This window comes from Notamacropus eugenii, chromosome 6, assembly GCF_028372415.1.
Source record: "Notamacropus eugenii isolate mMacEug1 chromosome 6, mMacEug1.pri_v2, whole genome shotgun sequence".
NCBI lineage: Eukaryota > Metazoa > Chordata > Mammalia > Diprotodontia > Macropodidae > Notamacropus > Notamacropus eugenii.
In genome coordinates, this window is record NC_092877.1 from 56,320,818 (window position 1) to 56,464,996 (window position 144,179).

At 40.0% G+C, this 144,179-nt stretch overlaps 1 protein-coding gene across 11 annotated transcripts; it reads right to left on the reverse strand.

Annotated features, from left to right (window-relative positions):
• Positions 1 to 5,859: 5,859 nt before the first annotated feature.
• SH3TC1 (SH3 domain and tetratricopeptide repeats 1) lies at positions 5,860 to 109,937 on the reverse strand. 11 transcript variants are annotated; one of them, XM_072620138.1, is made up of 19 exons: positions 104,851 to 104,989; positions 81,329 to 81,451; positions 62,123 to 62,438; positions 52,202 to 52,273; positions 46,577 to 46,704; positions 40,538 to 40,643; positions 38,260 to 38,424; positions 34,396 to 34,594; positions 33,267 to 33,337; positions 30,932 to 31,127; positions 29,471 to 29,604; positions 28,993 to 29,034; positions 24,208 to 25,902; positions 22,401 to 22,581; positions 20,070 to 20,220; positions 17,286 to 17,408; positions 13,445 to 13,595; positions 11,689 to 11,885; positions 5,860 to 6,349 (listed from the first exon to the last, which is right to left on the reverse strand). In XM_072620138.1, exons 3-19 carry the CDS (start codon positions 62,394 to 62,396, stop codon positions 6,092 to 6,094), a joined length of 4,143 nt encoding a protein of 1,380 aa, XP_072476239.1. In that variant the 5' UTR covers positions 62,397 to 62,438; positions 81,329 to 81,451; positions 104,851 to 104,989; the 3' UTR covers positions 5,860 to 6,091. The 11 variants fall into 11 exon arrangements, with proteins under 11 accessions (XP_072476239.1, XP_072476241.1, XP_072476243.1 ...); XM_072620140.1 differs by lacking the exon at positions 81,329 to 81,451 and adding an exon at positions 103,170 to 103,304; XM_072620142.1 differs by lacking the exons at positions 81,329 to 81,451; positions 104,851 to 104,989 and adding an exon at positions 109,874 to 109,937.
• Between the last annotated feature and the right edge of the window lie 34,242 nt (positions 109,938 to 144,179).

Consider the following 144,179-nt stretch of genomic DNA (forward strand, 5'->3'; position numbering starts at 1 on the left):
ATGGCCATCTTTCCTTCTCCTCACGTGGTTCCTCATCTGTGAAATGGAAAGATGCTACTGGTACACCTTCCCTTAAATGGAATTGGTATGAGAATGAAGTTTGCAAGACGCTTTTATGAATGGGAACCCCTAAGGAGTAGGAATTATTTCATTCTTTGTACTTAAAATCTCTAGTGTCTAACACATAGTAGTTGCTTATAATAAATGCTTATTGATTAATAATAATAGCAGCAAGCATTTATAAAGAGTTTACAGAGTGTTCTACAAACCTTATCTCATTTTATTCTCACAACTCTGAGAGATAGGTTCTATTATTACCTCCATTTTACAGAAGAGTAAACTGAGGCAGAGGTTGTGATTGACAAAAACTACAGAGATTCTACAAGTCATTTTCTGAAACTCTCTGGGCCTCAGCTCCCTCTCTATAAAATGATGAGGTCAACCTGAATGATCTCTAAGATCTTTTCCAATTAGGACATTCTGTAACTCCACAATGATGACCCTTAGTATACCTCAATATACTTGAAACAGTTAAAATGTGATTTTTCTGCTTGAATCCAACATTACATCCTTTAAAAACATTTTTAAAAATATGTTTTCAATTAAAAATACATTTTAAGAATTCATCACTTGAACATGCTGAAGTTTTTAATGAAAGTTGAAAGTTTGTCTTATGACCTCCCTGGGCTAAATATTCCTGTTAAAGAGATAAAGGGTGATTAATTTTTACAAAGCTCAATATTGCCCCCTTGTGGTGTGCTCCTATTAGCTGATGGGAGCTCCTCATTCTGTCTCTGAAAGGAAAACTGGGTTCTGGCTTCTTTGTAGTTACTACATTGTAGTTACTTCTGTCTCTACATAAAAAACAGTCAAACAAACAAGCAATAGAGTATGTTTCCTGAACAAAGCATACATTTAGCTCTCCAAATCCTGCTTCCTCAAGGAAATGTGTTTAAAAAAAAATCAAACCCAGGGGTACAAACAAGATCCTTTAAAAAGGGCAGAATTAAGGAGGGGGTTTGAAAACAAAGCATGGTGGAGCTGGAAGGAAACTTAGAACAACGATATCCAGAGCTCAGAGACCCCAGAGTAAGATCTTACAAGTTCCTGGGATTATAGACTGAGAGCTGGAATGGACCTTAGAGGCCAGGTAGTCCAACCCCATTTTCCAGAAGACACAGAAGCCCAGAAAGGTAAGTGACTCTCTAAAGGCCACACGGTTAGTAAGTCTCTTCTAGTTCAATGTCTTTAGTTGCATAACCCCTCCCACTCCCCAACAATTTTACAGGTGGGAAAAATGAGTCACAAAGAAGTTAAGTAATTTGTTGAGGTCATGAGGCAGGGTCAGGATACGAACTCAGGTCTTCTGATTCTAAATGCTGCTACTTCTAGTCCAAATATCTCACTTTACCTATGAGGAAATTAAGGCTTGGAAAGGATTAGAGTTCCTAAGAAGAAAATTAACCCCCGTAGTCAAGCCTTTTTCTGAAATGGCACACTGGTTTGGTAGAAATGAACTGATCACCTTTCAGCTACTGAAGGGCCATGAGAATGACTTGGAAATATGACTTCTTTCAAGCCAAACATCTGTTTATTCAGAGACTCATCACTGGGCACTCTCTGGGTTATGACTTAATCAGAATTCCAGTGGACAGAAAACCACTTGCCCCGAATTACTGAAGGGTGCAAAATGAGTCTTTTGGAAATGGTTAACAATCGCTGATTCTGACTTCTGATAGTATTTATTAATTTTATTGTGATATTGACAATATATATAGGTTACATACACTATTGTGTGGTGAACATAGTACAGGATCTGGAGTCAGAATGAACTGAGCTCAAATCCAGCCTCAGACACTTCCTAGTTATTTGACTCTGGGCAGGTCACTCTGCCTGTTTCCTCATCTGAAAAATGGATCCCCATTTAATAGCACCTACTTTCCAAGGTTGTTGTGCAGATCAAAGGAGATAATATTTGTAAAGTGCTTTGTAAACTTTGAAGTACTGTATAAATACTAGCCATTTTTATTAGGGCTACTAGGTGGCAAAATAGACAGACCCCTGGAGTCAGGAAGACTTATCTCTGTGAGTTCAAATCTGGTGTCAGACACTTGCCAGCTGTGTGACCCTGGGCAAGTCACTTAACTCTGTTTGCCTCAGTTTCCTCATCTGTAAAATGAGCTGGAGAAGGAAATGGGAAACCACTCCAGTATCTTTGCCAAGAAAATCCCAAATAAGATCACAGAGTCAGACGTGACTAAAACAACTGAATAACAACAAATTATTATCATTGTTTTACAAAACACTTTCACATCCATGATTTCATTTTGATCCTCCAAGGGTCCTACTGGGTAGGCAAAACAAGTATAGTTAACCCCATTTTACAGATAGGAAAACCAAGGCTATGAGAAGTTTAGGAGTTGCCCAAAGTGACAAGATGGTTAAGTAATGATTAAAGATTAGAAAAAGAAAAAGGATGAGATCAAAAGGTTTTGAGACAGAGAATTAATGAGAAGAAGCAGCTCAGGGAGGACAGCTCCTATTTCCTCAGTAAGAGATGACACAAAGGTCTTGTGCTGAAAGGCTGAAAGGATGCTTGAGGAGAAAAGAGAAAGTTTGGAATAATGTGGATAGAGAAGTATGATAGAAAGCCTATTAAGGAAGAATTAAGTCCTTATCACCAATCATTTAAATATTTACTATGTATTGGTAACTGTGCTGAGGTTTGGGGATCCAAATAGAAACACAAAGACAGCCCTGTTCTCCATAACATGCATCTTAACATGGGAAGACCATGAAGGAAAGGATGCTGAAGAGTGTGGGGGAATGGGGAAGGGGAGGAGGAATTTGGAGAGTCAGGAGCAGAAGCTAAAGAGGAAGAAATGAGTGAATGTGACTGGCCTGGAGGTCCCAGAAGGAATGACCAAATCAGAGGAAGGCCTTGGTCATGGAGCAGAGGGGATCTTCCAGGCTCAGAAGGCTGCTGGAGAGTGGTGGAGATTAGATAACAATTCATGGTGAATTCCAGTTAGGATGTGGGAAGTCTTTCTTCCTCTTCCAAAAGCATATAGGGAACAGAAATGGTACACGGCAGGAGTAATTCCAGGATTGGCGGCTGGTAAGGTATGAGTGGTGATGGGATCAGGGGAAGGGACTGGAAAGTATAATAATAAATACCACTAACAACAATGGCTCAGATTGCCATAGCTCTTTAAAGTTTACAAAGCACTTTCCTCACGACTATTAAGAGTGGAGTATGTGGTTTAAAACGATTGCACATGTATAGCCTGTCTGATTGCATGTCATCTTGGGGAATGGGGAAGGTGGAGGGGGGGAATACAGAACTGAAAATCTTATAAAAGTGAATATTGAAAAATAGAAATAAATATTTTTTTAAAAAGAAGGGAGTATGTGTTGGTATCTTTATTTTATAGGTGAAAAAACTGAGGCCAAGAGATATTAAGTGACTTACCTGTCTATGGTCACACAACAGGTGCCATAGACAGAGCTGAGATTTTAGCCCAGATCTCCCAAATCCACTCCTCTACGTACACTCCTCTTCATACCACAAATTGATTGTTTCAGTACCACTGAAGGAAATATTTTCTTCAATATTTGAAGTTTCATCAAAAGTCAGACTCCATAGCACTATTCTTGTGATGGAGTATTGTTATTTGCTGATACATGCTGCTATTCTAACTAGAAAGCTCATTTAATCTTTTTGAGTCTCAGTTTCCTTAGGAGAGGGGGCAACTGTTGACAATGCAGATAAAGCCGTGAGCCTGGAGTCAGGAATACCTGAGTTCAAATCCAGCCTGTCATTTATTAGCTGTTTGATTCTCAGCAAGTCACTTAATTTCTTCCTGCCTCAATTTCCACAACTGTAAAATGAGGATAATAATAGCACCTACTTCCTAGGTTGTTGTGAGGATCAAATGAGATATTTGTAAGGGGTAAAGCAAATAGTAGGTGCTTAATAATGCTTGATTCCCTCCTTTCTTTAGTTATAAAATGGAAATATGTTGTGCTCTCTGCAGCATTTGATATCCTTAATCACCTTTTCCTCCTGGGTACTGTCTCTTCTAAGTTTTTGTGATGTTGCTTTTTCCTGGATCTCCTACTAAGTCCAACCAGTCCTTCTTGGTCTTCTTTGTTGATTCTTTATCTGTGTTACTCCCACTAACCTTCTGTGCCTCCCAAAACTGTCTCCTGAGCCCCCTTCTATTTTCACTTTATCCTATCTCACTTGGTGATCTCACCAGCTCCCATGGGTTCAATTATCCTCTCTATTCAAATGATTCCCAGATCTCTACATCCAGACTTAGACTCTTTGCTGAGCTCTAGTCATTTCCAGCTGCCTCTTGGACATCTCAAACTGGATATTCCATGGATTTCACAAATTCAACATGTCCGAAACAGAACTCATTATCTCCCTTCCCCTGAACAGTTTCTCTTGTCAGCTTTCCTATTGCTTTTAAGACCACCACCATCCTCCCAGTTACCCAGGGTTGAAAGGTTGGTGTTGTCACTCTCCCTCACCCTGAAAATCCAATCTATTGGAAAATCTCATTGTTTTCACCTTCTGTACATCTCTCATACACATCCCCTTCTCTCTACTCATACCCTTATCATTTCTCTCCTGAGTTAAGGAAGGATTGTCTTCTAAATATCCTCCCTGCCTCAAGTCTCTCCTTGATCTAATTCATTCCTCCACTCAGCTGCCAAAGTGACTTCTCTAAAGTGTAGATCTGAAACCTACCCATGTCACCTCCCTGACCTCCAGGGTCAAATGTAAACTCTTCTGGCATATAAAACTCCTCATGACTTGGCCCATTCCTCCCTTTCCAGTCTTCTCCAAGTTGCTCCCTTCCATACATTCTACAGCCTTAGTTACATTGGTATACTTGTAGTTCCTCAAACTTGATGTTCTATCATCTGTCTCCAAGTCTTTGAACCAGCTGTCTGTCTGTCCCCATAGCTGGAATGCCCCCTCACCTCCACCTTTTGTTTCCCTGGTTTCCTTCAAGACTCAGCTTAAATCTCACCTGTTAGATGCATTTCCTAGTCCTTCTCCCCTTTACTTACTGCTAGGGCCTTCCCTTAGACTACTTTCCATCCTTTCTATACTAATTTTGTATGTACTTTGTTATTTACATGCCATCTTCCCCATTAGAATGTAAGGTCCTTGAAGGCAGGGACCATATTTTTTCACTGTACCCCCAGTGCTTATCATTAATTGACTGACACACACAACTCATGGTAAGAACATGGTTAGAGGGCTTTTCATTTGTACTCTTTCCCAGCAGAGGTCTCAATCCTTGACAAAGGCTCAGAGTTTTTTGGAACCTCAGCATGAGAAAGTGGGAGAAGGGATGGAGACACCAAATCTTACTCTCATCTTGAATCGTAGAATTTTAAGTGAACTCAGTGACCAGGTAGTCTAATTTGTACTTCACCCCTAAAGGAATCCCCATTCTGTTAGATTTGTCAAGATGACAAGCAGCTTATAATTGTTTATAATCCAGTGAGGGAGAGGGGTGACCAAACCACCCTCTCCAAAGTCAGACCATTCTACTTTTGGACTCTAAAGTGAGAAAGTTTTTCACGCAACAAACCAGCCTGTGTTCTCATCCATTGTAACTTATCTTTCCTCAGCACCCGGATAACTTCAGCACAAACCAAGTCATTCCTAAAGAAAATTCCTGGGTGAGGAAACACTAGGTGCTGGATGAGAAATGGAGTATGGAATAAAAAAATTTACATCAAATGACATTGTCATGCAGCAGATCATTATCAGAAAACAGATTCTTAGCTATCTCAAGACATCATCAGATAAATAATTATTTTCTTTCAGATGCCTTTCCATTCTCTTACTGAGTTTATTTGAAAAAAAGTGTTTGCACATTGAAGCATTTAAATACACACAGAATATGTTTTAATGCAAAAAAAAAAATAATCCTTTAAGTTATGGTTACCAGAGAGACATCAATCTGTGACACTGGATTTCTCATATATTAACAAATATGTCTATTATACATGTGGATTTGGTTTTGTTTTCTTTTTTAACAGCATATAATATAGGAAGAAGATTTCATGCGTGGCTCTTGGACACAATCCAGGCTGCTCCCCTGTAGTATCGGTTAGGGGCCAGGTTAATTCTTCGAACATTCAGCTCCATGGCAAAGGTCCTTGCTTTTTGGTAGAAAAAGAGGGATTTCTCCCGGTCCATGAGAAAGTTGTGGTAGATTGTAGCCAACCTGGTATAAATTTTCAGCTGAGCCCTCTTGTTCCCTAAATCCATAGCTGCCGCCAGTGCAAGGTGGTAATAGCCAGCAGCATCAAATGGGTCCTGAAATAACAACGATTATCATTATAGTTATAGTAAAAATAACTCTATGAGTCTAACAGATAGAAGAAATAAAGAATCAGAGACTTCACCAAGGTTTGCAACTGGTCTGGAACTTAGTACATCAGTCCTAGGGAGTTGCCTGAGACATCCAGAGATTAAGTAACTTACCCAAGGTCACACAGCTAGTAAGTGTTAAAACCTATCACTTTACCCATTATACCTCCCTGCTTCAGTGCACATAAAAATGAGCTTTAGGGTTTAGCAAATGCTCTGCTTATAAGTTCTCATTTTGCAGCTAAGTGGCTTGCACAGGGCCATGGAGCCAATAAGGACCAAAGAGGGAATTTGTAGCCAGGTTTTCTGAATCCAAATCCAAAGCACTTTCTGTTATACTGTGGTCATTTAGCTACGATCTCCACATAGAATGATAATATGATTACCTGAATCCATAGGCTTATGAACTAAGGAGCTATACTTTCTTCCCCACAGGACATTCACATGCACAACACCGATTTATCTCTGCATCTCCTTTCAAGATCAGTTTATCCCTGTATCTGACCTGATATCAAACCAATTGCTTCCTGCTCCAGGATCCCCCATCATTACTTAGTAACCACATTATAAAGTGCTTTATAATGGCATTAGTCTGCTCACCAGAGTCCCACAACCTTGTTTACTATTCCATTCTATTTGAGGTTTAAAAAGTTAGTGTAATGGATTCTGGGGTTACCTGGATTAGTATTTACAGCCCTTAATCTCCAATCCATTACGTGGTCCACTAAGTCTCCTGCCTCCATCAAGCATACCCACCAGACTATTCCCCCCTACCTTGCAAAAAAAACAAACATCAATTAACATAGGAAACCTACACTCAAGATTTCAGTTGTGAATGACTCCCCAAACTTCATCTCTATGAACCTGACCTTTCCATTCCTGCATTTCTAAGCTGGATGGTCTAACATTTCAGTATTTAAGGATCTGTGATTTCATCCATGACATTCCTTCCTACCCATCACCCACTTCTACCAGTGTGGACCATAACTCCTCTATGACTTAGCAGTAGATTATTTCATGAACTGCTATGACTAAAAACTTTCATCCACTGGTGACCAGTCTCCTAGTCTTGAGGCTTTCTAAGCTCTGCTAGGCTGATCCTCTCTTAAGTGCCTATATCCCTTTGACACAGGGGTTGTTGACCTGGTTGAATAGACCTTCCAAGTATCCATTAGTAGAATGTAGAGGAAATATTACATCTTTGGATTTCTTTATTAGGTTTTATTAGGCTTTATTAGACTGCCAAAGTGGTCTATAAAACATGCAAAAGATTAAGAATGCATTTTATGCATTTAGAAATATGATTTTGAGAAGGGTTTGTGGGCTTCACCAACAGCCATAGGGGTCTGGGACACATAAAAAAGTTAAGAACAGATGAGAAAACTGAGTTCCAAAGAAACTGTGTCTTGCCCAAGGTCACATAGGCAATAAGCAGTAGAATTAGGTCTTATTCCAAATCCAATCCTCTTTCCAATGTACTACACTGCCTATTTTAAGGAATGGAATCCTTTGAGGTCCCCCTTCAGTACTTAGGGAAGAAATAATACTTCATTAACAAATTAACTTAGAGGACCAAGAATCCTTTGCTAAAAAGGCCCTCAATAAGTCAAAATAATGTATAGATTTTAGAGCCTGTAATAATGATAATAATAACAATATTGTAACAATAACTAACATTGAAATAATGTTTTAAGCTTGACAAAAGACTTTTCTCAACAATTCCATGACTTATCCATTACCACATAGTTAGGAGGCATCAGAGAAAAGATCTGAACACATCTTATTTTCATGACATCATACTACAGTAGGTAGTATAAACATTCCCCTTATTTTTCAGAGGACAAAGCTGAGATTCACTGACTCACCCAAGGCCAAGAGGCTCATTAAAGAGCAGAGTAGGACTGAAACTAAGCAGCAAGGTTGTGCAGTGGATAGAGCGCTGGGCCTGGAGTCAGGAAGACCTAAATTGGAATCTGGCCTCAGACGCTTATTAGCTGTATGACCCTTGACAAGTCACTTAGCCCTGTTTGCCTCATTTTCTCCATCTGTAAAATAAGCTAGAGAAGGAAAGGGCAAATCATTCTAGTACCACTGCCAAGAAAAACCCAAATGGGTTCACGGAGAGTTGGGCACCACTGAATAATAACAACCACAAAGGGACTGAGATTTGGCTCTCCTGATTCTAAAGCCAAAGGTCTTTACGCTATATCCCATCTCTCTTTGTACCCATTTAACCATGAGGGGAGGGGGATGGATTCATTCATCCATTCATTTATGTGAGGTTTGACAGGGGAAGAAAAAATATATAGTGGTATATAGCATGATCAAGGTGTTAAGGTATAGACACTGGCTCTGTGTGTGTGTGTGTGTGTGTGTGTGTGTGTGTGTGTGTGTGTGTGTATGCTGAGGTAGGAATAATAAAGGAATGTAAGCTTCTTGAGGTCAGGGATTGCTTTGTTTATGGCCCCTCCCCTCCCCGAAGAACCTAGCACATTCCTTGTTGAATTATGTAAAGGATGAACACCACAAACTCAAGGAGCATCTTGGTACGGTGGAAATCTGGGGCCTAGACAGTTTCTCATGCCAGTATGATTTTGGGAAAGATTTTACCTCTCTGGATCTCAGCTTCCTCATCTATAAAATGAAGGAACTGGACTAGGTGACCAATGAAGTTCTTTCTAAATTGAAATCTATGATCCTTGGCATATTTTATGACTTGGTCTTGAGCTGACCATCTGGACCTTTTAATTTTTTATTGTTTGAGGTTGTATGTGGATCATAAGTTGATCATAGGATCCTTAAGTTCAGGGCTGGTATTGTATTCCTCCTGACAAGCAGTGCTAAATGAAAGTTGTTGGCAGATTGTCATTGAATTACTTCCTAACTCAAGGATAGAGGTGACATTGTCTTTGTGCTTCCTTTCCCCTAAACTGTTGGCTTGTATCATGTCATAGCCCCAAGCAATAACAATAACATAGCTCCAAGCACAGAATGTAGTAGACACTCAGTAAAAGTTTATTGAAGGAATAAGTCACTGTATGGTCTTGGGCAATAATAACAAATACCAATAAAATGGCGGAACTCAAATTTATACAGTGCTTCAAGGTCTGCAAAGCTCTTTACAGTAAGTCACGTCATCTATAGAATAAAGGGGCTTTGTCTAGAGGTCTAAGCTTTCTTCTAGCATTTCCCTTTTATGCTCCTAAGACTGAATAAATACCAAAATCCCTTTTCCAATTAAATTCAGAAGAGACTGCAGTGATGGATACTGGTCACTAGCTGTCACTGTGCATTCAGGCAGGGCTGAGAAAGCCAATGCTGAGAGGTAAATGATACAGGGATTTCAGCATCATATGTCAGAGGTAAAAGCAATTCTGAACACGGAAAGTCAGAGATGGTTGGGTTGTCTCGTCCAACACTCTCAGACTACATAGGAGGAAAGGGATTTGCTCAGGGTTACACAGAGTTCTTGAGCTCTAATTTCATGTGTCCAAGTAAGTAACAGAAATCGCTACTTGGGAGACCTATTGACACCTTAAACTCAACCAACTTCAAACTAAAGTTGTGTGACTTTAAGCAAGTCACTCATCCTCTCTGTTTTCTCAATTGGAAAAGGAGAAGATTGGATTTTTAAGTTCCCATCTTCAGCTCAAACTATGATCCTATGAATTCATCTTCCTTCTCTCCAAATCCAACCTTCCTCTCAACTTTCCTGTTTCTATTAATGTTACATTCTCCCAGTCATCCAGCGTCATATCCTCAGTCATTGTGGACATTTTCCTCACCTCACAAGTCCAATAGATTGTCATCAACTTGATAAATGAAACGGTATATGAAAAATGTTTTGGAAACCTTAAAAAGCAATGCATAAACTTATTATTAGTAAATCCCTCTGTGATGGTAGACACACTTTACCATCCCCTCCTCTTGTACACTCTATCCTGCTTAAGTTTTTAAGCTACTGATCTCTTCTGGTTCTGTTCCTTAGTCTCCTTTGTTGTATTATCATCCATGCCCTGCCCTTCCCTTCCTAAGCATGGGGTCTGTCTTGGTTCCTCTTTTCTGTTCTCTCTACACCTTCCCTTTGGATCAACTTATCAGCTCTCGTGGGTCCTCCAAGATCATCTTGTATCTGCTTTTTGATCTGTTTTTATGTACCTGTGTATGTATATAATCTAAATAATTTGAATCTAAGCTCCTTGAGGGCAAGACTATTTCAGTTCTGGTTTCATAGCCCCAGAGTCTAGCACGGGACATGGAAAAGCAAGGGCTTAAAAAAAATGCACCATTCATTGATTGATTCTAGACTGCAGGGGAAGAGACTTTGTCTAATTTATCTTTGGATCTTCCACCCCCAAATCTAGCATGGTCCATTGTATATATTTAGCTCTTAATACTTATTTAATCCAAGTTGGTTTTCAAAAATGAAAGTGAATAACAGTAGAAGCAATAATGATAATAGTTCAATAATAATAAAATATTGATAAATAAAAAAATCTATTTAAATAATGACTAATAATAAATAGCTATTGTAATTTTTATTATAACTAACGTTTACTTACCTAGTACTTATTATATGCCCGGCACTGTGCTAAACACTTTGTAAATATTATCTCATTTGATCTTCACAACCACCCTGAGAGGTAGGTGCTATTATTATCCCCATTTTATAGATAAGTAAACTGAGACAAATAGGGGTTAAGTGACTTGCCATATAAATATATAGCTAGTAAGTGCCTCAGGCAAAATTTGAATGTAGGTTTTCCTGACTACGGGACAGGTACGTTATCATGCCACCTAGCTGTTCCCCTACTATGTGCCAGATCAAAAAACAGATACAAGGTGATCTTGGATTAGAAAGTCTCACTAGCAACTGGGGGAAACAACAAATGAACTAAACATTTTACAAATATTATCTCATCTGATCTTCACAACAACCCTGAGCAGTAGGTGCTATTATTATCCCCACTTTACAGATGAGGAACCTGAAGCAAACAGTTTAAGTGAATTGCCCAGGGTCACTGAGCTAGTAGGCATCTAAGTCTGGATTTGAACTCAGGGCTGACTGACTCCAGACTGGGTGCTAAATTTACCACTATGTCACCTAGTTACTATGCACTAGTACCACTAATAACAAGAAGCTTCCTACCTCATTGAATCACTTAACCCATAGCGGAGGAATTCCACCTCGTCCCCCAAATCCAGCCCAAAGCAGTTTTTGAAATTGTTGATAAGCAGGAATTATGTCTGCCCAGGGCCCACTGGGCCCAGTCTGCTCCACATACCTTTAGATCGTAGAATATGAGGTCCCCCAGGATCAGATACACCTTCACATAATACAAAGTCTCTTCATCAAATTCCAGTGGTGAGGAGCACAGAGACAGTGCCTTGAGGTAAAAGTGTTCAGCCAACTCACACTGCCCCAGGCGATGGTGGACTGCGGCCAGCCGATGGTAGGCCACCCGCTCGTTTAACTGGCTTCCTGAGGGAGGCAACATAGGGGTGGGGAAGGATGAGTTAGATCAAGGATGCTGCAGATTTCAACCTATGGATGATTTTTCTTTTTCCTAAAGAAACCCACGCATCATACAGAAACAAAGGACCCACAGAGAGAACAAACACACTGGGTCACCAAAGCTCCAGGAGGGCAGTGATCATGTGACCACCAATCACTTTTATCAATATCTGCTTATTTATTATATTCAGAAATTTGACTGTGAGGGGTGGAGGGACAATTATGCTATGATAGAAAGAGACCTGGCCAGAAGTTAATCAAGAAATGGGTTCAACTCCTAGTTGTGTCATTAGCTACCTTGTGATCTTTTAAGCAAGTCTGAGTAAGTTTCCATATCTGTAAAGCAGGGAGTTTGGACACATACTCTCTCAGATCCCCGTCTGGTAATGATGATGGATAACATTATTTCAGTGCTTTTAAGGTCTGCAATACACTTTTCATGTTATCTCATTTGATCCTCAAAACAACCGTGGGAGGTAGGAGCAATTATTATCATCCTCATTTTATAGATGAGCAAACTAAGATTGTTGCTATTTGTCCTTCATACTGGAAGAGGAGCGATGACATCACGGTATTGGCATCAAGGTACAATATGTTTGCTGCGGTTGATTAGTCTGATAAGAGCTCAGAAGGCTCTATAACAAGTCAGGCACACAGAGTTGAACGTTTGGGATGGAGATGTCTCTAGATCTGTGCATCTCATGTTTTCTTTGTTCTATTGTGATTTTACTTTGCTTACGGAACACTGTACCTTCTTTGATACTGGGTAGTCCTGTGCCAGCATCTCCCAAGTCTCACAATTGATATTAAAGTTCTTCAGAGAGACCTTGAGAGTGTCCTAGTATGGCTTCCTCTGAGTATGTTAAGTCACTTGCCTGGGATCACGGTCTGAGAAAGGGTTCTAACTTGGGTTTTCCTGACTTCAGGTCTAACTCTATCCATTGCACCACCCGACTGTCTTCTAACAGTCTTTATTCTGTGTTTTAGGATTCCTTTAGTGGATAGAATCTGGACCTTGAAGACAGGAAGACTTTGGTTCAAATTTCACTTTTGATACCTCCTAACATTGTGACAATGGGTTAGCTCATAAGCCTCAGTTTCTTCATACATACAACGAGGACAAGAATAACTATGTCCCCTTTCTTGCAGTTTCATCCTAAGGGTGAAATGAGATGATGGATTTAAAGCATTTTGCCAGCTTTTAAATATAAATGTCAGTGGTTACGATGATATCCTCCTCCTTCCAATGAGCAAATGAGATAATATCTGTAAAGTTAATTAGCACAGTATCTGATACAGAGTAAGCACTTAATAAATGCTCCCTTTCCTCCTCCCTTGCTTTTATCCCCACCTTCTTCCCCATCCCCTTTTCTTCCTTTCACCTTCTCCATCCCATCCCACTCCTATGCTGCTGTTACTACCTCTCACCCCCACCATAATTCTGATCATTGACAAAGGTGGGGCAAGGAGCGATGAGGGAGAGGGATGTTCTCATTCACAGAAAGTCACTGATGCCCAGGGCTTACCTAAGTGTATACTGAGGGCAAGGGAGGTATGTGCAAATTCTAGACACTCCTGGTGCGACTTGAGAAAGTACAGCAATTCCACCAACTTGTTGCACAGGCGGAGTTCAGTCTCCTTATTACCAGTCCTAACAGCAAGAGGAAGAGCACGGTCCTGGAAAAAACAGCCACCACCCACCAGTGAATAAGAAGCTGTAACAAATGCTGTTTTCAAACTCTGAACCCTGGAGTTCCCCTCATGCTGACATATCCAGTGAATTGCCAGATCTTTCCAGTTTCACCTCCACATGTCTCAGACCAGTGCCCTTCTCTCTAAGATAATATTTATAAAGCATTTAGCACAGTGCCTGGCACATAGTGCTAAATAAATGCTACTTACTCTTATTAATTTTTCATATGCTCATCAGCCTCATTTAGATCCCATACCTTTTTGTCAAGATTAGTGTATTAGACTCCCAGTTGGTCTCCCAGTTGGCAGACTCTCCTCCCCTCTCTAGTCTATCCTCTGCACAATGTTCAACATAACGTTTCTATCACACAGGTTTGATCAAGTGCCCCCTCTGCTCAAGAAGCTTTTAGTGGCTTCCTATTGCCGCTAAGATAAAACACAACACCTTGGTTTGACATTTAAAGTCCTTTACAGTCTGGTTCCAACCTAGCTTTTCAGACTTATTTCACATTATTCACCATCATGTACTCTTTATTCCAGACAAATTGGACTCCTTCCTATTCCCCATACTCACCATTTTATCTCACACATTCAGGCATTTGCACAGGCTGTTTTTCTCCCTGCACCCCTCCCCCCCAAACCCACACTCACTTGCACTGTTTTCCTCTCTTACTTGTAACTCTTGCTATCCCTAGCTTCCTTTCAAGGTTATGTTCAGATGCATGTCCAGCACAAAGTCTTTCTTGACATCTCCCCCACCCCTCAGTTGTTAGTGTTCTCTTCTGCCCCTTAATTACTTTGTATTTTACATTTGTATATCTATATCCATATTATCTTAGAGGTAAAACAGAGCCACTGAAGTTTCTTGTGTACTTCCCAGTAGAAGATGAGTTCTTTGAGGTCAAGGACTGTTTTATTTCCTGTCTTTATTTCCAGCACCTAGAATAGCATTTTGCATATGGTAGGTGTTTAATAAATTGAGGATGAGGATGAGTCATTGAGTCATAGTGATTGTGGATGAAATGACTGATTTGGATGTCTAGGAACTTGATTTATGGATCAGTTGACTCCTACTGTTGAGGTTCACAGCTACTCCTTTGTTCTGGGACTGTAAAAAAGGTTAGTCTTGTCTATGTGATTCTGAGAATGCTAAATATAGGGAGCAGCAAAGCTCAGAACATACCTAGACCCCAGAGGAGGAAAACCAGGGCATATCTACAGTAACACTGCTTCGCCTTTGCCCAGAGGCGATTAATGGCTGACTTGGAATTTCAGAAGCATAGGAAGTTAGTGTGTCCTCAGAGTTCTAGTCCCCTGGCTAGAAGAGGGAAAAGTTCCTAAACTCTGTTGAAATCTTGAAGGATTCTTGACTAATAAAATCCTGGAATCTAGCCCTAGTGAAATAAGGGGTAGTTCTTGGGCAGTGCCAACCACTTAGGGAAGAAGTGGGGAAAAGAGTGTCATGGGAAAAAGAGTATTATCACAAAGTTAAAGGAAAGGCAAAGGAATAAATCTATGATGTGAGGGATCAAAAGACCTATGCCAAAGCCTCTGTCCTTACTGTGAAGACAGTGAAGATCTGATGGGCTGCCACTCTCTAATGCCCAAGTTTGTTTTCCTGCTGAAGGAATCCAAGTCCTTTGGGGAGGAACATACAGTTTCACTTTGTGGAAAAAAAGGGGGACTCATCACAATGTCAGGGGGTTGTTCAATAAGCAACCTCAAGAATGTTGGCCTCTTAGGAGAGTCCAAAACCCTTTGGCAGGATAAGGCAGGAAGCCTGTATCATCTTCTTGGGTGAAAGCACAGCTGGCCAACTTCCTGGGAGGCTGCCACTCTGGCTACTCCATTTGTTTCATTTCTGAGGGTAGCTCAAACCACAGAACAGAGCTATGAGATTCAAAGACTGCTCCTGGTGGCAAAGGTAGGACTCATGTGAAAGAATTACATGGACTGTTTATGGATTACTGTGAGCCCTTTGGTGTGTTTTCTGAACTTTCTGTGGGATAAACTCATCTCTGCACTGTTATCTTGAGTGCTTACATAGAAGTAGGAACTTTTTTTCAACCCATAGCTATAGAAATCTAGACACCAATTATATTGAATTTATATTCTGAAATTTCCCAGCGGAAACCCTGAGTAGGGGAAAAATGAGCCAAAGACAATGATTTTTGAGACCAAGATTGAACATAGCCCATGATAGTTCAGCACCTTGGGTTCTACAATTAATTATTATACAAAAGAGACTAATATAAGATAAGATATAACAGGCAGATTATGGAGGGCCTTTAATGCTAATATAAAGAATCTGTATTGAATGAGGAGCTCAAAAGGTTTCTAAGGAGAGAAGCGTAGTGAGATTTGTGTATTAGTAAGAAGAGTTTGGTAGCCTGCATAAGCTATACTAGACAGAAAGAAATGCTTTAAGGTGTTTAAAAAAAGTGCTTCATATATTATTCAATTTGACCTTCATAATAATCCATTGAGGAACGTGTGTGTGTGTGTGTGTGTGTGTGTGTGTGTGAGCGAGTGTATTCGGGAACATCTAGGTGGCACAAAGGATAGAGCACTGAGTCTGGAAGCAGGAAAATCTGAGTTCAAATGAGGTCTCAGAAACCTACTAGCAGTGTGATTCTGAGCAAGGCGTTTAACCTCTGTTTGCCTCAGTTCCCTCAGTTCTAAAATGAGACAATAGTAGCACCTACCTCCCAGGGTTATTGAAAGGATTGAGTGAAATAATACTAATAAAGTGTTTAGCACAATGCCTGGGACATGGAAGTACTTTATAAATATTAATTCTTACATATGCACAAGTATATGTGTATGCATTCATGTACACACACATGACCCTTATATGCACATATGCACACATACTCTATGTATATCAGCATATTTGTTGTGGTAATATGTAGGTATACATGTATGTACATGATACATGTGTGTGCACACACTATTATAATATCTACATGTATTGTGATCCCCGTTTTATAGTTGAAGAAACTAAGACTAAGAGAGATTCAACGTCTTCCTCATGGATGCACAGTGACTAAATGCCCAGAGATGAGTTTCAATCCCAGATTTCTCCTGACTTCAAATCAAGAATTCTATTCACAATACCACATAGGCTAGAGGCAAGAAAAAAACACCAGGAGACTTAAAAAAAATTCAAGCAGATTACACTGAGTGCCCTTAGCCAGGACAGTGGAGAAGAAAGAGAAAGAAAGAGATTATAATAAAGATAAAGAAAAGAAAGCTAGGAATCTTAGCAGCTGATTGGACTTGGGTGGGATTTGAGAGAGACAGATCAAAAAGGGGAAAAGGGGAGATGGGAGGGAGGGGGAAGAGGGATCAAAGGTTTCTAGATTTAGAGCTAGAAGAGACCTTTAAGTTCATCAAGTTCAACCCCCTCGTTTTACAGAATGAGAAACTGGAATAGAGGACAGAGGAGGGGGGGACAAAGAAAAGAGAAGAGAAAAGCAAAAGAAAAGGAGAACAAGACAGGCCCTGTTCCTAAGGAATTTACAAGGATGGGAGAATAAGAGTACCCTCATCAAGGTCAAAGGGAGTGTAGATACTCAGGTTCATTCCTGGATCCAACAAAAGCCATTTGAGCTCTGGCTCAGATCCCTGTTTCCCACTCTTTTTGACCTTCAAGGAGTCCTAGCGCCCACTCACCCTGTAGAAAGACACTGCCTTTTCTCTCTCCCAAGAACCGTTGAAGAATATGTCTCCAGCAGCTTCAAACATTTCCAACCCCAGGCTGGGATCTCCAGTGTAGAGTGCAGCATCTTGAGCCACCTACAGTGAATAGGGAGCCTTTAATGATTCCCAGCTTGTCAGAGTCATAAATCCCCAACCCAAGGGGCCCATTTCCAAGCCAATGAATGGATCAATTTGGTTTCAGAAGTAACCCTGCTCTCTGATCACACATGGAGGCCTCCCTCCTCCTTCCAGTTTTACAAACCACAGACCCCTGCCCCACCCTCACTCCCCTCAACCCAATATTCATATGTACATCATAGGAAAAAATTTTTCTTATTTTTGTCTTAACCTCCTTCTGGTGGTCAAAAAGCAACAGGAGAATATAATCTCTTTGACCACTGTGGTTACCTCCCATTTCCTGAGTACCGTAATGTTCTTTATACACAGTAGCCCTGTGATATAAGCCATGTAAATATGATGATTCCTAGTTTACAGGGGAGAAAAGTGAGGCTCAGAGAATTCATGTGACTTGGATGGGGTGACATAGGTAGAAAATATCAGAGCCAGGATTTGAACCCGGGCCTCCTTACTTCAGTCTAACCCTATTTTAAAATCTGAGCACAATTAGGTAGCCCTTTAGTAAACCTGATGTGATGACATAATGGACAGGGTCCTACCAAAAAGTGATAAATACTATTAAACCTGCTACTAAAGCTTAAACATGATTTAGTTTACAAAGTTCTTTCCGTACCAAAAATCCAAGACTGAAAGCAGGGGGAAAGAGAAATTTAGACCAGAGGGACAAATTCTAAAACTGGCTATCAAAATAAGAGAGATTAGAGGAAATAGTGATTCTGGGAAAAAGGTCTAAAAAGAAGAGGAAAAGTATCAGTAGCTTGCAGTTATCTACAGCACAGCGTGTTGTAACCCTAAAGTGCTTTATATGTGTAATGCTACTTGGTCCTGTCGACAATGCCTTGAAGTATGTAATAGAAATCATATTCTTCCCATATTATAGATATGAAAACCGAAGCAGAGAGAATCGATCCATCCATAAACATTAATAAGTGCCTACTACGTGCCAGACACAAAGGCTTAAATGACATGCCCAAAGTCACAAAGTGAGTAGCAAAGCTGAGATTCAAACTCAGGTCTCTTGATTACAGAACTATAATACTATGTATACTTAAGTACAAAGAGGCCCACAAAGAAAGAACCATAAACCCAGTGTGACGGCAAAGCGTCAAACTGAGGAAAAGGGCAATTTTGGTCATATTATCCACTGCCTTCATCAGACCACATCGAGAGCACTGGATTCAGTTTGGGGTATAATAATCTGGAAAGTATCTAGAAGATGAAAAGAGAACTGGAAGCCATATCCTTTAAGGGTCAACAGAGAAAATGAATCTTTATGCTGGAGATGAAAAGACTTGTTTGGGGAGATGGAGGCAAGGGGTAGGATCATGATCATTGTCTTTAATTTTTAAAGAGTTGCTGTATGAAAGAAGGATTAGAAGTCCTGCCTGACCCCTTAGAGAGGAAAGAAGAGGAATACATAGAAGTTAGAGGGAAAGAGATTTCAAGTTGATAATGGGAAGTACTTTTCAGCAATGAGATGGGCTGTGGCAGGGAGATGTCTTGTTCCCTTCTTGAAGCAATATTTTCCATGACACTAGGGATCTGGGTAGGTCCTAGATTTGGTAAACTCTGAGGTGTCTTTCAATTCAAGAGATTCTCTTCTGTAATATTATTTGTTTCAAACCATTTCCACAGTAGAGGAACGCATTGGTATGTGGGAGCTGGAGTTGCATTTAGCAAATCTGTTCTGACCTACTTTGGGGTTTGGGTATAGGCTCCCTGGGGAAGGTGGGCCCTACATTGAACCTTGATAGAAGGGTAGGCTTTTGTGCAAAAATACGGACTTAAAGACACAAAAATGGTGATTTTAAAAAATGGTATCTTATTACACTACTATATCCCAAATGAATTTAGTTTGACAAAAATTTACAGAGCACCATTTTCTGCCCAGCCCTCTGTTTATACAGTTTAGAGCTGGGAAGGCTTTTGTGAGACCATCTTGTCCAATGTTTTTGTTTTCCTAGACAGTTAGTCAACAGACACTTCTTAAGTATTCATTATATACCAGGAACTATAGGAAATCAAGACCTGGGGAAATGAAGTGACTGATACCAAGTCACACAGGTGGCAAGCAGCAGAGCTAAGATTCGAAGCTACATCCTCTGACTCCAAATTCCCATTACTGCTCACTCCTCCGACCTAGGCACTGGGGAGACAAAAATGAGTAGAGGGCCACCTGCCCTTTAGAAGCTTATAATGTAGTAGGGTGTGGTAACAGAGAAAAAAAGTGCAAGCAAGCCCTTGAGCTAATCTTTAATAAGATAATGTTGTATGTTTTCCCCTCCAGCACAATGCAGGCAGTGAGGTGTCACTGTGGATAGAGTGCTGGACAGGGAGTCAGGAAGACCTGAGTTCAAATCTACCCTCAGATACTTATTAGCTGTGTGACTGTTAGCAAGTCATTTAACCTCTCTGAGCCTCAGTATCCTCATCTGCAAATGGTGATAATAAGAGTAACTGCCTTACAGGGTTGTTGTAAAAATCAAATGAGATATTTGTAAAGCACTTTGCTTAAAGAGCTACATAAATGCTATCAGTAGTATTAGTGTCAATTTGCTTACCCCGCCAACATGGCACACTTAAATTTAACTTTAGCAATCACTCATAAACTGAACCCACCTGAATGTATAGATCTACTAATTCAGTCTGTCTCAGAATGTAATAGATCTTTCCTGCCTGGAGCCAAGCATAGGCCTCTTTTTCTTTCTTCTGAAGGTCTATAAATATTCCAAGACTTCTCTTAGTATATTCAAGGGCTGACTTGTAAGCTCTGAAAAAATAAAAATTATGCTAGAGATCCAAGTCATAAAATTAAATTTTAGAAATATTTAGAATTAGAATTAAGAATTTAGAAATAGAATTAGAATTAAAATTTAGAATAGAGTTTTAGAGAAAGGAATTTGGAGATCATTTAGTCCAATTCCTCATTTTATATAGATATAAACAGAGTCACACAGAGAATGGGAAGTGACTTGACCAAGGTCACATATCAAAAGGCAACTAGGTGGTGCAATGGATAGAGCGCAGGGCCTGGAGTCAGGAAGACTCACCTTCATGAGTTCAAATCCAGTCTCAGACACACTTATTAACTGTGTGACCCTGGGCAAACCACTTAATCCTGGTTTCCTTACCTATAAAATAAGCAGGAGAAGGAAATAGCAAACCCCTCCAGTATCTTTGCCAAGAAAAGCTCCCACAAAAGGGTCATGAAGAGTCAGACATGAATGGAAAACAATTAAATAGCCAAATATACAGCAAATGAGTGATAAAGCTGGGATTTGGACCCAAATTTCCTCACTACAAACCCAGTGTTCCTGCTAGCATAGACTACCTTTGCCAAAGGCTATTTCTCAGATATATTGTGAACTTTTTCTTGATAAGTCTTCAAGAAAATGAATAATTTCTTGTTTTTGCATTCTGCATTATTTCTTTCTCACGCACTATCCCATGCTGCCAGGAATTAAATTCTCATGTAAAGTTTCTTTCCACTAAGTACATTGTGAGGAGTCACAGCCGGAATCCCTTTGTTGGGTGGTCTCCCACGTTAGGGCTCATGATTCATCTGTTGTGGGGAAAGACTTTAATTTGGAAGAATAGGGGAAAAAATGGCTTTAAAGAAACAAACAGAGTTCACATTGAGAGAGAACATTATAGTCGCAAAGTTCTTTATTTTCATCATCTTGCATCAGAGATGACCAGTCTAGTAGAGTGAAAAGGAACATCTGAGGATATGGGTCTAAAGTTAGGCACTGTCACTTCCTAACCTGTGTGATCTTGGGTAATAATAACTAGCATGTATGTAGCAGATGTTTGGCAAATGCCCAGATCATCTAAGATGGAGGCACCCAAGTGGAGATGCCAGTGCTCTTGTCTCTCAGAAGGAAACTCTAAATGGACACCTTCATCTTAGGAAATATGGACCTATGCTAAATACCCTCTAGATTTACACAGATTTGTAGCTTCAAGGTTTACAAAGTATTTTATACATTATCTCAATGGATCCTCACAACATTCTTTGGAAGTAGTTTCTTTTATTATCCCCATTTTATAGATGAAGAAACTGAGACAAAGAGAGGTTAAATGACTTGCCCAGGGTCAAGAAGCTAGTCTTAGGACTGATTTGAACTCTGGTCTTCCTAACTCTAAACCCAAAACTCTATCTATTTCACCATCAAGTTACTTCATTTCAATGATGCTATATGTAATATGTATCTGCAGTTTTATGTATAATTCTCCTTTTCTGTTCTATTATGTATGTAGAATACTTTATTTGATGTTTAAGTTCAGCATTTTTTTTTTAATTTTAAAACAGCACAACTGAAATGGTACAAGATATGATGGTATACTTATAAGTCCAGTGAAAAGATATCAAGGTAACTAAGCCTGACCTTAAGAGCAAAACTCCACAGAAGTAGGAGTTAGGAGACGTGAGTTCAAAGTCTTGGCTCTGCCTCCGACTTTCAGTGTTAGGCAACTCAATTTCTTCCTAGAGGCCTCACATCTTTCTGAAAAATTAGGGAGTTGGACCAGATAATCTCTAAACACTCTTTTAGCTCTTTTCAGTTATTTTTCAGTCATATTTGACTCTTCACGACCCCATTTGGGGTTTTCTTGGCAAAGATACTGGAGTAGTTTGTCATTTCCTTCTCTAGCTCATTTTACAAGTGAGAAAACTGAGGCAAACAGGGTTAAATGACTTGCCCAGGATCATGTAGTGAGGAAGTACCTGAGGCCAGATTCAAATTCAGTTCCTCTTGACTTCAGGTCCAACATTCTATCCACTGGACCACCTAACTGCCCAAATTTAGGTCCAACATTCAATATTTTGTGGTCTCTTCCAGTGCTAACATCCTGGGGATCAACAATTCGTTTTCCATGTAACCATATGCAAAACCATCCAGCCATACCCAGTGAGCTCCCAAACCATTCAACCTATTTAATGCTTCTCACCTTTCCGTGCCTAAAGAAAGATATAGTTGACTGATGGTTTCCAGTAGCTGCCCTTCTAGAACTTTATCTGACATCCTCCTGGCCAAGGAGAGTTGATATTCATTGTAGATGACACACTGGGCCTCATTTGGCATGATGGTACTGTAGAAATGACACAGTGACTGAATGGCTTGGAGCTGGCCTGGGAAAGTCAATAATAAAGGAGGAAATAAGGAAAGAGTGAGGTGCAAAGCATGACACAGCCCTTCTGTAACCACAGGGTTTGATTACAGTTCAGGAGTTAGAACCAGAAATAAAACTGGCTTGGAACAGACAGTGTGGTGTGAGGGAAAAAGCACCACAGCACATAACAATGACAGGGCATATTTCTTTGTCACTTTACAGTGATAGTTGAATTGAATTTTCCATTTAAAAATACTTTTCCTCCTAGCAGCCTTGTGAAGATAAAAGTATCACTATGCCCATCTGAGAGATGGAGAAACTGAGGTTCAGAAACATGAAGCCAACTGGGCAAATAGTGGCACCATGATTCCTTTGAGGTATGACATTTAGCATCAACATTCATGAAAAGTTTCATAAGGGAAATAAGCATGTTTCATGAGTTTGAGGTGGGTTTGGAAAATGGGTCCAAGGAAGTCTTGGAGCCCTGGAATAAATTCTTCTGGAAGCTCCCAGAGTTGCCTGATTATCTCCTAAGATCTGCTTTAAACTCCAGTGATGTCATGTTCTAAGGTCCCTCCCAGCTTTGGCCTTCTATGGTTTTGTACCCAGACCTATAAGCACTGAAGTTTTGTACTTGAGGCAATTCAAAAGGAGAGACCTACTGTGGCTAGTGAGGGGGCAAAAGGTGGGACAAGGAAGCATGAGGTTTCTTGGATACTGCAGGTCTTCCAGTGTTGTCACTGACCTTTCAATCTCAGCATGCTGGGACAAAAGACTGTTCACTCTTTCACAATTGTGACCTCTACCTGTACCCCACGAATCACAGTTATGGTGGTGATGCCTTTCCACTCCATTATTAGAATGTCATCACTCAACTATGTCAAAAAAAAAAGAAGAAAAAGATAGAAAATGAAAGGATAGCAAAAGAAAAGAAAGGAAAAGTGGAAAAGAAAAGGAAAAGGTAAGAAAAGAAAGGAAATGATAGGAAAGGGAAGGAATAGGAAAGGAAGGGAAGAAAAAGGAAATGGAAAGGAAGGAAAGAGGAAGGGAAAAGGAAGAAAAGGGGAAAGACAAGGAAAGGGGAAGGGATGGGGAAGGAAAAGCAAAGGGAAAGGGAAGGGAAGGAAAAAAGGAAAAGTAAGAGGAAAGGCAAGGAAAGGGAAAGGAAAGGGAGAGGAGAGAAGAGAAAACAAGGGAGGAGGGAAGGGAAGAGGAAGGGAAAGCCAATTGTGGTAAAACTTCAGGCAGGTCCAAAACAGGATAGAACCAAAGTATTTCCTTTGATTGTTTATTTTTGCTTTGTTTTGTTCTGGCCTATTTTAGAAATGTCATGTTAGAGCTGGAAGAACCCCAGAGACTATCCAGTCTAACTTATTCATTTTACAGATGAGAAGACAGAGGTTCATGTAAGTTATTTGCCCAAGGTAATTTAAGCAGTACCTGACTGTAGAAGTAGGATTTGAACTCAGGTCTTTTGACTCTAAATCCTGTGCCCTCTTCCATCTTCCCTCAATACTTACATGTAAACCATTCAGCACTACAGGCAATTGTCTACCAGTCAAAAATAACTGCCATGAACTAAAAAAAAGACAAATATATTCTGACTCCAAGCGGGTGCCCAGGGGGAGATGGAACTAACACTTACTTTCAAAATGACTCATTTCCATGGCCACCAGGAATGCCCACTCATAATAGCACTTTCCTTTCTCCTGTTGGGCTCTGTTGGTATAATGCTGCCCCAGCCAGAGGAGAACTTGGACGAATTCTCGGCCACACACAGAACTTGGAAGTTGAGAGAAGAGTTTTACTGCTTCAATGAAATAGTGTTCAGCCAGACCACTGGCATTAAAGTGGAGACAGAGAGCCCCAAAGTTCGCCAGGACAATTGCCTGGTTCTGAACTGCGCCAAGCTCTTTGGAAACATGGAGTGCTTTGTAGTAAGTCTCAGCTGCCCTCTTCGTACTGTTCATTCTTTTCAGGGCAATGGCGGCCATGTTATAAATAATCCCTAATTGCTGGGGGTTACTTCTGGAGGACTCTACAATGGACTCTAAGATCCCCAATGCTACTGGATTTTGTCTGTGAAGAATGTGTAACCAAGCAAAAGAAACTAAGTTGTTAACGACCTGGCCAATGCTGGTCGAGTCATCTGCTTCCACAGCTTTCCACCCATACTCAATGGCCTCTTCGTATTTCCTGTGGTAGCTATAAAGTTCTGAAAGGCTACGATAAATGGAACCGCAGAGCTTTTGCTCCTGGGAAGTCACGGCGGAGGACAGCGCTTGCTTGAGGTAGTGTGCAATTTGGGATGGAAGCACATGGTCCACTTTCCTCAGGCCATAAAGCTTGGGGGTATTCTGAACAACCAAGTGGACACTCTCCAAGGAGCTCATGAAGGTTCGTGAGCTCTGGAAAGAGGCAACTTTGATACAGCTCAGTGTAAGGTGAGGCAGACATTTTCTGCTGTAGATCTCCCCAAGATGAAGGTAACAATCTGTAGACCATGAGCTATCCCATAAACCCAGTTCACCATTCAAAAGCAGCAGCCTCTCCAGGAAGGGCAAAGCTTCTTCTGACTGCTTGAGGTTAATATAATGCTTGGCCAGCAGGAAACAAATCCTGGCTTCTGCCTGATGACTTTGCTGGCTCAAGATGACCATCTTCAAAGCAAACTTGAGGAGACTGGCCTCCGTCTCTGTGCTGCAGATATAGCTGGGAATTCCCAAGAGCAGAGCTGCTACCTTGCCAAACACATGTGTGCATTTCTCTCTGTTTTTCTGTTTCAAATAAATGGCAGTGAGATTGGTGTAAATAGCAACCACAAGGAAAAGGTCACTGAAGCTACCCCTCAAGGCTCCCAAGGCTTCTTCAAAATAAACCCGAGCCTGGGAGAGCTTGAGTTTTTTAAGGCATAGCCTCCCGAGGAGAAAGCACAGTCTTGTCAGGGCCATGGGAAGATTAGCTTTCTTGGCAGCTACCCTCGCCTGCCCAAAGTAACAGACAAGTTCTTCCTCCTCGGTATACCCATCAAACATGGTGTTCAGACAAGGAAAAGAGGAGTCATACAGGCTCCTGTAGGATGACTTGTATTCATCCTCATTTAGGAACTGTAGCAAGAGGAGAAATCTTTCTGGGCCGTTGTCATTTTCTTCCATCTCAAGACCAAAATGAGGTTCCTCAGGCTTGGGCAGGTTTTCTGGAGCTGGTGACTGATCTTCATCCCCTCCCTGGCTCTCTGGCTCTTGAGGGCAGAGCTGGAGGGTCTTGCACCTCTCTAAGACGACTCTCACCTTGTCAGTCACTGGACTTGGTTCAGAACCGAGTGGAGGCTGAGACACTTCTGAAAGGGGGAAGAGAATTACAGTGTGGAAAACATTTCACATTTATATGACATTTTAAGGCTTGCAAATATTTTGTCATTAGATTCTCACAACAAGCTTGGAAGGGAAATGTTATTATCTCTACGAAAGCTAAGTGGTATAATGGAGAGGGTGTGGAAGTTGGAGTTGGAAAGACCTAAGTTTGAATCCCACCTTAAACACTTACTAGCTGTGTGACCCTCGGCAAGCCTCTCAACCTCTCTGTGTCTCAGTTTCCTCATCTGGAAATTGAGTGTAATAATAGCATCTATCTCCCAGGGTTGTTGGATCAAAAGGGATAACATATGTAAAGCATTTGCAAACCTTAAAGGGTTAGATAAATGCTAGCTATTGTTACAGGTGAGCAAACTGAGGCTCAGAGAGATTAATCAACTTACATTGGGTCACAGAGCTGATAAGTGTCTGAGGCAGGATTCAAACTCACTTCTTTCCAACTCTAGATACAGCAGTCTATCCACAACAAAAACTGAAGGTGCTAGAAGGTACGTCTTGTCTGTTTAAAATGGTCTCATTTTGAGAAGAGATGCCCCACAGATTTAATAAGAGAAGAACAATAAATCTGCTTTGCTAAGCTAGGGACAGGCTGGAAAGTGGTACAAGTTTAGTGCCTGATGGAAAGGCAGCTTTTGGCCCAAGCCATACACAGTAGTGAACTAGTATTCCACATTTTAATGCACATTTCTTGTAGAAAAAAATCTCCCATGTCTCCCTATTCCCTACTAGGTAAAATGCTAAATCTGCTGGGCATTAGGGGTGGCACAGCCTGGTGCCTCTTTATCTTTCATCAAACTGGCTACTGCCTAGTCACCTCTCATGCCCTCTTGGTTCCTTGCCTCTACTTGAGATGTCCTCTATGCCTGGAATGTTCCCTTTTCATCTTTGCTTTTTGAGTTCTTCCATTTCCTTTAAAAGTCAACTCCTCCATGAAATGTTTCCCAATTCTCTCAAGTGATTATCAGTTTCTTCTATTATACCTCACATAACACTTGAAGAGCACCTTGACAAAGTACTCAAAATGTAATACAGGTAGAGAATAGTGATCTGTATTTGGAACTTACCCAGATACTGGACACTGAGCTTCAGCAGCCCTATCTTACCTAGCCTTTTGTCTTAAAGTGTTTTGTAAACAGTTGGTACTTAATAAATGCACTCCCTCCCCCAATATCAATCAAGTAAGAGGACATCAAAAGAGGAAGTGTTTGGAGGGAAAGAATAAAGACTAGAAACAGATTTGTCTTAGTTCCACAAAGGGGAAAAAATTATTCAAAACAAGCTGTCTCTTCAGTGATCTCTATAGATTTGGGATAAAAGTACAAAATACTGTTGTGCAGCCAAGTTTTAAACTGCTTTTCTTTATTAGATTAACTCATCAAGATGTGGCCACCTCTGACAGCCAGGAAACAGCTGCCAAGTTTTGTGCTTTGCATGTTTTCCTCTAGGCATTTTGATATATCCAAGGAAGTCTCTATTTCCTCTCTTGCCAAAAGGCATTTTGCAACATGCAGAACTTTACACCTTAAAGACATATCATCCCATTTTCTCATTTCCTCAACAACATGGAGTCTGAACTCTAAGCAGAGGAGGGAGAGCGTCTAAACCAGATGGGGTTAGATGGACCCCTTCAAGATTTAAATCCTATGATTTAAACTTTTCTTTAGAGCCAAACTCAGATTCCTCCGTGGTAAGGAAAAGAATCTTGCATTTACCTTGATTCTGTTTCTTTTCAGGGTTCAACCCATTGTCAAGACAAATTGAACTTTTTTTTTTTCAAACACGTTGAATTTGGAGAGTGCTAATCACCAATTTACATACCACAGGATAATAATCATAGCTTAGCCTGAAGTGAGAATTTTCCACTACCATCCTTGGGACAGGACAAGAGTTTGACCCATTTCTAAGGAGGGACTGTTAGTGTCCCAAGTTTTTTCAAATCAGAAGAATGTCACCACAACCTCAGAAGTGGAAGAAACCTTTAGGTCAGCTAGTCCAAACTGTGCCCATCCATTTTCCATCCTTGATGCAAGAGTTCTCTTTTACTTGAAGGGTTGTTTGAACCCTTCTAGTGAGGATGAGCTTACTATCTCTCCAGTTGCCTATGGTCAGACAGGTCTTATTGGTGAGGACTTTTTTCTTCTGCAGAGGTGAAACCTTTCTCCTTGTAATTTCCACTCATTGCTTCACATTCTGCACTCTGAAGGTAAAACAGAACAAACCATATCCCTCTCTCATATCCCAGTTATATGAATACTTATGTGACCCTGCATATGGCATGCCACTTTTCTAAGATTCCTTTTCCTCATATTTAAAATGTCACTCTATTTGCTGGACTGGAAGATCCTTGAAGGTATATTCTGGCTAGAAATTCTATGATTCTTGGCTCCAGGCAGGTTCTCTGGCTGTCTCCCATGCCCTCCTCCACTCTGACAATAGACCTTTAAGTCCTAACTAAAACCTCATCTCTTAATGAAAATCTTTCCGAACCCTCTTAACCCTACTACCTTCTGTTAATTATTTCCTCTTTATATTGTATACTGCTTGCTTTGGATATGTTGGTTTGCATGTTGTCTCCACTAGATTATAAACTCTTTGAAGGTAAGGACTGTCTTTTGTCTGCTTTTGTACTCCCGGTGTTTAGCAGAGTGACTGACACATAGTAACAACTTGAGGAATGTTTATTGATTGATTGATGAGTTCTATATCTGAGTGACTGATTGAAAGCATGCATTGTTCATTATGTGCTAAGCACCAATTATGCTCTATGTATACAGCTAGCTCTCAATTATTTCAGATGAATTCTCTCTGAAGAGGTGGCATTCTTTAAATTCGCACTGCCTGTTTCCATTGTGCTAGAACCAATGACCATATTTTACATAAACTGGAACTTAGAATAGTGTAAATTCAAATATATGTGACCGCTTCTGAGGACCGTTTCTCATATTAATCAGGACCTAAATGTAGACTCATACACAACAGCTCCTTTTCCTTGAGTGAAAATCTACATCCCCTTGGTCTAATGAACACACTTAGTAGTGTCATTTCAAAGGTCATACCTTGTTCTTGGGATTTCTGAAATTCCATTTCTTCTAATGTGTCTGAATAGGTGTGGGGAAAAAAAAGGAAATAAGTTAGCAGCTGAGGTGCTGTGGAAAGAGAATTAGAAATGGAATCAGATAAAACTGAATGGGGGAAAAATTGAGTAAGGAGACCTGGGTTCAAGTACCACTTACTAGCTAAATCCCTTTATGACTTTAATTTCTTGGTTGCCTTGTCTGACAAACAGGGATGATGAGAATAACAAGTCCTGGTCTGTTTGCCTCATAACGTTGTTGAGAGAGATCCAATGAGGTCTCAGAGCTTTTGTCTGGGGAGTAGAGTTGGGTTGTGAACATATGATATGTCCTCCATTCATTACTAAGCTAAGTCATATGGGACCCGTTTATGAAAGTGTTGATAACTATATAGTCCTATACCCTAGAACTTTCCTGGGGATGTGCTATAGGAAGGACACCACACAGATGATATGCTTACCCATGCTATATGCTGTGCAAACAGTAGAAGTGGCTGTTTTCTTTAATAACTGGATCACATCATCTTCTGAAAAATTCTTTTTGTTGATGAAAAATGACCTTTCCTCCTCATCCAGAAAGATCACATTTGCTAACCTACAAGTTAGGACACACGCTGTATTAATTTAATTCCAAGTAACTAACATGTCTCAGTTTTCTTGAAATTTTACTTCCACAAAACAAAATCTCCTTTCTTTAGGGGCTGAAGGCCCTAAATTTAAAATAAAATTTAAGACTTTTAACTTTGGAACTAAGGTTAAGCCACTTACAAGTCAGAGGAAAATCTGACACTCTTACTTCAATGAAAACATGTCCCACATTACCATAATCCAAAAGGCAAAGCAGCTAAGATTTGGGGGCAGGAAAGCAGAATCTGTTGATGGTACCCCTGATAAGGGCACAAACCTCTTTTCCACTGAGGCCAGATTTTTTTTTTTTAAAGAGAGCCCGCATCTCTTGATTGGAGTTTGTTCTATATGGTCCATTGCACTGCATATATAGAACTTCTTTCAAAATAGAGAGAATGAGTGCTCAGTGAGGTCTTATGAAAACAGAGCACTGCTCCCCTGGGGTCTCATGCTTTTGGGTAGCTTCCCAGTGTGTAAGTCTGGGATCTTGGGATCCCAGGGGAAATTCTGAATGGAGAGCCAAACTGTGAGCTGGCCAAGGATTTGAGCAATGACGATTCCATGACCTGTATGTCTGAGTAATCAAAGAAATTAAAACACAGCTGAATAGTCCATAAATAATTGTATATGTGGATAGGTGGCCTCAGCTGTAAAGAGATATGAGTACAGGATGGATCACTTGAACTGGGGACAAAAAACCTGAGATTGGGAGCAAGTTCTGCCACTTATTAGCCATGCCTTTGGACAGGTCACTTAACTATTCTTGATCTCTTCCGAGTTTCCTTTTCTGCAAAATCAGGTACTGAACTAAGTAATAATAAATAATAATAATAGCAATTATGAGAGCACCTCTCTTTTCCAGAGTGCCCTAAGGTTTGCAAAGCACTTTATCTGCATTATTTTATTCAATCCTCACAACAAACTTATGAGTTAAATAAACAGGTGTTATTCTCTCCATAATATAAATGAAGAGACTGAGGCATAAAGGGGTCAATTCATATAGCCAATAGGTATCACAGGTGACATTTGAACTTGAATTTCTGGCTACAGGTGTAGCTTTTTGGGGGGAGCTGGGGAGTACCATACCATGCTGACTATCACAGATAATCTCTACTCCCTTTTAGCTCTAAAACTTACGATTCCAAATTAATCTCTGTAATCTATGGCCAGACCATCTCTCAGTTGACATTTCAGTCTAAACAACACCATAAGCCTGGGTAGTAGCAAACTATTGTCCATCACTGGACAAGGGATATGGCAACAGCCTGAAGAAGGATGTATACTTCTCTACTTACCTGGAAGCTTGGGTATGTGTTTGGATGTGACTGGTCTTCACAAAGCCAACCTGAGTGGTCACCAAATGCCTCCCCAGAAACCACCCCAGACAGGGAACAAGGATGCCTAGGATCTCGATCTGATCCCCATCCTCAAAATTCATCTCCTCTGGTACTTGGCTACAGTGATCCGTTATGGCACAGCAGGTACCTGTAACTGTAGAAAAAGAACCATCTTCTAAATCAATGCCTTAAGACAATAGAACAGAGGCTTTTGACAAGCCAGAAAATCCCCTCCCTGTAGTAAATGTTTTCCTCCTCTTGGATATATAGTGAGACAGCAGAGAACCCTGTTCCTACTAATGAGAATGCTTTCAAGATATGTGCATTGTTTCAGGGCAAGAAGATGGAGGGGGAAAGCATGGAAATGTAGCAGAGCCTCAGGGCAGGAAGGAATTTTGGAGCAATGATTTTAATACTTAGTTAAAGTAAGAATCCTGTCCACAATAGTATCCTCAAGAAGTGAATGGACATCTAGATTTTACTTGGAGACTTCCAGTGACATGGAGCTCACTACCATGGGACATAGAATGGTATAGTAGAATGAGCCATCTATTTGAAATCACAGTACCTAGGATCAGACCTTGGCTATGCTTCTAGCTGTCTATGCTAAAAGCCCAACTCAAAAGCCAACTCTTCCAGAAGATCTTCCCCAACCTCAGCAGTTGTAAGCAATTTGCTGTCTCCACTTTCATAAAGCACTTTGTTTTATATCTTTCTAATACACAGGTAATATTGTATATTACTGCTCCAGTGTCTTATCCCCTTTTCTGACTATATGCTCTTTGAGGTCAGGGTCAATGTTTTACTTAAACTTTGGACCATCCTCAGTTCCTAGCACCAGACTTGCACACAGTAGGTACTTAATTTCAGTTTTATGTTCTAGTTTGTCAAGGTTCTTATTAAAATGTGGAATACAGAAGTGAATCTACATAAGTTCTGTGGTTGCATTATTTGATTAACTTGTAGAAAATGTAGTTTGGTAAGAGAGCAGCAGGGTTCTCCCATTTTCACCTTCTGTTTTAGAGACACTTTTTATCTTTCCCTCATGCTTTGATGGGAGCAATTCTCTTTGAAAAAACAAATAGTAAACAACAACAAAATCTAAGGTAGGGATTGTCACCTCCTTACGTGGATAAGGAAGACTTGCCTAAGATTCCTCAGCAAGTCTGTGTCAGAGCTGGCACTGGAATACACATGTCCTAAATTCCAATTTAGTCATCAAACATAAAATCATAAACTCCTGGCGCCCAACAGGATCCCAGAGGTCATCTCCTTCAACAAGTGACGATCAAGTGTTTCACCATCTCCAGGGACAAGAAACTTGTTACCCAACAAGGCAAGTCACTTGTTCTATTTTTGGACAGGCCTTATTATAAGGAAGTTTAATGTAAAACAATAATTGCATCCTCAGTATAGAAGTCAAGAATGATGAAAAAATTATAATCATAATATATTTGTATAGAAATATAAATTAATCTGTCCATTATACTGCTTTTTGCGTTCCACTTTTTAGGAAGTGGAATTTCAGGAGGTGATTTTAAAATTGGAGGACATAAAGAGGTGTGGTATAGTGGAAAGACCACTGGAGCAATTAGAGTGACCTCTGTCTAGCTATGTTAGCATGAGCAAGTCAACTCACTGAAGTATCATGGCAAAGTGGAGAGAGCCCTGAACTTGGAGTCAAAGGACCTGGGTTCAAATCCTGAAAATGTGTTGTCTTGAGACAACTAATGAACCTTTTAGGCCTCAATTTCTTCTTCTGCAAAATGTGGGTACTATACACATGGATAGTACAGTACTCCCCTCACTTAGCTGTTCTGAAAGAAATGTCTATTCGACATTTAAGACACAGCTCTATAAGACTTAAAAGACATAAGCTTCAAAGACACATTGAACGGATGATGATTCATAAATTTCAGGGTCACGATATCAGAAGTGGAAGACTCCCTTAGCAACAATCATCTGGTCCCACCCCTCTGTTTTACAGAAGGAGAAATTAAGGCCCAGAAAAAGACTTGCCAAGATCATAACTGATGCTATTATATTATCTTCCTTTGAAGGAATATAAGGCTGTTGGGGTTTTTTTGGTTAAGAAATTACAATCCCAACAAAAAGTCATAATAGCTCTGCTGGGTCTGACCCAGCATCATTGGGACATTGCATCATCTTATCAGTCCTAGATGATTCATGTGCACTTGGCAGCTGTTCCAGACACATTCGGTCCAAATTAAGTCTCTCAGTTCAACTGAAATTCATCAGACTGGGCAGAGAAAGGAAAACAAGTTTTATTTACCTATTTGGCTGCAGATCTTGGATTCACCAATGAAGACATCTACAGGATCAGACTGTACCTTAAGAGACCACCTTGGGGAGAAAAAAGAGAGAAACCTTTAGAAAATACACATACACACCAAAGGGGTGACCCCAAATGACCTTGCTCATGCCTTTGACTCTCTAAGTGGTTTCCTAAACAGCAGAATCCTATCAACTTTCATCCTTTCAGGCTGCTAGAAACTGGAATCAATAAAAAAAAATAACTTTTATTAAGTGCCAGTTGTATTCGAGGCACCACCAACAAAAACAAAACAGTCCAAGTCCTTCAAGGAACTAACAGTCTAGTGGAGAGTGGTGGAGGACAATATGTACATATATAGGTATATAGAAGATAGATTAAAGGTGATTTTGGAAAGGAGAGCAATAGAATCTGAGGAGGGAAGGGATAAGGAAAGCCTTCATGTAGAAGATGGCACCTGAACTGAGACTTGGAGAATGGGGATACTGAGGGATGGAGGTGAGGATGCAGTACACTCATGTTTTACACAAGTCCCCATTTGGTATAGATCTTAAGAACAATCACAAAATGATAGATTTAAAGGAGGAAGTGACTTTAGAAGTTATCTAGTCCAAGCCTCCTCCTTTCATTTTCACCATTTTATAGATGAGGAAACTGATACCCATAGAGGTTCAGTAACTTGTCCAAGGTCACACAGTAAATGGCAAAGCTGGCATCTTTTGAATTCCCTCTCTGATCTGATATATTATATGCTAAATTTCTTCCCAGCTCTGGCATTCTCTGTTGTAAGGTCCTTTCTCATTTACCTCTCACTAACTGAACCTCAATTTCCTCATCTTTCCAATAGGGATAATGAAACCTGCCATATGTTCTTTAGGGGGCTGTTGTAAAAATTAAATAAAATAGTCACTCAATCCAGCAAGCATGTATTAGGCACTTACTATGTTCAAGCTCACGTGTTTAGCAAGGTATATGAACTGTAAAAACTAAACAGTAAGATATTCCTTATCATTACTCCTCCTCCCTCACCCCTCCCCACCACCACACTGGCACACAGTACAACCTAATAAGAGGAAACTTTTTTGATAAGGCCCTGTAAATATAAGAGAAGATTTATTTCGGTACCTACTGATGAAATGGAATCAAGAGTTCCTCAGAGGCCCCTTCGGCAGACATGGGGAGGCAATCAGACAGTGTCTGGGTAGTCTGTGTCCGTGCTCTCAGACAGCTTGGCGATGTGATCTGACAGGGCTGGCCAGCCTTCCTTTCACCTCTTGGAGCCATGATCTCTCTTATTTGGTTGTCAGGACACAATACAAAGAATGACCCTTAAAATGTACCAGAGGATTTTCTTTCAAGTCAGCAAAAAGAAAAAATTTATTGATATATTTTATGGTTTTATTTCTTGTGAAAAAATTTTTTAACTCTTACTTAATCCTACTAATGTAATTATTAGCTTAAGATGGCTCTGGTCATCAGGTAAGACCCTTAGTGGATGGTCTTCAAACACTGTTCATCAATATTCTATGTAAACGAGATCATTTCTCCCAAAAGACTCTACCTTATTTTTTCAGCAGCCTTGCCTTTTTTCTTTCAAAAGTAGTAAGTTTCCTATCAAAGAAGGACCATCTGCTAATAAGTATTTATTACTATATGCCAGCACTATACTAAGCACATTTCAAATATTATCTCATTTGGTCCCCAAAACAACCTGGAAAGTTATATAAGCTTGTGCAGTATAGTACAGGGAGATGTCAGAGCTGTATAAAATGATGAGTCTGATTTTGCATGTATTACTCATGGGATCAATCTCATCTTTTTCTAATTTAAGGTCCTCCTCTTCTTTCCACATTTCTGTCAAGAAGCACTGGAGATTTCAAGTGAATCCATGGGGAATGAGTCAGGTTGAGAAATTCAGCACCTCCAGAGCTGGAAAGCTCCCAGATAATGGCAGCAAAAGTGACCTGGAATCTATTGAATAGGGAAAGAACACTGAACTTAGAGATAGGAGTCTGGGTTCTGTAACGGAGATGGATGGGTACAGTGGAAAAAATACTGGCTCTTCAGTGAGAGGACCAGGGTTTGAATCCCACTGTCCCTTATTACCTAAATGACTTTGAGCAGATTACTTTACCTGTTTTCTTATCTGTAAGATGCGTGAGTTAGACTAGATGACCTCTGAGGTCCCATCCTATGATGACTAAGTCACCAATGAAAACAGAAGCACAGGATTCCTGTCAGACAACAGAGCACTCCCATACCACCCCCATCCCCCACCCACCTAGAGCTCGAACTAGTCATGTACAAAACTATGGTAAAGTAGATCAAATAATATAATATGTAAATGACAAATGTTGTGGTACATCAGGGTGTGATGTAACATTTGGGGAGGGATAAGAGAGAGAGAAAGAGAGAGAGAGAGAGAGAGAGAGAGAGAAGAGAAACATCTGAGGCTATCATGGAAGATGGGAGGACAGAAGCTGTGTCTCACTGAATCCTAGGAAAAGTTAGAATTGAGCTGTGTTGGTGGAACAGGCTTGTTCCCCATAGCTGAGCTGCTTGTTCAAGGTAGGTTTGATAAAATATTTGGATAAATCAATTCTCTTTGACTTTATTCTAGATCCTGAAAGACCACCACAAATGGGGAGAGACAGGGAGCAAGAGGTTCAGATATTGATACCTATTAGTTATGGTACCATGGGAGTGTTCACTTAATCTTCACTAAGCCTCATTTTCCTCATCTGTCAAATGAAATACTGGTCCAATTTATTCTGTGGAGTTATTTTGAGGAGAGTCCTTTGTCCTTAAAACTCCATAGATATATGAATAATTATTGTCTATGACACACACTGACTGTTAGACTCTGGGCAGATAACTTAACCTCTCAATGGCTAAGGCAATTCTCTAAGACTACTAGTTACAGTACAGCTGCTAAACTACATTGGTCTAGGGAGTTTCCTCACCAGGAAGTCCCCTACTCCAAGGAAATGGTCCAGACCAAAACAATAACAACAAAAAATTTCTATTATTACTAAAAATTACTATTATTACTAATAATGTTTCCTAAAACAATTTCAGCCTCCCACATCAAAAGATAATAAGTAGAAAGAACAACATTTAGTAATAAATTAGCCATCATACTCTATCATTCAATAATTTCATCAGCTATGTCATACCATCTAACGGTGGAGGCATCTCAAGGCTCTGTCCTGGTCCCTCTTCTCTTCTGTATTTACATATTCTCTCTCCATGACTTCATCAACTCCGATGGGTTTAATTATCATCTCTATACAACTAATTCACAGCATATATCCAGCCTGGATCTCTCCTGGGTCTCAGTTCTACATCATTCATATGGATTAGGCATTTCAAACTGTACATCTTAGAGACATCTTAAATTCAACATGTCGAATACAAATCGTTATTGTTTCCCCAAAGCCCTTACCTTTACTGACGTTTCTCTTTATGTTGGGAAAACCACCATTCTCCTAGTCTCCACAGTTCATCCTCTCCATATTTTCATCAACTCATTCTCTCTCATTCCCTGCATCTAATTGATTACTAAATACTACAGTTTATGCAACTGAAAATTCTCTCACATCTAATTCCTTTTTATTCATACAGCAACCACTTTCAGGCCTTCATCAACTAGAATAGTGGAATGGTCTACTAACTAATTATCCTGCTTAAAGACTCACTCCACTCCACTCCATTCCACTCCAACCTCACTAGGACTCAGTTTCCTCCTACGCAACAACAACAATAATATTTATATAGATAGCACTTTAAGGTTTGCAAATCACTTTATAAATGAGAAAGCTGTACTTGATGGTCTGTAAGCTCCACTCGAATCCATTTCCCCCTCTTACTTGGAGTATTTCAGCAATCTTCTGATTGTTCTTGCTACTTTAAGACTCCCTCCATGACAATGCATCTGCCACAGAGCTGCTAAAGAGCTTTTCCTTAGATTATTCCAATCTCATCATTCCCTTATTCAATAAACTCCAGCAATTCCCTGTGACCACTAAGATAAAATATAAACTCTCTTTTTGCAACTTTTAAAGACCTTCAAGCTATATTTCCAGCTTGCATCCTTTCCAAACTTCATCCTAAACTCACACATTACAGCCTAGCCACGCTGAACTTCTCTCTGTTCCTCATATGTCAATCCATCTCCCACTTCTATGCCTTTGCACTGGCCATCCCCCAAGCCTAGAATGTACTCCCTCTGCAGGATCCCCTCTGCCTCAAAGAAATACTCTCCTCCTTCAAGACTCAGCTCAAAAATTGTCTTCTACATAATTTTCCTTTCATCATCCTTCCAACTGCTAGTTCCCTCTCTTTTGGTCTTAATCATCTCGTATTTATTCTGGATATACTTCTATATGTACATGTTATATCCCCCAATAGAATGTAAACTTCTCACTAGTTAAAATGTTAAAAGTTTTTTTTTCTGTCTATATCCCCACAGTCTAAGACAATTCCCAGAACATAGAAGGTGCTAAAAAAAATACTTGTTGGTTGATTGATCACCTCTACGATGGATCTCACAGTGCTGGATTTTGATTTACAAACCTTAACTCTGCTTTTTACTAGCCTAAGGCGGGTCACTTAACCTCACTAGGACTCAGTTTCCTCATATGTAAGAACAACAATAATATTCATATAGATAGCACTTCAATGCTTGCAAAGTACTTTATAAATGAGAAGGTTGTACTTGATGGTCTCTAAGATCTTTTCCATTCCCAAATATATGATCTGAAGTGATCAGCTAATCATCATATGAACATCTTCAATGACAGGAAACTCACTACTTTTCAGGGCAGCCAATTCCATTTTTGAACAGTTTTCATTACTAAAAAGAACTGAAAAATTTAGGACTTCAAAATTTCAGGCTATACATGGGTTTCATTTTTATCCTCTTTCTTCCTAGTTTCCTAAGGAAGGAAAAACAACAACCTTCTAAATATACCTTTATTCAAGCAATCCTCACCTTCCTGTATTAAGAGGCTTTTGTGCATTAACTGTAAAGCCTCTTCATCAATGAAGACATCAATCCCAGCACTGAAGTCTTCACTGTCCTCCCTGCTCTTGTAGCTGGAGAGAAGCCAGAAGTCTTGATCCATCAACAAGTTTTCCATGCAGTGGTTTATGAAACCTAGCCAATGGAAAGATAAAATTAGAAAACCTTCTGTGTTTCCTAGAGCCCTTACAAAAGGGAGGTATATGTAGCCACCTGCTAAGACTACAGTCAAAATTCAGTGCAGGAAAACTATTTCAAAATTTGCAAAGAAGGAAATGCCTTAGTTAAAAGTACACCCTAAGAGACCATAAGAGAAGCAAATGAAGCAAAATTATGAGAAAATGACCTGTGAGCCCACAGTAGGCATGTCAATGGACTATGGTGATCATGGTAACTTAACATGTGTAGTATTTTAGAGTTCACAAGGCATTTCACACACCTTATCTCATTTGATCCTCAAAAGCACCATATGAAGTAGGAGACATGTTATTACCCTAATTTTATAGATGGGAAAAGAATGAGAGAAGGACAAAAGCAACACCCAGAGCTCTAGACTCCAAATGACAGTATGGGGGAGTAGAAAACATAATGAATTAGGAATGGAAGAGCCTGGACTCAAATTCTGGCTTTGGCAATTATTACTTGTATGATGACTTTGTGAAAGAAGGGCAGCCAAGCATAGTGAACAGAGCTGATTTGGAGCCACTGGCACAAAATGGTGCTGGGAACCTGGTCAACTTCAGCGCTTTAGTTGCCTCTTAGTGGGGACTTAATGCTAACTAGCGTTAGAAGAGGGAATGTCTTCATTTGGAAGTTCCCCATAACAATGAAATTGTTGGTCCAGTTCTTATCACTGTCCACTATCTCTTCATATGACTGGGAAAACGTTTAACCTCTCTTTACCTAGTTGTTGTTCAGTCACATCCAACTCTGTGGACTCCATGGACCAAGTGTCCATGGGATTTTCTAGGCAAAGATACTGGTTTGATTTGCCATTTCCTTCTCCAGAGGATTAGGCAAACAGAGGTTCAGTGACTTTCCCAGGGTCACATGAGGCCACATTTAAACTCAGGTCTTCCTGACTCCAGGCCCAGAGCTCTATCCATTGGGCCACCTAGCTGTCCCTTGGTCCAAGTTTTCTCAAAATGAAGGAGGTAAGTCTAGATGAGCTTTAAGGTCCTCATCAGCTCTAAATTCTATGATTCCATGAATATCAATATCCTTTTCACTAACCCATGCTATCAAGGATTCATTAAAAATGCTTTTCCCTGGAGGATACCCTGTAGTTAGAAGTATTTATCTGCATGTGTTAAATGTCAAACTGTCTGAGCCTGGGAAGCTGGTCTCTGAGAAGAGAGAGAGCTTTTCTTACTTACTCAGAGCTAGGTGTCCCCACCACTTCCTGACCATCTCCACACCACACTCCACCAAGAGTTTCCTCCCCAACCCCCAAATCTCTTTCCAGTTCCCCTTTATGTCTTGCCTTCTCCCATTAGAAGATGAGCTCATTTAGGCCAGAGCCTGTTTTGTTTGCTTTTCTTTGTATCCCTAGGCCTTTGCGTAGTGTCTGGCATAGAAGGAGCATTTAATAAATGTTCAGCCTTTCTCTCTATGCCTACTGTACCGTCAAATGACAGAAAGCTCTGGACTTGAAATCAGGTTAGGCCCAGGACCTCGGTCAAGGCATCCCAATTCTCTGATCTCTGTTTTCCCTATTGGTAAAGGAAGAGTGATAACAATACCTTTGTTATTTAACTTAGAGAGCTGCAAAAAATCAAATGCAAAAGACTGGGATTGTAAACACCATCAAATATCATTTATTGTTATCTGTTTCTGAAAAACTATGGGATGCATTTGTTTTATTAGCAAAGATGGTCAAAAGCACAAATGATTATTAAACTGTTATTATTTTCATGCAGTTAGTATTTAGTGAAATATTTTCCCAAAGAAATTTTCAATAACAGTAACAAGATGAGAAGAATGATTTTCCGATAATAACAATAATGATAAGTAATATTTATACAAAGTTTTAAGATTTACAAACCAGTTTAGAGAGATTAACTCATTTCATCCTCACAAGAAGTCTGGGAGATAAATATCCCCATGTTACAGCTGAGAAAACTGAGGCTCGATGAGGTTGAGACTTACTTGGAATCACAAAGCCAGTAAGTATCTGAGGCAGGAGTTGACCCAAGATGGATAAAGAGAAACAATGTAACATTTCTCCCTCGGATTCTAAGTGCCTTACCTAGACAGTAATAGGTAGAAAACTTCCATATTTCTTCAAAAGTTTTAAATGTCACCACAATAAGGTCCTGGTCACTGTGAATGGACAGCAGTCTGGCTGACAACTCCTGAAGTAAAGAAAGGAAAGGTATTTTGATACCAAAGTGGACATTATTCAAGCATTATTTATTGTTAAAGTACTGATGGTCAAATAGTCAAGGTGGTTAGTGGAAAATGGGAAACAGCAAATGCCAGGTTACAAATTACCTTTGATAAATTTTTCAGTCTCTAAATTTGATTTATGGCACCAATCTGTTTTCCCTTTGTTGGGGTTGTTGTTCTTAGTCATGTCTGACTCTCTGTGACCCATGTGGGATTTTCTTGGCAAAGATACTGAAGTGGTTTGCCATTTCCTTCTCCAGCTCATTTTACAGATGAGGAAATTGAGGCAAACAGAGTTAAGTGACTTGCCCAGGGTCACATAGCTAGTAAGTGCCTGAGGCCAGATTTGAACTCAGGAAAGATGAGTCTTCCTGACTCCAAGCCCAGAGCTCTGTGCACTATGGCGCCACCTAGCCGAGGGAAAGGGCTATCTGTACCCTTCTTTGTATCCTCAGTGCTTGGCACAGAGCATAGTACATAGTAAACACTTAATAAATACTTCTGATTAGCTAATTTTCTACAGTCGTTTCCTTCTTGAAGTCAAGGATGGGTTACATTCCTTGTGATAATAAAAATAATTATAAATAACTAGAATTTATATAACACCTACTACGTACCAGATGCTGTACTAAGTGCTTTACAATTATTATTTCATTTTATCCTCACAACAATCCTATGAGGCTTTTTTTATGGTGGAAAAAGCTGAGGCAAACAAGGCTAAAATGGCTTGTCCAAAGTCACAGACCTAGTGATACTTATCTAAGTAAATGCAACCTGTCTACCAAGTCTAAGGCTAGATGCAAACTCCGGTCTTCCTGACTCCCAGCCCAGCGCTTTATCCATTGAGCCACCTGAAGCTATGTGACCCTGGGCAAGTCAACTCACTTTTCAGAGCTTCATTTTCCTCCTGTGTGAAAGGGAGGGGTGAGGCACTAATATTTTCATTTCCTACCTCAGAGAGTTTTGAGGAAAGTATTTTATAAACCATAAAAGTGTCAAAGAAATGGGAACTCTTTTTTTTGGAGGGTGGTAGGCAAAGCAATTGGGATTAAGTGACTTTCTCAAGGTCACACAGCTATTAAGTGTCAAGTGTCAGGCCAGATTTGAGCTCAGGTCCTCCTGACTCCAGGTGTTCTATTCACTGTGCCACTTAGTTGCTCCCAAATGGGAATTATTATTAACACCATCACCATCATTCTAACTGTGTTGCCTTACAGAATTAATTCTATGAGGGGAGGCACTATCTTGCTTGCTTGTATTTGTATCCATAGAACTTAGCTCAGCATCTGGCACATAGTAAGCACTTAAATCTTATTCATTCATTCATTCATTCATTCATAGGGCAGCTAGGTGGTGCAGTGGATAGAGCACCAGTGCAGGGGTCAGGAGGACCTGAGTTCAGATCTCACCTCAGACACTTGACACTCACTAGCTGTGTCACCTTGGGCAAGTCACTTAACCCCAACTGCCTCATCCTGGGTCATCTCCAGTCATCCTGATGAATATCTGGTCACTGATTCAGATACCTCTGGAGGAGAAGTGAGGCTGGTGACCTGCACAGCCCTCCCTCACTCAAAACAAAGTCAAGTGCAAGTCATGTCATTATTTCTCTGATGGCATGATCTTCTTCGGCAACAAAGGACGAATACACATACACATTCATTCATAGCATAGCATAGGATTCACCTTTTACCTGGTCCCTTCTCCCCATACACTAATGACTCCAAGTTCCACTGTCCTTTAGCTAATTTTGCCCGTTTCATTTCCTAAGATTTCTTTGCATCAATATCAATGCTAAACATTCCCAGATCTTTAGCAGACCTTCATAAGGTAAAGTCTTCTTTCTCCTTTCTATTTCCGGTGAGATTTCATCTCTGTACTACATACAGCATTTACTAACTTGTTAAATATGAACATGAGCTCAGAGTTTTTTTTTCTTTCTTTCTTTTCTTTTCCCTTTTTTTGTCATCCTTAAGTGGTATTAATAGTTTTCTATCCTGGTTAAAACTATAGAATGCTCTGAGGCTGCACCTCCTCACCCTCTTTTATTAATTTGTAACACTAAATCTGACTTGGATGAGTAGAATCCCAAAACTATACAACTAGGAATGCTATGAACACCATGGAACATTTGTGGATAGATAGGCTTGACTTTATGACCTCTAAGGCCCATTCCATCTCTAAAGTTCTATGACTCAATGTTCTAGCTTGGTTCTTTCATTAGATTGACTATATAAGAGGTCCATGACCCTTAAGAACTCCTGATCTAGATGAACTCCAACCTCTTTTTCCAACCAGAATCCTCTGCTTCATGACTTACAGTCTAGGGCTCTTTTCATTATACCAAAATTACTATACTTTTAATTATATTCAAATTTTTAACATCATACCATTGAGAAGCCATTTGAATGTCTTCAGCCCCAATCTCACCTTCTCCAAGAGACCTTTCTCAGGAACCCCAGTGGTGGGGACCTTCTCTGAGGCTTACCTCTCATCCACTCTGTATACATCCTATGTATAACGAATTGTTTATATTTTATCTTTCCATTAGGATGGCTCTTTAAGGAAAAGGGTTGTTTATACCCTTCTTTGTCTCCCCAATGCTTGGCACAGTTCATGGTACGTAGCAAATCCTTAATAGATCTTTTTGGTTGGTTAATTCATGGACCATCATCACTAACAAGCAAATCAATAGGTGCAAACCAGTGCTCCAGAGCATGTAAGTTTTAATCTGTGCTGTTTAACAGTTTTATCGGTGACTTATGTGAGTGCATAGATACAATGCTTATCAAGTTTGGAAATGTTTACAAAGCTTGAAGGGATACTAAAAGAACTGGATGTCAGAATCAGGATCCTACAAGTTCTTGACTGGCTGTTACAATGGGTTATTGTTCAGTTGTTTTTCAGTCATGTTTGACTCTCCTTGACCCCATTTGGGGTTTTCTTGACAGAGATACTGGAGTGGTTTACCATTTTCTTCTCCAGCTCATTTTACAGATGAGGAAACTGAGGCAAAGAGGGTTAAACGACTTGCCCAGGGTCACACAGCTAAAAAGTATCTGAGGCCAGATTTGAACTCAGGAAGATGAGTCTTTCTGACTCCAGGTCCAGCACTGTATCTGCTGTGCCACCTAACTGCCCATTACAATGGGTAGGATCTAACAAAATTTAAAAAGTAAAACCCTACAGTGGGGTTTTAAAAATCCACTTCACAAGATAGAAGAGGCATGTCTAGGCATTAGTTTCTCTTGAAAAGTAATTGAGCATTTTAATGGAATGCCAACTTTATAGGCTTCAATAATATGACACAGTGACCCTAACGCTAATGCAACCTTGAGCCACATGAAGAGAGGCATGTCTATAGGACCACAGTTGGGAGTATCAGGTTCAATTCTGGGTACTACATTCTAGAAAAGACATCAGTCAGCCAGAGAGCAAACAGAGGACACGTCTAGGGTGGTAAATGGCCTCGATGCCATGCCTTATAAAGATCAGGAAAAAAGACTTGGGGAAGAGAAGACTGAGGAGGTGAGTGACAATGGTGTTCCGGGATTAGAAGGGCTATCACAAAGGAGACATGTTCTATTTGTTTGCAGAGAGAAAGTCTAGGGACAGTAGATGGGCATTTAGTAAGCACCAACCAGCCCCAGTAAGCACTAGGGAAACCAAATTCAAAGAATGAAACAATTCCTACTTTTATTCCTATTCTGAAGAACAAAGGAAGATGGAAGTTTTGGAGTAGATTTAAGCTCAATGCAAGGGAAAATAATTCAAGTAATCTGAAAGAATGGATCATCTTGGGGATAATGGGTTACTAGGAGCCTTCAAACACAGGTTGGATGGTGTAGAAGAGATTCTCGTTTAGCTAGATTTGGGTTCAAAAAACAGTTTCACAAATAGAAGATGGTGGTGGTACCTAGATAGCAACCTATCTGAAATAGATCTGAAGGCTGGACGAGAATCAACTCTTCTAAAACTGTGGGTCTCAACCCCATATGCTAAAGGGGTCATGAGCAGAAAAAATTTCATATGTGGAAGGGGTCTTGAGTAGAAAAAGTTTAAGAAGCCCTGGACCAGTAACCTTTGAGGTCCTTTCCAACTTGGAGGTCCTGTGACTTTACAAAGTACTAGAAGATGTGGAGGCAGTTAGGTAGCTTAATGGATAGAGCACTGGACCTGGAGTCAGGAAGACCTGAGATCAAATCTGACTTGAGGCATTTACTAGCTGTGTGACCCTGGGCAAGTCACTTAACCTCTATTTGCCTTAATCCATGGGAAAAGGAAATAGTAAACCATTCTAGTATCTTTGTCAAGAAAATTCCATGGAGTCATGAAGAGTCAGACTTGACTGATCAACAACAGTGGATGTGGCAGGGTGTGTCCTAAGACCTGGAGTGAATTTCTGTTCTCTCATACTTTAGCTTAGTCAGTTGGGGCCAAACACTTCTCCTGAGGCTCATTTTCCTATGAAATAAAGAGCACCATATTTTCAGTTCTTGCTCCACAGAGGTGTTTGGAAACATTAGAAGAAGTATGGGCTGTCCCTATCACCATAAGGGAAGCTAAGGAGGTGATTATGAAAGGACCTTGGTGGGACAACATCACAAGGGATTTGCCTTAGATGTGAATTGACAAAATCATTTCTCCCAGCATAAATTGCACAACTGACAAAACAGCCAGATTTGCACATGACAAGGAGAACCAGCCCTTTCCCATAATGTGGGTCAGCTACTTTTGCTCCAAGTTCAGCTCTTTGGAAAAGAGGCATGTATTTATAAGAAAATCACTTTAAACAATTGTTTTGAGAAACTCGACAACTCCAGTGTACTTAGCAGCATTGTCAGGCAGAGAGTGGCAAGCCAACACATTCATTGGAGCAAGCTTGGTTTACATAGTGTACTTGATAAAATTGCCAAAGGGTTTGACAAAGTAATCAGTCTATCTTGGGGGTGGTGCTGTTGGAGATTAGGGAACACTTTGGCTTAGAGAATTTGTAAGGATGCTAAAACTAGAAAAGTCCTATTTTCTATGATCTAGACTTATTTCCAGCCCTAACCTTCCACGTTCTAATGAGTCTAAGGTCTTTTCCAATGCTGACATTCTATATTCTGTGGTTTCTTTCTGATTTGGGCTAGCAGAACTCACATTCTTAACAGCTTAGCCATTGTCCTGTGGCAGATCAAGGTCCAGCATAGGCCCACTGACAACACTGACTCTCATTGCATAGGTATGCTGTGAGAAAGCTAGATCCAACTCCTAGGAATGAAGGATGAAGACACAGAGAGAGAGAGACAGAGACAGAGGACAGACACAGAGAGAGAAAGGACAAGAAGGTATTTGTATCAAATACAGATCAGGGAAAGGCATTCAAGGTACTTAGGGCACTGAGGATGCAATTCTGTAGATGGCCTGGATCTGTGCTCTCATTGGGATAGGAAACACTGAGTGAATCACTTTACTGATGCAAATTTCCTGCAATTTATATTCTTAGAGAGTCATCTAGAGCATTAGGTCCGAAATTAAGTGACTTGAGCTGGGTCACACAGTTAGCTAATAATAGCTAGCATTTATATGACACAGATGATCCTCCCAACAACCCTCAAAGGTAGGTGATATTATTATCCCCATTTTACAAATGAGGAAACTGAGGCTAAGAGAGGTTGTGTGACTTGTTTACAGTCACAAGCTTGTCGGTATCTCTCAAGAAAGATTTGAATTCAGGTTTTCCTGAGGACAAGTCCAGCATTCTCTCTACTGCACCACTTAGCTGCCGCAATACATAAATGGTATTTTGTCAGGGGCAGCACCTGAACCCTAGTCTAACTGGCTCCACTATACCCAGGAAGGAGAGGTATGAGAATGTCTTAGCTTTCTAAGCATCCAAATCATTAGGACTTACACTGAACACAGCTGAAACCTCCCTGCTGTCATTTTCCAGGAGTCGAAGTCTTCGCCTCAACTCCTCTTGTAGACTAGGGTCAGGAAGGCCACTCTTTGGCTGTACCATGATGAGCTTCAAGGAAATGTCTGGAAGAGATTAGATTGCGGTCAAAGCTATCATTAGGCACTCTGGCAACTGGAGAAAATTTCATTGCAGAGAAGAGCAGAGCACATAGCCCACATGAGTACCAGAAGAGACCATTGAACTCCAGGTCTAATAATGGGAGGAGAGCCCTTCCCCATTTTCCCTGAATTCTGCTGTCCTGGGATCCTGCTCTACCCTTTTCTGGGACCTGCTTTTCCTTTTAACCCCTGTGGAGTAGGGGAGGAGTAGGCTGGTGGAGGACAGAGAGGCTCAGGTGCAGTGGTCTCCAGAATAAGGCAAGGAAAAAAATATGCTATTCTCTGACAGGAAATACGTTTCCTTCTGGATATAGTTCTTGGGACAAGGATCTAGTTCTCTTACTCGAGTTATACGTATACACATTGTTTTTCTTTACTCAGGTTGCAATCCCTGAATGTTATTCACAGTTATACTTTCCCAGAACAAAGAGGAGTCTATTTCTCTAGACTTAAGAACTCAGAAATCTCTACTTTCCCTAACTACTTAAGGAATTTACCTACAATAATTTTGAAATGAACTTCCTGGTATTGTTTTTTAATTTTGTTTATTCCCCAAGCAGATGGATAACTTTGGGACTATATCTTTTTGCTAGATACCTTTATTCTCCTGTTGTTACTTGACTGAGGTAGGTGGCATGACTGGCCCTGGAGTCAGGAGGATCTTAGTTCAAATATAGCCTCAGATACTTACTAGTTGTGTGACCCTGGGCAAGTCACTTAACCCCGTTCACCTCAGTTCCCTCATCTGTAAAATAAGCTGGAGAAAGAAATGGCAAACCACTCCAGTACCTTGGCTAAGAAAACCCCAATTGGGGTCAAGGAGAGTCAGACACAACTGACCTACTATATGTAACTGCACTAACCACCTCATATAGCTTCACAGACTATTTGATTAGTCCCGTAGCTATCAGTTTCCATCCAAAAGGTGCTAGAACATTTATGTCTATGTCCTTTCTGACACGTAGCAGGACACCATCATTCCCCTCCCCCTTTCTGGGGGTTTCTACAAATGGGAATCTAGAATGAAGTTGGTTTCAGAATGTGGAAGCCAGGAATATATAGAAGCAATTTTTATAATTATATAGGGACATGTTTAGTGGCAGACTGTGACCACCCAACTTCCCACCAGAAACCTCTAAAGGGAAGCACATAGTTCAATGGATAGAACTTTGAACTTCAGAGTCAGGAAGACCTGAGTTTTAATTCTGCCTCAAATACCAGATGTGACCCTGGGAAAGTCAGCTTCTCCATTTGTGAGATGAGAGAGTTATAATCGATGACCTTTAAGGTCCCTTTCTTATATGATTCTGTGATCCTACAAGTTTACTTTTCTGAAAAATGTAAGAATGGGTATCTCTGAGGTCCTTCTAGCTAACCACCTCTGTTCTAAAGGCCCTTCCTGTGTTCTATGATCATTCCTCCAACCCACAAACCAGCATTGTGATAGAAGGGGACAAAAAAATATATAAGCCATAGTTACTACTCTCCAGCAGTTTATAATCTAAATGAGGAATTTAAGGTACCTGTGTTAAGGAGTGTTGGGTAAAGCAAGGATGTTTTTGACACTTTTGTGTTTCTATAGTTGAGGACAGCTATGATTTCTAAAATGAATTTAATCCAGAATAGTTTGGCAGCAATAAAGTACTGTTGTGGGAAAGGTCTGGTTGGCCCTCAGCCATTTAGGGAAATTGACCTAACAGGGAGGCAAGACATGAGAGAGAGACCCACACATGGTAGCAAGTCTCTTCCTAGCATGGTGGGGCAATATGCATTGTGCTGGAAGGCACTGCTACCCCAAGAAGCCTAAACATATCTTTCACAAATTCTTTCAGTGATTCAAGAGGGAGGGGTAAACAGGTCAGCAGCAAAGCTATACAGGGGGCTCCCTTGTCAGTAGGTTTTGGTGTTTACAAAGCTTTTTCTTTCATCACAACCACTTTGTGAGGTAGGTAGTTCAAGTGAATCTAAGGTTTAGAGAAATAAAATGCCTTATAAATAACCTTGAGCAAATGTTAAAGCTGGGGTTCTCTCCATTCTCAACCTTGTGTCTTTTTTTCTTTTTTCTCTTTTATTACACTGTGCTGTCTCCTTCTCATCTTGAGGTCTTATGAACATTTTCCATCTGTGTTGTAAATCTTAAGGCATTACTTAAATCCAAGTTCTAATTAGTCTTGAGCTCATCATCACCTAGTTTGAAGTTTTTTAGTTGATTAAGACCTTCTGGAGACCTTATCACATAAGCCCCAAATCACACTAACATGATTGTGGCAGGTGTCCTATATTTGAAGGCTAAGGAGCTGGGTTAGCTTAACTCCCTGGACCTCAGATTGCTCGTTTGTAAAAAAATCACTTCTAACTCTGCTGATCATAACAGTAATAAATAATAATAATACTTATATGGCTCGTTAAATTATTTAAAGCACTTTGCAAATATTATCGATTCAATTTTCACAACACTGCAAGGCAGGTACTATTATTATCTCTATTTTATAGACGGGAAAATTGAGGCAGCTAGGGGTTAAGTGATTTGTTCAAGATCACAAAATTAATACGTGTCCAAGGCTGAATTTGAATGCAAGTTTTTCTGACTATAGGTTCAGTGATCTGACCATTGTACCACATTGTACCCCTTAGCTGACTCTATGATACTACGAATCCATAGTTCTCCATCTCAAACCATGGAGGCCTTGAGTTTAAAAAAGGGGAGGGGAAGAGTGATGAAGTGCTTCACTAACCTTGGGGACCTCTAAGCATGTGCTTTTTGCATCTATCGACTAAGCTGCCTCTGGGTCCATATAGAAGAATCCTTTGGTCTTTAAAGATGTACAAGTAATAATATAGCCTAGTGAAAAGACCACTGGATTGGGGCTTAGAAGGTCTGAGTTCTAATTCCACAATTCTACTTACTACCCTCAAGATCTTGAGCAAATTACTTCACTTCCTGGGTTTCAGTGTCCTTGATCTATAAAAGGAGGAAGCTGGATAAGATGACCTTTCAGGCCCCTTTCAGCTTGAAATCCTATGAGTCTGTGACTATGAAAGACTAGTAACCTAACTGATTGGTATTAAAAAATGACAAACTCAAGATAGCACACACTATTCAGTGAAAATAATGTAGTTAATTTTTGACTCTTTGGTCTTTCATTGTGTGCCACAACAACAAGCCCAAATAAATGAACTCCAAAATTAAGTCCTCTTTTTCTGAACTCCTGTAGTTCTTGATGGCTTTAGGTTAATTACTCATTGTGGTCTGAAATTGAAGGCATTTATTATTATTATTTTAAATAAACATTATTGTAAATTATTGAAGGCTTCATAGAGATGGACTAACTTCATTTCATAGCTTACTGAAAAAAATACATGTGGAGAAAACCAGATACTGCGCCCTGAAGGGCTTCACCCTTTCAGCTCTGGAATTTCTGCCCTAGGACCTTGCTGACCTGAAGGGTGAGATCCTGACATGGCCAATTATATCTAGGAGGTCTGTAGCCATACTTCCCCTCTACCTCCTGGTCATCGTCTCGTCATACCTCACCCTTCCTTCTCACCTGCTTTCCAGTTCTGGAGTCATAATCAAATCAATATCATCACTGCTACTAGAAAGGGTATGTGTCAATCTCCTCCATTTACCATCCCATTGCCCCATCATTCCAATGGAAAATGGCCACAACTCCACTAAAGGGGGTGTGTCAGTCTCTTCCATTCACCGTCTCATTGCCCCATCATTCCAATGCAAAATGACCACAACTCCACTAAAGAGTGTGTGTCAGTCTTCTCCATTTACCATCCCACTGCCTCCTCATTCCTAAGCAAAGTGGCCACTACTCCACCATAGCTGTTGTCTCCCCCATCAGGATATAAGCTCATTGAAAACAGATACTATCTTCACTTTTATATCTGTAGCTTCACCTCTTGGAATATAAATGCTTAATAAATGCTTTTTAATTTATTCATCCATTCCTAAGCTCCTCTGATGAGCCTCAGCAGATGTTTGTATTCATTGGGAAACATTTCTCTACTTCTTCTTTCTGTACTTTCTGTACCTCATACGTCTTCATCCCTACTCTCACATAGGAACATATATACCCACTGTTTGCTGTCCCTCCCTTAACGTACAGAAAATTTCACTGCCACTGTGTAAGGTTATTCAGAGTTAAGATGTTGGCAATGTCCCAGAACACAGCATTAGAAGGGACCTGAGAACTCAGATTGCCAGTTAGAAGAAATCTTATAAACCACAGAGACCAAACCCTTCAATTTACAGATAAGGGAACTGAGACCTAGAGAAGGAAGTAAGTCAGCCAAGGTCACAGCATGTTACTATTTGGCAAAACTTCTGAAAAATTTCTTGTTCTAAATACGAAAGGCATTATTTAGGTTAATAACTGTCACCCCAAACAGAAACTGTTGTCACAACATATGATAAGTTTACAGAGATGCTTGGGTTTGTTTTGCCTAATCCATGAAAGGGCATTTTGTTTCTAAATTAAATACAGGGGGATATTTGTGGTTACTCACTAGCCATTCAAAAGACCCCCAAAACACCTCAGGAAATCACCACTCTCATCCTATGCTCACAGCATTCCGTTCTTCCATTTGTCCACAGAAAGCCTGGTCTTCTTACTTTCATTAAGGACCCAATTTATGGAGTCCTGTCTAATTCCAGGCATATAGAAGATGAATCAGGGAATGACTGTTAGTGTATGAAAATAGCTTTTTTCCCTGTTGCAAACAGACTTGCCCCAGGTACTCTTTAAATAGTGAATCTCTCCAGTATATTTAAATAAAGATTAAACTTTGATAAACTCCTCCAGGAACATCCCTGTTATGGGAAAGGAGGGATACCTGCATTGTATCTAAGATCTATAGACTGTTGCTGGGGGTTTGGGGAGTGACTGACCGTGATCTTAAACATGGCTTTCTACAGAAATAAAAAGAGTCAAAGAAAAACAGAAAGGTTCCCACATTTAATCCCAGCTTAGATTCGGAGCCCAAGTACGACTACCTTAAACAGAGGAATGATGAAAATCTGGAACTCAAAGTCTCTCAAAAATGAATATTGAAAACTATCTTTACATGTCATTGGAAAATAATGCTAAGTGCAAAAAAATAAAGTAAACATTTTTAAAAATAGAATAATGATGTGATAAAAGTGATTTTAGAAGAGTTTGTAAATCTGAACTAGACATTTTGGTGCCCAGGAAAAACAGCATGAAAGCAAAGCAACTTGTTCCGTTAAGGTGTGAAAATAATAAATGAAATAATTAAGACGTTCAGTTAATCAGTAAACATTTATTAAGTGCCTACTATGTGCCTAAGGACTGAGCTAAGTTGTTCCATGCAGGTACTACTAAAGGAATGTGTGTGTTAAATATATGCACCTTCTAAGCTTCTGTGACCAGGACAAAACTCTTGTCACCCCACCCTAGTTAAAGCTCTTTTTCTATGTAATACTTAGTACCTGTTGGAAAAGTTGCCATCTGGCCAAGAGATGTCCCCACGTTGGCCCTGCAGCCATCAGAGAGCCGAGTGTCTGTAAGAAAAAGAATTGTGAAAGTGAACAAAGTTTCCCAACAAGGTTAAAAATACCAAAATTCAGCAGCATATAGAATGCTGAAGCTCTCTCTCTATCCCTCTGTCTCTCTGTGTCTCTCTCAGAACTGGAGCGAACCTTAAAGACAGTCTAGTCCAATACCCTGAGTTCCCTTGGCGACAGAGGCCTAAAGATCTGAATTAACTGGCCCAAGAACACACAGTGAGTTAGCAGCTGAACCTGGCCCAGAGCCCAGTCCAAATCCAGGGTTTCACAGCTACCATGCTTTGTCTCCTAAAAGAAAATTCTGTTATAGTACAGTTCCAACACTGACACAGACACAGACACACAGACACACACACCCCTCACCACTACCACCACCACCACCTCCAGCACCACCACCTTTCCTTCAATCTGTTCCACTTGCTACACACTAGAAAAATTAGGTCATTGTATGGGATATGGGTGTGATGCTGGACTTTGTTTATTGTTGAAGAACCAGCTTTGATAAGTCTAGAGAGAATTCTACCTGAGCTCACAGGATAGTCAGTGGTCATATTATATTGTGGTATAGTGTACAGAGAACCATACTACATAGTAGAGTGTAGTGAACAGAGAGCTGGCCTTGGAGTCAGGGATACCTGGCCCAAAGTCCTGCCTTGGTTGTGACTCTGGGCAAGTTACTTAATCTTTCATTGCCCAAGCAATCCTCTGACACTATAAAATGCAGTGGAGCTGATCTTCTTTGGAGAGACATTCCCAACCTAGGGATCTCTACACTAATGAAATACTGTGTGTGTGCACACATGTGCGTGTGCATATGTGCATGCATACACATATGCATGCATGTTTATATATAAATACACATACATATGTGTGTATGTGTATATATAGGTATGTAGTTATACACACATACACATATTTTATATATGCATGTATTCATGTGTATGTGTGTTTATGTTGCATGTATGTGAGTATATATAAGTATTATACTTACGTATTGCGTATCTGTAAACATACATTTGCATATTACCTATCTGATTATCTATCAATCTATCTCTCTATCTCTCTATCGATCTATCTTAAAGCCAGTGATCTTTGAGTTGTTAAGCTGGCTAGACTTTGTGTTCTGCCTGGATAAAGCAGGCCTCACCTTATGACTTTCCACATCCTTGAAGCACTGAAGTATGGGGAGGGTAGGACTTGGGCTATGCTGGCCAGAAGCTCAGAATGTACTGACTACGGATTCAAGTGTAGTGTTGCTGGTCTGATTAAATCTCGACGTTGTGCTGCTTTCCTCTCATCAGTCTCTCTTTCTTCTCAGAACTGGAAATAGAGACTTTGCTTAAAATATTCTTTCCTCATGTGACTAGCCTGTTTAAACTCTTGCTAGCTCCCCATTGCCTGCCAAAGAAGGCTGGATTTGGAATCAGGGCACCTGGGTTTGCATCTAAGCTCTGTCATTTCCTCAGACGTTAGGCTTAGCTCCTTACCCTCTATGGGCTCTTTTTACTCGTCTATCAAATGAATATACTGGACAAGATGACCTCTAGGGTTCCCTGACCCTACCCCTCACCTCTGAATCTATAATCTATAACTCCTGTGCTTGACATCCAAGACCTCTACAATGTGACCACACTATTCTCTTATGCATGAGCAATTACCTTCGAGGACAGCTGTTTTATTGCCCCTCTACTCACAAATTATTCCGTTCCCCTGAAAGACCCCGTTCCCATCTCCCCACTGATCTAAACCCTTCCTCCAAGTAGTAAGATGAGGTTAGGTGGAAAGACCACCACACCTACTGTCAGAAAGACCCAAGTTCAAATCTAGCCTCAGACATTTACTAGCTATGTCAAGTCAATGATTAATCTATTTCTCCCTCAGTTTTCTTATCTATAAAATGAGGATAATAATAGTACCTGTTATTATGAGAATAAAATAAGATAATATTTGTAAAGTGTTTAGAAAGCCTCAAAGTGCTATGTAAATATGACGATGATGATGGTGGTGGTGATGACAACAGTGATGGTGGTGGTGATGATGATGACAATTCCTCAAGAACACATTTTGTCTTTATACTTCTGATGCCCAGCATAGTTCCATACCTACATCTGGCACTTAATATTTTGCTTAATGGACTGAATTGATTTGGAGGTCAGGTCAAATTTCCTCCTCCCCACCAAAGGCTCCCCAGACTACTCCAGCCCAGACTGACTGGTCTCAGTTGAACATTTCTCTAGCCTTTAATCCTCACCACTACTTATTTGAGCATTTAGCATCCTAGTTGCCTCACAGCTGTTTTCTATCTCCATTAAGACTGGATTGCAAGCTAAGCTTCCAGGTGATGAGGGGGTCTCAGGGTACTCATTGCCCCCACCTAGGCCCCAACGCTCTAGCACTTTCATACCCATGATCCCCTTTCATCCCCATGGCAACTTTATGTGGTCAGCAGTATAAGTGTGATTGCCCACCTCTCCCCATCCATTGAGGAAAATGAAAGTCAGAGGGGTTTTAAAAGTGACTCACCTAAGTGACAGAGACCACAAAGCCATCTCCCTTCTCCAGAGAATTTTGAACTCAAATTTTTAAAAATTAAATATAGATTTTTACATGTAACTGGGAAATATTTAAAGAAATAAATAAAAAAATTAAAATGTATAGTTTCAGATTCTAAGCTCTGTCACTCATTGGCTATGGGATTTTAGACTAATTCACTCAGTTTTTCACATCTGTCATTGTCCTGACTGGAATACCCAGCCTATATATGCCTTTTCAGTAACATTTTAAATTTAATTTAGTATGGGACTTTAAAATGAACTCCTTCAAATGTTCCTGTCTATCAGGAACAACTTGACAGAAATAACACTGGACTGAGAGTGAGCTGTGTGACCATGATCAAGTTACCTAACCTCTCTGATTCCCACTTTGTTTTGCTTTAGACTAGAGAAAATAAGCCTTCCTCTGCCTCCTTCACAGGGTGGTTGTATGGTTTGAGAGAAATAAATTCTTTATAAGTACAAGAGACATAAGTAAGGCTTTATTGCTATAACTACTTTAATGAAATCAATAAATCTGAACTCAACTGGTCTCTTCCACCACTCACTAGCTATTCGACCTTTAGCAAAGTCAATTTCACTCTCTGCCCTCAGTTTTTCTATCTGTAAAATGGAGTGGAGGGTACTAGTTCATCATAAAAAATGATGACTGAGAAATTCATGGGAACTTTGAAAGACTTATAAGAAATAAAGTGTAATGAAGTAGGAAGAACGAGGAATTATAATAAACAAAAGATAGTAATGATGGCAGCTAAATTCAGATGGATTGTGATGAACAATCTCAATTTCAAAGAGATGATGAAACACACTTCTCTCCCTCAGTAGAAATGTGGGGGACTATGGGTAAAGGGTGCGCGATACACAATCAAGACAAATTTGACTTTTTCATTGGTTTTGCTAAACTCTTTCTTTGTTACAAGCAAGGCTTCAAGGGAGAGCTGGGGATGGGGACAAAATACTTGTTGTATTTGTCCGTTTTCAGAGGACCATGATATTAGGAAAACGAAGACATGACTTGCAGTTGACTTTGATTTGAATGAGGGAGGGCTGGGAGAGTATATGCTAGAAAATGACTGATAGGATTAAGAGCCATAAACATTTTTGTCTTTTTTTGCATCAGACTTGCTATTTCTTTGGTAAGGGATACACCTTGTGAAGGAACTCTGTGATACAATTCCTAATCTTAGAGAATTGGGGGTGAGAATGGAGAGGTACAGAGAAATTAAGTACCTTGCTTAGGGTCATACAGCTAGTATGTATCAGATAGGTCTTGAACCTAGGTTTTGATGACTTTGAGACCATCTCCTTATACATTATGCCATGTAACCTCTCACTAAAACTTAAAAATAGGGAGAGGAGGGGAGAAAAGGTAATTAGACTAGACTATAAAATCTCAGCTCCAAGTCCTGTGATCCTTTATTTTGTTTGGTTATAGTATATTTCTGTTAAACTTTCAGGAAGAGAGAACACCTCTTAGTTTCACACACAGGATGGTTGTCATGGGCCAACACTCTCTCCTCCCACTACACAAAGGGCAGTTCCCATGGGCCAGCACTCTCCTCCTACTTGACTGCCAATGATGACAAGTACCTATTTGAACTGGGGGTTTGGCTGGTATCTTAGAGGAATTTAACAGGACAAATATCAATACAAGAATGCGTGTGAACACAGCCAAGTGCTTTTCCCCTCTCACCTTGGGGCAGAGAGACAGAGAAAAAATAAAACAAGCCGATGCAATAATTCTGGGGCTATCAACTTGAGCCAGCTTTGGTTTGGCAGATGTTCAACCCTGGCAAGAGGGTGAGCTGGGCTCATGAGGTGCTCAGAGCAGGCTGTAAATCACATTATTTCCTAGTCAAGCTGCCACCTATGTCCTTTGGTCTGCTTCCCCAGTGAGTCATAACCACAGGGAAGGCAGCTGGAGCAAACTCTTCTTATCTTATCCCTGCCTGTTTGCAGACATAGAGAGAGGACCTTCTTCAGAGGCAGCAGGTGGAGTTTAAGGCTTAGATTTTGTAGGATCTCAGGTTGGAGAGCTGGAAAAGATAATCTAGTCCAAGAATTCTTAACATTTTATGTGTCACAGAACCTTGTGGCAGTCTGATGGAGCCTTAAAGACCTGTTTTCAGAATCCTGCTTTTAAATGCATTTAAAAAATGCATAGGATTATAAAGGAAAGCCAATTATATTGAAATACAGTTATCAATAAATGTATTTTTTTTAAAAAGGTCATGGACTGAATATTAAGAATACCTAAATCCTACCCACCACCATCATTTTAGAGTGTTGGGAATTGAGTCCTAGAGAGGGGACCGGAGGTGTTTATGGATGGTGATCCAGATAAATTCTCTAGCCAAAGCTAAGAACTCCACCTACAATGGGTGATTTAGAGAATAACACCTTTGTAAAGATACCTATTCCTAAAGACTTGGAAGGGGTCTTCTGTGCTACTCAGAGAAGAAAAACCATATAGAAACAGACCTCAGTTTCCCTGAGTGGAACCAAAAGTCCAACTGCCTTCATCAAGGAACAAAGGTCAAGTGGGTGAAGAGGTAGCATGGTGTAGCTAACAGAACCTTCCAGCTTTGTTGTTAATTCTTAGTGTGACCTAGGGCAAGCCTCCTTCTCTCTTTCAGCCTCAGTTTACCCCTCTTTAAAAGGAGGGAAGTGACCTAAATGATGTCTAAGATCTCTTCCACCTCTGAATCCTTGGATTCTAAGGAATTATAGCCAAACACCAATGTATTAAGTCTGTATTCTGACACTAAAGGAGTATGTCACACCAGGCAGCTTCCTATTGTATTAGCCTCCTAGTCCCATCCCAAAATCATCATTGGTAAATGTAGTTGCTCTGTGTTATCCCTCACATCTCCATCACATCTCTGTGGTCCTACTCCAACTCAAGTGAAATCACTGCTAAGTCCATTCCAATATGCTTTTGGGAATCTCTGTTCTATCATCAATAAAATCCTCAATGTCTTAAAGTTTTTTAAATAATAAAACCCTGCTCTCCTCATAAGGATAGATATTATGTCCCTGGTAACCCTCCAGCTTCTATGTCTCTCAATACCCCCAATTTGCAAAGCTAGAAGTGAAGCAGGCATACTCCTTTCTTCTCACTAGCATAACAGAAGGAGCCCTACATGAGGAATCACAAGACCTAGGTTTAAATCAACTTCTAAACTGTGACCTGAGTCAAAATTCCAGCCACCTCACACTAAGCTCTGCTATGATGTAACCCAGTGCTCTATATCTCTTATCCCAAGTGACTTTCCCTGTCTTGGCCATAATTTTCTTCTCTATAAAATGAGTTGGTTGGATATGATGACCTTTAAAGTCCTTCCCTGGTCTAAATGATCATTCCTCTTCCACTATCACTCAGCAAATGTTCATGTGGATTATTTGTGCCTAACCTGTGGTAGAACACTTCAAGCTTATATTGATCTGATCAGTCACAGACAACATATTGTGTCTTGTCTCGGACACAGTGATATCATTGTAGATGTCTTCCAGAATGAAGGATAGAAATTAACCAACTAACCAATCATCACTCAGTCACCAACTTTTCAAATTTCCAGGTGCTTGAAAATGTTGAGTCAACTACTCCCCACTGTCGATCACCTCCCACCTTTCTTGCTGTCACATCCCAACTTCCAAGGCTCCCTTCCAAACTTTTTCAATACCTTTAGTACCTGGCTTTTGGTCTTCTTCTCCACTCCACCCCTGTAGTAGCAAGCACCCAGACACATCCAGGATGGCCTGCTAGCACAGGTTCTTAGATCTGCTTTTCTAAAAGGAAAGCAACTTTAAAGGGCAGAGGGGGTCAACAATGTACTTTAATTACATTCACCAACAGAGAAAATATAAGCAGAGAAATGAGACCAACGGGCAGGGTTTCTAAGTGTGTGACCATAAGCAGTACCTACATCAGAACATCAACAGACAGATCCAACTGTCTAACCATACATACATACACAGTTACCAGAGAGAGAAGCACTAACATCTGGGGGGAAGGGGTGGTAAGGGGCTCCTTAGTGGCTTCCTAGAGTCTCCTCTGGCCAAACAAACACTTCCAATGAATAAGCCCCAAAACAAAACTTCAAGTCAGAGTACATATACACTTTTCAGAGCTGGAGGTCATCACCTAAGTGATTTGAATCAATATTTGAACTCAGGTCTTCCAGACTCCAAGTCCAGCACTCCATCCACTGAGCCCCTCAATCTCTGAAACTAACCCTCTGAAGGAGGTAGTATGTTTGTCCTTCGTTGCCAAAGAAGACCATGCCATCAGAGAAATAATGACATGACTTGCACTTGACTTTGTTTTGCATGAGGGAGGGCTGTGCAGGTCACCAGCCTCACTTCTCCTCCAGAGCCATCTGAATCCAGTGACCAGATATTCATCAGGATGACTGGAGATGACCCAGGATGAGGCAATTGGGGTTAAGTGACCTGCCCAAGGTCACACAGCTAGTGAGTGTCAAGTGTCTGAGGTGAGATTTGAACTCAGGTCCTCCTGACTCCTGCACTGGTGCTCTATCCACTGCACCACCTAGCTGCCCCAGAAGTACATAGTACAAATAATCAGAAGACCATCTCTGTCAACAGAGATGTCACTTTATCTCCCTTGGCCTCAATTGCCTCATCTATCAGGGTAGAAATAACACTACTTGATAATCCTAACAGTAACTGAAGTGTATACAGTGTTCTCAAGTTTGCAAAGCACTTTCCATACATTGTGTCATTTGAACTTCACAACAGCCTTGGGAGATAGATACCACAGCTTTGGTTATCCTCATTTTATAGGTGGGGAAGGTGAAGCTGAGGTAGGTTAAGTAATTTGTAGTTTGGTCGGGGGTGGGGTTTGAACCTAGATCTTTGGGACTTCAAGCCCAACCTTCCATCTATTCCATTATGATAATGTATCTTTTTGCCTCTCTCCCTGTAATTAATGTTAATGGCGGGTGGGGGGAAGAGTTAAAGATCTTCCCCACCCATTAGTAGGCCTCAATACCTTTTGTTAACTTCTATTGAGGCAATTGGTCAGAAGATCATGCCCTTCAGCTCTGAAAAGTACATAAATACTTTGAGGTGAAGTTTTACTTTGGGGTTTACTCACTGGAAGTGCTTGTTTGACCAGACAAGACTCTGGGTAGCTGCTTAGGGGTCCCCCGGCTTTGAAAACCTAGTTTTGGTGCTTCTCTCTCTGATATGAATGTATGTAATGGTCAGAGAGTTGGATCTCTCTGTTGATTTGTGCTGTATGTATTGCTTACAGTCAGACAGTTGGAAGCCCTGTCTGTTGGTCTTTATTTCTCTGTTTGTATTTTCTCTGAAGTTCAGGATGTTGACTTTTTCCCCTGACCTAAGTGAATGATATATGGGCTTGATTAAAGTAGATTGTTGACCCCTCAAAAGTTGCTTCCCTTTTAGAAAAGCAGATGTACAGAAGGTGCTCCTGGGTATACCAAGGTCTTTGCTGGTACACAGTCTCTATCTTACACAGGATTTTTGGAATGAAGGAACTTAGGGAAATGTAGAATACTTTAAGAATAGAAGTTTTTGTTATTAGACCATTATAACAGATGACTAGGAGGGTAAGTGACTTCTCAAAGGTCACGGAGCTGGTAAATGATAGATTAGGGCTCCAATCCAGGTGCCTCATCTTCTCTAGGTTACAAATTGCCAGTTCCTTCTACAAAGTCAGAAGATTTGGAGTGGAGATAGGGGAGAAGGGAGACATCACAGCTTTCTTCAAGTATGAGAAAGGGTATGGTGAGTAAGAGAGTCTGAAGTAGTGATTGGTCCCTGAAGACAAAACTAGGGGTTCAATGAGTGGGAAATTCAAGGAGGCTGACTTCAGTGTAATGAAAGGAAGTACTTCCTAACAATGAGAGCTGTCTAACCACTGAATGAAATGAGTTACTTGGTGAGGTATTAAGGTCCCCACAGAAGATCATATATGATGATAAATCTAGGTCTGGAAAGGAACTCTGAGGCCAGCTAACCCAACCCCTCATTTTGCACATGAGGAAATAGAGGCTAGAGAGGTTAAGTGACTTGACTTGGAAAAGATTGCACAGACACACACACACACACACACACAGTAAATATCAAAGGTAGGATTTGAACTCAAGTTCTCTGACTCCAAAGCTAGTGCCTTTTCCATTGTACCATGTTGTATTAATAACCACTCACATTTTTATAACACTTTAAGATTTGCAAAGCACCTTAAATGCATTATTTTGTTTGAATCCCCTTAACAGATCTGTGAGGGAGGCAACTATTAGTTTCAGTTTATAGATAAAGAAACTGAGGCATCAAGAGGTAAGTTACTTGTCCAAGGTCACTCAGTAATAAACATTCAAAGCAAATTCGAGGTTAAACTAGATTTCCAAGAGCTCCTTCCATTTGGCAGTTTCCACAACTTTATGACTGGGGGATTCTCTGCAACCCCCAAAGTTGCTTCTCAAAGGGTCTGTTCTTATTAGTCTCTATCTGCTCAGACTGTCTTGGGGATTAGTGGCAAACTTCTCTAACTTTTTCTCACTTTTTGGCTCTTTGACTGGCACCCCTTTTAGAAAACCATGTCCTCATGGTGCAGTGAAAAGAATATGAACTTAGATTCTGTAGACTTAGGTTTGAGTCCTGGCTTTGCCTTGCTAGTTGTGTAACTTGGGGCAGCCTGCCTCACTTACTGCCTCAAATTCCAGAACTATAAAGTAAGGGAGCTGGGCTAAATCAAGATTCTTAACCTTTTTTTTTTCTTTTGAATCATGATCCCCTTTGAAGGTATGGTGAAACCTATGAACCTCTTCTCAGAATATTGTTTTTAAATGCATAAAATAAAATTCATAGGATTACAAAGGAAACCAATTATATTGAAATACATTTATCAAAATATCAAAAAAAACAAGTTCATGGACCTCAGGTCCATAACCCCTGGACTAGATGATCCCTAAGTATATCTCTTCTAGCATTCCATTTTAACATATTCTAGGGATTATGCTCTAAGCTTTCTAAGTATCTGTCTGTCTAATATGTTCTAAGGATCCTGATGCTTTCAAATCCTGTGATCCTAACATACCTCTATTCTGTTAACAATAAATGCCACTCATCTTCTTGTCCTCATCCCTTGACTATACTCACACTTTTAGAAAGAAAAAAGAAAATTATGACTAGGAGAAGATATCTATCTTCCTGTGAGAAAGAAGATGAGAGAAAAAATAAGCAAGAGAAAAGGAAAACCCAAGGGAAAAAGAAAGCCAGTGGAGGTGAATGGAATTCCTACCCATCTTTCCTGACTCAAAGGTTTCTTCATTCTCCTTTTCTCCTGGAAGCTTGGGAGCCTTGATGAGTCTGGTTGGTCCCTGAAGGCCATCAAGAACATTCCTCCTCCAATCTTGGTCTCTCCTTTCCAAGGATCCCATTGACTTTCTTTCCATCAGGGGAGCCAAGCACTGCTGCCATCCTTCCTCCTCTTCCTCCTCTTGGTTAGGCCGGGACTCAGCGTCTGGGATGAAACATTTTACTGTTGCATTCCCCGGGACCACTGGCCCCTCCATGACTTGTTGATTCACTCCTTGCTATAGGATCTGCATGACCAGCTGTCCAAAGGAAAAAAAAAAAACAAAACACACTGTTTTCAGAGAAGAGGACCTCCTAGGGAAATATCCTGTTGTTGAAAAATTACTGTCAGGAGAACAGGAAAGAACTTTCCTTCCTTCCCGATTATGTGCAAACACTGGGATTCCATGTGTCCTGATTGACTTGTCTGTCCCCAGTAACACAGGGGGCCCCTAGCTTGCTTCCATAGACAGTTCACACCCACCACCAGGCTAATTTACCAAGTAGAAGCACAGCGCAGCAGAGGTTCTCATTTTACAGATTAGGAAACAAACCTAGAAGGATTAGGTGACTTCCCTAAGTTTTTAATATTAGAAATGAAATAGCAACCTCCATTTACTATTGCTTTAGGTTTACAATGCTCTTTTCTCACACCAACCGTGAAGTAGGGAAGGCATGTGTTACTATCATCATTTTAGAGGTGCCAAAGGTCATAGAACTAGAGAAGGTCAGAGTCCCAGACTAAAACCCAGTCTTACAACATATGCTTCAATCCATCCATCAATAAGTAGTTATTAAAAACCTTTTAGGTTCAAGGGACTCTGCTAGGTGCTGGAGGAACAAATAGAAAAAAATATCTCTGCTTGCAAGAAGTTGCAATCTCACTGGGAAATGAATGACCTTGACCTTTGGCACTGAGTCTGTCTCTTCACCTATAAAAAGGTGAGAGTAACACATTTTATCTACTTCACAGGGTTAGTGTGAGAAAAAGGTATTGCAAACTTGAAAGCAATATGTAAATGTCAGTTGCTATTATAATAATAATTATAGGCAGCTAAGTGGCTCAGTGGTTAGAGCACTGGTTCTGGAGTTCAAATTCATCCTCAGATATTCACTGGTTGTGTGACCTTAACCTCTGTTTGCCTTAATCCACAGAAGGAAATGGCAAACCAGTCTAGCATCTTTGCCAAGAAAACCCCATATGGGATCATGAAGAGTAGGACATGACTGAACAAAAATGAAATGATTTTTATTTCAAGTGTTCCACTGAATTTAAAAATTCATTCAATAAAAATAATCATAATTTATGATTTCATTATATCTTCACAATAGCTTGGAGAGGTAGGTGCTATTATTATCCTCATTTTACAAATGAGAAAACTGAGGCAGACAGAGGTTGAGTGACTTGTCCCAAGCTAGTAAGTGTCTGAGGTCAAATTTAAACTGGGGTCTTCCTGACATCAGCCCAGCACTCCAACTACCATAACACTCAGCTTCCAGGAATAAAACTGGAAACAAAGGAGTTAAATACAAGGTAGTTTAGGAGGGAGGGTCCTAGCAATTGAGGGGCCAGGAAGAACTTCATGCAAAGAATGATGCCTGAGCTACATCTTAAAGAAACAGAGAGAAGGAGAGAGTGAATAGGGGCACAGGAAATGGCCAGGGTAGAGACACGGAGAGAGGGGATGGAAGATCGTGAGTGAGGAACAGAGAGGAGGGCAGTTTGGTTTGGGAAGATCCCAGATGTTTTCCTTTGTTGTCACTGATACTTCTGAAGCCCTCCCTTCCTCATGCCCCTCTTGGCCTTTTCTCCCTACCTTCGGCCCCAGGTTAGACTACCATCCCTGGGAAAACAATGACAACAGACATTCAAATCTGCCTTTCTCTTTCTCAGTGCCATAAAACATCGTAGAATATTAAAACTGGAAGAGATCTCAGACATTATTTAGTCCAACCTATTTTACAGAATATGGGATCCTAGAAGCATAGTTTTAAAGCCAGAAGGGACCTTTGTTCTTATCAAATCCAACCCTCTCATTTTACACAGGAGGGAAGTGCAACCCAGGAAAAGGAAGTGATTTGTCTAAGAACAAAAAGATAGTTAAATGGCACAGCAAGGATTTGAAAAAAAAATGTTTTAAGAATATTGAAAAAAATACTTAACAGTATTTAGAGAAGGATTAATAGAGAAGGATTTTTAAAAAGCAGCTATTTTGGGGAACTGAATTTAAGTAGCAGGAAATAAGTTTATCCTCTGTAGGCTCACCAAAAGCATCCTCAGGATGATCCATCTCCAGAGTGACTGACATGTACTTCATCCTGTCTCCACAAGATTTTAATTTCTTAGACTTGTCTAGTTTGGAATCTCTTTAATCCAAAGATTATGAATATTTTGTATGGGGATATGTATTAACTACTGTATTAAATTTTTATGGATTACTATTATATTCAGGAGATTGTGGGCAACTGTTTTTTTTTTTTTAAGTGTGTGTGTCCACATCCAATTCCAGTACAGTTTATTTCTTGAAATTCTTAAGGCTATTTTAAGGTCTGTATTTGTAGTGTGGGGATTTAGCAAGCGTTTGTGAAAGATGATGAGTTTCTGATGTATAATTTAGGCTTTCAGGTTATGTCTTGCTGAGTATTTTGTAGGTGCTAAATTTTTAATCTGCAGGAAAATGTACACAGTTTCTTCCATTTCCTTACATAATCTGCAGTGATTAATTGTAACTTTTAAAATTATTATATCAGTCTGGATCTTGAATTCCGTCATTATGGGGGAAGCTGGGTATGATTCCAGGTGTGGAAACTCACTCCATTAATGCAGATAAACAATTAATTTGTCATTTAAATTCTTAGAGAATTGCTCAGGTTTATTTAGAGATTAAGTGAGTGCCCCCATTCACACAGCTAGTGTGTATCAAAGATGTGACTGGAACTCAGGTTTCATTCCATAGCTGGCCCTCTATTCAGCATTATTTAATAGCTCCCTCGTGTATTTTATATAAAATTATTGGATTATTAGTGTTACTATGGGCTACTCCTTCCTCCTGGACTCTCTCCTCCTTTGGATTTTATGGTACTACTCTTTCTTGGTTCCTTTCCTGATCGATCATTCCATCTTAGCCTCCTTTAGTCAATCATCAGCCTTTTCCTGCTCTCTAAGTGAGTGTTAAAGCTCTGTCTTGGACCTTCTCTTGTAGTTATACTTTCTGCCTTTGTGATCTCCCCAGTTCCCGTGAGTACAATCGTCACATCTATGCAGATGACTCCTAATTCTACCTATCAAGCCCTCACCTCACTCATGCTAAAGCACCCCACCATCAATTGCCCAAGGAAATTTCCACCTGGAGGTTCTATCAGGATCTCAAAATCAGTATGTTTTAAACAGGACTTTGTCTACTTCCCCCAAAATGTTCTCCCTCCTCCAAACTTCTCTGCTTCTGTTGGAATCTATCCTTCCAGTTACCCAGGTTTACTGCCTTAGAGCCACCAGCAGCTCTACTCTTTAGTATTTACAACATATCTAGTTAATTACCAAATCTGGTTGGATCTAACTCCCCAATACCTTTCTCATCAATTTCTGGTCCACACATAACTGCTATCCTTAGTCCCTCAACACCTCTAACCTGGGTTGTTACTTCTAATTCATCTTCCTGCTTCTGGTGTCTTCCTTCTCCAAGTTGTCCTCCACACAGCTGCCCAAATGATATTCCCAGAATATAGATCTGATCTTGTATATAGCCCTACTCAGAATCTTCATTGTTTCCTAGTGGCTATTGTAGGAATAAACGAACGAAACCCTCAGTCTGTCACTGGAGACCTTCCACTATCAGAATCCCCACCTATTTTTCATATATCCCCATTCTCCATCCCAGGCAAAATGGCCTAGTAGCTTTTTCTGTATACATGATAATCCACCTCTTGCCAAGGGCTTTGCACAGGTGAGTTGCATGTCCTCCTCACAGCTATGTCTTAGAATCCCTAGTTACCTGTGAGACAGTTGAGGGATCACCTCTTACTTAAGGCCTTCCCTAATTTCCCTAACTGTGAATGCTCTTAATTTCCTGAAATTTCTTTGTATTACTTGCACATATTTTTATTGATTTATCTGTGACTGTGTTCCTCCCACCCCACCCCCAGGTGAATATAATCTCCTGGATGTCAGGGATTTTTATTCTGTTTCATTTTTTTTTCTGCATCTAGCACAGTGTCTGATAAATAGTTGGTGCTTAATATCAATCATTCAATCAATCAATAAATACTTATTAAGCACCTACTATGTGCCAAGCACTGTGCTAATAAATGTCAGCTTAATTATTAGTTGAATTAATTGTTACTGTTTATGCAGTACGTTAAGGTTTAGGATGCACTTTCACATGCATGAACTCTTTTGATCCTTACAGCATTCCTGAGAGGGAAACAGGCAAGGATTATTAGTCCCATTTAACAGAGGGGAAGACTAAGTCCCTGAATGGGGAAGTAATTTGTTGAGAGTCATGGAGCTAATCAATAGCAAAGTCAAGACTTATATCCAAGTCTCCTGACTCCAAGGCCAAAGTTCTGCTTTAATGTAGAGAGGTTTCACTGTCTGTTAACTCAAGCAGGTCATGTGTCTGAGTCAAAATGGCAAAAAATTAGGGCCTTTAAAAAACAATTCCTCCAACCTCATGCTTGCTCAGAGTGGTCCCTGCAATACCCAGTCTTAAGCACTGACATGCCTCCAGTCACAGCCAGGAAAGGAAATCGATTGGCCCAGATTTTCCCTGATGCTGAGAAGCCACCAGCTGTGGGAGGGAGAAAAGGAAGGAAGCCAGTAAGCAGATCTGTTTTTGCAGAGTTAGATTAAACAGTTCCGGCAAATGGTCCTGTATATTGGGAAATGTCTTCTAAAAGGCAATTCATCACTTGCAGGAAGAAGGTCAAGGAAGGTAGAGGAATTACAAAAAGCAATCTGAGTTAACAAATACATTTTATGGGATTGCTATGTCTATGGTACTATGCTAGGTCCTGAGACTACAAAGATAAAAATAGAATGGAATATCTCTTAAGGAACATCCCTTAGCGTTGACTATGGGAACAGGGATGGTGGGGAAAGGAAGACAGAGAAATCAGCTACAAAATGACTTATCTCAATGGATCTGTGATCTCACTGAGAGGAATACTTCACCCATTATTTAAAACCCAAACCATTCATGCCCTTTCATCCAATATGACTCTCATTCATGTTCTCCTTTAAGTCCTCCGCAGGCAGTCCAACTAACCCATAAAGGGGCCTTTCCTCTAGATCTCTGGATAGTGCCTGAAAGCCCACAGAGCAAGTTATCTGTCCATTGTGATCACTTTCTCTTGCCATATGACCTGTCCCCTTTCTTTCCCAATCATGCAGCTTCTCATCTTTTAATGCCGCTTCTCATGCATGCAGTACTTAATAATGCCTTGCAACCTACTCCTGCCTACCTACCACGTGCGTGTCTATTGGGTCTTGGGTCATATGGAACTTTATTCCATGACTTAGTCATAGAGCATCACGAGAAGAATACCAGTGTTTAAAAAGATGGGCCTTGTTCAGAGAGAAAGCTTGGGGATTTTGAAAGCACTACTCATCTTCTAAAAGGTGATGTAATCTGTTCTGTTCCATTCTAGACCCATTTCATTGTCTATTTGCAGAGTCTGTCCAAGATATATATATACACACACACACATACACACACACATACATACATATATTATATATACACATTTATAACACACATATGTATACATGCATGTAAATATATACACACATATATTTATTTTAGTTTCTCCTGTATAGATAGTTGAACCATTATGGATTTCTTTTAGAAAGTTCTGAAGTGTCCTAGGGCTTGATTTAATCAGCAAATCAGATTTAATCTATAAAGAGGATGACCTAGAGGATTTTCCATCTGTAGGGAATCCTTCCATTTGGACTCATCCCTAAAAGTCTCCCATGATGGTGGCACACACATTATCTAGTTAATCCCTCAATAGATATTAATAACGAGTGAGTAAAATAAAGCTTTCTACGGTTATGACTTTCAAGGGATGGCATATGATTTTGCCATATGGATGAACTTGGTGGATGTGTTGGTCAGTTTTGATGAAATGTTTTTCTCCCTCTTTATTTTGTTATAAAGCAGAAGTTCATAACCTTTTCTGTACTGTGGATCCATTGAATAACATGGGAAAAGTCGATGGACTCCATCCCAGAACAATATTTTTAAATGTATGAAACAGATAAGTTAAAAAGGAACACAACTATATGGAAATACAGTCATCAAAGTATTTTTTTTTTACAGCTCACAGACTCCCTTTTATAAAGGATAGTTTGTTGGGAGGGAAGATTAGAAGGAGGAGGAAATTACATTGGTAAATAGGATATAAAAACAAAAGATACCAACATTTTTTTAAATTGTGTTACTTCAGAAGGCAGTCTTAGAGACAGAAGGGAGTGCAAAACTCATCTAGTTGAACCTGTATCTGAACAGGAATGTCTTCCCCATTATCCCTGACAATTGGTCATCTGTTCTCTGCTTGAGAGGCTCCAGGGTTTGAGAAGTCACTGAAAGCTTAGTCCTTAAAAAGTTATTCTAGGGTGGTATTAATCCTGTTATTTTCACATCTCTTCTAGTGACTTTCTCTGGTCTCTTCCTACCTGCTCTTCATGTGAAAGGTGCCTCCCCAGGAAGGCTTCTTGCTTCTCCTCAACCCACATGTAAAGCAGTGCCCCCAATCAATCTCCCCCTTCTCTGAACTCCCTAGCTCACTGCAGGTATGTGTATCCAAACCTTATCTTGCCTATAAGAGCAAGGGGCATGCCTTCTTTCTACTTGCTTCCTTCCCAGAGTGTTGTATGAATGAACACATTTCAAATTCCAAACAAAAATAAGAGGATTGATTGAGTGGGGGAATTTTTCTCACTGTGATTCTGTCTTTTATTAAGCACCCTACAAGAATTATAAGCATAAATCCCTATCCCTTAGTAACATTTAAAGATAAGCAAATAAATAAATAAATTTTTATTTGCATATATAAACTTTTCCTTCATTGTGACTATGCGCACAACTCTAATCTAGTCTTTAAAAGCCTAAGCTCAGTGCAACACAGCAGAAGGAGCACTGGACTTGGAAAGAGCAAAACTTTGGCTCAAATCTCAGCCCCTGCAAACTTGGTGACCTTGACCTTCCTAAGCCTTATTTCTCTATCTGTACAATGGTGTTAATAATATCTCTACTTAATACCACCCAAGGCTGTTGTGAAAACCAAATGAAAACCCATTCAGTGAACATTCCTTTTGAACCAACCACGTGCCCTTCACTGGGAGTGCCACGGGGAGTGTAGAGACAAAATTGAACCAGGTCCTGCCCTCAAAGATCTTACATTTTATAATGAATATTAAGTGCTATTGAAAAGTAATTTTTTATAGTATTCACTACCATGTCTTCTCTCTTTTGATTTTACATGAGGAATTCCTGTGTCCAAAGTGTCACCACACATAAACAGTTTTAAGACCTGAAACACTTATAAGTTGTGGCAGGAGAGAAGGAAGATGGTTAGCTTGAGGATGAGAAGAATCCATGACCTGTTTATAACCTACACTGGAGAAGCAGCTTAGGACAGAAGAGGAGCATCTAGGTGGCACTGTGGATAGAGTGCTGGAGTCAGGAAGACTCATCTTTGTGAGTTCAAATCTGGTCTCAGATACATACTAGATTGTGACTCTGGGCAAGTCACTTAATCCTGTTTGTCGTAGTTTCCTCATCTGTGAAATGAGTTGGAGAAGGAAATGGCAAACCACTCCAGTATCTTTGCCTAGAAAAACCCAAATGGGGTCACAGAGTCCGACACAACTGAAACAACTTTACAACAACGAAAATAGGAGGAAGAATGCTGGACTTGGACTCAGAAGACCACAGTTTTAGTTCTGGCTCCTCCACTTAGTTCATAAACGTTCATAAAGCATCTACCATATGCGGGGCACTGCAATAAGCTCTGGGGATACAAAAAGAGGCAAAAGATAGTCCTTGCTTTTAAGCAACTCACATTCTAGTGGAGGAGAAAACAAGCCAACAAATATATACAAACAGGGAAAATAGGAAATAATTAAGAGGGAAGGCTTTAGAATTAGAGAAGAGATGGGAATTTAAAGGACCCCAGGGGAGCCAGTAAGCAAAGATAAAGAGGGAGAGCACTCCAGGCATGAGAGATAGTCAGTGAAAATGCCCCTAGCCAAGAGATGGAGTGTCTTGGTCATGGAACAGCCAGGAGGCCAGTGTCACTGGATCAAAGAGCCTGTGTTGGGGGGAGGAAGCCTGGAAAGGGAGGAGGGAGCTTGGTTATGAAGGGCTTTGAACACCAAACAGAGCATTTTGTATTTGATCTTGAAGCCAATAGGGAGTTACAAGAGTTTTTTGAGTAAGAATGGTGAAAAGGCCAAAATAGCACTTTAGGAAAATCACTTTCATGTGGCTGAACTTAACTGGCCAAGTTATCTTGGGCTGATCATGGCCCCTCTCTAAATTAGTTCCCTTCTATGTCATATGACAAGATTGGATGAACTGATCTAATGTCTCTTCCTGATTTAACTCTAAGCAAATGTATACATTAGAGATCAGCAGGTGGGCAAGCCTCACTTGTTTATGTCAAAACAGGAATCCAGAACTTGAGGGGAAGTGAGTCAGAATAAAAATTAGGAAGCTAGACAGAAAATAAATAAAAGATGGAAAAAAAGAGAGGGGGGATGGATATCACCAGCTGTTCAAAGCTTTTGTCTTTAAGCTAAAGAACAGAGAACTTTCTTCCCTAAACATGCGCATAGAATGCCTGACTATATACATCATATTTATTGTTAAAAAAATAAATCTATTAACTATTATATGTTATCTAAAACCTACAATCTACTATTATACATAGTGTCCTGTATTGCATATTGGGGGAAAAAAACAAAAAAGTAATAATCTCTGCCTTCAAGGAGCTTCTGATCTCTTTGGGCAGTAGAAATGACATATATATTATGTGGAGTCAAATACTGGCCTGTGTGTGTGTTTGTCCTTCATTGCCAAAGAAGACCATGCCAACAGAGAAAATAATGACATGACTTGCATTTGACTTTGTTCTGAGTGAGGGAGGGCTGTGCAGGTCACCAGCCTCACTTCTCCTCCAGAGTCATCTGAATCCAGTGACCAGATGTTCATCAGGATGACTGGAGATGACCCAGGATGAGGCAACTGGGGTTAAGTGACTTGCCCAAGGAGACACAGCTAGTGAGTGTTAAGTGTCTGAGGTGAGATTTGAACTCAGGTCCTCCTGACTCCTGCACTGGTGCTCTATCTACTGCACCACCTAGCTGCCCTAAAATACTGGCATAAGAAGTTCATGGAGAAAGAGAATCACTTCTAACTGGGGTGGGGAATGAACTTAGTGTAGTAGCCTGGGGCCCCAACTCACAAATAGGAATCCCTGGAAAATGCCTAACCTAGATTAAGGGTATTGTTTTAGTCTGTTCCCTTAAAAATATAGGTCATGAGCCCCAACTGGTATATTTATCTTCAACAGTCATATAGAGTACAAAGTTAGCTCACAGTCAAGACATCAACTAAAATGGCACAGGAAGTAACAACATAACATATTTTCCTCTGCAGAAGAGACCCACCATCCTTCCTCTATCACCACCAGCATCAATTATTGCTGACCATCCTACCACAGGCAAGGCAGGCAAGTTAGTCTAGTTGAGTTAGCATGGCACCAGGAGGGAGAGACAAGAGGCAGCATGTGTGCCAGACAGGTCAAACACTTGCTGCCTTTTTGATTACCACCTCCCCTTATACCCTGGCGGAGATAGCCCAAAGGCCATGAGAAAAGCAGTGCCACCCCCAGACACCAACCATTCTTCTAGCCTAACCCCAACAGTTATCATCCCGGGGATCAAGACATTTGAACATAAGTTTCTTGAGATCAGGGACTTTCTTTGCTTTTTAAATTTGTATTGCCATGTTCAGCACATAGTAAGTACATAATAAATGCTTTCATTCATTCATTCATTCACCCATCCATTCATCAGTTATGGATGGAACTGTTTGCCCTGTGATTTCCCTTCCTACCAATATTCTATGAGGTGACTTGCCTAATGCCAACCACTGAGTTTATAGTAGACCCAGAGTGAAAAATCCCCGTTCCAACTTTCCATCCTCACTGGGCCTCTTGCGGTATGTAACAGAGTATGGGAGCCAAAGAAGCATGGTAGAGCAAGAAAGGAAGTCAGCATAGACAACTTGTTGCAGACTAGAGTGGCAGCCTATGTACATGGAATTTGGGGGAGACTCAGGAAACAGATCACCCAAGGATAGACCATCAAAAACAAGCACGGTGCTAGCTCCTAACCCAACCCTTATTTCTACCTGGTTATTGCTCTCCAGGTCCATAGCCTGTCCCTGAGCAAGACCAGCCTTGTTGCTGTGGATAAAGACAAGTAATGTAAACCAGGTAGAGGAAGGGTGAAGAGACGAAGGCACTTCCTAACCCCTGATTCCTAGTCATAGGACCATAAAGTGTCAGAACTAAAATGGATATCACAGACCATTTAGTCCAATGTCTTCATTATACAGGTTAAGAAATGGAGACCTAGAGAGGTTACTTGTATACTTCCAAGTAGCAGAGCCAAGAATAAAACCAATAAAATCCTCATTGCCATACCAGTGTTCAGTCCCCTTTGTTTAGGCAGCTCCAATAATACAGGATAGACTCAGCGGCTTCAGTCGCCTTTTTAAGGGAAGCCCAGAGAAGCCTGGGAAGGGAGGAAGCCCCAGTTGGCAATGCCTTTTCCTCTCCAGACTCCTCCCAGGGCAATGGAATGTCTCCAAACACATTCCAAAGATACAGTACCTCTGTACTTCCTGGAGTGGGATGTGGACAACCTGAAGAACCACCAGGATTTAAGTAACCAATTCAGTCTCACTTCAGTGGCTCTCTCTAACCCCCTAAATCTTTGTAGTTAAAGATCAAAATTCCTGTTCAAACAAGCTCCTGTGAGGTCCCCCTGGTTAAGTCACTACTTCTATACTCAGATATAGGCCTACAGTAGACTTCCAAATCTGCCTGCTGGATTTCAAGGTCAAGGATAAATAGGATCAGATTGTTTCCAGTTTGGTGGGATCTCAGAAATTACCTTGTGTTAACCTTTTCAATTTATTTATGGTTGAGAAAATTGAGACCAAGAGGGTTATATAGCAAATTAGCATGATTTTAGCAATGGGGCAGCTAGGTGTCAGAGGATGGAGTACCAGGCCTAAAGTCAAAAAGACTTATCTTTCTGAGTTCAAATCTGCCCTCAGACACTTACTAGCCATGTGATCCCTGACTACTTTTTAAAGAGGCCTATTCCGTGAATGGGCATTATCTTACTTTAAATGAGTACATGTAAAGGTCTTAGCCTGAAAGACCAGAATCTCCCATTGCATCCTGGGCCATCTCCAGGCATCCTGATGAATATCTGGTCACTGGATCCAGATGGCTCAGGAGGAGAAAGTGAGGCTGGTGACCTTGCACAGCCCTCCCTCACTTAAATCAAAGTCAAGTGCAAGGCATATCATCATTTCTCTGATGGCATGGTCCTCTTCAAAAATGAAGAAGAAACACAACAACCTTGGGCAAGTCACTTACTCCTATTTGCCTCAGTTTCCTCATCTGTAAAATGAGCTGGAGAAGGAAACAGCGAGCCACTCCAGTGTCTTTGCCAAGAAAACTCCAAACAGCCATGAAGAATAGGATATGACTGAAATACTGAACAAATCAATAGGGATTAAGCCTGTGATTTAGGCCTGTGATTTCATTGGTACAAGGAATTCCCAAGAGAAGAAACTCCCTTCTCATTTCATCTCATAGTTGTAGAGAAGTCTCTAGTACGCTGAAAGGTTAGAGGACTTCCCCAGCGTGACACAGTCAGTCTGAGTCAGAGGCACATCTTGAACCCAAGCCTTCGAAGCTGCCTCTCTATTCATTATACCGCATTGCCATGCAAAACAAAACAAAGCAGAACAGTGGGCTAGGAGACAGGAGACCTAGGCTTGACTCTAGGTCTGACATTTATAAACTGTGCAAGTCATAACTCTCAAAGAGCCTTAATCTCTTCCTTTTTACAATGGGGATAAAGAAGTGAATCACCTAGTTCACAGGATTGTTGCAAGAAAAGCACATTGTAAACTCTGAAGTGATTATTGTGATTATGATTAAGTTGGTGACAGAACACCCCCTTCATTCCTCTGATACTGGACCCTGGTGTAGGTCCTACCACCTCATACTTGGACTATTGCAATAACTTATTGGTTGGTCTCCCTACTTTGTCTCTCCCCACTCAATTATAAAATTGATTTTCCTCAAGTGTAGGTCTGATCATATTACCCATCCTCCTTAGTAAAAGCCATTGGGTCCCTAACACCTCTTCTGTTCCAATTTTAAAGCCCTTCAAAACCTAGCCCTTCCTATTTTCTCGTCTTCTTACATCTCTCTCCCCACAACATTCATGCTCTCCAGCAGTGACACTGGCCCCTTTGATATTCTTCACACAATACACTCCATCTCCTAACTCCCAGCATTGTTGATGGCTATCCCCTATATGCCTTCTCATCTATCTGCCTCCTGTCTTTCCTGGTTTCGTTCGAGACTCAGCTAAATACATAGCTTCTGCGAGGAGACTTTCCTAATTTTCCTTAATGCTAGTGCCTTCCCTCTGTTGATTATCTCCCATTTATCCTTTATATATCTTGTTTGCACATAGTTTTTATAGGTTGTCTTCCCCATTGGACTGAGTTTCTTGAGAGCAAAGACTTTTGCCTTCCTTTGCTCCTTACAATAACTCCTAGAGGTAGGTAGTGCAAGTACTTGTTTTCCCTTCCTGCAAAAAAAGAAAGCTCTCAGAAGCTGTGAAGTAAATTTCAGACTTGCTTAGGAAATTTCAGAGATGATATTTCAATCCAAGTCCTCTGATTTAAGTCTAATATTGTTTCCACTGTAATAAACTATTTCACACAAAACAATATCACTTAAATACCAAAGAATGTTACCCAAGGGTCAGGATAATTAGCCTAAATCTTCCACAACAGTCACCCTAAGGTAAAGGAAAAATATTTTCTTGCTTTTTCCCAGACTACTATGGGTAAAAGGGAAGGTGATTTTCTCATTTAATCAACATAATAGAATTATAAGACTAGATCTGAAAGAAACTTACAGAGGCCACCTAATCTACCTCCTTACATTTTACAGATAAGAAATCTTGAGTCCCAGATCAGTCCCCACATGAGCAGTAAATGACTAAGGTATTTGAACCCAGGCCCTCTGGTGACTTAACAGTCATGCTCCTTCCACTCTGCCATTTTCTTTCCCAACTAACAAAAGTACCTACACAAAAGTTTTTGAGGACATTGCTACATTCACAGACACCAGGGCCTCAGCTGGAAGGGATCCTCTCACTAGTTACTTAAATAGTTGTGGACACAGCAAGTCTATGTGACACTAGAAGCAGCACAGGCCTACAATTAAGGAAATTTGGCCTTACTCTTGTCACTTCTGAATGACTGAGAGAGTCACACATCCCCCTGGACCTCTGTTTCCTCATTAATAAAATGTGAGGTGACTCCTATATACTCTAAAATGTTCACAGTGGTCCTTTTATGGTAGCAAATAACTGGAAACAAAATAGATGCTGATTGACTGGATGGTCAATGGCTAAATAAATTGTGCCCATGAATGTCATGGAATATGACCATGCATTGTAGAGAAGCATAGACAGATTTACGTGAACTTATTCAGAGTGAAAGAAGCACAACCAAGAAAACAACATACGTAATGACTATCATGTAAATAGAAAACTAGAACACAATTAAAAATCAGTGTTGCTAAATTACAAAGAAAAAGTATGACCCCAAAGAAGAGATCAGAAGAACACTCCCATTCTGCTCCTTTGCAAAAGTGGAAGGTTCACAGGTGAGAAATATTGCATATATTTTTAAGCTTTTTTGAATATATTCATCAATTTTGCTGGCTCTTGCCCCTACTCTTTTTCTTAAAAAAAAAAAAAAAAAAAGAAGTTTTTTTTTTTAATTAATTAAGGAATTAAGGAATTTTAATTAATTAAGGAATGACTCTCTAAAAGTAGGAGAAACATGATCCTGGGAGATTTTTTGACAAATATTAGAAACAAAAGATAGAAATGAAAATTTATTTTTTAAAAGGATAAGTAAGATAAAGGTAGTTTAGTAGGTTTAAAGGTCGATAAAGTTCAACTAGACAATCTCTATAATCTCCTTACAATTCTGAAATTTTGAGCTCTTTTTTAAGGTTCCTTCTAGCTCTAACATTTTATGTATCAACACACTTTTTTATATTGTATATTAGTCTTGAGTTTAAATGCAGTCTAAGACAATTACTAATTGTATAATCAGGGGCAAGTCAACATAACCTGTTTGCCTCAGTTACCTCAAATGTAAAATAGGGCGATGATAACTCCTACCTCACAGGATAATTATGAAAGTCAAAGAGATAATGTTTGTAAAAAAGCACTTAGGACACTGCCTGGCACATCATAAGAACTATATAAATGTTAATTTTCTATTCCCCTCCTGAGGTCTAAGTATTACAAAAATTCCAATGCTTGGCCCTACCACTAGTAAACACCTCCTGCTACCTAGGCTATAAAATCATTCTACCCCTTTAACTTTTCTGGAGTACTCGAGTACCTGTCTCTCCTTCTACCTCTTCAATAGCAGAGGAGAATTCCTAAATCTGCTCTGAAAGGAAAAGACAAGTGTTTCGGAACCTCAGGTCACATCCGAGTGCCCAGTTAGATCTACTCTGGTTCCATGGCAGCTTATTGGCCAAAATCTTCTCATGGGGCAAATAGTCAAAAGCAATATTGTATAAGAAGTATCTATAATCTGGGGACTTGGGATCAAATTCTGTTTAGAACCTGTGTGACCTCAAACAAGAGTCTTCTCTTCCCTAGGCCTCATTTTCCTTATGTATAAAATGAAGAGGGTTGAGCTAGGTCTCTACTTCCTATGATATGAAATTTAGGTTTCATTTTGACAACTGAGAATGATAATGAGGAAGTGAGACTAGTAGCTCTTTCTTGTACATTCCCTCTTCCTTAAAGTGGGTAACACTTAGAATTTCAAGATGTCCAAGGTAGAAAGGGCCTTGAGGGACACAGTGTCAGAACTATGAGTCCTTAGGGTCCATAGAATGTTGGAGCTATAAGGGATCTTGTGGGACATGGGATGTTGGAGCTGGAAGAATGTGGAACAAAATATTAAAGATGGAAGGTACTTGAGAGCATTGAACATAAAATGTGAGAGCTGGAAGTGCTACATGGTTAGGACATAGAGTGCTACAACTTAGACATGAGAGATAGATCCATTCCAACCCCCATGTTTTACAGATGTGGAAACCAAGGGACAGCAAATGAAATGCCCTGACCAGACCCATACATTCAGCTAATCATAGAATCAAGAACTCAGGTTTTCTACCTCAAATTCCAGACTCCCTACACTGCACCATAACAGCTTACTCCTTTAAAACATAGCCTCCGCTGTGTTGAGGAAATTTGTATTCAGCAAAGAAGACTCACCCCAGACATCAGAGGATCCTTTGATGGCTTGGCCTCACATATACGTTCATTCATTAAGAGGAAGAAGAATAAGTATTTGGAGATAGGCAAAAATCTTAACAGACTTCTTCCCATCAGACTCCATGTGTACCTTTTGTTAATTTAGTATTGTGAGAAATTATTGCAGTCTTCCCTTCATGGCCAATGATATGGGCAGTAGAAGAAGAAATACAGGTTCTGGGATGGGGCTGAGAGGAAAGTTTGGGACTCTAATCCTAACTTTGTCTCTACATTTTGCTGAGCAACCTTACCCAAGTTTTTCTCCTCTTTGGGCTTGAGATTTGTTCTCTACAAAATGCAGAGATTGGAATAGAAAATCCCTAAAAGTCCCTTCAGGATCTCACATTCTATTCCAAAAGTTTTCAAGAACTTTTTGCCAGAATCTTTTTTTAAAATAATTTTACACCTGCCTGAATTAATTTTGGAACATATCTTACCTTCTCCCCCCATCCAATGAATTATTCCTCACGACAAAAGAAAAAAAGCAAAAAAGCATTGGAGCAGAGCCACTGAATATGATACATCAACCTAATGTGACAGTATGTGCCATATTGCACACCCATAATCCCCCACCATCTGGGAAGAAGGAAGGGACATGTTTTCTCACCTCTTCCTGAATTCAAGCTTTTTTTTCATTACCGTGAAACAGTTATTAACTTTAGGCTTTTTTGCTCTTTTCATTTGCATTGTATCTGTTGTTTTCCTGAGTCCACTTACTTTATTTTGCCAGAATCCTTACCAGCTCCATCTTTCACAAGGCATGCGCTAATGTGGAGAAACCACAGGCCTTGGTATAGAGCCAGTCTCCTCTTCTGCTCTCTTGCTCCAGCTCTAGCTCCACAGTGGTTGGTTTATACTGTTCCTACCATCCTTGGACTGGCTCCTCTCCCATTCTCTTAGCAAGTAGCTGAGTCAACCAAGCTATGTCAAAGTTGCAAGGGATCTCAGAATTCAAGGGTTCAACTCCTTCATTTTATAGATAAGGAAACTAAGGGGGAGTGAGAAAAGAGAGAACGATGAGCTAATGGTCAAGCACCAGAGCAAAAGCAGAGCTAGAAACTAGGTCTCCTATTTCGTATTCTAACATATTTCCAGCTGCTCTATAGTCCAGTGCTTCCCTAACTAAATTTTGGAAAAAATGTTGACTTATGCCACCTTTCAATCTGTTCTTGGTATTTTTGACAAATATTTAGTTCTGAGTTTATGAAGAGACTCCATGATCATGAGTTCCAATATTCCATATGCTTAAAACTGAGAAGAGCAAAACAGACAGACCAAATGAATATCACTCTAAAAGAGTGAGATACACCCTTCTTCAATACCAAGTGCACCTTTATAAGGAGATGATGACTAATTTGATCAGTTTGCTAGAAAGCCCCACCACTGACTTTGGAAGGCTGTCTTCCAAAGATCACCATAAAAGAGAATGGTATTGGGAGAACATTGGAAAAATAGTGGACCTAGGAAGTCAGATGTCCTGGCTTGGCCAATCACCAATTGTATATGATTATGGCTATGGATTATCTCCAATAAAGTAGGAGAAATATCACTACCTGCATTTTAGAGAGGAAGTAACTGAAGTTTAGGAAGGTTGGGAGGAAAATACTATTTGTAAACTACAGATTACTACATTATAGAATTTACCACTATCCTTTGAATTGTTTTCTTTAGTCATTTTCAGTTGTGAACAAATCTTTGTGATGCCCATTTGGGGTTTTCTTGGCAAAGATATTGGAATGATTTGCCATTTCCTTCTCCAGTTCATTTTACAGATGAGGAAACTGAGGCAAGTAGAGTAAAGTGACTTGCCCAGGGTCACACAATGTCTGAGGGTAGATTTGAACTCAAATCTTACCAATTCCTGGCCCGGCACTTTATCCACTGCCCCACCTAGCTGCCCTTGAAATGTTAGCTCCAAACTTGCAATTCACCTTGTATTTTAGTAACAACAGATCTATGGTTCTCATACCAGCTCTCTCATCCATGATGGAAGGATGTTTTCTTTCTGCACCTGACAGCAATATTCAGTAACTGAAGCAAGTTACCTAAAATACCACCTACCCTGTCTGTAGTACCTAACTTTTCCGGACCATGAAAACAGCAGTGGATGGGAATCAGAAAACCTGGGCAAATGACCCAGCTTTGCCATCGATTAGCTGAGTGATGTTGGCCAAGTCTCTTCTCTGAAGTCCTACTGTCTTCACCTTCAAAATGGTTATATTTGCACCTCACAGTATAACTATGAGGTTTGAATAAAATAATATATGTTGAATAGCCCATCTGGGACTTTTAAGTACTGTATATATATGTCATTTGAAGATGAAAATGAAACTGGTTTTTGTCACCACTTCACAATGGGGAAACCGAAGAAGTCAGTGATGAAGTGAAATGACTATCCTAAGACATCTCCCCTCGTACCTAGCCTAGTGCTGAGCAGGTGCCCTTAATATGCAAGTTGGTGTTTAATTATGTACACCAGAGACCCACGGTGCAACCCAAATGGTTCAAATGCTATTGATAAATATTTAATAAAAGAAATAAAAATACCATCAAACACAGATAACATTACATTTTAAAACCGTCAGTCTGTATCCTGCTGGGATCCTTATGTAAGGATTATTGGCCCCAATTTGTTTGACATTACTGATGTACAGAATTGAAAGAACCCCCTAGTCACCTAACTCCCAGCCTGACTATATTTCTTCCTGTTCTTTCTATTATATTAGGAAGCCAGTTCTTCAAACTGAAGTGGTCCTCCTTACTCCTGAGTCAAAAAGTACCTGTCTGCAAGGTTTGAGAAGAGGGAGTCAGTCATTCACACATTGGCAGGTAGAGCCAGAGCCAGAGATTGGGTGTAGGGATGGCAGTAGAGTTATGGGAGCTGCAGTGACAAGAATTTTCGCTATTTTTTGTAATTCTTTAACCAAATTATGATTTCAGGGATAGAGAGGATTCTCAAGTGAGGAAGCTCCCTCCATCAATGCAAATCTTTACCTGATTTGTACTTAAAATCTTAGCAAGTTGTCAGAGACACTTAAAAGTTAAGTAACTTGTCCAGGGTCACACAATCCCATGAATGTTAGAGACCACAACCAAGACTTTAATGTAAATCTTCCTGATTTTAAGGCTTGCTCTCTGCCCACTCTACTACATCTGCCTCTCCTGGAATTCATTTTATTTAAAATGATTGACAATTAAGAAAAATGAAATGAGAGAAGGAGAAAAGAAAGAAGGGAAGGAAGAAGAAAAGAAAGGAGAGAAAGGAGAAAAGAAGGAAAAGAGGAAAATATGGTCTCCAAAAGAAGAAAGCTCCTTCCTGATATTGACACCTCCAACCCTCGGTCACCCTCTGAGAGATCACAGCTAAGACTGGAAAGAACAGGGCCCCACCCCAACAATTATACAAATAATCTCTCTCACACACTGGCACCCAGAGCCCAGAGCCCACCCGCTCCATATTTGCTGCCCTACCTTGTCAAAGAACACTTCATCTTTCTCTGTACGAACAGCCAGCCCAGCCTCAGTGCCAGACTCACTGGCAGGGACTTCCCGTATGTGTGCCCGTACCTTCCTGGCTGTCCTTTTCTAACTGGCCTGCGGAGGGAATGAGCAACTCAGCATGGTGGCTGGTTGGGTGAACAGTTGATCATTAACTCACCGATCATCCCGTACATTCCCCCAGACAGCCAGGCCTGTTAAGTCCCTATCCCAGGCACTGACTGTTTTGGAACACCCTTTTTTTTTCTTTTTTGAATGAGAGCCAAGCCACAAGGTTTCCCTTAGAGAAGGGGGAAATCAGTGCTAAAGAACTGGGGAAGTCTGGGTTCCTACCCTTCATTCTGGATTGAGTCACACACACACACACACACACACACACACATACACACACACACACACACTATACAGTATCATGGAAAACACTTATATGTTTTCCATAGTCAATCTTCTACCTGTTCCTTTGAAAAACACCTTCTGGGCTCTCTTGGCTAGTTGAGTTTGGGTTGTAAATTTCCTTTTCTAGTTTTTATGGGCAGCTGGGTATAGGGAAAAGCCACATTTCACTTGGAGCCAAAGTACCTACCGTGGAAAGAATGCCGGATTTAGTGAGTCAGGTGACCTGGGCTCACATTCTATCTTTGCTATCAACTAGCCGTGTGACTGTAGGCAAATCATTTCATTTTTCTGGTCATCTTAATATTTATGTTGTAAAAACTGAAGACCAATCCATTTCCTGCTTCTTAGACTCCTTTTTTTTTTACAAGTGGTTTACTATTTTTTTAAACTCTCCTGCTGTTTACATAATCATATTTGTACAGCTGAAATGAGAACCTACCCTGATCTTGAGGAGGAACTAGCTAGGAGACAGCTTAGTGTAATGACTGAACATTGGGCTGGAAGTCAAGATGTATGGGTTCCTAACTGGATGACCTTGGGCAACTCATTTAACTCCTTTAGGCCTCACTTTACTTATAAAGGGGGAGAAGGAGCAAGACTAGACTAGAAGACCTCCAAGGTGCCTTTCAATGCTAAATCTGTGATCTCTGATTTAGGTTTACAGGGGGCAATCTCCAAAAGGAGATTGTTCTGCAGTTTTCCAACTGTATATTACCTATTTGTTGAAGGAAAACACTTTGTAAATCATAAAGCACATTATAGAAGTAACAACTGTTAATGTTATTTTTGGGGGGTGGGGGGGTGGACAGTCATATTTAGTCCCCAAAGGTATTTTATCCATTGCTGCCCTAGTCCAACCACTTCACTTTACGGATAAACCAATGGAAGATTTCAAATGACTAAGTTTTCTCTAGCTCTGACAGTCTGAGGTGGCTCATTTGAAATTCATTCTAGGATGCTATACAGTGATCACATGCTAGGGCTAAGAGTGCTGCATTCTTGCGTAATAGCAGTGAAATTTGTTTCCAGCTTTGCTGGCATTCCTGAATTTGCATGCTCACTGAAAATCTGATGGCAAGAATCATGGAATATGGATTTTAGGAGTGGGAGGGACCACAAACAATATTGGGGCCTAGCCCAGTGGGGGCATAGTAGAAAGAACACCCAATTTGATGTCAAAGTTCTGGGTTTGCATCCTGCCTCTTTCTCTTGGTAGCTGAGTAGAGCTTAGGCAAAACATTTTCCTTATTTAGACCTTGGTTTCTTCATTCGTGAAATGAAGAGATTCTACTAACTGGTGTCTAGGGATTTGTCCAGCTCTAATACAAGAGCCCTTAGTGATTCTCATCATTATAATAAAGGAAAGACTCCAGTTTTATAAATGGGTAAACTGAGGCCCAAAGAGTGTAACTAACATGCCCATCATCCTAGAACAAAAGTTGAGTCTTCTGACTCAATGTTCAGTGCTCTACCTTATAATACCACACCTATGAATTCTAAAATGCTTTTCAGATATAAATAGGAAGCATCTCCATTGCTGCTCTGATTAGATACTAGAAGACATTTATCAGTCACCTACTCTATACATCACATATACATCATATTTATAAACTCCCAGAGAACATCTATCTTATGCCATTTTGTTTCCTAATGAATGGCTTGGCAACAAGAGGTAGACTGTCATTCAGATGACCTAGGTTTGACTAGGTCATCAGTGACTAATGACTAATCTTCTAACCATGGACAAATCACTTTATTTCTCTTTACATACAACCATATGTAAAATTAGGGATGATATTTGTTTAACCTACCTCACAAAGTTGGTATGAGAATGAAATAAGAATACTGTCTTCACAGATGGAAGGACCCTCAGAGGTCATCTAAGATCATAGGACTTAAAGGGAGAAAGGGTCTAAGAACATTGAGTTTTTGTTGTTTAGTCATTTTTTCAGTCGTGTCTGAGTCTTTGTGACTCCATTGGGGGTTTTCTTGGCAAAGATCCTGGAATGGTTTGCCATTTCCTTCTCCAGCTCCTTTTACAGATGAGGAAACTGAGGCAAACAGGGTTAAGTGACTTGTCCAGGGTCACACAGCTGGCAAGTGTCTGAGGCTGGTTTTGAACTCAGATCTTCATGACTCTAGACCCAGTGCTCTAGTCATTGGACAACCACCAGTGCCGATCAGGACCTTTCCTTCAAGGACGGTCTTAGAATTGTCTAGAACTCTAAGAGGTTCAATGACTTGTCCAAGAGCCAGGATGTGTCAAAGGCAGCATAGTTCCAAGGCCAGCTCTCTACCCACTACACCACAATACCTCTCATTTTATAAAATGATGAAACTGAGTCTCAGAGAGGTTAAATGACTTGGCCAAAGTCACATAGATACAAAATGACAGCGCTTACATATGAAGCTAGGTCCTTCCCTTGATCTCTCTGAGCTATATTTTCCTTCTGTGTAAAATGTGGATAATCTTTATATTCTCTGCAGGTAAAGGCTACTGTTTGGAACGTGGTTCAGTTGACACAGCACCAGACCTAGAGTCAGGAAGACTCTTTTTCCTGAGTTCTTACTAGTTGTGTGACACTTGTCCTTACTAGTCCTGAGACACTTACTAGTTGTGTGACCTTGGGCAAATCACTTTATGATATTGGTCTCAGTTTGATCATCTGTACAATGAGCTGGAGAATGAAATGGCAAATTATTGTCTAGAAAACCCCAGATGGGGTCATGGAGAGTTGGGATCAACTGAAAATGACTGAACACCACAAACAACGAAGGGCAGTGAAGTTGTAAATCAGTAATAATCTCAAAAATTGTTTTTACATGTAATTGGGGGGAATATGAAATACTAGTTTAGAAAATAAACAAAAAAAATAATAATCTCAAATATAGACTTTATAGATAATCTCTCCTTTGAGTCTCATTTGAGCCTGGTAAGGTGGGCAGCTCCAGGATGATTATTTCTATTTTACAAAGAAGGAAACTGAAGGTGGACGAGTCAAATGACTCACCCCAAATGACACAGTCAGAAGAGCTGAGCCCCAACTCTGGGTGGTCTAGCTGTTAGAAGTTATCACCCTCCCCACTTGTACAGGCTCTACTGCAGAAGGCTAAAGCTGGTGGATTACTTGAGCTCGGGAGTTCTGAGCTGCAGGAAAAATGGGGGTCCACACTAAGTTCAGTACCAATGTAGTGGACCCCTGGAGGTGGGGGGAGGGGTACCATGCTGCATAAGAAAGAGGGTCAGAAAGAAAGCAAGTCACAGCTTCCTCATTGAGCAGGAGTGGTACCGCCCCCATGAGTGGCTGGTACACTTCCAGGTAGGTGAGATAAGGAGATACAACTTAAAAAAACAAAAAGTTATTGTCCTCATTTGAAAATAACCCTAGTTTGAAAGGCTGTCCCCAGATAGGCCCTCAGCAAGTCAGTCCTGGTCTTGGTAATGGTTCAAAGCTTCCTCCACCCCTTTCTTCCTTTTGTCCCTGCATTCTTTGGATTCTCCTTCTACTCCTTAAGCATAGATTGGACCAGGAGTCCTCTACTTTTTTCCAAACTCCCCCAACAATGTCAGCACTGAATAGGGCCTCAGAAGCATTCAGCCCACCCCTTAACTTCACCAGAGAGGACACAGACCCAGAGACAGCTAGGGACTCACCTGAGGTCACCCAGCCACTTAAAGAGCCAGTTAGGTCTTGGATGCCCCAGCTATTTCCCCCACATCACAGCTGCCAAGACAAACCCTTGCAAATCACATATAAGCCTTCTCTGCTTTCACAGCCCCCTCATAGCTAGGCAAGTGAGTTAATAAACTAAAGATGATTGACAGGTAGGCAAGGAGCGGGGATGCAGCATCAAGAAGGGCGATTTGTTGTAGTTAAGTCATGTCTGACTCTCTGTGACCCCATTTCGGGTTTTCTTGGCACAGATACTGAAGTGGTTTGCCATTTCCTTCTCCAGCTCATTTTACAGATAAGAACCTGAGGCAAATAGGGTTAAGTGACTTGCCCAGGGTCACACAACTGGTAAGTGTCTGAGGCCTGCCTGCAGGCCCAGTGCTCTATCTACTATGACACCTGGCCGCCCTCCTGAGAAAGGTAAAGCTTCCTTTTAACTTCTGCCTATCTCCTCTTTTTAGAGTCAAGGTGAAGGTTTATGACTTGTCATTATTGTGTTGGTGTAACATTGACCACACGCAAGCCTGGCACAGGTATTTTCTACAGATACAGAATTTAGAATCTAGGGATCCCTTTCTCATGTGTCGGAAAAAAGAAAGACCTTGTACAACAAAGAGTTATCTGTGCCGTTCAAAGCCTCCTCTCATATCCCACGGATGGTTATCCCAATGTATTAATTCGATATGTAACCTAAGGTTGCTCCAACATGTCACATGTCCCATTCTACCATCCCTTGGAGTTCTGACACTGTATCTCAGTGCTGACATTTAATGGTGGTGATAGGAAGTATGTTACATTCAATTATTTGTACCAGCACGAATGTTGAACTCCCTACTGGCCCTGAGGCTGCTACGTCCCACTGTACCTCAAACAATTATCAAGGGCATGGACCACCTAATAGGCTTTTTGCTTAATTTGGATTAAATAAAATTTGAAGAAGCAAACCTGAGATAGTGATGGTAGGCCAGGGAATACAGCAGAGACACTGACAATGCAATGTAATAGTAATTAATAATGATAGTTAATATTTATATATAATATAAGCACTTTAAGGTTTACAAAGCACTTCACATAGCTCATTTGACCCCAACCCCCAGCAAACCCTGGGATGCAGATGCTATTATTACCCTCATTTTATAAATGAGGAAACTGAGAAAGACGGAGGCTAAGTGATTTGCCCAAGGTCACACAGCTCGAGTTTGAAGCTGAATTTGAACTCAGATCTTCCTGACTCAGAGTCCAGCATTCTAGTCACCTTGCCACCTAGGAGCACTGATAATAGGGGCCTGGAAGAAGGGAAACAAGAAAGCAGGGCCTAAGCTATGCTTTGAAAGAAGCTGGGGATTCTGTCCTTTGGAAAGTGGTGTTCAGAAAGGCCAGACACGGTAACCATAAGAGGGGTCCCAGGATATTTCCTCTCCTCCCCACCATGTCCCTTTGGCATCATTACTCAGTATCCTGTTTGTCAGGCTCTCTCCAGCTGCAGTCTTGGCTAAGAATGGAGGGGATTTTTCAGCAGCCATCCCTTTTCACAGGCCCTGAAGAAATCAGGAGGGGTGGGGAGGAAGGGAGGATGAGCCCCCCAGGAGGACGTGTTACCAAATAGCCAGCTAGTGCTACAGCCTTCTCACTGGCCCCCTTGCCTCCAGTCTCTTCCCACTCTCATCCAGCTGTCACCAAACCAGCTGCCAGAGGGATGTTTCTTAAGCAAAACTCTTAGCATGTGACCCTCCCTTCTCCCCCAATAAACCCTAGTTGTTACCTATTACCTCCAGAAACAAATAGAAAGTCTTTTGTTTGGCATTTAGATGCCTTCACAACCTGGCCCCTTCCTACCTTTGGCAATCATATTGCGTTCTTTACGCTCCTCTCCTTGTACACTACCCTACCCATTCTGGCTTACTTACTTGTTCCTTGTATACATCTCCTAATCCCATCTCCTTTTGCACTGACTGTTTTCCACACTTGGAACAATTTCGCATCCAGTCTCCAACTCTTGAAAAAAAATTGGGTAAGGAGTCAGGGAAGCCAGGGTTTGAATCCTGACATGGCCACTTATTAATCACTCAGACTTACAATGTAGGAGTCATCCTGAGCTCCTCACTCTCTCTCGTGCCCCATGTCCAAGCTGTTGCCAAGGTCTGCTGATATCACCTCTATAACATCTTTTAAATATGCCCCCTGCTCTCCTCTGATATTGGCACCTTGCAAGTGTAAACCCTTATCATCTCACATCTGGAGTGCTGTAACAGCTGGGTGGTGGGTCTGCGGGTCTCACGTTTGTCTCAACTCCACCCCATCCTCCATTCAACCACCCAAGAGGTTTTCCTAAAGAGGAAGTGTGACAATGTTACCACCTGTCCCTCTGTTCAATAACCTCCAATGGTGGCCTATCACCTCTACGTTCAAATATAAAACCATGTTTGGTATTTAAAGCCTTTCATAAACTAGCCCCATCCTACTTTCTGGTCTTATTCTCCAAAATGTATGCTTTGATTCAGTGGCACTAACCTTCTAGTTTTTCTATAAACAATTCCATCTCTCTGCGCTTGGCATTTTCTCCCTGTCCCTGGTGCCTGGAATGCTTTCCTTCCTCTGCTCCACCTAACAACCTCCCTAGCTGCCTTTCAGTTTTAATTAAAATCTTTTCTTTTGCCAAAAATGTCCCCAGACCGTAGTGTCTTCCCTTTGTTAATTAATTCCTTTTTATCCAGCATGTAGCTTGCTTTGAACATATTTGTTTGCATGGTGTCTCCCCCATTAGATTATAAGCCCCTTGAGGCCAGCGATGGTCTTTTGCCTTTTTTTTTTTTTTTTTTTTTTTTGCGTCTCCAGCCCTTAGAACAGTGCTGGGGTAGGTATTAAGTAGGTGCTTAATAAATGTTTATTGATTGATTGATTAGCTATATGACCTTGGGCAACATCCCTTCATCATTGCATGTCTAGATTTCCTTTTGTAGAAGGTAGATGTTAGACTAGATGATCTCTGAGATACTTCCCAGATCTAAATCCTAGATTTCCCCAGCAGAATGTCTGAGCTGGAAGCGACTGCAAAGATATTTCAGTTCAGCTTGTATCTCTGCCTGCATTTTCTCTTCACCTTGGACTCAGAAATCTCTCTCTTCCTTCAAGGTGAAACTCAGGTAGTGCTTCCTAAAGGAAATTTTTCTTCATCTCTCAACTGCTATTTGCCTCCTTCCCAAACTACTTTGTATTTAACTTTTGCTTGTATTCTGTGTGTGTGTGTGTGTGTGTGTGTGTGCATGTGTGTGTCTACTTATCTCCCATTAGGATATAAACTCTTTGCTAGCAGGGATTATTTATACTATCATATCTGTATTAAGTACCCATAAAGTGCCTAGCACATAATAGGTATTTAGCGGATGCTTGTGGATTGGTTATACCTCATAAAAGACTTTATAACACCTTACTAATTTGAAAAAAGCAGCATGGCCTAATGAACAGAGAACGAGCCTCAGGGCCAGGAACACTTGGTTTCAAGTTCTACCTATGACAAGTATTGGTTGTGCAACCGTAATCAAGTCACTTAACCTCTTGACTCTCTAGGTTCTAAGTTCTAAGACTATAAGGTATCTATGTGCATTGGTGAAGGGAGTTTCCTCCCCTGGGAACCCCCTCTTCCAATGAAATCACAGATCTTGTGCTCCCCTAAATTGAAAAGAGTACTGAAGTCACATTGTAGAAGACCTTAAATGCCAGACCAATGAGTTGAGGTTTTATTATTCTGGAGACAGTAGAGATGACATTATAGATTTCTGAGCTGGAGAGCTTATCAAAGTAACATTTTAGAATGATTGATCCGGCAATCGTGTGAAAGATAGAATGGAAGTGCAGAGATCAGCTAAGAGGCTATTAATATAAAACAGGCAAGAGAAAAGCCTGAAGTGGGGTGATCACAATGTAAGTGAAGATAAAAGGACAGATATATCTCAAAGCAAGAACTGAAGAGGCTGATACAGATATACATGGAAGCTATCCAACAATTTAGATTTCAAGAAGGACATTGATAAGCTGGAGAACATCCAGAAGAAAGCTATCAAGATGGTGGAGGGCTCTGAGATAGGAGGCCCATTTCTTGGCTTCTTGATCTAAAGCTGGGGGAGACCTTAGAAGACACAAAGTCCAACCCCTCTCATTTTACAGATGAGAAAATTGAGGCCTAGGAGATTGACTGACATGCTCAACTTCATAGAAGTAGTTAGCATCAAGGTGGGATGGGTGGGAGGTCCCTTGACTCCACAGCCAATGTTCTTCCTGGTATACCATGCTACCACCAAATTTGAAGGAACTGGCTATTTAGCTTAAAGAAGAAAACACTTAAGGGAAATGGGGAGGCCAAGAGACTTCTCTTCAAGTATTTGATATTATAGATATATAGACATAGGTATATAAAGTTATAGAAGAGTGATTAGACTTGTTCTCTTTGGTCATAGGTGAGAGAAATAAGAACAACGGGGAAGGAGGGGAGAGAATTGACCTCTTTGACTGATCAGATCTACCCAATATTTATTTTAAATTGATTCCCTTTATCTCTACAATACTGTTCAAACTCCTTGGCCAGACTTTCAACCCATCTATCATCCCTTGGTGGCTCCAAGAAGCTGGCTCATGCCCAGTGGCCATAGCCTGGTAAAACCATCTCAGCAGATGAGCTAAATTAGGTTGAGGGTAACCAAGGGGGTTCAAGTCCATTGGTGAGTTAGGCGGCTGTCTACCCCAAGCATGTGAAGACTTCCTTCAGTGGAATGGGTGGATGAGAACAATGTATCCCAATGGCCATGAAGGTGGGTACTGTGGAGTGCTTAGAGCTTGGGCACACATCAAAGACACTGCATCCTGGGTCACCACCAGTCATCTTGACTTTTGTCTTGCCACTGGACTTCAGTGACTCTGGAAGAGTGAGGCAGATGACTTTGATTACCTTGGTCCAAATCCAAGGGAGCTTTCCTGTTTTAGAAGGTTGTCTCACTTACTTCCTTCCAGCAGGATGGCAAATGCCCCAGGACAGTCCATTGGTTTAATTGCAAAGGTATATATGAAGACAGTAGAGAAGGAGTCTCTGAGGAGAAAGGAGGAAGCTGGCCAAATTCTAGTCTCAGCCTCCCTCTCTCTCCTTATCTTCCTCCTCTCCCTTTCACATATCCCATATTCCAAGCTGTTATTGCTTGATCTTCTCTTAACACACTCACTGTTCTCTCCAGGCCACAAAGGTGAAAAACCTTCCCTCTAAAGACTTCATAGATTCTACTCCAACCTCCATATGTGATTTCTCCTTCCTCTGAACTGTCAGGAAGACATTGTGCCTTACTCTCTCCTGTGCTGTGTAGATGTTTAACCCTTTCCAGATGACAAGCTTTCTGAGGGAAGGGGCTAATGCCTTAACCCTCTCTGCACCACCCCTCCAAATTTCCCACAAATAGTGGCTGTCACTCAGAATGGCAAACTATTTGAAGACTCATTACTTGCCTTTGTCCCCTAAACTTGTATTGAAAACTTTTTAATACCATAGTCTTAAGACCAAGTTTAATACGAGGAAAATTGTTTTAATACCATACACTCCCATCATCAAACCTGCCCTTATGATGAAGCAAGACCAGTGAAGGCTGACAGCACAGATATAGTTCCTCACCGCTGTTCTAAAATATATTGCTAAAAACCCTTAACAATGCATGAAACATTACTTTATAACAGACTTGGGATGCCACTGATACCAGTATCATAATTCCCACTTTCCAGATGAGTGAATAGAGGACCAGAAAGATTGAAATGACTTGCTGTCAGGGTCACAAAATTAATATGTGCCAGGGTCAGGATATCGCCCCAGGCTCATGACTCCAAATCCAGGGATTTTTCAAATAGCATACTTCATAGTTGTTTTTTTTAATAAGGCAAAAAATTAAGTTCCTTTGTAATTCCAGAATATGGAAACATGAATCTCCTTTCCTAGCCTGGGACCTGGGTCTAAAATATATTGAACTCTTTATCCTCACCCCCTCCCTTCATCATGACTCTCTACTTCTACCTCTCTAGGAATTCTTTAATTCTTTCTATTTAAATTTATAATGGTTTTTATATCATTTATCTTAAATCTGGCCAGTTTTCCTTTTCATTAATTTTACATTTTCCCTTGATAATTAGTGTTTGAAGAACAGGTAGGAATTAGTCAGCAAGTTGAAATTCCTCCAAATGGTTTAAAACCCAAGCTCTTTGCATTATCCTGCCTCACTCTTCCTCACCTTGTGGATTCAGTCAGTTGCCAAATAATGCTTTTTCTACCTTCACAATGTTTCTAGAATCCAGCCCCTTCTTTCTACTCACATAGCTGCTACCTTAGCTCATGCCTTCCTCCCCTTTGCCTAGATGATTACAATAGCTATGCCTACCTGGTCTTTCTGCTTGAAGTGTCTCCCTCTACAATCTATCCTACACTCTGGAGTGTAGACAGTTGTATAGGGAGGACTAGCACCTCTGTCTAAGGGCTGCTCATCTACCTTTGTGGTCCACCTGATTCACCCAACTCTCACCTGTGGTTCCAAGAAGCTGTAGCATGTGCAATAGCCACACCCCAGTAAACTGTCTAGGCACACTGATTATATCAAGTTGAGGGTAACTGAAAGACCTCAAACCCACCAGTGAGTTAGGAGGGTGCCTACCCCAAACATGTGAGGATTTATCCTGATGAATGAGAGCAATTTGTTCCAACGGCCATGAAGGTGGCTGAAGTAGGTGCTTGTGAGGTCATAGGTCCTCTTCAAAATGGAAGGACAAACAACATTCCAACACACTGCTGCCAAAGTGATTGTCTTTAATCACAGATGTGATCTTGTGACTCCCTCTACTCAACCAACTGCTTTGGCTCCCTATGGCCTCTAGGGTAAGATCTGCTTAATCTTTAAAGCTTTTATACAACCTGGCCTAAATCTTTCTTTTCAGTCTCATTGGAAATTCGTTATCTTCCTCAATTCAGTGATGCAGTCAAAACTGACCTCTTTATTCTTCACACAGGACAAGCTTTATCCTACATCCTTGTCTTTGCATTAGCTGCCCCCATTTACTGGAATGCAATCTCTACTCTGCTTTGTCTTTATACTATCCCTTTCTCCCTTCAGGAGCACCAACTTGTTCTTCAAGAACCTTTTCCTCAACTACCCTTATCCCCTCAATTACCAGAGCCCTTCAAACTACCTTGCGTTTATTTATATTTTTTTTATTTCTACGATAATGAAAGAGTGAATAATTTTTAAAAAGGCATTTAAGTGCTTGTCAAAGCCCTTGCAAAGCACCATGCTAAGCTCCAAGGATATACATTTAAAAAATAAGACAAGTCCTCGCTCACAAGCTGCTCACGTTCTATTTATTCAGAAGACAATGCCTACAAAAGGCTTCATCTGCAAATCTGACAGAACGCTCTCATGGGCTTTAGGGCTCAGAGGCAAAGCAGATGCTAATCCCTCTTCTTTAATGTCATTTCTGCTAATGACGTCATATCAGTTTCTAATATTGCGGCATTTAACAGTGTCAGTGATTTTAATGGCAAGAAATTTCTTTTCTGGGTCTGAACTGTGGTGGCGGCATTGAGAATGGAGAGCGAGATTGTGAGGGACAGCCTTTGGCGGGGAGTCTCCCTCTTCTTCACTACCCTTTCCATGCAAAGATGGTTCTGACATTGTAAGCCTTTGGAACTAGGAAGAGGATAGTGCCATTAACAGAATGGGAGGGTTGAAAGAGGAGGTGATTTCTGGCAATGTTGAGTTCAGTTATGTTGGCTTTGAGTTGAGCAATTACGTTGAGTTTGAGCTTCCTCAATGAAAAATAGTGTACATATTATTCTGTTTCTGGTTGTGTCAGTTCATACACATCATTTACTGTTTCTCTGAATTTCTCCTATTCATCATTTCTTCCTACTTAATAATATTCCATTTTACAACTGTTTTTAAGCTGTTTTGCTTCATAGTTTTGAGGGAATCTATTTTAACAGGGGTTTCTTCTATGTGTTTGTGGCAGCTATTATCCCTTCAGGCTTCATGCCATCCAAAGATTGGATAAGTATGCTCTGTATCCTTTCATCCAACGTATTGATAAAAATGTTGAACAACAAAGCCCTAAAGACATTATCTCTCAAATGCCCCAGTAACGACCACCTTCCAAGCTGATGTCAACCCATTTGTGACTGCTGTGCTTTCTTCGTTCAATTATTCAGCCAGTCTCAAATCTATCTAACACATTGTCAGGTAGCTCCATATATTTTCATCTTATTCCCATTTATTACATTGTCAGATACTTTCATGAAATCCATATCCAAATCTACAGCATTCCTCTAATTTGCCAGTATAATTCCCCGGGGCAGCTAGGTAGTGCAGTGGATAGAGCACCAGTGCAGGAGTCACGAGGGACTGAGTTCAAATCTCACCTCAGACACTTAACACTCACTAGCCATGTGACCTTGAGCAAGTCACTTAACCCCAATTGCCTCATTCTGGGTCATCTCCAGTCATCTTGATGAATATCTGGTCACTGGATTCAGATGACTCTGGAGGAGAAGTGAGGCTGGTGACCTGCACAGCCTTCCCTTACTCAAAACAAAGTCAAGTGCAAGTCATGTCATTATTTCTCTGGTGGCATGGTTTTCTTTGACAGCAAAGGATGAACACACACACACACACACACACACACACACACACACACACACACACACACACTGGTTCTGACTGCAAAATGGGTAGAAGCAGTTGCCAGGTCACACGTCCATAGGGGTTGCTTCCTAGGGTGATAGTCACAAGGTGATCTAGGGGCATCATGCTGCTATTGGGGCTCTTGGGCTGACCTGCCCATTGGTTATAGTTGGTCAGTGATTGTTGTTAGTGGTGAGAAGGATGGTAGGCCTTTTCATAACCACTATTACTGCCCTTAATAATGACTCTGGGACCTGGGATGAGAGTAGGGTCAGTTTCCTGGAGGGCACTGCTGTTTCCAAGGCTCATAAATTTAGGGACATAGACTCTCTCTCTTCAGAGTCTGAGGGAACTAACAATAATGGAGATGGTATTAGTAGTGTTAATGGTCTGACTTACCTAGAACATGTTGAATCTGGTCTCTTTCTTCAGGGTACCTTGTTGTTTCAGCTATATATGGAATATACACACATGTGTGTGAGTGTGTGTATATATACATATATAACTACATATGTATGTATACACACATATATACATACCCACACATATATGTATACATTTATGTATGTACACCTTGGCTCTTCATTAGAATGCAAGTGCCTTGCTAGTATGGATTGTTTCATTCTTTGTATTTGTAGCCAAAGATTTGGCACAGTGCCTGCCACATAATAAATGTTTAATTATTTGACTTCATTGAAGACCCACTTCAAACATCACCTTCTCCAAAAAGATTTCACTAATTTTCCCTAACTGCTAGTAACACCTACTCCCACCTGTATTTCTTTTTTTATACTTGTATTTCTTTTTTATACTTCTTGTATTTCCTTTTTTATACTTCTTCTTTATATGTTTACATATGTATGTATCTATGTATGTATATATACATATATATATGTATATATACACATTTCTCTCCCATGTTAGAATGTAAACTCCTTGCAAGTATAAATTGTTATGTTCTTTCTGTTTGCATCCTTATCACCTAACCTACAGGAGATAGTTACCAAATTCTTTTATTAATAATAATTAGGACAGTTCAGTGCCAGACAGTTTTCTGTTGATTCCCAGAATATATGAGACAGCACAGATAACACTAACGTGTGTCAAATATGACCTACCTAGTGAGGAGGATAGGAGTGCTTCAATTTCTTTGATCTCCCCAGACCCTTAGCTGTCTAGCCTAACAGCACAGCTATTTTGGTGCTCAGCCATTAACCAGCCCACCCAGAAGGCTCCCATTCCACTCTTCTGGCATGTTTACAATGTAGAATGTTAAAAATAGAAGGGATATTGGAGTGAATAAAATCCAACCCCCCTCAGCTTTCACAGGGGGAAACTGAGACTCACAGAAGTGAAATGACTTGCCTACCATTACAAAACAAATGAATATCTCTGGCATTTGCACTGTATTTTAAGCAAGGGAGAGGAAAGAGTCTTAGTGTAATAGGGAAATGGACTGGAAAACTGGAAAAGAACCAGATTTTAGGCTGTGCTTTGCTGCTATCTTACTATGAAGCTCTGAAAGGTATAGTGAGTGTATCAGAGAGCATACAGGAGTCAGAAGACCTGGGTTCGAATCCTTTCTCTGTCACTTTAACTAGCTGAGACTTTGAACGAATCATAGGATCAAAAAAATTGGTAATTGAGAGGAATTAGCAATCTGATCTGGTACTGTTTAATATTTTGATTAGTGGATAAAACTTTAATGAGGCAAGCTCATCAAAATTTGCAGATGGCACAAGGCTGTGAGGGATGGCTAACATCATGGATGACAAAGTCCAAAAAACAGACTATATTCATCCCTCCTGGCTGACCAGATCCAGACTAAAGTCTTATACTTGGACTCAAACAATCAACTTTAGAATCACAAGATAGGGGAGGCAAGGCCAGAGAGGAGAGGTGGGGGAGGGGAGAAGGGAGGGAATGATTAGTAGACCTCAAGTTCAATATGAGTCAGCAGTGTGGTGTGGCAGCCAAAAAACCTAATGCAATCTGGGGTTGCAGTGAGGAAGAACAGTCTCTTCCAGGAATGAGGAGGCATTAACTCTGTCCTCTGCCCTGGTCAGGCTGCTTCTAGGATATTGTCTTGAATTATGAGTGCCAGAGTTTAGTATGGAACTTGTAAAGCTGGAGGGTGTTCAGAGGAAGGTAATGAGGATAGAGAGGGTCCTGGAGTCTAGGCTATAGGGGGATGACTTAGTAAAGAGGAGGAAAGTTTGCAGGGGACAGTGTAGATAGCTTCAAGTTTTTAAATAGAAGTCATTTGAAAGATAAAATAGATTTGCTCTTTTTGGCCCAGTGAGTCCATACAGCAACTATGAATGGGTTGAGCCAATTTATGACTGATAGTAGGAAAAACTGCCTGAGAATTAGAGCTATCAGTAAACAGAATAGGTTGTATCAGGTGTTAATGGCTACCTTGTCATGGAGGTAGGTCTTCAAGAGGAGGCTGGATGACTCTTTTTTGTGTGGGGTGGGGGAAGTATATGTTGTTGTAGTGGGGACTCTATCAGACATGGAGCTTCCTTTGAACTCTCAAATTCTCTACTTTCATCTTCCTACATCTTTCTTTCCTTAGCTATAAAATAGAGAGTTCTGGACTCCAAAATTTCCAAGTCCCTTTTTAGGGGCTTCATTCTATATTCTGTTATGTTATCACCTTTCCCAGCTCTAACATTCCACGGCTGTTAGTTGTACCCACTTCCAAAAAGTCACCAGGTTCTATGTGACCTGCGTTCTGAGCTTCAGGGAAAATAAATAGTCCAGCAACTGAAAAGCATGAAACTCCGCTATGGCCTGTACAACCAGCCTTGTCACCTAAAACAATAGTAATAATTTTCTCTCCACTGCCATTTAAGGTTTACAAGCACTTTTCAGATAACCCCAAAAGGAAGGAGGTGGCCACAAAAACATCACTATTCTCATTTTATGAAAAAAAAAAAAGGCACAGAACTGAAGTTGAAACAAGGAAATGACTTGAGGCAAAGTCAGAGCTAAATTCAAGATCTGGAATTCTGACATTGCCTAACTTGATTCTTTTAAACAATTATTTTTAATGAAGATGCTTAGGTACACAAATGTGCTTTCAGTAAGCATATTTTATCAAGCCAGAGTGACCAAGAGTAAGGGAGGCATTAAAAGTCAGTCAGGAATGTTGTTAGCCCTTCCATGCTAAGAGATTCATGTGCCTTACTTACCCCTACCCTACACACACACACACACACACACACACACACACACACACACACACACACACACACACACCTTTTTTTTTTTCTCAAAGCAAGGGAAGAGGAGTGACTTCATGATATGGATCTCTGTGAAAACAGAGAGACCAAAAGAGAAAAATACACAGTTCAGGGTGTGAGGAAACGCTGTCACCCCACAGTCTAGGAAACGCTGTCGCCCCACAGTCTGGAGAATAATGCTGACATCAGAGAAATCCAGCTATGACAGGAGTATACTATAGGTGGACAGATCCTGAGTGTCTTGGAAGGCGTGGGGAGAGGAATCAGGGAGAGTGAATAAAAAACCCCACAAAAAACAACAAAAATCCCAACGGCAGCAACATTTCATTTCTCCACAATCCAGCATCCTCAGGAAAAGTAACAGCTTATTATTTGGGGAGCAATTCCTAATTTACAATGCACTGTAGTAGTAAGAGTGAGGGATTTTGGAGTCAGAGACCCTAGACTTCCAATCCCCATATGGCCAATTACTCCCTGTGACTCCTTGAATAAGTGATGGCCTGAATCTCAACTTCCTCATCTTTAAAATGAAAGGACAATAGATAGAGCACTGGGCTTGAAGTCAAGAAGACCCACGTTCAAATATAGCTTGAGATACTTACTAGCTGTGTGACCCTGGGCAAGTCATTTAACCTCTGTCTGCTTTAGTTTCCTCTTCTATAAAATGGGGATAACATAGTTATCCCTTCCACAACATGACTTTCCCATCATGGTTTTGATATATCACAGGCTGGCATAAAAAATTAAATGGGAATTTGGGGTGGGGGGGGTTTGTAGAAGCTGCAGACAAGGCCAGCAGATGACACAGAGCCTATGACCAAATACTTAACCCAAATGTTACAGTAAGGGACTGTAAACATCCCAGCAAATAAAAAGACTTCTTCTCTGGGACAAAGAGATAGTCAAAAAAATTTACACGGGTTTTCCAGATCAAGGGAGCACTGGACTCCTAAGCCCCACAACGTAGAAGGGATAACCATAATAGCACCTACTTCCCAAAGTTGTTGTAAGAATAAAATGAGCTGTTTGTAAAACACTTTGCAAGCCTTAAAGTGCTATACAAATGCTGACTCTTATTACTGCTATTATCAGACAACCTTCCTATTACATTCAGGCTATCATGCTAAATCTGGGGACGCTTTCTTCATTGTTATTACTTTAACCATAATTTACTGATGAGAAAACTGAGAATGAGAAGAGTATAATGTCACAGCCAAGGTCACACATGGAACAAGTGTCAAGCATTTTGCTACATTGATTGTACAAAAAGGGAAATCACTTTTGATAGGGAAAATCCCAGGATTTCGTGGAACAGGTGACATTTAAGCTGGGCTTTGAAGAGAAGGATTTCAACAGACAGAGATGAGGAAAGAGTACATTATAGCACTTAGCACAATTAGGAGGCCCCTAATAAATGGTGATTGATTGACTAATTGTAGCGATGGAGGATATCCTGCCTAGAACCAGAAGAGGTAAGGTGAGATCAGGACCTAGTCCTGGGCTCAACACATACATGTGGTTGGTAAATGCGGTTGCCAAGGTTTTACAAATGATATGTGAGGAGTGGAAGGTGAAAATCTGTAATTTATGTAGCCCTTCAGTTTGCAAAGTCTTCTCCCTCCCTAAACTCACTTGCTCCTCACAATAACCTTATAGATATCAGGCAACCAGGGCTGGCTGAGAAAATGGAAGACAAATGACCTTTCCAAAGACACGTAGCTAGTAAGTGGTACAAGAATTAACCCCAGTCTAGAGCTGTTTCCATTATACCATTAATTTCAGATTGAGGTCACAGAAAGTACAGATGACAGCCTCTTCAAACGTAGTCATGGTTGAGGATGTATGATTTTCATTGTGGGGGAACTTCTGGTATATCAGTAAGTCTTAGGGAATTGCCCAAGGCACAGAGATTAAATAATTTATTTCAAAGCTCATGAATCCTAGAGGCAGAATTTGAACTCATATCTTCCTTTTTCACAGTGTCAGGAACTGTGCTAGACCCTAATTTACAAATAATGAAAAAAATCCATAATCTCAAGATGCTTATGTTTTACTGAGGAGTCAGCAATTACATATATGGGTGACATATACAGCTGAAGCAACATGGCACTCTGGTGGAGAGGCAAGAGCCTGCAGATGCTAGCACTTTCTCCCATTGCCTCTTAACTATGGGACATCAGATAGGGGAGGTAATAAGATTGCTTAGAGAACCAGTAGAAAAGTTCTTCTTTCTGGAACCAACCCTTCAGAAAGTTTCTGTAAGATCAAGACCAGAAGCTAATTGGCCAGTGCCAATGTGATATGCAAAAGTTGACAATAGAATATTCCAGTACTGGATTTCACATGGTAGACATACTGTGTGTGAGCTAACTTATGTTTCTAGCTTACGTTATGTTATGGAACGAAAATACTGGCATCATCTCCATGGAGTTAATTAGTGTCACCAGCTGAAACTCATATCCCCATCCTTAAATTTTCTTAAAGAACTCTATATCTTTCTTTTGTTCTTATTAGATCCCATCCTCAATTTTCTTGAAGAACTGTATCTTTGTTCTTATTCAATCCCTATCCTCAGATTTTCTTAAAGAACTCTGTACCTTTCCTTTGTTCTTATTAGGTTTGACATTGTACCATACTAACTTATGGGCCAATTATATGTGTCCCTCCTACAAGGATGGAAGCACCTTCCCATCAGGGATGGTATATATCCTGTCTTATAGGATCATAGACATAGATCTGGAATGAATCTCGGAGGCCATCTAATCTAACCTCCTCATTTTACAAATGTGGAAACTGTTACCCAAGAAGATTAAATGATTTGTTCATGCCAGGTACTAAGTGCAAGGTAGTACACAGGTGGTAAGTGTAAGAAGTGGCATTAAAACTCAAGTCCTCTGACTCCAAAGCCAGTACTCCCTCCATTGTACTATGCTATCTTCCTTTATATGCCCTCCCTCCAACCTCTATCTATCCATCTATCTGTCTACCTATGGATAGAGATATCAATATATTACATATTAAGCACAATAGGTACTTAATTCAACATTTGTTGAATGAAAATGGCAGACTATAAAATAAATATTGAAAATATTAATAGACTATAAAATCAATACTGAAAATATTAACTCCTACCTGATGGGAGCTAGAAGTTAGTCACAGAATCCTGGAATGTTTGAAACAAAAGGGGTTTTTCAAGAATACTCAGTGCCAACCTCCTCACTTCACAGAGGAGCAAAGTGAAGCCCAGAGAGAGGAAGTGATGTATTCTGCATCAAAAAATAGATTCTTGGGTATTGGGCTGGCATAGACTGGTTAGATCAGGCCCATTTCCCAAAGGGGAGGGAAGGCATGCAGGTAGAGACAACACAGTGATGAAAGAATATTCAGGAACACAACCCCTTAATCCAAATGAATTCCAGTTCTTGTATTTAGAAGGTTTTATTTTCTTATCCCAAATTGGAGCATTTCAGTGTTTCTGGGCCCCTTTTATCAGCACAGAGAATCGCTGAACTGCAAAGTTGAAGGGGATCATGTCATCCATCTGGTCCAACCCATATCCCAAAAAGAATTTTTACTACAACCCACCCAATCCATCACCCTCCAGCCTTGGCTTGAAGATCTCCCTGGAGAGAAATCTCCTCCCTGTCAAGGCTACACTTAGACATGAGAGTTAGGAGGCTCTTTCAGATATCAAGGCTAAATCAGATTCTTGGCAACTTCTACTCGTTGTGCCTGATTCTGCCTTCTGAGGTCAAACAGAGCAAATCAAATGCCTCTTTCACAGTACAATATTTTCAGTACTTAAAGAAGCTATCCTCTCTCCCCCTGACCCCAACCTTCTCTACTCTAGGTTAAACTATCACCATTTCTTTCAATGAATTCTCATATGTCATGGACTCAAATCCTTGACCACTGTTTTTGCTTGGACTGCTTGCTCTCCAGATAATAAATCCTTTCTTAACCAAAGCAGATGTTGACAGATAGGCAGAAAACCTCATTATGCCTGGGAGCCATTCGTTCACTCCACAATCAACAATCATTTATTATCTTATATGACACGCCCTGTTCTAGACATGGACAAAGAGAAAGATGGGTCTGTCCTCATGGAATTTACAATCTAAACCTATACTTCGTTAATGTCACTTATTAAGCTAACCTTATTAAGTTTGGGGGCTGCCAAAGCATAGTCTTCCTCTGTATGAGCTACTCATTTCCTAGAATCTGGGGACCGTTAAACCCAGGTTGGGCATAGGGGGTGAGAAAAAAAAAAAAGAGAAGGTAGATACAGCAGAGTGACTGATGAATATTCGTGAATACAGCCTCTCACTCCAAATGTGTTCCAAAAATCCTTCCCTTTAAATACCAGTGGTCAGGCTATTAGCTGGAATAGAACTGGCCTTCAGAGTGCAGTTATGCATATTCCTTCATTTTCCTGAGCCCAACCAAACCAGGACCCAGTGAATATCATTAAATTGGACCAATGATGCACATGGGCCTTCCTGTACCTTCCCCATGTAATGTCCCTGTGATTGGATATTATTTAATAAGCCCTATAATTACATTACCTCTTCTCAAAATCTTGAATCTGACTAATGTGCTGTTAGTATTATACCAAATACATTCTGGGTTTGCAAATAGAAAACTACCCATCAAAACATCATCCTCTGTCCTGATCCACCTCAATAAGTGCCCAGGACCCAAGTGTCCAGAACACTGAGGCAATCCTTGCCGCAGAAGTTGCATTCCCAGCTAAACATGAACCTCTCTGGTATTCAGGAGATTATTAACAGGTTTAGAGGCACTAGGCCATATCCTGTCATAAAGGGATCACAAGATCTTAGAGGCCAAAGAGACCTTAGGACATAGAACATCAGAGCTGGGAGGAATCTTAAGGCATAAGCCTTTTTTATGTAATGAATCCCTGGTAAAAGCCTGTGGTAAAACCTTTCTCAGAATCATGTTTTTCCATATATTCAATAAAATATATTAGATTATAAAGGAAATCAATTATATTGAAATAGTTATCAAAATATCTTTAAAATTACCATATAGAACTATATCTAACATAAAGGTTTAACCACCACAATCATTTCAACATAATGAAGAATTCAGACAATGTTGTGAGATATTTACAACTACAAAATGTGAAAATGTCTATGATTTCTATTGGAGCAAAAGGCGGTTGTTACTGTTAGGATTTGTTGCCTACGTCACAACTGAAGGAAATGATAAATTTCAGTTAGAGGTTGGTGAAAAGTAAAGATATAATTACTTTTTTCCCATCCAAGTTCACAGATCCCCTAAAGTCTATCCATGAACTGTAGGCTAAGAACCCCTGATCTCAGTCAGGCATAGTGTCAAACCCCTGTAATTCCTGCTACAAGAGAGGCTGAGGTTGGAGGATCACTTGAGTTCCTGAGTTCTAAGTGGCAATGGGGCTGAGCTAATAGGGTATTTGCAGTGTGTGGCCCCTTACAAGAATGAGGGGAGAGGAGAGGGGGAGGCAGCACCAGGATAAGGGGATAATATGCCCCTGAGGAGAGTCAGAAGACCCAGATCCAAACAGAACAAGTCAGAACTCCTGTGCTGATCCAGTTAGTAGAGGGATAGGGCTCTCTGTGATTCTTACAGCTTGTCCAAGGAGAGAAAGAAGAGGAGGAAGAAGTAAAGGAGAAGGAAGGGGAGAAGGAATAACAGAAGGAGAAAGATGACAAAGGAAAAGTAATATTATCTTCAGATGGGGAAACTGAGACTCAGAGAAAAAAAGTGTTTCCCAGAATGGAGCTTCAAATGCAGGTCTCACCTCTACCTCAAAATCTAGTCTTTTTCCTCTGTAGCAGGAGAAGGAGGAGGTGGAAGAAGATCCCAGCTTTAGTCCAACATTCTCACTTACAGGGATGGCAAGGAATTGACATGTAGAAATTATGAGAATTGACTCCTAAAATGCAAAGGCTGGAATGTAAACTCTTTTAAGGCAGAAATTATTGCATTGTTCTCTTTTTATCAGCAGTAAATGTTCATTGATTAATAGGAAAAAAGATTAAGCCATAAGTGCACACAGAAATTCCTTAGGGTGGAGAAATAAAAACTGATAAACTCAAAGGATTGGCAAACTAGCAGATCCACTTACATATAGGGTCACATTCCTGCATTTCCTGCCTCCCAAGCAGCTTTCTCATAGAGACAGCCTATCTTTGGGAGTTCACTGCTCAGGAAACAGAGCAGCAGCTCCAGGAGCCCCAGTTAGCAATGCAACAAGTCCAGGAGATTTTCCTGTTATTACTCCTAAGGAATAGAAGTCAGCAACATGGAGAGCCTCACAGGAAGGAAGGCATTTTTGTCAGGCCTCAAAGCCCCCGAATCAATGGCTGTCGTACCCGTGCAGACACACACACATATGCTCAAACAGACTCCCTCTCTCTCTCTCTCTATATATATATATACATATATGTCTATCTGTCTCTGTCTCTGTCTGTCTTTCTTTCTCTCTCTCTCTCCCTCTCTGTCTCTCTGTTTGTCTCTGCCTGTCTGTCTGTCTGTCTCTCTCCCCCTGATCCTAATCGTTTCAAAGCACATGAGCATTGGGAAAACTCTTAGCCTATTGAAAGCATACATGCTGATGTATCAGGTGGCACAATGGTTACACTTGAGTTCAGTCTTGCCACTCAGTTTCAGCCTCAGCTTCCTCGTCTATAAAATGTGGATAATAAAGGCATCTGTTGTTCGTCTTCAGTCATTTTTTAGCTATGACCAACTCTTCAGTGACCCCACTTGGGGTTTTCTTGGTAAAGATATTGGAGTGGTTTGGCATTTCCTTCTGCACCTCATTTTACAGATGAGGAAACTGAGGCAAACAAGGTTAAGTGACTTGCCCAGGGTCACACAGCTAGTATATTAGCATCTGAGACCATATTTGAACTCAAGTCTCTCTGACTTCAGGTCTGACACTCTATCTACTGCACCACCTAGCTCCCATGGGTAAAATTGTAAGGCTCAAATGTGATAATGTATGTGAAACATCTTGCTGAACTTAAAGTGCCCTGCAAAGTGTTCCCAAAGTTCAGGTGCTTTGGCAGTTTTAAGCTTCATTAGTTTAGTGTCTTATAGGAACAATTCAGGGTGTCTCAAAAGTCTTAGTCTAGTTTTAAGGTATTGAAAGTTTAATGCCTTAAAACTGCATTAGGATTTTTGGAATACCTCCCAAAATAATTACAATTCTTATTTTATAATATAAATCCATATTTTAAAACCTACAGTGACTTCTTCATAACTCCTCTCGGCTGGTGGGTAGTATAAGTAGTATTATCCCCAGATGGAGAAACTGAGGCTTACAGAAAAAAAAATCAGTTACCTAGGTTTGCATAGCTAGTAAATATTAGAATGGAAACTCAAACCTGTTATCTCCTCTGACTCAAAATCCAGTGTTCTTCCGCTATAGCCGACATGCTACTTAAAAGAAGGAAAAAAACTCCCAAATTACTCACCCAATCAGCATGGTGCCAAATGACACCATGTGGTCAATTCTGAGATCAATTTAGATAGCAGTGCCCTCAGAGAAGACAAAACGTCACCCCAAGTTTCAATAACTGTACCTCCTGCAAGTGAGCAGGTCTGGTTCTGTACTGGCTAGAGGCAAAAGGAACTAGACACAAAGAGACCTATTTATAGCAACCAATAGGTTAGTCAAGACAATGTACCTCCTTCTGGTGAGACATTCAAAACCAAAATCCAACCTACCTCCTATTTTTAAAGGCTTAATATCTAATAGTTTTGTTTTATTTTTTTAATGAGGAATAGACATTTATCAACACCCAGTGGCATTTTTTCCTCTTTGGGAATAGAAAAAAGATGCAATCTACACAGTTCCTTCCATGAGGCTTCCTTTCAAAAATTACATTTCTAAAAGCCTTTCTACCACTAATATTCTCAGAGTTCTAAGGTCCCTTCTAGCTCCAACACTGACTTTTTAAACCCCTGGGCTCCATGTGAACTGCGATTTTCCCTTTCTTAAACATCCTTCCAATTGTAAAATTCTATGACATGTCAACATGCCTTGTTCTATCCATTCTCTCCTTCTGCATCCTATCCACACTTCCCTCTCCCTGAGGATATCTTCTCATTCTTTCTTGTTGTCCTCTTGCCAAAGCAAATTCCTTCTTGTCAAGAGCTTGGGAAATGGAGAAAAAGTTTCAGGCATGCTTTTGGAATCACCTTTTACCCTGTGTCCAAAAGAGATGATATTCATTTTGGTCTTTTTGGAGTTTAATATTAAAGGGGTGATGAATAAAGTGTGTTTGTTAAAGAGAGACAAGTGATGTCTTCGTTAAGCTCTAGCTGGGATGCAGCAGGGGATAGATGGAGAACCCACCTTAAAGCCAGAAGCGACTGGTTTCAAGCCCTGGCACTGTCATTACCATGACCACCTACTGACTCTGTGACCCTCGGTAAGTCAGCTAACTTCTCGGTGCTCTGGGCAACTCTCTAAGACTGTAAGCTACAGAGAAGGTACCAGCTTGCACTGATAGAGTAAGTTTGCTCACCTAAGAACTCCCTGTATCAATTAAATCCCAGATCAGAGGATTGTAGATTTAGAGCTGAAAAGAACCTTAGAAGTCATGACATATAACCCCTTCAATTTAATAGATGAGGAAACTGAGGCCCAGAGAAGTGAGCCTAGCGTCTGACATGAGATTTGAAGCCAAGCCTTCCAGACCCCAAATCTAATGCTCTATCACCTATGCTATCTAGTCCAGTTCCTATCCCTATAGCTCTTGCACATAGAAATATATAATTAGTCATTTTATATATTTATATTATATATTCATTTTAAATATATTTGCATTAAGCTATATATGAATACATATATGTATCTTTATATGCACATGTATTTATAAAACATTCTGAGGACTACAAAATACTTTCTTCATGACAAAATTGTGAAGTGGTACAAGTATCATTATTCCCTTTTGAAGGATGCAGAGACACAAAAAAGGAGGAGTCATTTTGCCCAAGAAAAGAGGGCCAGAATGCAGACTCAGGTCTTTCCTTTCAAGATTTTAAGTCATTTTCTTTCCATTACAACATGCTGTCTTTTGGGTAACTACATATAATCAAAACCATAGAATGGTAGTACTGGAAGGGACATCAAACATCATCTAATCTAACCCATCTAGGACCTCACTAGATTGTCCCTCCATCCTCTCCTAGGACTTCTCATGTTGGACAAGCTACAGTACCATAGTGCCTCCATTCAAAAGCTCTTTCTCACAAATGTTTTAACCCAGCCTTGTAAAAAAAAAGTAGAGCTTGCCAGCCCATATAAGAGGAGTTATTGGGTCCCAGCCCCAGGTCCTCCACACCCAGGAGGTACACAAGGAGGTCTTGCCACACTGATCATTACTCTTGCCTCTTCCTTTACACTGAAACACCATTCCATGGAGGCAGATGGCTCTCTATATTTTCTCTAGTCAAAGAACTCTCTAGCTGTTAGAAAGGAACATGTACAATGTGATTTATAAAATAAACAAAAAGATCTGTGGAAGAAACGGGCTGAGTTCTTAGTAAAACTGTGGAGTAGACTGAGTTTGGCTTCCACAACTTCCACTTCCTCTACCTTTTCTTTTCCCCAGTTTCTTTTTCTCTCCCTCTCCCCCAATTCCAACCTCCTTCTTATTAGTCTCACTTTACTACTTACTTAACTTGGGCAAATCACTCTCCCCTCCCCTCCTGTGTCTCCATCTTCAGCCTCTTCCTTTTATAGACAGAAGAACAGGACTTGAGAATCTCTAAGGTCCCTCCCAGGTCTGATTCCTATGTTGGATAGACCCTGCTCTCAGGAAACAATCTAATTCTCAGCTCTTTATACCTCAGTGTTACGGTCAGAACTTAGAAATCTTATTATCTAATCCAGGGGTGGAGAACCTGCAGCCTCCAGGCCACATGTGGCCCTCTAGGTCCTTAAGTGTGGCCCTTTGACCGAATCCAAATTTCACAGAAGAAATCCCCTTAATAAATCTAACCTCCTTAATTTGTAGATGAGGAGACTGAGGCCTGGATCACCCCCTTCTTTACATTTCTTTGAGACACTGCCCTCTTGGTTCTCCTATCTGTCTGACTGCTTCTTCTCAATCTCCTTTGCTGGATACTCAGGTTGCACTCACTAACAGTAGGTTCCCTCCTCCCTGGCTCTATACTGGGTCCTCTTCTCCCTCGATACTATTTTTTCTTGGTGATATCATCAGTTCCCATTAATTCAATTATCACCTTTGTGTAAGATGCTACTCAGATCTACTTAACCAGCTCTAACCTCCCTCTTGATTTTCAGTCTTACATCTCCAGCTGCCTATTGGGCATCTCAAACTGGATGTCCATAAACATCGTAAATGCAACATATGGAAAACTGAATGCTTTTCCTTTCCCTCTCAAACTCTCCCTTCTTCCTAAGTGTCCTATTACTTTGGAGGCCATCACCCTCCTCCCAGTATTCCAAGATTAAAATCTAGGTGTCATCTTGGACTCCTCACTCTCTTACCAACATGTAAACAGTTGCAAAATCTTGTCATTTCTACCTTCAGAACATTTCTTGTATTTGCCTGATTATCTCTCCTGACACTTCTGTTACCCCTATTCAATAAATTCCAGTGGTCCTCTATTACTCCCTGGAGCAAATATAAAATGTTTTCTTTGGCTTTTAAAACCCTTCACAACATGGTCTTTCTCTTTCCAGTCTTCTTATACCTTATTTCCTTCCCTGTCTCCACAGCCTAGTGACAATAACTTCCTCTTTTCTGTTCACTTCATCTTCAGACTCTCATACCTGAAATGCTCTCCCTCCTCATCTCTGCTTCCCAGCTTCCATCAAGTCTCAGCTAAAATCCCACCTTCTGCAAGAAGACTTTCCTGGTCCCCTCTGATGCTACTACCTTCCTTCTGAGATTATCTCCAAATTACCCTGTACATGTCTTGTACAGCATAGTTGTTTGCAAATTGTCTCTCCTATTAAATTATTAGCATCTTAAGGATAGGGACTAGTTTTTGCCTTTCTTTGTATCCCCGGCACTTAGCACAGTGCCTGACATATAATAGGCATTTAATAAATTATTGACTTGATAGGATAGAGAAAGTAACTTTCACTAAGGTTACACAAGTAGTAAGCAGAGGCAGGATTTAAATCTATGCTCCTCAGACTCCAGATCCAGCGTGGTATCTCCTCTATCAGATGGCTTTCCCATCCTTTCTCTGCCTTTTAAGCCTGATCTCCAATCAATAAAGGTATCAATGGCTCACTTTTATGTAGTATTTTAAACATTTTCATCATATCACCTCTGACCAGCTTGACAGCACAAATATTATCTTCTCTAGTTTTTTCTGTTTGGAAAATTGAGGTTTAGAGGGATGATTCACCCAAGGTAATACGGTTAATAATTGTCAGTCATGTCTTCTCGACTCTTATTCAGAGGTGAGTGAATGAATTTATGAAGTGCTTACTACATGTCAAGGCAAAGACAGAAGAAACAGAGAAGACAAGACTTTCCAACAGGTGCTGATGATTCCACTTCCAAATAAGGCAGGTCCTGTAGTCTCTACACCTATTAAAAACATCGAGTAGGAAGATCTTTGGGAGGCCTCACATAAAAGTCTAAGCCACAGTGCTATGTACCATGGAAAGAGTGAAAAAGTGACTCCGTTATACATATAACCTTAGATTTCATCTCTCTTCTAAAAGAAGTTTCATTCTCAGATCAGAGGGAATGATATGAACACTTTGCCAGAACCTTGATCCCAGCACTACTTTCACCCAGAAAGTAGAGTGCCCAAGAGGGTTTTTAAAAATATTTCTAATTCAAACACTTGAGTCACAGAATCATAGGAGCATAGGTCAGTCCAACCTTGTCATTTTACAGATGAGGAAACTGAGGCCCAGGGAAATCAAGTGACTTGCCCCAAATCACAAAAGTATTAAGAGTGGTTTTAAACTCCATATTCTCAGACTAGGGTAGCCACGATTTTTTTTCACCCCATCAGCCACACAAATCTAACTCCCTCTTTTTACAGATGAGGAACCTGGGAAGGAAAGTGATTTATCTAAGGTCACACAGATAGCAGGGGTTAGAGCTGGGGCTCCAACCCCCAATCTCAGAGTCTCAGCTCAGTGTTCTTTCTACTTTACTAAACTTCCTTCCTCACCTGGCCTTGGATGAATGAAGGAGCCACTGTTCCCAAGTTCCTGCGTCTTCTCCAGCCCTGGGAGAAAAGCTTCCCAGGCCCAGAAATCCTGATATTGCTTGGGCTCTGTTTGCCCAAACTACTCAAAATGCCAGTGCCAAACTTTGAACCTATGTTCCAAATAAACAGGCTAACCTCAACTAGCCAAACCTAGTGCTCACAAGCGAAAACAGGAAAGCTTAGCTTTCCGAAACAGCCAACAGGAAAGAGGCCAAGGCAGAAACACGCCTCTACTGACTTCTCAGGAAAGAAGAAAAAAAAAGTGACTGAAAGCACCATTACCTGGGCCTTCTTCCGGAGCCACCACAGATCTCTGGCCGAGAAGACACTACATTTTTTCAGAACTACCCCTCATAATGAAAAAAACCAGTCAGTTTGCATTCATAATTAAGCCTCTGTTATTGGTTACTGCTTTCCAGCCCCTCCCAGCAGAGGGAAAGTCCCCTGGCTTTTCTTTTCTGACCTTCCTTTTATCACAGAGACTGAGCATGTTATTTCAAAGGTCAGCAGACATTCCCTGCAACTGAGGAACAGGAGACATTGCTCATAAAATGGCAAAGTTTATAGGGCCACCTTGATTTCCCCATCTATTAATTTCCTTTCCCCCAACCCTCCAATGAATTAGTTTTAAGAGAGTTCAAAGTGTAAGGTATTGAGGTATGGTGAATAGAGGGGCAGGCCTTGAAGCTAGGAAGGCCTAGTTTCTGGCCTTACCTCTGACCTATGCTGGGTATATGCCCCTGGGCAAATCACTTAAATAAACTCTTAGTGCTCTGGGCAACTATCTAAGAGTTTTTTTTAACATTTGTGTGTGTGTGTGTGTGTGTGTGTGTGTGTGTATGTGTGTGTGTTATGGACAATCTGAGAAAGCCTATGGGCCACTTCTCACAATAAAATAAAATAAAGAGTATATAAAGGAAACATCTTGAAATACAGTTGTTGTTTTTTTTATAGCCAAGTCCCAAGTCCAGGCTGAAGGACCTCTGACCCAAGATTGTAGGAAGTGTCCTTATTATCTGGCAGTGGAATCACAAAGCTTAGTCACAGTTCTTATGTGGACTGCTGAACAACTGTGCTTACCCCAAAAGTCAAGAGAGGAAGACTTGGAAAAATCAGGTGGTGGAGGAAATTAGAAAGAAGAGATCCCAAAAAACCCAGACTGGAGAACCATTCAAGATGAATTGTCACAATCCCAAAGGCAGCAGAATGGTGAAGAACAGTTTGAATCTGCCTATGATTTAGAGATTCAAGCTAAAAGGTATTTTAGAAGCCATCCCATCCATCTCCCTTATTCTATAGGTAAGGAATCTGAAATGAGGAAATTTCACACAGGAAAATGGCAGATCTCTGTTAACAATGCAGATCTTCTTACTCCAGAGGCTAGACCCGTCCTTGATGAGGTCATGGTACATCACAAACTTAGATGTTAGAATGTTAGAGTTGGAAGGACCCTGGGAACATAGAACATCAGAAGTGGAAGGGACCTTACAACATAGAATGTTAGAGTTGGAAGGGCCCTGGGAAGATGGAACATCAGAGGTAGAAGGGACCTTAGAACACAGAATGGTACAGCTGGAAGAACTGGGAACACAGAACACAAGAATTGGAAGGGACCTTGGAGCACAGAATATCAGAGCTAGATAGATCCTTAGAACATGGAATATCAGAGGTGAAAGGTAATTAGAACATTCATTGGCAGAAATCATAAATTTCAAGCTCTTCATTTTAAAGATAAGGAAACTGAGGACGGAGAGAAAAAAATGACACATTACATCTCACAAAGAGCAACTGGCACAGTGGAAGCTTGAATCTAGGTCCCCTGACCATACCGCCCATAAGAATGGAAGTCATAGACTGGCCACCTGATTGCAGTGTCCCATCTTCCATTCTTCCATAGTAATAATAATGATGGCTTACATTTATATCATGCTTTTATGGCATAAAAACACTCTCCTTTGGGATATAAGTCTGACTTCCCTTTGTTAGCTTGAGTTAGTCTTACCGGTCAAAGCATAGCCATTCTTCAAGGACCAGTTCAAGTCTGATCTCTTCCATGAAGTCTTCCTGGATGGTCTCAGCCTAGAAGCTTCTCTCTCCTGAATTCACAATTGCTGTCCATACTATTCCACAAATTAGTTGCCTACTACTCTGAAACATTTCTTGCTTACTTCTCTAACTCTTTCATTTTTACTTCCTGTCTTGCATTTATTTGGACCTATTCATCACAATTAGACTACAAATGTTTTAAAAGCAGAGTCTACTTTTTGGCCTTTCTTCTGTTCTCCTGATGCCCAAGATAGTGCCAGGTACGCAGTACATATCCAGTAAACAATTCAATTAAACAAAGGCATCTGCTATAACCATAGGGAAATTCCTTTGCTCAAAAACCCTCCCTGAGTCCCAATTAATTGCCTGTGGTGTGACAGTAAAGCTCCTCCTTCTTGTACTTAAGGATACAGACATTAATTAGATAACAATAATTCAAGCCCATCTGACTCCAAAGCCACAGCTTTTGACTTACATAGCCAAATATGTATTGAATTGAACTGTTGAAATTTTTCAAAATATGCTCATCCCCTAAACTTAGAGTCTTTCGAATTGGTAAGAGCTTGGTTAAAGTCCCAGTTGTGACCCTGGACACAACTGTCTCAATCCTCAATGTCTAGGATAACAATTCTTGTAGTGTCTCATGGGGACTTTCTGAGGATGTAAGGAAAGCATTTTGTGTTTCATATTAAATCATCATAAAAATCTGAGCTACTGTTCAGGGAGAAAAGATTTGTAAACAAATGACAGTGAACTATGATTGCAGATGAACAGTCAATCGGAGAGAGCCAAGATTCAAGGAGGCAAGATCCCTTTGATGAATGAGATCAGGGTAATCAATCGATCCATAAATATTTATTAAGCACCTACTATGTGCCAGGGATGCAGAGAAAGTCCCTACCCTCAAGGATCTCACAATCTAAGGAGGGAGACAAGATGCAAGCAAATATAGGCGCACTACCTGCTCAGAAAGACAGCTCCTCCTCTCAAGGATCTTCCAATCCAATGGGGGAGACAACATGGAAACAAATACGCACAAAGCAAGCTATATATAGGATAAATAGGAAGCGATTAAAAGAGATAAGGCACTGGAATTAGGAGGGGCTGGAAAAGACTTTCTATAGAAGGTGGAATTTTAGTTGGGACTTCTAGGAAGCCAGGGAGAAGAGTAGTTGGAGACAAGTAGTTGGAGCTGATGAGGGAGAACATTCCAGCATGAGGGACAGAGAGCTAGAGAGAATACCTGGATGGAGTGTCACCTTCATGGAACAGCCAGGAGGTCAGTGGTAGTGGATCGAGGATGTCCCAGACTCTGAGTCTAGAGCCCATAGGAGGTTGAGACCCACAATTTAAGAAGCTCTGAGAGGAGCTAACACTTGAACTTGCCCTTGAGGAACAAGAAAAGCTAAGGGAGAGGAATGGGGAGAGGCCATCAGTTGAAGCCTATTGAGATACTGATTATTCCAAAGTCAACCAACTGATAACAGAATTTAATCCTTGAAACAAAAAGTCAAAAACCATCCTATGGGATGTAGGGGCAGGAAGTACACTGTTCTAAGAAGTTTTTATTATCTCTGGGTCAAAGGAGTAAGACTCATTTTGGACTTTCTCATCACAGATATAGAAAGCCAAGGCAATGCACGATACGTACCGGTCATATAAAGACCAGTGGGTTTTAAGGCAAAAGACCAGAGCTCCCCTCTTGCCTCTGCCATTTACTGGCTATAGAACCACTGACAAATCACTTCCTCTCTCTGAGCCTTAGTTTTCTTTATAACACAGATTTAAAAAAAAGCTTTCCTGATCCCATATGGGGTCTTCCAAAGCGGCTGGCAGAATCTGATGGGTTAATGAATGTCTGAGATTTATGAACTGTGAAGTGACATAGACAGGGAAATAGCAAGACAGACAGTGGCAGATACACCTGCATAAACACACGCAGCACTCTTAGTGTCACTATATGTATTACTTTATTACTCTATAATCCTTATATTAATTAGTTATTATATATTACACATTATATCTATTATATAAAACATATAATATTAATTTATAATAATTAATTACTTCGTTACTACATAATATTACTATATATATTAATATTACACCATTTTCTTAGGAAAAAGCATTTCTGAAGTGACCATTCCTAGACAAGGACTATAGTGTAGCTACAAATCACATGGCATGCATCCTACTGCGGAAAGACATTTTTTTCCCAAGGATTTCAATTGAGGTGAAATAAATAGTTTGGGTTGAAACAGAACCTCCTACGCCGGCAGACACTACACTGTGCTTGGCTTCCCCTTTTCTAGGAAATCAAGACAATTCTTAATCTTTCCTTTTAATTTGGGGCTGAAACTAGCCAGGGTTGTTGCTGCCACCTAGTGGGTAATTTGAAGAATATACACTATACAGAGACCGGATAATTTAAGCGTTTATTTTTATTTTTAGTATCTGTAACTTCTGGATAAATAGAAATCGCAAAATATGTAAGATAGGAAGGACCCTAGAAAATAGAATATTGACTCTCAGAGCCAGAAAGGGTATCTAGAATAAAGAACAAGGAATGTTGGATCTAAAAGAGATGCTACAGATGATCCACCAACACCCTTGTGTATGTCTATCTATCTATCTATCTATCTATCTATCTATCTATCTATCTATCTATCTATCTATCTATCTATGTCTGTGTATCTATCTGTGTGTATGTATATGTGGGAATGTATGCATATATTTATATGTATACAAGTATATGTATATATGTATATATATATACATATATATTGTAACAGCCTATTTTATTTGCCTATTTTTAAATTTTATTGTGTTTTGTTTTTATAATAACATTATTTCCTCTAATTGTTACCCTCTCCCTCTCCCCCATTAGCTCTTGCCTTGGAACAAATAAAAACATTTAATATAATCTAAACAAGCCAGCTAGGTGGTGCATTGGGTAGAAGGCTGGCCTCAGACGTTTCCTAACTGTGTAACCCTGGACAAATCACTTAACTCTGCTCGCCTCAGTTTCCTCATCTGTAAAATGAGCTGGAGAAGGAAATGGCAAACCACTCCAGTATCTTTGCCAAGAAGACCCCATATGGGGTCACAAAAAGTTGGATGTGACTGAAATAACTCAACAACAAAAAAACAACCACAGTCTGAGAGTGCATACGGCATTTCCCATCATAGTCTCTCTTCTGAGATGATGAAGGTATATGTCTCATCACTTACCAAACACAGATCACTCATTACAATCCATCAGAGTTTGCCTGCTTTTATCATTATAAACGTTCCCTTGATTGTGTATCTTTCCTTCTTTATCACTTTGTACAAGGCTTTTCTTCCTGCTCAGTAATATTCCATTACATTCATACATCAGCTATTCTACAAGCAGTGGATGCCCACTTTGTTTTTAGTCTTTCATTACACAAAGAATACTGTATGACTATTTGAGTATCCATAGAACAAGCCTTTCTTTCATTGATCTTTTTGGTTTATATACTTAGTAGTGGGATTGTAGGATTAAAGGATATGAACAAATTAGTGACTTTTTAAGTTATTTCCAAATTGCTTTCCCCTTATCTTATAGATGGGGGAACTGGAACTCCAAGGAAGAAGATGACTTTCCTAAGGTCGTGTAGCCAGTTCGTGTCATAGCTGGGACTGGAGACTTGTGTCTTGTGTCTTGTGTCTCCCAAGTCAGTAATAATATTCTAAAATATTCCATACTTTAATGATATTCTGGCATTGTCTCTGTGAATTCTCCTTCCACAGACTTTACAGATATAGATATTATCTCTTTATATCAACAATAGTTAATAATATTAACAATGTGAGACCTTCGTGAAGTCACGTTGCCTCTTGGGTCTCAGTAACCCCTCTGTAAAACTGAACGAGATGACCTCTGAAATCACATCTAGTTCTGTTTCTAGGATCCTATGATCATAATTACATTTATATAATCTTTGAAGACTATGAAAAGATTTGTATACGTTAATCATATTTATTCCTCAAAACAACCCTGGAACAGATCTTAACGTCTTCATTTTAAAGATGAGGAAACTGAGGTTAGATGACTTTCCCAAAGTCACATAGGAAGTAAGTAATGGAGTTGAGATTCAGACACAGGGACTTGGACTTTTTTTCCAGTATGTTTTCTCTACTCCATGCTCTCATGAATTGTGTCCAAGAGCTATTGTGACACCCTCAAAATCCATCACTATGTGATGAGCCTCTAGTTTGGTCCTCATTTAGTCCATCATGGGGCCCATGTTTAAAGCCAGGCCATTTTGGTAAGACCTTCCAAAACTTACATTCTTCTGCCCATTAAACTGTAAACTCCCTGAGGACAGGGACACTTTTGCCTCTTTTTGTATCCTTAGCACTTAGAGTAGTATTTGGCACATAATAGGCATTGGATTAATGTTTATTTATCAATTGATTGATTCTGACACAGCTTCAAGAACCTTTTTCCCATGTCACAGCGCACCATCAGAGGATGACTTTAGGGGAGGCCACAGTACGATGACAAGGAAAATAAGAATATAAGCACAATATGGTAAAAATGTCAGGGTTTTCATGTCAAGATTTCTTCTTTTTTTTTTTTTTAAGTTAAAGATAAATTTACTTTTATCACCCCCACAAAACAAACAAACCAACAAATGAACTTTTTAATTTCATTAATCTCAGTCAAAACTCAATCCTTTTTACTTCTCTGTGATTTTTAGTAAGTTCAAAGCCAAATCCTCTTTGGAAAACGAAAAGATAAACAGTAAGATAATTTGTCTATTGTTTTCTTTTCTTGGACCCATAAATGAGACTTGAGAAGGACCACAGTGTAAGGTAAAAAACTCAACTGTGAACTGAGACTTCTGTTTCCATCTCTAACACTTTGGGATCTTGATTCTCCTACTAAACTTCTCTTGGTCTTGTTTCCTTTGGATAAAATAAAGGGTATGTAACATGTGATCCATAAGGTCACTTCCTGTTTCAGCATTCTGAATTCTGTGAGATGAAGGAAATCAAGCATCATTGCCATGAAAATCACTTGGAAAGAGCTCTATGATTAGCTACTCTCTATTGATGTTCAGTTGTTTTCAGTTATGTCCAACTCTTTATGAACCCATATGGGGTTTTCGCAGAAAAATAGAGGAGTAGTTTGATATTTCCTTCTCCAGCTCATTTTATAGGTGAGGAAGCTGAGGCAAACAGGGTTAAGTGACTTGCCCAGGATCACACTGGTAGGAACTGCCGGATTTGAACTCAGGTCTTCCTCACTCTGAGTACAACCCTTTATCCACTGCACCATCTACTTGTTAGAACTGAACTAGAACTAAATGATGTTTAAAGTTAATTGTAGCTGATCCATGCATGATTTTTTTAAAAGGATGGAGTTAAGAGAGCATACATTCTACATAGTACATTGTATAAATTCTATATTGTATACTGTGATTAGAAAGTGTTTTAATATATTATTTAATCTGATTTCTCAGTGAGCAATTTGAATGGGGAAGAGAACTGAGAGAAGCAAAGTTGAAGAAAGGCTTGTATGATCCCCACAAATTAGAAAAGAATTTCAGGAGAAATTAGAGGCAAATGGGAATAGAGGAGGAATGGAGTGGGGACGTGCTTGACCAAAAAATGAGCTTGGATCCACAAGACCATATTTTCTAAGGGTTTAAACCTTGAAAGTACTAAGATTCAATGAAGACCAAGTTGGAGAATTTGAAGCTTATTTAATCTAATGTCTTCATGTTAGAGGGGGAGAAACTGAAACCAGAGAAGTTAGCATTTGCCCAAGGTCATGGTGGAGGCAAGATGCAAGCCCCAATGCACTGCTTTCACCACCACATAATATTTCCTGTGTTAAAATAGCCTTTTTTTTATGACTAAAGTCTTGGGTGAAGGGAGGACATGGCAATCTTCCCTTTATCTAACTTCAGAAAGTTTTTTAAACATGGGGGATGGAGGAAAAAGGGTCTAGAAAATTATGAGCCTGAACATTTCGCTGATTTCCTAATGATCTCAGTTCTTCAAGATGTTCCCCCTGTTGGATGATTGCACAAGTGGATGGGGAGGTGTCTTTAAAATAATAATGTCTACTTCAGGAGGGTATAGAACAATGTCTTCTGGCATCAGTCCTGAGTCTCACTGTTTAATATTGTCATGTCAACAAAAATTAATTTAGTCTGAAGATGACCCCAAACAGTGGCCACTCAGACCTACTCAGCTCCTTTGACAATGTTAACCAACTGTAGACTTCGAAACAGAACAGAGAGATGGGGAACTGTAGGGAAGTTCACAGGTGATCCACAAAAATGTTTGTACTCCAGTGCCTAGAAAAGACTAGAGAGGGTAGAACAAAAGGAAGGAAAAGGGCTTATAATTCAGTGCCAGAGATTTAGGTTAGTTCTAAGGAGAGTTAGCTTAACACCCAATAAGATGTCTCCCATGTCCAGAAAATGCTTCTTAGCTAAACCAGTTAAATTTTTCTTCCTTTAAGGCTTATTTCAGGTCTCATATCTTTTGTAAACCTTTCCCTGATCTCCCTAATTAAAACTTATCTCTCTCATTAAAATTTTTTGAATTATTCTCTATCTCAGTGGTTCTCAAAGTATGGTCTAAAGACCTGGGGGTTCCCCTAAGACTCTTTCAGGGTATCTGGGAGGTCAAAATTATTTTCAAAGTAATACTAAATTTTTATTTGCCTATTAAAATGCTCCTCCCTTTTCCAGCTACCTATATATGTGAAGCCAGATTTTCTCTATTTACTTTAACCAAAATGACACATCACAACAGACTGAGCACAGAAGCAGAAATAAGAATCCATCTGTTTTCTGTGAAGCCAGACATTAAGGAGATTTGCAAAAATATGGAAAATAATGCTACTCTTCTCATTGTTTTTGAAAGTATGATTGTTTTTCATAAAATTATGCTAACATGCAATAAGTTTATCATTATTATTTTAAATGATATAAATACCTTAAGCGTATTTGTTTTATTTAATATGGCAAAAAGCAATAGGAAAAACTCTTTGGAGGAAGGTTCTCGATAATTTTTAAGAGTGTAAAGGGGTCATGAGAATAAAAAAGATGTATATGGTTGAAAAAGGAAGGAGCATTTTTAAGCAGAAGATTTGAGAAGACAGACGTGGCGATTAAAAAAATCATTAATAACCTTGGAGAAAGCAATTTCAGATGAATGAAGTTGGAAATCAGATTTCAGGAAGTTAAGAAGGAGAGATGATGGAGCTTTGAAATGGACCAACCATTTGAAGAGCAATTTAAGATTATATTTCATGTAAGTGAATGTCCTGTGTATTGTTTTGTCTCGCCCAACTAAGTTATATAAATAAGTCTACATGGGTCTGTCTAGATGTGGCTCCTAGTGAGGCAAGAATAGACAGCTCTACTGTCTCTTCCCTTCACCCTTCTCCAAGGAAAACTTTGATTCCTGCCAGGAAGGGAAGCAAGAGTTTTGAACCAATGGTTAACCAGTCTACTCTCTTCAGAGAGAGGAGCACCAGGCTAGATTTGTATTTATTTGTTCCCTTAAATATTGTTAGTCTAGGGAAAATATTTTTCAGGTTCAAGATACAGATTCTGATATCTGTTCCTTAATGGGAAGGAGTGTTCCAAGATATACACACAAGGCTTGATGCCCTTCCCACCAGATGCCAGTTCCACAATGATCACACATAGCAAACAGCAAATAAACCCATTTATCCAAACAAATGCCAAAAATATTTCAGAGAAAGCGTACGTAGGAGAATATACAAACAATACAGATTGAATAGATTCTTCCTGTGGGAGTGAGATCATTGAGCTCAACCAAGAGAGTCCCAGATCTCACCCAAGAGGAAGTTCCTGAAGTCTCTCGTATAGCAACAAGCAGGGAATGGGGACATCACTGCAACTCTACATATCACCTTTGTCCCAGAGTCTTCCTTCAAGGACCAGAAGAGTGATTGGAATCACAGCTCTTCTCTCTCATATTGAGAATCATATTATCTTTCATCTTCTGGAAGCCAGAAGTCCCCAGCATCTCTCATTTCTCCTGCTCTCACCATCTCTGCCCCCCTCACACAGGCACAGGGCATTGAATATTCAAACTTAACCAGTGAGAGAGGGTCCTCTATAGCTGGTCCTCTGAGCTGAGGATTGCACTCAACATTCATGCCTTTGACTATATACATCTTTGATCTAATGATAAAACTATTAGGTTCCTAGCCCAAAGAGATCACAGAATGAAGGACAGAACCCACATATACAAAACTTTTTAGAGCAGCACTTTTTAATGTGGCAAAGAACGGGAAACAAGCGAATACCTGTCAATTAAGAAAGGGCTGAACAAATATTGGTGTGCCAATGCAGTGGAATATTATTACTCAATAAGAAATGATGAGAGGGACAGATTCAGAGAAACTTGGGAATATTTGATTGAACTGATGCAGAGAGAAATGAGCAGAACCAAGAGGATAATTTAGGAATAACTATACACTGTAAAGCAAAACTGCTATAAAAAACCTTTAAAATCCACAATCCATACAATAACCAATTATGACTCAAGAAGACTAATGATGAATCTTGGTTCCCACTTCTTGGTAGAGAGGTCATAATGGTCTAAAATGAGACATGCATTTTTATAATAAGATGATCATTTTAAAAATACATAGAAGATAAAAAGGGGAAGAGAAAGAAGTAGAAGAAGAAGAAGAGAGAGGGAGAGAGACAGAGAGACAGAGACAGAGAGACAAAGAGAGAGACAGAGAGAGAGAGAGAGAGAGAGTACCAATAATTTTTCTGATAATTTTAACTAGGAAGGGAGGGGAGATATAGAATAATAGCAGTGATGGTGGGATTCTCTTGTTTTTATTTTGTTTTATAGATGGGGAAGATACGGATATGTTTATAGGTAGCAGCGAAGGAGAGATTAAAAATTAAAAGGTTAGTAGTAACAAGAATGGAAGTAATCTAGAGAAGATAAAAAGGGATGAGATTAAGGGTACAGGTAGCAGGGTTGAGCTTGTTAAGAAGGGCTATCTCTTCATCCAAACAAGAGTGAAAGAGGAAACAAGTTCATGCTAGTCCTGTAATGTTACCCAGAAGTCCTCAGTAGAGGGTGTGTGTGGGGAGCGGGGGGGACTACATTGAGTGAATAACAGAAAGTGGTTTACCTTACTCTGTTGAAGTCCTTCCATGCAAACCATTGAGGGTGAGGGTCAGGGTGAAGGCAGCAGGCAGGAAGTATGATGATTTGCTCCAGAGGAAGGGCAGGACTCTTGTATTACAGTTTTATTGGGCACCCTTAAAGCCCTTAGAAGGGGGCAGAGGCAGGGATGCAGAAGACAAGTTACCATGTTGGGTGTGGTTCTACCAACAACCCTAGTCAAGAGATAGAAAAGAAGGGAGGTGACAGGTAAAGAAATCAGCAGTTAAATAAGAGAGAAGCAGGACCTTAAGGTGCCCCACCTCACAAACCTAGCAAAGGACCCAGGAGAGCTAAGATGGGCTGGGAAGCTCACTACTGCTCTGGAGATTGGTTCCCTGAAGTAAAACCCCATACTCTCTCTCTAGTTCAGGACTCTGACTCTCAACGACCTTGGTTCAAGTCAAACTATTAAATATCCCCCATTTCCTTGTGCTCCTATGTCACACACACACACACACACACACACACACACACACACACACACACACATACACACATTGACTCTTGTCTTTTTTCAGGACAGAAAATTGTGAGTACAGCCTAGTAACAGCATCTCTCCCTGCCCAGCTCTAGTCACTGCCCCTGAAATGACCAGTGAAGACCCCATCTTTCAATGTCAGGGTGGCCTATTTGCCCTCCACCCCTCCATCCCTTGAGTCAATGAGAGAGCTGGAATTTGTTTCCTGGACTTTCCCTGAGCAGGGTGAAGTGGGGGTGGGGGTGGAGAGTCACACTCACTAAAACCCTTAGCAGGAATTGGAACAGATTACTGCCCTCACCCTCACCCTCAGTAGTTTGCCTAATGGGACTTCAACAGATTGTGGCAACAAATTAAGAGGAATATCATTCACTAAGACTATTCTCCCTCCTCCTTCCTCCTCCTAGTGTTCTTTTAAAAAACTCCTGCCTTAGATCATACTCCCATGCTAAGGATGTCCTTGGACACGTAGAGTCTCTCTCATTCCAAACACATGCATCCATCAAGGAACAGTTCCACAGGCTTTTTATGGTAAGCAGCAGAGCTGATAAAGCTGAATCCAGTAACATTCATATTTTAACAGAGGATTAAGCATGAAAAGGGAAGTGGATAGAACTCTGAACCTGGAGTCAGGAAGATCTGAATTCAAATTGAGCCTTATATGCTTCCTACTAGTGTGACCCTGGATAAGTCACTTAACATTGTTCGGTTTAGTTTTCTCATCCGTAAAATAAGCTGGAGAAGGAAAGGGCAGACCACTCCAGTATCTTTGCCAAAAAAACCCCAAAAGAGGACAGAAAGAGTCAGATATGACTGAAACAACTGAACAACAGCAAGGTGTCAAAGGCCACTATTTATTTATTTTTAATCTATTTAATTTATTTATTTTTAAATATCATTTGATTTTTAATTATTTCTTTATTTATCTATGATTTAATTTTATCCTCACAACAAACCCTGGGAGGCAAATTCCATTATTATTACTAATTGACAGCTGAGGTAGAAACAGAAATTAAGTGACTTAGTTGCCCAAGGTCACACAGCTAGTAAATTGAATTTGAACTTCAGTTTTCTTGACTCTGGGCTCAGCGCTTTTTAGGTTGTATCTTTTATTTCTTTATTCACCTAAAATTTATTGAGTACCTGCTGCTATGAGCAAAATCTTAGGCAAAATTCTGTGGAAAATACAAGATTAAATAAACCAAAATCTTTAACTGAGAAATAAGACAAGGTGGGGCAGCTAGGTGGCACAGTGGATAGAGCACCAGTCCTGGAGTTGGCAGGATCTGAGTTCAAATTTGACTTCAGACACTTGACACCTGTTAGCTGTATGACCCTGGGCAAGTCAATTAACCTGATTGCCTTGCAAAAAATAAACAAACATGTAAACGAAAATAAAATAAGATACAAAGGACACAAATTTGACTGTGATACATGCGTGACAGTAATTCATATTTCTATAGTACATGAAGGGTCATAGAACATTTTCCTTACAAATCTATGAAGTAGGTAGTACAAGTATTGATCCCATTTTACAGAAGAGGAAACTGAGAATGAGGGAGAAGAAATGCTTTGCCCACAGTTACACAGTCATAGAACAAGGATCTAACCCAGATCTTGCCACTCTCTATAGAGTGGTCTTGCGACCACATTGGACTATGTCTGAAGAGTGTGAAAGAGCTTTGAAAAACAGACAAATAAATCAGATATCTAGAGACATCAGAGAAGAATCTTGGAGGAGGTCACCTATGGGCTGGGCTTTTCAGGATGGAGATATGGGTAATAGGCCTGTCTAGTTTGACTGGAGCACATGAGATGATTCATAATGTGAAGCAGGTTGGAGTCAGTTTGTAAAGAAATTTAATTCAATCTGAGAGACATTTGCTGAACTACCCCATGCCTATCTTTGGGAGATAAAACCAACAAACAAAATAGTAAAACCCTCAGTCCAGCCCGCAAGGAACCAAGGAGCCAAATTATGCACACTTGGAACAGAGTAAACTTTTACTCAGTTCAAGGCACAAATAAATGGATAATTAGGAGAACAATTATTGATTCATTCATTCAATGAATATTTAATTAGTATTTGCAATCCATAGCCTTTCTCTGGGTTCTGTGTGAGATTCAAAGTTAAGATACATTATCTTGGAGCAAGATCTTCCACAAAGAGTCTTCACTTATCTTCTCAAGCACTGGTGCCCTCCTCCCTTCTAAACTTTGGGACATTTGACTACTTTGTATAAGTTGTATTTAATCACTTTATATTGGCGCTGTCTATATATGTTTATATGTATTCGGTGCCTTCCCCATTTGGATGTAAGCTCTTGAGAGTGGGGATTGCATCATTCTTTGTCCTTGTACCCCTAATACCTAGTACTATGCCTAGCACATTAGGGAAGTGCTTAAATATTTTCTGATTGATGGTATGCATAGTTCAGTAGGTGATACTACAAGATAAGATATTATAAGACAAGAGACTGTGATACTTTTGTGTCAGAGGAATCCAGGAAGGCCTCAGGAATTTTGTGGCTCTCTAGTTTCCGGAAGGTGGAGGCCCTTGAAGGATATACTGGGCTCTCACTATTTTCCTGGAGTGCATTGGGGTGTTTGGTTTCATTTGCTGTTACACCCAGCCTGCTTATGCCTTTCAGCTCTCCAGAGGACAGGTTTGGTTACCTTTCTGGCAAACTCTTAAGAAACGTGTAAGTTTACTGGTTGTATAAATAATGAATCATCGTAAATAACTCATAAGGAGAAGGCTTATTAACATACCAAGGTATATGATATACGAAGTAATTCTATGAAAATATAGGAGATCTTCTTGAGGAGGTAGGGAGGAAAGGAAAGAGAGAAGAAGGAAAAAGAGCCAGTCTCTGGCTGAATTTTGGCAACTGCCTCAACCTGACACATAAGGATGAATCAGAATCAGTCTATACAGTGAAACCAGGTGCTGGACGTTAACAGTTTGTACCTTCATTTCTTCCCCATGCCACCACCTTACTCCTGGCCTAAATTGTCTAGACTATATCAAATATAGTCAAAATATTCTATATCAGTCCTCCCAGTTCCACTCTCTCCCTACTCTGATCTGTTCTGTTCACTCTGCCAAGTTAGTCTTCCCAAAGCATAAACAATATTAATCACATTATTTCTCTAATCAAAAACCTGTAGTGCCTTCTTTCTGCCTCCTGAATAAAGTTCAAACCCCAGAACCTAGTGGCATTCAATGATCTTTACAATTTTGCACTACCCTCCTTTCTTACTTATATTTCACATTATTCTCCACCACAGATCCTAAGTTCCAGCAAAACCACACTACTCACCATACTCTATAGACACCCTGCTCTTCCTCAATCTATATCTTGGTTCTCACACCATTTTCTCCTTTTTCCTTCCTTCCTTCCTTCCTTCCTTCCTTCCTTCCTTCCTTCCTTCCTTCCTTCCTTCCTTCCTTTCTTCCCTTCTTCTCCTTCTCCTTCCTTGTCTTTGTCATCATTTTCTTCTTCCATTTTCTGTACCTAGAATGACCTTCTCAAACTTCATCTGTGGATATAGATTACTCCATCCTTCAAAATTCATTCCAAAATCTAGCTTCTCCATGAAACTTTCTCTGACTCTGCCAAATGTAAGTGATCACTCCTTCTTCAGATCTCATGTGTACATATGATTGAATATGCTCACCATATTCTATTTTGTACTGTAGTGATTTGCGTGCCTGTCATATTTCCACTGTTATTATTTTTTTGGAGCAGGGACCAAATCTTACTCATCTAACAAGATAAAATATAAAGGAGGTCAATGTAAAAGTTCTGTACTAGGGTTCAAAAATTCAATTTCACAAGTAAAAGATGGAGGAGACATAGTGAGAAATCATGTGAAGAAGATTTAGTGGCAGTTGTAGGGAGAATGGATTTGAGAATGGAGATATTGGAAAAAAGGAGGACCAATTAGGGAACTATTGCAAAAGTTCAGGTGAGAGGTGATGAAGGCCTGAATTAAGATGACAGTTCCATAATCAAAACCTGACAGAAGAATTCCTTGTGCCTCCACATCAATCTCTTTAAAGAATTTTCCTTTTCTTCTTCATTATAATTGTATATTCTTATGTCATCAGACTTTCAGTTATGAATATTTCCTATCTCTCTTTGACTGATCTACCCTGTATAATCTTAGACCACATGATCCTTCATATTCTTTCTCTGCACTCTTTGATACCTATTCTTTAAAATTGTAGGATATGTCAAATTATACCCAACATTTATCCCCTTATTGGTCACTGACTTTAAGAAGAAATGGTCATTTGCCCCCTAAATCTCTGATTAACTGTCTCAGTCTCTTATGAGACCTGAAAGGGATCTAGTTCAAGCATTCTTAATCTGATATCCAGGAAGTTAATTTTTTGAAAAAAATAGACAGATAATTATATTTCAGTGTCTTTCCTTTGTATTCCTATTTATAAGCACTATTCTGAGAAGGAGTCCGTAGGCTTCACCAAATTGCTAATGGAATCTATGCCCTACCACAGTTACCACTACCATTACTAAACTGGATCTAGTCAAACCCTCTCATTCTAGGAAAAAAGAAACTGAGATCTAGGGATGTGTGTTCACTTGTCCACATCACACATTATACAACATATAAGTAGAGGAATCGAACTTGCACCAAGGACTCCAAGTCCAGCTTTCCTTCCTTATATCACTCAAGCTGACACCTTCAATCTGCATGATTTATTTACAGATAGAATATACAGTAACAGCAACAGTAATGTATAGCTAACATTTACACAGTATTTTAATGTTTACAAGGTTCTTTTTGTGCCAAGTCCCTTTGGTAGTTAGTGCGAATGAAATATTATCTTCCTACAGATGGAGGGAACTGAGGTGCACTAACTTGCTTGAGGTCATGTGACTAGTATGTACTGTACTAAAAATCATAATAATAAAACTCATACTTATTTAGAGCTTTGAGCTTCATAAAGCTCTTTCTTTACAACAGTCCCTATACAAGTATACTTTCAAAGAATTAGACTGAGAAAGGATTAGATAATCATAGATGTGGAGCTCAAAGAGTGACATGCAAGAACACACACTTAAGTGACCTACTTGTCTAAGATCACAGGGCTAGTAAGTATCAGAGAATAGACTAGAACCCAGGTCCTCTGACTCCAAAATGTCAACCTCTTCCCACCATTCATGCACTTTAAAAGCTCCCACACATCTCCTAAAAGTTTCTACTACCCCTTCACAATGGTAACCTTGTAAGGAAACTGAATCTCCAAAGTGTTTTGCCTACGTGTGGGTGAAATTCCCAGTCCTGGGGAATTTTCTCCCAATACTCATTCCCTAAGTGATTTCAGCCATCTTAATGTTCTTCATTGCTGCCACTATCCCAGGGATGCTCCTATTTACTATTTCCCCTCTCTCTAGGTATTCCTTCCTTGTAACTTGTGATTTTACTATAGAGTAGCTAGTTCACCATTCCTTTGATTGAATATGGTGAAAACTCTGGTATTCATTTCTCTCCTTAAGTTGGCCCTCCTTGCCATTTTCCCTGTCATTATTAATGATGCCACCTCAGCTACCAAACTTGGACCTCTTCATCCACTTTTTCTTTTCCAGAGGCAGTACGGTATAATAGGAAGAATTCTGGGCTTGAAATTAAGAGCCACAGATTTGGTACCTCGTTGACATTTCTTAGCAGCAAGATCCTGGCAAAGTGGTTCCATCTCTCTCATTTTCCATTTCCTCATCTTTAGTATGAAGTAAATAATACTTGCCCTACCTACTTTGCAAGATTGTTGGAAGGAAAGCACTTAGTCATCCTTAAAGTGTTATAGAATTGTAAGTTATTATTGTAACCAAATCATCTATTTATTCTTCCATTCAGCTTGCATTGACAGAAAGCCTTTAAGTGTGGACATAGTATCAGGCTGAGTGCTGGCGAGGAGGGGAGGGAGACTCAAAGACTTACAAACCATTGGAATATAGACAATTGGTAATTATGACTTCCCTCCACCGAAAACTCTTCAGGAGTTCTCTTCCATCAAGTTCTTACTCCTTTTTCTGACACTGAAGATTCATCCTTCTTTTCCAACCTTACTTTATGTTATTGCCCGTTATATATTCTATGCCCCAGTCAAAGAGGACTCTCTCATATCTGACCTTAATGTAACTATACACTTGCTTACACTGTTCCCTAAGCCTGAAATGAGCCTGTGCTGGTAAACGTTTAATAATCAGCTCTCCAAAAACATATGCATGACATATCTTTAGCTTTGACCTGCATTATTAACATTTCTCAATCATTTTCTTAAATCTAGATAATCAACAAAATGAATCAAACTCTGATTTGTGGCATTTTCCAGTTTCCAAGTAAAATTAAGGAAGTTCTCAGCTCACACTAAAAATTTAATAATTGGTTTTCTCCAGCCAGTTGGAACTGACTTCTGGGATGTCCTCCTTCTGCCTCTGCCTACTGAATGCCCACCCATTCCTTAAAGCTCTTTAAAGAGCTCTTTTTAAGGAAACCTTTCTTCATTCCACCTCCATTCCATGACAACCTTCCCCTTTACACCTAACTTAACACTTTTGCCTCTGAAATGTACTAATGATATAACTCTGGGCAAGTGACTAACCACTATGAACCTTAGTTTTCTTATGTGCAAAACAAGGATCATAATAGGTCATATGTCACTGAGTTGTGACCATCTTACGAGATAATATAAAGTACTTGAAAATGTTGGTGCCTCACATGTATGACTTGTTATTATCGATATTATTATATTGCACCTCCTTCAAGTTTATTTTTGCTATAGTTATCCATATGTGTATTATCCTCCCCACTAGACTGGAAGCTCAGTGAGGCTAGGAATGCTACTCATTAGACAGTAGGTGAAAAATAAATATTTATTGATTTGAATTGTCATAAAATAATATGTCATACGATCAACTTCCAGCCATTCTTGGTGAGTCACACAGCTGGACAACCTCACGGGACTCTCCATCGTTCTCCTAAGGGACAGGCCATGACTAACTGATTATATATCATCAAACAATAATGAATAGTTTATTACCACGGCTCCAACTTTTAATAGTACAGTAATTATTGTTCCACAACAGAAGTGGGGACAGAAGATGGGGAAGAGGTCATAGGAGACAGGCAGAGCATTGTCTTCTCTAGAAAGCAGACCATGTAGATCTCAGTTTACTGTATACAGTAAGGAGAAACAGAGCTGCCTATCAATGTAACAGTCCACTTCTGAAAGTGGTGGGTTCTCCATCTGTGGGGGTCTTCAGTAGAAGCTGGCTATTGATCTGTCAGGAATATTGGGGAAGAGGTTTATATTTTGGGTAAGAGTTAAACCAGGTGACCTCTGAGATCCTTCCTAATTCTGAAATTTTATGACAATGGCTGAAAGGGCAAGTGACAGTGAAGGGGAGACAGCAGGAAGAAAGTCCAAAGGACAAGTTTGTCAAGTAAGTCACTAAAAAGAATACTATAGCTGTGAATTGTATTTCAAGTCCTCATGACCTCTCAACTGGACTGCTGTAGAAACCTACTTGTTCTTCCTGACTCCCAGCCTCTCTTTTTTCTAATCTACCATTTATGCAGATTATAACAATCATAATGCAAATAGAAAACAATCATAATATGTAGGTCTGACACAGTCACTCTCCTTCTCAAAAAATCTTGAGCAGCTGTCTATTGCTTCTAGGATAAAACATAAACTACTTGGCCTGCCATTTAATATACTCTGCAGTCTGGCTCCAACTTCTCTTTCCAACTTCATTTCCTATAAGTCCTTCTTATATGCCCTTTGCTTGGAGCAAATTGAATTATTAAATATTCCAGTACTTGATCTGTCATTTTCCACCTCCACATACTCCATGCATTTGGAACAGACCATTCCCCATCACTAGAAGTCATTCCTTTCTCATCTCCATTTGTTTAAATCCTTTTCCTTCAAGGATCAGCTCAGGTTCTGATCACCCCTAATCCCTCCAGCTCAAAGTGTTCTCTTTTTCCTCAAATATTCCCAACGAACTCTTCTTGAATTCTTCCTCTACCCTTAACACATTCTACATGCATCATATATATCATATACATATACATGTATACAAAATACACACACACACACACACATATATAGTCTATGTGAATGTCACCACACTCCAGCAAGCTCCTTAGAGGCAGGGATGATTGTCATTTTTCATCTTTGCATCCTCAGAATCGATCTCTGAGGCTGGCCCATGGTAGGGGCTTAATAAATGATCAATTACTTGAACAGAATTTCATTGAAATATCTGAGTTGGACTTCTCTTGTCCCATTGAACCCCTTAGTGAATATTTATAGAGCATCTACTGTGCTAGGCCTGTCCTCAGCGCTTTGGGAAGGTGGAGGGAGGTGATTGCAGAAAAGGATATAGCATGGCCAGCAGTCTTGTTGGTGAAGCTGAGACAGATAGATAGATAGATAGATAGATAGATAGATAGATAGATAGATAGATAGATAGATACAGAGATACAGAGATAGATAGATAGATACAGAGATAGATACAGAGATAGATACAGAGATATATACAAAAGATAATGAAGTATAGCATTGTCTCCAAAATAGAATCAGATGTTTAGAAAAGAGAGAGCTAGAGGCCTGGAAGGACTTATACGATCTGATGCTGAGTGAAAGGAGCAGAATCAGGAGAACTTTGTGCACAGCAACAACCATAGTGTGCGAGAGTTTTTTCTGGTAGACTTGGAATTTCGTAATAATACAAGAACTTATTTAAAAAAAAATCTCAATGATGGTTTTCTAAGGCAAAATGCCTTCCATACTCAGAGAAAGAAATATGAAAGTCATTCGCAGAATGTAGCAGATCATGTTTGTGTGTGTGTGTGTTTCTGTGTATCATGTTTTGATTTGTTATATGATTTCTTCCATTTATTTTAGTTTGACTACATAGCATGACTATAGTGAAAATGTACTCAATAGGAAAGTATATGTAGAACCTATACAGAATTGTATGCTGTCATGGGGAGGGAGAGGGGTAGTGGGGTGTAGGTGTGGGGGGGATAAAATCTTAATTTTATGGCAGTGATTGTAAAACATTAAAAAAAAATAATAAAATTAAATTAAAAAAAAGAAATAAAGCTATGCTTTGACTAAGCTGAAAAAAAAAAAAGAAAAAACGAAAGAAAAGAGAGAGCTCACCATACATTGGGCATATAGACTTTGCAGTTAGAAAAGACTTTGGAAATTATCAAGTGCAATCTGCTCATTATTTTTCATATGAGGAAACTGAAGTTCAGAGAGGTTAGAGGACTTTCATCTTTTCATCACACAACTAGCTAGTAAGGGGCAGATCCAGGGCTGGAGCCCAGGTTACTCTGCCAATGAGGTTAGCTTAAGCATTTGGAGAGAAGTTAGAAGGTGTGTTTGGAGTATAGTAAAGAGGTTAGCTTGACAAGTGGATGGTGTACATTGGAGAGTAACAGAGACTTACAGGGAGTGTGAAGGATCTTGAATGCCAACCTAATAAGAACTCCTTATTATAAGAAGACTAAACCTGATATTTATAAGATATTTTGTGGTTACAAATCACTTTCATGTACATTGCCTCATTTGATTCTCACAGGTTCATTGTGAGGGTAGAACCATTTTACAGAGGAGGGTACTGGAGGTCAAAATTGAGAAACACCCGAGAATCGATCACATACCTACAAAGGGAGGAATCACTCTTAATCCAATGTCTTTCCTACTAAACCACTCTGTATCTCCTGAGTAATGGGAAACCATTGCCATTTATTGAAGTGAAGAATGACAAAGTAAAGGAGGTGGTATGGCAAGGTAGATAGAATGTTGAACTTGTAACGTGGAAAATTTGGGGTTCAGATCATAACTACTGCTTACTGGGACCTTAGCCAAGGGAAGGGAAATGAATAAACATTTAAATAGCACCTATATTCTGCTAAGCACTTTACAATTATAACTTTATTTGATCCTTACAACAACTTTGTGAGGTACCTGCTATTATAATCCCTACTTTACAGTTGAGGAAAAAAAACAAATAGAGGTTAAGTGAGGTGCCCAGAGTCACATAGCTAGTAACTAGAACTCAGGTCTTCTTAACTCCAAATCTAGTACTTTATCCATGGCTCCACCAGCTGTCTCAAATAATTTAACACTTCTAGACCTTGCTTTCCTCATTAGTAATATAAAAAGATTGGAAAATAAGATTCCTGAGGTCATTTATAGCTACAAAACTATGTATATACACCTAGCTCCCAATTAGTGTGAAGGATAAATCATCTGAAGAGGTTTCATATATTTGAATTTGCACTATTCAAAGTTATAATTATGTGAAATATGATAACTGATCCCAGTCAAATGGAAACATATTATGTAAATTCAGATATTGTGACTACTTTACAGATTAATTATTGCACTAATGGAGACTTAGCTACATAATCTTAAAAAAGATTACTCTAGTAGTTTGGGTTAAAGGGAAGATGAACTAGAGACAAAAAAGAGAACACATTCTATTGGCATTTGCTCAAATGATTGTACTTGACAGAAGCCTCTTCAAAGCCTCTTCTTATAACCCATTGAAGTTGAGTGTACTCTGAAGAGATGAACTTCTCACAAGATAGTAAGGGTTAAGAATACATACACACACACGTATACACAATATGCATGCATGTATGATGCTATATGTATATGCATGTGTGTATGCACACACACATTTATTCATTCATTCATTTATTTGTTCATTCATTCATTCATTTGTTCACTTACTCATGCAACCTTTATTACAGACCAGTTCAAATGAAGCTTTCCCTTAACCCCCTTTCAGTAACAGTTGTCCACTAGGATCTCATAATGTAATGCGTTCTGCCTCCTGTAATGCTGCACTTATATCATTGCTCTTTATGTTAATCCCATTCCAAACTATAAGCTCCATGGGAGCAGAGGAATGACATGATAAAACCTTTTCAAGAGACTGAAATCAAGAAGACAAATTAAGAGCTTGGTGCATTAGCCCAAGCAAGAGGTGATAAGTTCCTCAATTAGGGTGGTGGTTTTGTGAGTGGGAAAAGGGGGATGGGTTTGAGATATGTTGTGTAGATATAATCAATTAAACAACTAACTAAATGTTTGAGATAGAGAGTGAAAGGTAGAGGAACAGTTCTACATTGTAATCTTGGCGATGGTAAGGACATTGGCTTACTCTGTAGAAATAGAGAAGACCATAAGAGGGATGAGTTTTGATAAAAAAAGACAAAGACAATGAGTGCACTAATGAATATGAAGTGAAAGCGATGAATAGATTTAAGGGATTAGATCTGGTAGATAGAGGCCCAGAAGAACTGTGGTCAGAGGTTTGCAATATTGTACAGGAGGGAGCAAGAAAAGAAAAGAGAAGCAAGAAAGCAAAATGACTGTCTCATGAGGCTTTACAAATAGCTGAGGAAAAAAAAGAAAGTGAAAGGTAAAGGAGAAAGGGAAAGATATACCTGGCTGAATGCAGAATTCCAGAGAAGAGCAAGGAGAGATAAGAAGATACTCTTAAATGAGCAATGCAAAGAAATAGAAGGAAACAATAGAATGGGAAAAATAGAAGATCTCTTCAAGAAAATTAGATCTATCAAGGGAAAGTTTCATGCAAAAATGGTCATGATAAAAGACAAATGCAGTAGAGACCTCACAGATATAGATGAGATTAAGAAGACATGGAAACTGTACAAGAAAGATCACCAATAATCATAATGGTGTGGTTACTGATCTAGAACCATACATCTTGAAGAATGAAGTCAATTGGACGTTAGGGAGCCTTGCTAACCATAAGGCTAGTGGAGGTGACTGATTCTCATCTGAGCTATTTAAAATTCGAAAAGATGTTACTATCGAAGCACATACGCCAGCAAATTTGGAAAACTCAACAATGACCACTGGATTAGAAAAATCAGTTTATGTCCCAAACCTCAAGAAGGACAATGACAAAGAATGTTAAAATTACTAAACAATTGTACTTATCTCAAATGCCAGGAAAGTTATGCCTAAAATGCTTCAAGCTAGGGGAGCAGAGCCAAGATGATGGAGTAGAAAGATGCATATACTCTAGCACTTCCCCCACAGCCCACAAAATACCTGTAAAAAGTAACTCTCAACAAATTCTAGAGCAGCAGAAGACACAGAACAACAGAGTGAAAGAGGTTTCCAGCCAAAGGTAACCTGGAAGGCCGACAGAAAGGTCTATCTCACTGGACGCTGAGCCAGAGCAGAGCCCAGCCCTGGCCACACGGCACTGGGAGGAACAGGACCTGAACAGACCTCAGGGGCAGAGTTCCCAGCAGGTAGGGTCCCAGATCCCTCAACCCACAAGCGACCAAGAAAGTTCCAAAGGTCAGTGTGGGAGGGCTTTCCCAGTTGGGTGAGAGGGGAAAGGGATTCCTCCCGCAATAGCCTCAGGCAGTGGCAGCAGCAGCAGTAGCAGGCTACAGGCAGCTATGGTGGCCAAGAAACAACGTGGGTCCATTGTCCAGGTAGTTCAGCTTAAAGCCTCTGGTGATAGAGAGCAGCTGATCTAGACCTCAGCCCGCAATGACGGCTCCACCCCTACCCAAAGCCCTGGGGAATCCAGCAGCTGAGTTGAAGCTTAGCCTTCAATACAGTGCTGGGGAGAGGAGGGACAATAGGATCCTCTTCTTGACAAAAGACTCAGAAGTCAAGTAACTGGCTGGGAAAAGCCCCAAAAAGGGAAAAAAATAAGATGATAGAAGATTACTTACTTGATGAACAGGTGTCTCTTCCCATCCTTTCAGATGAGGAAGAACAAGGCACACTGTCACAGGAAGTCAAGGACCCTGCCTCCAGTGCCTCCAAAGTGAACATAAAATGAAGAGCTTGAAAAATGAATTAGCAGCTTGCTAAAGGAGAACCAAAAAAATACTGAGGAAAATAGCATCTTTAAAGAAAGGCTAACTCAGTTGGAAAAAAAGGTCCAAAAAGCCAATAAGGAGAAAGAGGCTTTAAAGAGCAGAATTAGCCAAATGGAAAAGAAGGTTCAAAAGCTCATTGAATAAAATAGTTCTTTGAAAGAGAGAACTGAGTTCAAGGAAGCTAATGACTATGACATAAACCAAGCAGTTAAAAAACAAAACCAAAAGTTTGAAAAAATAGAAGACATTGTGAAACATCTCATTGTAAAAACAACTGACCTAGAAAACAGATCCAGGAGAGACAATTTAAAAATTATGGGACTACCTGAAAGCCATGATCAAAAAAAGAGCCTAGACAAGATGGAGGAGTGAGAGCAATAACTCACCTAAGCTCTTGGACAAATTCCTTCAGATACCTCTGAGAGGAGAATCTGACCAAATTTTGGAGGTGTGGAATCCAGTGGGAGAGGAACTGTGGTGGATTTGGAGCCCAGGACAGACTGGAAGGTCCACAGGAAGGATGTGTTCCATGGGGGTGAGCCCACAGTGCACAGCACAACACAGCCAGCACAGTTGAGCAGAAAGGCTCCGGGAAACCTGAGAGCAGCAGACAGAACCAGCAGGGTGGTACCCGAGGGTGGGAGACCAGCAGAGCTGAAGAAGTGGCAGCCGCTGAATGCCAGATATCAGCGTAGCAGCTCCTGAGACTTTCAGCCCACAGATTAAACATTGGTAAGTCACCCACTTGAATTTCTGGGAACCAGGATGGTGGAGTGATCAGTTAATGCTCTCTCCTCCCCTTTGATGACCATGAAAGAACCATAAAATATTTCACCAGAAAAATCCTGGATCAGCAGGAACAGCAGAGGGGGAAAATAGTCTCATAACACCTGAGGCTAGGAAAATAGCTAAGGGTAATTCCTCCTACTGTGGTGGAGGCAAACCAGTAGGACAGAGGACCCAGGGTGGAGAAAACTTGCACTAGGACCCAGGCAAGCCTCAGCACCAGGAGAGGAGCCCCAAGAGGGGTGGGAACCCTCACTAGCATCTAGGTGTGCCTTAGCACTCCAGGGGAAACGGGAAGACAATAGGGAAGCTGGGATCACCATCCCCTGAGCTTGCCTTTGCCTCAGTTCAGCTGAGGAGATCTCCTGTGACCAGACCACTCCTCCCCCATACTTAACAAGCTAACCTCAGGGCTGATTGGGGAAACACAAAACAAAAACCTGCTTTAAGCTTTTCCACACAAGTTGGCTCAACACCAAGCTCTGCAGCTTCTAACTGAAAGAACCAGAAGCCACAACACACAATCAACATCATGAACAAAAAAAGGCAAAATAAGCATGAAAAAACCATAGAATCTTTCCATAGGGATAAGGACCAAAACACAAATACCAAAGAGGTCAATTCTGAGACTGTACTTCCATCTGAAACTTCAGAAGGGACTATGATCTGCTCGCAAGCACACACAACTTTCCTGGAACAGCTGAAGAAGGAAATGAAGAAAAACTGGCCAATGATTTTAAAATTATAAAAAAAGAATTCACTGATTAGAACATCTCTTTGAAAAGGAAAATTGAACAAATGGAAAAGGAAGTACAAAAATTAATTGGAGAAAATAACTCCCTAAAAGGAACAGTTGGTCAAATGGAAAAGGAAACACAAAACCTAACTGGGAAAATTGGACAAATGGAAAAGGAAGTACAAAAATTAACTGGAGAAAATAACTCCTTAAAAGGAAAAATTGGACAGATGGAAAAGGAGATGCAAAAGTTAACTGAAGAAAACAATTTGATAAAGATTAGAAATGGGCAAGTAGAAACTAATGACTCAATGAGACCGCAAGAATCAGTCAAACAAATCTAAAGAATGAAAAGATAGAAGCAAACATAAAATATCTAATTGGAAAAACAACTGACCTGGAAAATAGATCCAGGAGAGAAAATTTTAAGAATTATTGGCCTGCCAGAAAGTCATGATGAAAAAAAGAGTCTGGACAATATCTTCCAGAAAATCATCAAGGAAAACTGCCCAGAAGTGCTAGATTCAGAGGGCAAAATAGTCATCAAAAGAATCCACCATTCCCCTCCCGAAAGGGATCCCAAACTGAAAACCCCAAGAAATATCGTTGCCAAATTCCAGAACTATCAAGTGAAGGAGAAAATACTACAGGCAGCCAGAAAGAAATAATTCAAATATGGAAGAGCTACAGTCAGGATCACACAGGACCTTGCAGCTTCTACATTAAAAGATCGAAGGAATTGGAATCCAATATTGCATAAGGCAAAGGAGTTGGGACTACAATCAAGGACCAACTACCCAGCAAAGTTCAGCATAACATTTCAGGCAAGGAGAAGGTCATTCAATGAAGTAAAGGATTTCCAGACCTTCCTGACAAAAACACTGGAACTTAATAGACAATTCAATCTTCAAATGCAGGTCTCAAGAGAATCATAAAAAGGTAAATGGGGAAAAAAAAACTTGTTACTCAATTTGGGCAAACTGTTTACCTCCCTATAAGGGAAGATGATACCTGCTAATCTTGAGAACTGTGCATCTATTATGAAATATAAAAGGGATATACATAGAGGGAACGAGTATAAAGTAAATGATGTCATGTTAAAAATATGATTTAAGTATGCAAAGGGATTGTAACAGGAAACAGTGAAAAGGAGGGAGCAGAAAATGGTAAATTGCATCACAGGAAGAAGTACAAAATTACAGTAGAGGGAAAGAGGGGAGGGAGATGAGCATTGTTTGAGAGGTACTCTCATCTGATTTATTTCAAGGAGGGAACAGTAAACTTAAGTAGATAATCCTAACTAGCTCTATAGGCAGAGGGAGGGGAAGGGGGAAAAAGGGGGAGGGAAGCCAAAAGGGAGGGAAGAAGCAATGAGGGTAAAGGGGAGTAAAAGGGAGGGGGGGGGGCTAAAAAAAGGAAGGGAAGGCTGCAGGAGGTGGTAGTGAAAAGTGAATACTATTGAGGAGGGGAAGGGAGACAGGAGAGCTAAAAGCACAAATGGTGGGAAAGAAAATGGAGGGAAATACAGATTGTAACCATAACTGTGAATGTGAATGGAATGAACTCTCCCATAAAACAAAGACAGATAGCAGAATGGATTAAAAGCCATAATCCAACAATATGTTGTTTACAAGAAACACATTTGAAACAGGGGGATACACACAAGATAAAGGTCAAAGCTTGGAGCAGAATATATTGTGCTTCAGCTGATGTAAGAAAAGTAGGAGTAGCAATTCTAATCTCAGACAAAGCAAAAGCACAAATAGATCTAATCAAAAGAGATAAGGATGAAAAATATATCCTGCTAAAAGGCACCATAGACAATGAAGCAACATCATTACGAAACATGTATGCTTCAAGTGGTATAGCATCCACATCCTTAGAGAAGAGGTTGGGGGAGCTGAAGGAAGAAATTGACAGCACAACTATACTAGTGGGAGACCTCAACCTCCCCCTCTCTGAACTTGATAAATCTAATCTCAAAATAAACAAGAAAGAGGTTAAGGAGGTAAATAAAACTCTGGATAAGGTAGATATGATAGATCTCTGGAGAAAACTGAATGAAAATAGAAAGGAATATACCTATTTCTCAGTGGTACATGGCATATTTACAAAAATTGACCATGTACTAGGACATGAAAGCCTCACAATTCAGTGCAGAAAGGCAGAGATATTCAATGCATCCTTCTCAGATCATAACGCAATAAAAATTATATGTAATAAAAGGGCATGGAAAGATAAACCAAAAATCAATTGGAAACTAAATAATCTAATCCTAAAGAAGGAGTGGGTTAAAGAAGAAATCATAGAAACAATCAACAACTTCATTCAAGAGAATAACAATAATGAGATAACCTACCAAATCTTATGGGATAGTGCAAAAGCATTTCTTAGGGGAAGTTTTATATCTTTGAATGCCAACATAAATAAAATAGAGAAAGAGGAGATCAACGACTTGGGCATGCAGCTGAAAAAGCTAGAAAAAGAACAAATGGAAAATCCCCAAATAAATACCAAATTAGGAATGCTGAAAATCAAAGGAGAGATTAGTAAAATTGAAATTAAGAAAACTATTGAATTAGTAAATAAAACCAATAGTTGGTTTTGTGAAAAAACTAATATAATTGATAAACCTTTGATCAATTTGATTTAAAAAAAGAAAGAAAAAAATCAAATTACTAATATTAAAAATAAAAGGGGTGAACTCACCTCCAATGAAGAGGAAATAAAACAATAACTAGAAATTACTTTGCACAACTTTATGCACACAAATTCGATAATCTAAATGACATGGATGAGTATTTTAAAAATACAAATTGCCCAGACTAACAAAACAGGAAAGTGAATACTTAAACAACCCCATCTCAGAAAAAGAAATTGAACAAGCCATCAACTCCCTAGGAAAAAATCTTCAGGGCCAGATGGATTTACAAGTGAATTCTATCAAACATTTAAAGAACAGTTAATTCCAATACTGTATAGACTATTTTTGAAAATTGAGGAGGAAGGAGACCTCCCAAATTCTTTCTATAATACAAATATGGTTTTGATACCTAAACCAGGAAGAGACAAAACAAAGAAAGAAAATTATAGACCAATTTCTCTAATGAATATAGATGCAAAAATTTTAAATAAGATTTTAGCAAAACAAATAAAGCATCTTATCACAAGAATAATACATTATGGTCAGGTAGGATTCATACCAGGAATGCAGGGCTGGTTTAGTATTAGGAAAACTATCAGCATTATCAATCATATCAACAACAAAACTAACAAAAACCACATGATTGTCTCAAAAGATGCAGAAAAAGCTTTCAACAAAATGCAACACCCATTCCTACTAAAAACACTGGAGAATATAGGAATAAAGGGAACTTTCCATAAAATAATAAGCAGTATCTACCTAAAACCTTCAGCAAGCATTATATGCAATGGGGACAAGCTAGATGCATTTCCAGTAAGAACAGAGGTGAAACAAGGATGTCCATTATCACCACTATTATTCAATATGGTACTAGAAATGTTAGCTGTAGCAATTAGACAAGGTAAAAAAATTGAAGGAATAAGAATAGGCAAAGAAGAAACTAAGTTATCACTCTTTACAGATGATATGATGATAGACTTAGAGAATCCCAGAGACTCAAGTAAAAAGCTACTTGAAATAATAAACAACTTTGGCAGAGTTGCAGGTTACAAAATAAACCCATGCAAATCTTCTGGATTCCTCTATATTAGCAACAAAGTCCGACATAGAAAGACATAGAAAGAGAAATCCCATTTAAAGCTTGGGTAGACACTATAAAATACTTGGGAGTTTACCTGCCAAAATAAACCCAGGGACTATATGAACACAATTACAAGACACTTTTTGCACAAATAAAGTCAGATTTAAGTAAGTGGAAAAACATCAGGTGCCCATGGGTAGGTCAAGCTAATATAATAAAAATGACACCTCTACCTAAATTAATTTACTTATTTAGTGCTATACCAATTAAACTATCAGATAATTATTTTCTAGAGCTGGATAAAATAATATCAAAATTCATCTGGAAGAACAAAAGGTCCAGAATATCAGAGGGACTAATGAAAAGAAATGCTAGGGAAGGTGGCCTAGCACTACCTAACCTCAAATTGTACTATAAAGCAGCAATTATCAAAACCGCTTGGTATTAGCTAAGAAATAGAAGGGTATGCAAGTGGAATATACTTGGCACTCAAGATAAAGTAGGCAAGGAATATAGCAACCTCGTGTTTGATAAACCCAAGAACCCCAGCTTCTGGGATAAGAACTCACTGTTCAACAAAAATTGCTGGGAAAACTGGATAACAGTATGGCAGAAACTAGGCATAGACCCATGCCTGACACCATACACAAGAATAAAGTCCAAATGGGTACATGATTTAGGTATAAAGATTGATACCATGAACAAACTGGAGGAGCAAGGAATAGTGTATTTATCAGATTTATGGAGAAGGGAAGCATTTTTTACTAAAGAAGAGATAGAAAGCATTATGAAATACAAGATGGATAATTTTGATTACATTAAACTGAGAAGTTTTTGCACAACCAAACCCAATGCAACCAAAATTCTGAGGGATGTAGTAAATTGGGAAAGAATTTTTACAGCTAATCTTGGGAATAAAGGCCTCATTTCTAGAATATATAGAGAACTGACTCAAATGTACAACTGTACAAGTCATTCCCCAATTGATAAATGGTCAAGGGATATGAACAGGCAATTTTCAGAGGAAGAAATTAAAGATATCTATAATCATATGAAAAAATGCTCTAAATCACTTTTGATTACAGAGATGCAAATCGAAACAGCTCTGAGGTACTACATCACACCTATAAGATTGGCAAACATGACATAACAAGAAAATGATAAATGTTGGAGAGGATGTAGGAGAGTTGGAACACTTATCCATTGTTGGTGGAGCTGTGAGCTCATCCAACCATTCTGGAGAGCAATTTGGAACTATGCCCAAAGGGCTACAAAAATGTACATGCCCTTTGACCCAGAAATATCGTTTCTAGGACTGTATGCCCAAGAGGTCATAAAAATGGGAAAGGGTGCCACATGTACAAAAATATTTATAGCAGCACTCTTTGTAGTTGACAAAAAAACTGGAAATCAAGGGGATGCCCATCAATTGGGGAATGGCTGAATAAATTATGGTATATGAATGTAATGGAGTACTATTACACCATAAGAAATGATGAACAAGAAGACTTCAGGGAGGCCTGGAAGGACTTATATGATCTGGTGCTGAGCAAAAGGAGCAAAACCAGGAGAAATTTGTGCACAGCAATGACCACAGTGTATGAGAGTTTTTTCTGGTAGACTTGGAACTTCGTAATAACGCAAGAACTTAAAAAAAAAAAATTCCTAATGGTCTTCTAAGGGAAAATGCCTTCCACACTCAGAGAAAGAAATGGAATTCATTCACAGAATGTAGCAGATTATGTTTGTGTGTGTGTGTGTGTGTGTGTGTGTATTATGTTTTGATTTGTTATATGATATCTTCCATTTGTTTTAGTTCATCTACATAGCATGACTATGGTGAAAATGTATTCAATAGGAAAGTATATGTAGATCCTATATAGAATTGTATACCATCTTGGAGAAGGAGGAGGGTGGTGGGGGGTGGGCGTGAGGGGGTAAAAATCTAAAGTTTATGGTAGTGATTGTAGAATATTAAAAAAAATAAAATTTTTAAAAATGTAAAAAAAGTATATAGACATTATTTTCCATGAAATTATCAAGGAAAACTGTCCTGATATTCTAGAACCAGAGGGCAAAATTAATATTGAAAGAATCCACCCATCACCTCCTGAAAGAGACCCGAAGAGAAAAACTCCTAGGAATATTGTGGCCTGATTTCAGAGTTCCCAGGTCAAGAAGAAAATACTGCAAGCAGCCAGAAAAAAACAATTTGAGTATTGCGGAAATACAATCAGGATAACATAGAATCTGGCAGCTTCAACATTAAGGGATAGAAGGGTTTGGAATAGGATATTCCAGAAGTCAAAGGAACTGGGATTAAAACCAAGAATCACCTACTCAGCAAAAATGAGCATAATACTTCAAGGGAATAAATGGTCATTCAATGATACAGAGGATTTTGAAGCATTCATGATGAAAAGACCAGAACTGAAGAGAAAATTTGACTTTCAAACAAGAATCAAGAGAAGCATGAAAAGGTAAACAGGAAAGAAAAATCATAAAAGACTTTCTAAAGCTGAACTGTTTATATTCCTGCATGGAAAGATAATATTTATAACTCTTGAGACTTTTCTCAGTATTTGGGTAGGTGGAGGGATTGTACACACACACACACACACACACACACACACACACACACACACAGGCAGAGAGTACAGGTTGAGTTGAATCAGAAGAGATGATATCCATTAAAAAAATTAAATAAAAATTAAGGGGTGAGGGAGGAAAATACTGGGAGGAGAAAGGGAGAAAGGGAACGGGGCAGGCTATAACTCATAGAAGAGATAAGAAAAATCTTGTTCAATGGAGGAGAAAAGGGAGAAGGGGAGAGGGGAAAAGTGAAGCTTACTCTCTTCACATATGGCTTAAGGAGGGAATAACATGCTCACTAAATTTGGTTTGAAAATCTATTTTACACTATGGGAAAGTAAGGGAGTAGGTGACAAGTGGGGTGAGGGGGATGATAGAAGGGAGGGCAAATGGGAGAAGGGAGTAACTAGAAATAAACAATTTTGGGAGGGGACAAGGTCAAATGAGGGAATAAAAAAATAGGGGGGATAGGGTAGGATAGAGGACAATATAGTTAGTATTATACAACATGATTATTATGGAAGTCTTTTGCAAAGCAACACATATTTAGTCTGTATTGAATTGCTTGCCTTCTCATTGAGGATGGGTAGGGAGGGAGAGAGGGAAGTTGAAATTCAATGTATTAGAAACAAATGTTGAGAATTATTATTGCATATAACTGGGAAATAAGAAACACAGGTAATGGGTGTTTATAGAAATTTATCTTGCCCTACAAGAAAAGAGAGAAGATGGGGATAAGGGAAGGGTGGGGTGTGATAGAAAGGAGGGTACATTGAGGGAAGGGATAATCAGAATGCGAGGTATTGGGGGTGGGGAGAGGGGAGAAATGGGTAGAAAAATTAGACATGTTACAAAGTGATGTAAAAGCAATTAGTATTAAAACAATTGACTGAATTAATTAGTGAAATTAAATCAGAGACATCTTTAGTTTGGGGAAAAGAATTTTAGTCTAAGTTTCCTATGTGCAGGTAACCTCAGGTAAAATTTGGCATTGATGGAAAAGTTAAAGTTTTAATGGCAAATTTGATTTTATGATTGTTATTTAATCAGGAACTAGAACATGTATAAAAAGGCATGTAAGCCACTTAAGACTTGCCTCAAAAGATGTTCCTTAGCCAATGTGAAATTATAGTTATATCTGAAACCTGGTTATTGAACTTTCTATTTTAAGATCCTATGGGACTATTAACTGACTGTTCTTCTGGGTCTAACTCCAGGTATGGATAGCAAGAAAGGTGGTCTTAGCCTCCAATCCATGATGCCAGTGGGCCTGAGAGATGCTGGTATGAAAGCAAAGGGTGATCTCCTGGGAAGGTTGGGAGAGTGGCTGTTCAGCCTAGGCTGAGGTAGGATTCTCCTGACTCATTTTCCCCACTGACACCTGGCAGACTTTAAGCCTGACTGAATGCAAGCTGACAATCTACCCCTGCCTAGAACTGACATGAAGTTGGAGAGATATTGTTTCCCTGCAGTGTCCCTACTCTTAGTGGCAATTTCCTATAGTCAAAATGTTTGTAAGCTTAATACCAGATCTATTAAATTATAGATTATTGGTAGGGGAACATCCAAGGATAAGTCTAAAATGAAGATATAAGGTTTAGGACTTTAGACCAACAACAATAAGTTAGGGTCTTTTAATTCTTAGTAATAGTGTGGAGACAATTAGGTCAAGGGCTTGTGAAGTTAGCATACATAGTTATTATCTGTGTCTCAGTTGGTTAATGTTAAAAAAAATATGTTTGTGGTCTATATTGTAAATGCTTTAAAAGAAGTATCACCTGACCAAAAGTTGGAATTGTTTTATGTGATATAAACTGTATTAAAAATGAAAAATTAAAAAAAAATTAAAAAAGATGCTGTAAACTAGGCTTCAGCAATATGTGAATCAAGAATTAGCAGAAATGCAGACTGGGCTTTTAAAGAGGCAGAGGAACTAGAGACCAAATTGCCAAATTTGCTGCATTATAGAGAAAGCAAGGGAATTCCAGAAAAACAACTACTTCTCCTTTGTTGACTACATTGAAGCCTTAGGCTGTTTGGATCACAACAAAATGTGGCAAATGCTTGAAGAGATTTGTT

Excerpts from the sequence above, each read along its gene's own strand:
- SH3TC1 (XM_072620142.1), bottom strand. The coding sequence starts at position 62,396 with ATGGAGGGGCCAGTGGTCCCGGGGAATGCAACAGTAAAATGTTTCATC. Across the intron at positions 29,035-29,470 it reads TTGCACAGCATATAGCATGG|ACACATTAGAAGAAATGGAA; the intron begins GTAAGCATATCA and ends ACACCTATTCAG. Across the intron at positions 6,350-11,688 it reads TCATATTCTACGATCTAAAG|GACCCATTTGATGCTGCTGG; the intron begins GTATGTGGAGCA and ends TTGTTATTTCAG.